The sequence below is a fragment of the Ixodes scapularis genome, unplaced genomic scaffold, assembly GCF_016920785.2.
Source record: "Ixodes scapularis isolate PalLabHiFi unplaced genomic scaffold, ASM1692078v2 PGA_scaffold1__304_contigs__length_218370807, whole genome shotgun sequence".
Taxonomy (NCBI): Eukaryota; Metazoa; Arthropoda; class Arachnida; order Ixodida; family Ixodidae; genus Ixodes; species Ixodes scapularis.
This window is the reverse complement of record NW_024609846.1, coordinates 66718764-66862942: the sequence shown is the minus strand read 5'-3', so window position 1 is coordinate 66862942 and position 144179 is coordinate 66718764. Positions and strand designations below refer to the sequence as shown.

General features: G+C 47.5%; 3 protein-coding genes across 3 annotated transcripts; 2 read left to right on the top strand and 1 right to left on the bottom strand.

Moving 5' to 3' along the window:
- Window positions 1-32892: 32892 nt before the first annotated feature.
- LOC121835743 lies at window positions 32893-37663 on the bottom strand. The gene is made up of 3 exons (XM_042290215.1): window positions 37319-37663; window positions 34316-36008; window positions 32893-34162 (listed from the first exon to the last, which is right to left on the bottom strand). The coding sequence occupies exons 1-3, from the start codon at window positions 37661-37663 to the stop codon at window positions 32967-32969; spliced, it is 3234 nt and encodes a 1077-aa protein (XP_042146149.1). The 3' UTR covers window positions 32893-32966.
- Window positions 37664-40151: 2488 nt separating this feature from the next.
- LOC121835742 lies at window positions 40152-117649 on the top strand. The gene is made up of 4 exons (XM_042290214.1): window positions 40152-40265; window positions 70071-70219; window positions 79350-79489; window positions 117465-117649. Exons 1-4 carry the CDS (start codon window positions 40152-40154, stop codon window positions 117647-117649), a joined length of 588 nt encoding a protein of 195 aa, XP_042146148.1.
- LOC120844615 lies at window positions 94757-95272 on the top strand. The gene has a single exon (XM_040216478.1). It carries the CDS (start codon window positions 94757-94759, stop codon window positions 95270-95272), a length of 516 nt encoding a protein of 171 aa, XP_040072412.1.
- Window positions 117650-144179: the final 26530 nt, after the last annotated feature.

Sequence of the window (144179 nt, the reverse complement as noted above, 5' to 3'; positions counted from 1 at the left end):
GACTGGACCTCAGTGGTCCGGTCGAACAAACCCTCGGGGCTGCCGGCCAGGGAGGCGTCAAAACCGAGGATGGCCGAACGGCGGAGAGGGCCAACGCCGCCTGGGCTCCGGAGGTACCGCAAGCCCTGCAGCAGGCAGGCTTGCGCGACACGGAGCAGGGCCGTCCGCAGCAACATCGCGGCACCAGGCAGGGCCGTCCGCGACGGCACCCCCGCACCACGGAGAGGGTCCGTCTACGACGGGGGGACCTGCCTGGAGTTGGCCCCCCTGCCACACGGTGGCCACGTGGACGGCATGGGAGGAAGGAGGTGCGGTCCATTTCGTCTCCCGCCTGCGCTGGAAGCACCAACCCAGAGCAACGCCTGGCCAGCCCGACCACCGAGTCCCACTCCCGTTCCGTGGCCACACGCAGCCGGCGGCGCCACGGGTCTTGGGAACGCCTGACACCTGCTCGCTGTGCGGGGTCCCGATAATACATATGAGACCCACGAAGCAGGTCGACTCCATACCGACCTGCTGGAGGCACAGCCCCCCCCCCCCCACACACACACAACGTGGCGGCAGCGGTCCAGACCCTGAAGGCAAGCCGCCCGGACCTCCTGGTTCCCACTGCCTTGGCCTCCGTCCAGCCTGCCTGGTCTTCCGAAAACCGTGCCGCCGCACCGGCTGCCGTAGCCGCCTCCGTCGAACCCGCCACCACAACGGCCCCCACAACATCGGCCGCCACCACCTCTTCCGGCCCATGATATCGGGCCAGTGTGGTCCACCAGCCCCCTCCGTCCCTCTCGACTCCGACGACGCCATCATGGCCGAGGTGGAACAACTCCTTGGCCAAGACCAGTGAACACCCGGCCCCCCCCCCCCCCCCTCCCCCCGAACACCGGGCCTTGAGGGGGTAAGGGGGGAATGTGGGAAGCCGAGGAGGGCGACGGCGCGAGAGGGGGCAGGAGCGGTGGCCGGCGGCCCGGCGCGCGGGACACAGCACGAGAGATTTCGGCAAGGCACAGGCAAGACACCCGGACGACGGCTGCGACTGCAAGGCCCACAGCAAGACCACCCGAAAACAGTAAAACGTTTGAATACATTTTTGCACGTGTGACTTCTTGGAAGGGCGGGCCAGGAAGGGGGATCGATTGGGCAGCAGTTTAGTAGAGCGACCCACAAGGGTAACTGCAAAGAAAAAATGGGTATTTTTAATGAAGCAATGGTGAGGGTGCAGGCTAGCTGGTGTAAATTGAGCATAGTTGTAACCCGAGACTGGGGATACGGACAAGGGACTTGAGACTTCGTCCCTGTCGTTCTGTGTTTTGTCCCTTGTCCGTATCCCCAGTCTCGGGTTACAACTATGCTCAAAGGGTATTTTTAAACAGCCTAATCGGGACAAGCATGTCACAAAACAATTTTTCCGCCCAAAACAATTTTTTTTTTCAGCAATATTTATTTCGCGAAACAGATTTTACATTGCGGTTATTTCGTCCGTTTTAAATTTCGCGCCACAAAGTTGGTATTAGACGTCACGGAGTGGCTGCTATACGTCACGGAGGGTCGTATCACTGCCACTCCGCGCGCGTCAAAACAGCGGTAGTTTCCAATGTTAAGAAGTTGTGACACCGACTAAATTACGTCCTGTGGCGTAAATATTGCTAGGAAAAATTTGTTTTTTCGAGGAAGATTTGTTTTGTGACATGCTTGTGCCAATTAGGCTTTTTAAAAAATTTTTTCTTTGCAGCTACCCTTTAAGTATTCGCGATTCCAGTTCACTCTAGGTGCTGCCACTCATTTTTGAAAATAGCGGTTTTAGTGAGGGTCGGGGATGCGTGCTTGGTATACCAATCGCTGAGCATGTCTTGTGTGCTGGCTTCACTGAGCGACACATTTTTTCTGGTAATGCGAGGAAGCTAGGGTCTTATGAGCGAAAGCCAACTCCTTGTCCTGAAAACTAAAACGGTGTTTAGCCTAGTATCTACGCCAAGAGGCACGTTTAAATTCTGGAACGAAACCTAAACTAATTGTATTTTGAAATTGAATTCTCGGTATAGGTGTTATTTCTGGATTATTTCGTAACTCAAAATGTGTTTCACATCGTATTTATTGAGGTAAAGAAGTTGTTCATGGAAACTTTATTTTGGGGTGTTCAGTGTACCTTTAAAGACAGGGAGTTTTATACACCTTAAGGTAACATGAAATATTGTGTTTGTTGAAAAATCAGTGCTGATATTTGTGTGTTCTTGCTGCCTTCTCTCGCTCAAATCATTGTAATGTGAAATAATGAGCTGCAGGCCTTTTAATTAATTTTGGGGTATTTGGAGGATTACTTGATTCAACATTATTCACAGCACAAGGATATCAGAATCAATCCTAATTTTTACAAAATATCGTCACGGGTGATGAGTTCAGATTTTGTTCCCAAAGCGTAATAATTAAGAAACGCTGTTCTTACTAAAAAAAAAAAAAAATCCAAGCGGAAACCGAGGCAGGTAGCAGAAATGTAGATAATGAAACGTGCGAACAAGTGTTGCTATAAGTGTTCCAATTATCATCACTCTTTCCGATTGCCGCATTTTTAATTAACAAGTTATAAAATAAAGTAGTCTAAAATTAAGGCAGTCATTCTAGCCAATCTGAGATATTTATGTCAAATTACACTATTCTGGGCAAAGCATCTTGACAATCGGCAAAACTTCATAAAGTCGCCGCCAGTCCTTCCAGGCGAAATGCTCCACAATAAAAAAATAAATAAAAAAATACAAACGGATTCTATATTCTTATATTTTTTTAGGACATTGAATCCCCTTGATTTTTGCGCGCCGTCGTTTTGCCAATTTCAGCCTTTCCGGTTCGAAGGAACGCGTATGCCCACTTGCACGTATGCTTACTGCAGCACGTTTCGTCGGCGTTGGGAACTGGTAAAACAGTAGTGAGTTTTAGTATGCGTATACGACCGAACGCAAGCAGTGTGTGTTTGCGTTAGCGTTGCGTGTTGCACACTGCTCCTGCGCGGTGACCAACATTACGGTTTTGGAGCATTGCGACGACGTGCATGCGCTGCGGGTAGCACGCAACTCCAAAGCAAACATACAGTGCTTGCGTTTGCTTTTATACGTAATAGTAGAACTCTCTAATAATGTACAATCCCATACCGGCTGCAGCACTACATTGGAACATTGAAGATTGTTGTTTGCATTCGGAAATGACAATTCACGAGCCATGATCGCGAGCAGTACCGCCGTGCCCCTGAGCAGGAGCACCGGGGAACCCTCACTAGAGCGCTTCCCGTTTCCGCCGCGGGAAGGCGAGCAACGAGCTGGAGGCGCGATTTCGAATCCATTTTCAGGTGTATTCGTGGTATCGCGATACGACAAGTAACGGATGTATTACTTGCACAGGGTGCGGCCGTAAAGCAACACATTTGGCACGCTTTAGAGAATATGAACTCCAAACGGACATACCTGAAATTGGGCACTCGAACGTAGTTTCGCAAAACGCTTTCTGACATTCTTTTTTTCACAGCTCAGCTTGGAAGAATTGAAATAGGAAAAATAAAGCAGCATCAGAGGCTGTGTACTTCCTATGTCCTATACTAGCCTGTTTGTAGTTTGCACTATGGTTTATAAGCTCGTTCTCGGGTGGCTTGCTCAACTCAAAAACGCTAATAACCAAGAGTAGAGGCTGGCGATGAGCGAGATCATCGCGACATATAATACTTTCAACGAAATATGAGAACAATGACCACCTGGGAGTAAGCTCATAAACCATTTCAGCGTGCGAACGAAGGAATAAGAAATGAACGGCCGCCGGTTTTGCTCAAATTTTATTATTTTACCACATTTGACATGAGCTCTGAAAAAAAGAAAGAAAAGAAAATAGAATGAAGACTTCTTGCGAAACTACGTTCGCGTGCCCAGTTTCAGGTATGTACCTTTGAAACTAAAATTTTGCAACGCGTTCCAAATATGTTGGTCCTTACGACCGGAATTCGTACTTGGACTACCTGATAATTAATTGTAAAGGATAAAATCTAAAAAAATAACAACGGTCGAGTGAAAAAGAAAGATAGCTTTGTGGCACTCGTCATTGTTTCACTTGTCCGACGTTTTTTTTTAGTGCTTTCATCCTCAACAATTATTTACCTGCTAGCCCAAGTACAGTGCGCACCAACCCAATACGAAACGCGCGCACTGTGTCTGATATCATGGGAATGAAACGCTAGGTGGCCGAAGAACTGCTGCATGGCGTAGCGCTCAGTGGAGGAAACCGAGCAGGGAAGTTTGCTCAGTAATGTATCCCAGTTTTAGTTTGTATCTTTTAAATACCATTCAGGGTATTTCTAACCAAGCCTGTGACAATTCTAGTGATTTCATTCTCTGTAAACTGCGGGCAGTATACCTGCAATTGAAAGACCACAGGAACCGGAATGTCTATAACGTGGGTGAGTAAATGCCTAGTTATTCAGTGTGATAGGATATTCTAAATCATAAAGTAGATCGGCACCAATTTGTCTTTGTAACCGATCACCATATTTCACTTTACTGAAAGGGCCTCTAAATAATGCGCATCATAGCTCCATCGACATTACAGCTACTTGTATTATTATTGTCACTAAGCTAGTGCAGAAACCAACATCCTCTGACAGACTACGGAAACAAGTCGCTGTGCCTTTAAATCGTAATGCTCACCAGCGTTTATGCCAGGGATCTAATTTGACAGAAAACTTATATTTGTAAAGAACTCTCCAAATATACTGTAATTGTTCAGAGCACACAAACTCACAGGCATAATACTGCAGGTAGGCTGGGACTGCGATTCTTCAATTCTGGGGCTGTTAAGTACAAAAATGTTCAGTATATCTAGCGCATAATAAATATTTGTTACGTCCAGCGTTTCAAGGCAGTGAACTAATTATTAGTTTTTAATCTTTTAACTTCGCATTGTACGTCGTGATGCGTGGAAATGAATTTTATACTGAGACGTTACATTGTTTAAAATCGAACGTTACGAAGCAGATAATTTTAAAGCACACAAGGAGAGCTTTCGGTTCTTTTATATGTACGGCGAAACGCAAAATACTTTCAACCTTGTGTAATTTTGAGGATTTGATGATCAACACTGCAAATCATAGATCTGCAGTTCTCCGCCGTACAACATATCAATCATACGTGTATATGTTTTACTGCATTTTTAACGCAATATTATTTTTTATCTGCTCCAACACTAATAATAAATGCTCTTATGTGATCGGTGAATGTGATACACTGAAATTAAAAGTGAAGGTCAACCAGTAATGTTACTTAATATTAAAAAAGCTCGACAAACAATCTGGATTTATTTATGTTTTTATCCTGTTCTATAGCTGTATTTGAAATAGAAAAGAAACAAAAACAAATAGTTTAAAAATAGTCCCAAATTAGAAAAGAAAATTCAACAAAAATAAATGCCAAGACATGAAAGCATTACCTTACTTCTATAATATATTAAATATTTCTCCACCATTTGGCACACATCTTTATTAAACATCAAGCATTTATGCGCAAATTTGTTCACCCTCCATGCTACTCGGAGTCGATATAGTGGTTAATAGTTTCTACAATTCATATAGTAAATTCAGTTAAAAAAAAAACTCAAAGTACGTTGTTTTTTCCTCGGCATCCTCAAAACGCGCTCTGGTTTATGAATAATTTAAATACGTTTCCACAGTTGCAATTATAACAATTAAGGCCAGGAGTAACAGTAATTTTGGTGACGACATGATCCTTCCAAGGAAGCAGTGGCGGAAATTCGTCTACTCCTGGAAATATGCTGCGTACAAGGACGGCAGAGAGCTTCACAGCAATGTTTTGTATTGATTTGTACGAACACCCAACAACGCACATCCCCCTTAAAAAGAAAAAAAAAAAAGAATGCACGCGTGAGAAAAAGACAAAGTAATAGACCAAGCGAGCTGCAAGAAAGATCTCTAGCCTTGAATTGAAAACACACAAGTTCAGAAATATGACTCCATATTATTTGTGTCCCTTCTACAATTGTCATTGAGTGACAGGTGAGCCAAGTACGGACGAGGTGAAAGAAGAAAACCGTTTGGCACAATTGCGATATTTTCAATATTGATAAAGACTACTGTAAAACCCTTTAGTTTCGTGGCATTGTTTCATGTGCCCTTAAATTTCGCGAGTTTTTCCAATCGCGAAATTCGCGAAAATTAAGTGATCGCAAAAATTAAGGTCTTTACAATATGTACTTTCTGGGGCGTTCAAAGTTAACGCCAATTTATATACGACTTCATGTAATTTAACCGATTTTAGTTTGTGTCCTCTTTTACTCTATATATTGTATATGGCATTACTAGAAAGATCTAACGGCACATAGGAGATTCAAGACACTATAAACAGTTCGAAATCGCGTTATATTAACTTAGAGGTTTCGGTTTCTTTTTGTTGGAAACCATGTTTTCGGAATGGGGTTTAGAAGCTATATAGGTTTAGTCAGGTGGTCACGCGGACGCCAATTCCTGTATCGCTGTAAGCCGGATTTTTGTTTTTTGGCAGTCACGACGTATATTGCTGAAGGTAATCTTAAATCTTCGTCGCTTCCACGGATTCGTGCTCCGACACGGAAATAATCGAGTAGAGGACGTTGTTTGTGTAACACTGAGAGCATGAATCTTCAAACGTTGATAGGAAAACATATAGCAATAATACCAGATAAAAATATGATAACTAATTCAGGACCAGCTCCAATTGCAAGCACAGAAAAAAACATCATGATAACAAAAGCAAACATAAGCAGCCCTTCTGAATTGTCATAACGATTGTCAATGATCTAAACATTTAATTTGTTTTTCACGGATGTGTGCACTTAAAGTGAAGCTGAAGATGTTTTCTCGCATTTGAAAATCTCTTGGTGTTTGGCAGACTATAATATATTTATGCGTATAAAGTTTGTTTCTCGGGTTTATTGCTAGGAGAGACGCAGTCCGGGATTGAAATTGTGCCGTGGTATAAAATGGGCCGCCTTCACGTCTTGGTGTTTTACAATATCCACAGTAATGTCTCGCACAAAAAAAAATTGAACTCTTAGAGCCTAATCGTTTTCCTGTGCCACTGTTCAGGGTTTTTGACGTAGCATTTTTTACTGCACTTTGCGTTGTACTAAAACGAATCCGCTTTCAAGAGCGCGCTGCTGGAGTCCATTTCCGCCCAACTAACCCTTTCACAATTTTCAACAATTGCCCTTTGAAATCCGGCACTTTGATTTTGGGGGAGAGAGGGGTGGGATAAGGAAGGATAAATTGAGGTGTGAAAAGCTTGATAATAAAAACGTGACACGTCTCGAGGAGCTGATAAATGTTTTCTGTAAAACCAACCATTTTCGTTATCATTCGGTTTCTTTGAGTCGTTTAAATGCTTCCTTGGCCGAGGAAATTTGAAATCAAAGATGACTGCAAGTGGCCGATCCAGTTGAATAGGTTTGTGAAGTTTCCTACCTCCCAGCCTTTATCCTGTTGTGAATGTACAGACACTGGCACCAGAGGTTCCTGGGAGCTGCCATTTTTGGACGATGCTGGCACCGCGTGGTACTGTCTTTTTCCGCCGTATTGATGTGTGCGAGTCGTGAGAGCGTACTACACCGCGCAAACCGGGTGGTAGTGATTGGTCACGAAATAAAATTTATTCACTTTCTAGGCTTCGAGTATTTTTTACAAATCGTGAGTAATTCAGACTATGTTTTTCTTCCTTTTTTGCGCATTTGCAATAGCGGCTACAGCCGCAGACGACACCACCACGTCTTCTAAAGCTCGTTTTAGAAGGTCACTCGTCACATTCTCTTTTCGAGTTAACGCCAATATACATAAGACCTCATATTGCCGTGCTTACCTTGTTAAGGCCGTTTTCTGCGGTCCTCTCTTTTTCGCCACTCACGTCGCCATCTCTCCCCTCCGGTTCATTCACCGCGTCACTTCTTGTATCTTCCGCTTTTATTAGAACGGGGGCTCCGAGCATGTCAGCCGGGGGGTGCTTCGTCTCCCCACGTCCCTCCGTGGCAGAGGCATGCCGTGTGTCGGCATCATGACCCGTTTGTTGGCCCTTCGTACAGTTTTGGGAGTACTGGACTGCGCATTCCCTCGCCCTCTATTTCCTGGGAACCTCGCGCCGCGAGCTCGTTCCTCGCGCTTTGTGTAACCTGTATACCCTAGCGCCGAGTCCACTCCGCGTTCTATAGGAGGAGGTGGTGAGCCTCCATAACGATCTGCTGCGCGCGTTCCCGAACATTGTGGTTCGGGACGTGGTCTCTGCTCGTGTTGTCGAAGAACTTTGCGTTGAGCGTGTCACTCCCGTGGAGCACCGAAGGGCGACCGCCTTCCCGTGGTCTTCATTGGTGTCCCGCCGTCTGCCTGGGCCTGTGGACGATTTTGAGTGGCGTCGGGGGTGGGAAATCCTGCCCACGAAGCAACGTCACCACCACGGGGGCTTACTCCCGGACCCCCGTTGCCCCAACTGCGGAGAAGTAGAGACTGTTTTGCATATCTTCCAAGAATGTCCAGTAGCGCAAACTCTCTGGCGCCTCGTTCACCACGGGTTTCGCCCCTTCGGAGTCCGCCTTCGCTCTCGGTGGCCAGTGCTTACGGGGTGGCCTGGCTTTGCTTCTCCTGGCTACGTTACTTTAGTCCACCGCCGCATTTCCTTATCGTTTGCTCACATCGCCCAGGTGTGAGTGGAGTTTTATTTTAATCGTTTCATTGGGGAGTTATAGTAGATCGTTTTTTTTCCTCCGCTACGGTATCCCCGAAAAAAACGCCGCAGCTGCGCATGCGCGTTACCACCATCGTATCTATAGTTCAAGGTCTTGTGGCGGATTACGGAGCGCTCTCCGGCTGCTTAGCGGGCTGCGGAAACGGTCTACTACAATTCCCTATTTTCCCCTTTGTCCGGTGGAATACCGGTGGTTTTGTTGTACTTTCCTGGCGTCGTGTCGCGTTCTTCTGAGACAGTCTAGTCCGCCCCTCCTTGGGCCTGTTTTCGCCCCGTCATTGTACCCTCCGTGACCTTGTGCCCAACGTCAATAAAATATTTTTTAAAAGCTGAAGGAACACCGTTCCCATGATTTCTTCAGTGCGGTGCGGGGCGCTTGGGAATATTGCAAATGGTCTATTGGATCGTGCGTGACACGTGACCGTTTCCTTCCTATAAAACCGCTCGATTCGGTGGTCTGCTAAAAATCGACGCCATCATTGAGCGATGCGTGGCTCTTGCTCCGTTGCTTACAACCCGGCGGAGGTTTTTTGTTTTTTTTATTACGATTTTGGCGGCAACACGATGCCATCCTGCTGCGCTGTGGATTGCACAAACAGCGTTGCGAAGGGAAAGAAGCTTTTCGACATCCCGACGGAAAAAGAAAATTTCCAGCGACGTGGACAATGGCTCCACCGGATCGCTCAGAGAAGTTTCGACTCCTTCCGAGACATACTTTCCGAGGTAAGTCGCTGTAAAACTGTGCATAGTATTATTTGTCTCTTTCGGTCTAGCCGATGAACATCGCCTAATACGATCATGAGAAGAGACAAATACGGAACAAAACTAGAGGTACGAAGAACTTTTACACGTCTTTTCCCGCGTATTAAATGACGAAAACTGACTCGTTCGCTCTTAGCTTGCTTGCTTTGAGTCGGCCGAGTTGAGAACGATTTGTGAGAGACTGGGATGCCAATATAATAAAGAGAGTTGTAGTGTTACCGCGAGCATATTGCGTCCGTGAAAGGAGAGTCACCAACGACCGAGCAGCTCGCACGTTTGTTCTGCAACATATTTCTGCGATCGGCGATACAAACACGGAACTAAATTACCGGCGCAAAGAACTTTGACACGCCTTTTCTTGCGTATTTGATCATGAAACTTTACTTGTTCGCTTTTAGCCAGGAGTGACAGCACTTTGGAGACACCATGCTCATTCCAAGGAAGCAGTAGCAGAAATTAGTGTACTCCTAGAGATATGGTGCGTACAAGGACGGCAGAGAGCTTCACAACAATGTTATGTATTCCTTTGTATGCACACCCAACAACGCACATCCCCCTCTAAAAAAAAAAAGAAAGCACGCGTCAGAAAAAGACAAGGAAAGAAACAAAGGGAGCTGTAAGAAAGATCTCTAGCCTTAAACTGGAAACAGAAGAAGTTCAGAAATGCGACTCGATTCTGATTTCGTGCTTTCTAGAATTGTCGTTGAGTGACAGGTGAGGAAAGAACGGACGAGGTGGCAGAAGAAAGCCTTTAGGCACAGGTGCGAGATTTTCAAACACATAGCTGTGTTTGCGACGTTCTCCTTCTCTTCTCTTGGTGTGAACTTTCAGATTCCGTAGTCTCGGATTGTTTCGTTATGTTCAGAAAATATAGCTACATAGAAAAAGTTTGTGTATCTTCGACCGTAGCAAGAATACTTCAATACATAAGAATTGGGAAGGTTGATATACTGTAAAACCCTTTATTTTAGTGGCCCCTATTTTTCTCCAATCGGTCACCAAGGACATAATCGCGGCCACTAAATTTCGCGAAATCCAGACGCGAGCATTGAAACCCTTAACGACCGAAATTTTCGCGTGCCCTTAAATTTTTCAAATTTTGCAATTCGGGAAATTCGCGAAAATTAAGGGCGTTATGACACGCAAATTAAACGGATAGATTATTCTTGGAATGGAATACGCAGTATATGCGCCAAGTTACGCGGTTTTTAGAGCTTTGGTAATTGCAATATTCAATTTATGAATTTGTATTATTTTCATCTGGCGACCAGGCAACACTGTCCAAGTTAGTGACACCCATGGTGTCCATAAACCGCGTGATCATGACTGCTCTCTCATTCTAGTCGCCCCCGTGATCGCCCAAGCTATCCTCGCCAAGTTACGATCAAAACCGATCACGCAACTCGGTAACCCGAACGCTATTCTCGCTCTCGCAACCCGCCCGTGGACATTCTACCCTGCATGCGCTTGCGAGATATTCCCGGACGACGGTGACCACGGCGAGTTCGTTCGTAACTCGCCGTCGTTGGAGCTGGTCGCAGTCAAAATGAACAGCTTCCAACATCTCGTGATGGCAATCACTCTCACCGCTGGTGCGATAAGTGTCGAACACTTTGACAAGGCGAGCGATGCCGTAGATGTAATCGTCACGTAGCGCATGATCAAAATGCAGGACGTAAACGAGGAACCTGAAGCTCGAGACGCCAAGAGAGCCAAGTCTGAGAGTGCGTGCAAAGGGACACCGTGCGGGAGGCTGGCTACGTTACCAGCCTCCAGCTCCGCCCGAATCCGCCCCTCCGAGAGACCCGCATATAAATCGATTTATCCACGAAACTAATATACCAGGATTATAGGAACATACAATTGGTCCTTGCGGTACTGTTGTCTTATATCTTATTTTCGGGGTGTAAAAACCCCTTTATGGGCTTGCCAACATTCAGGGTTTTACAGAATCTACGCCTTGGGACATTCGATGTTAACGCCAATATAGATACGATTTCACCTAATCTAACTATATACTTAAAAAATCCGATGTTAGTTTGTGTTATCTTTCGCTCTATATATGTTGTATAGCCTTACTAGCACAATCTAACGGCACATGAAAGAGTCACGACACTTTTAACTCTTTTATATCGCGTTATTTAAACTTAGGGAGTTTGGTTTATTTTTGTATGAAGACGGACTTTTGGAACGGAGTTTAGAAGTGTGGTCCGGTGGTCACGTGGACGCTAATTCCCGTAACTCTGTAAGCAGAATTTTCGTTTTCCGGCAGTCACAGGGTATATTGCTGTAGGTAATCTAAAATCTTGGTCACTTCCACGGATTCGTGCTCAGACACGGAAATAATCGAGTAGAGGACGTTGTTTATCCAACACTGAGAGCACGAATCTTCAAATGTGAATAGAAATACATATAGCAATAATACCATATAAAAATATACGGAACTGCATGATAATTAATACAGGGCCAGCACAAAGTGGAAGCACGCACAAAAACATCAACATATCAAACGCAAAAAAGCAGCCCTTCTTAATTATAATCCCGATTGCCAATAATCTAAACATTTGAATTATTCTTCACACATGCGTACACTTAAAGTGAAGCTAAAGAGGTTTTGTCTCATTTGAATATCTCCTGGTGTTTGACAGACTATATTATATTTATCCGCATGAAGTCTGTTTCTAGAGTTTATAGCTAGGAGTGACGCAGTCGAGGATTGAAATTGTGCAGTGGTATAAAATGGGCCGCTTGTACGTCTTGTCGTTTTACAATATCTGCGGTACTGTCCCGCACAATAAAAAAAGTTTTAACTCTTACAGCCTTGAATTTTTTCCTGTACCACTGTGCAGGGTTTCAACGTATCATTTTTGCTTGCACTTTGTGTTTCACTAAAACGAATTCGCTTTCAAGAGCGCGCTTGTGGAGTTCATCTCGGCCAGACCAACTCTCGTACAATTATGAACAATAGCCCTCAGAAATCCGGCGCCTGGCATTTTTGGGGACCTTAATTTATTGTTAATCACGCCTGAATTTATCGTACCGATAAATGAAGGTGTGAAATGGCTTCAGAATTTAAAAAAAATGGAAGCCGTTTACAACTGCCCGTAACGCCGAAGTAGAGCGCAGCTCTTGAGGAGCAGGAGGGAAGGGTACTGACTGGGGTCATGTGACCTCGGGGGGGGGGGGGGGGGAGGAAGAAGGGGTCACGTGAACTCGGGGGGGGGGGTCACGTGACCTCGGGGGCGTCGCCGGGTTGCATGAAACCCGGTGACTCCGGTGGGCAACATGCAACGTGGGTCGCGTGCAACTTAATCTAAATGCACCATGGGTTGCATGCGACGGGTGGTTACGCCGACGCCGAAGGCGACGCCGCTCAAGCCGGAAACGGGCGCCTAAGAGCTGCGCTCTAGAACGTGACACGCCTTAAAGAGCTGAGCAATGTTGTCTGTAAAACCAACTGTAGCGTTTACCGCTAACAAGCTGTTCATTTACTGGACGTCCGCTTGTTTTGCTCGAAGGCTTCCCACTACGGTAGGTCGCGAGCACTCTGGGTTCTTTTCCTCGTTGTCTCTTTTTCCGCGACAACACCTTCGCTACATTATCCCACTCCCGTCTTCTGGAATTTTATCCAGGTTTAACGAAGTCCTTCATAAAAGGACAGTCGATCACGGTGAACCACGAGAGCACGGGATCGATCATTTTGACGTATGCGATAGACCACGTCACTGAGCCGTATCACGTCTGTCAAGGGTCCTTGCCAGTGACACTGCAGCTTTGGGGACAGTCCTCGTTTCCGAATAGGGTTATACAACCATACGCTGTCGCCTGCTGAAAAAGGGCGTTTTGTGACATGTGCGTCATACTGGGTTTTCATGCGAGCGAGGTCGCCTGACAGCCGTTGTCTGGCAAATGAGTGCAATCGCTCGAGATTTGTTCTCAGTTTGCTCACGAAAGGCACAGGGTCTGTGAGCGGGCATGATGCTCGTGGAATGGTTAGTTCACAGGGTATACGAAGGTCATGGCCGAGCAGCATCATCGCTGGTGTATAACCGGTGACCTCGTGAGCTGCTGTACGGTATGCGTACAAAAATAGGCGCACGATGCTGTCCCAGTCATCTTGACGATCATTTACAAACATCGACAGATGTTGTAAGATGGTGCGGTTCATTCCTTCTACCAAGCCGCTTGACTGTGGGTAGAAACGTAGAAGGGTGTGTACTTGGGCTAGTTGGTTATTCATGAATAGGAGGTAAAAGCGCTAAAAAACGACGGACAAGTTGAAGAATGACGAACACCACAGAGCGCTAACTTGCAACTGAAGTTTATTACTGAAAACACGTACACATATATACACCGTGACATCAAAAAGACAAGTGGCAGAGGAAGCCGATAGAGAAAGATGTATTTTGGATGGGGTTGATACCCTCCCTCGGAGAGTGGGCGGGTCCTCGAAAAGGCCTAAGGTGGAAAAGGTAGTATCTTTCTGCTTGGAGGAACACCTTAAGTTGTTGTTGGCAGATAAGGAAGGTGGTTTCGTGCTCATACCTGAGAGTGAGTTTTTGATCAAGGGAAAACAAGCGGTGGATAAGAATTTTAAGGAGGTAAAGAAAGTCTCATTGGCAAAAATAAAAGATAGGGCTATTGAACTTTGTCAGAACTTGGGCCTTGACAGATTGAAAGCATCGGTCGTACGAGCTAAAGGACTTCACTTGGACATCTTTTTCTCTGTGAAAACACACAAGGAGGCTATGCCGTTTAGAGCGATAGTAACACAGAAGGGGTCGTGGCAGTTACAGATGTCGTCATACCTTCAACGACATCTGTCACGGCTACATTTACATGATCCTTTTAGAGTTAATAACTCGGAATGCGTGGTAGAATATCTGAAAGAATCTAATCCGGGGCCATGTGATGCAGTGTCGTTCGACATTCAAGACCTTTTTTATTCAATCCCACAGGGGGGTCTGTTTGAATCTGTTAAAGAGGCTATTGATGTTTTTGGAGTTGTGAAGTTCCAGAATGAATGTGGCGTTGATGAAGGTGGTTTCTTGGAACTGTTACGCTTCTATCTGAGCTCTACTTATGTTGTTTTTGAAGGGGTGAAGCTGTTACAGAAGGACGGTGTGTGTATTGGGACGAGCGTGGCGCCTGTGCTAAGCGATTTATTTTTGGCAAAGTGTGATAGGGATATCAAAAGTAGGTTAGACGAAGGCGTCCTTCGGGTTTTTAGGTATGTGGACGATTATCTGGTGTTGTTTCGTTCACAGGCAAGTTCAGAAAGAGCGGGTTTTATTACAAAAATGTTTGATATTTTTAAAACTAGTGCTTCGGGGCTCACTTTCACTAGTGAAAATCCCGTAGCGGGTACCTTACAGTTTCTAGATCTTAAGCTTTTACTACAGCCTTCGCATGTCTGTTGGTTTTATTGCCCAAGGGCAAAGAAAGGAGTGTTACCCTTTGATTCAAGTCACTCAAAGGTAATCAAGAGGGGCATTGCCTCGACGTGCTTAAGGTCATCTTTACAGAAGTCCTGCCCACATAAGCTAGCAGTTAGCTTTATGCTTCAGGTGACGAAACTGGAGGAGGGGGGTTTTCCACCTCCGCTCCTTGCGGGGGTGGCGGAAGGCTTACTAAAGAAACTTCGGGGGGGAGGGGAATGTGGCGTGAGAGACAAGCCAAAGTCTAGACCAGCGGTGATACCTTATGTGCATAAGGTGAGCCATAGAATAAAGAAAGTGGGGGAAAAGCATGGGGTCCCTGTACTCTTATCAGCCCCTCAAAAATTGAGTAAGCTATGTGGAAGGGTGGCACGTGGTGATGAGCGCGTAGGCGTATGCCATAAGAATCATAAAACAAGATACGTAGAGTGTAAGGAACAAGTGGTGTATAAAGTTCCTTTATCATGCGGAAAGGTGTACATCGGGCAATCGGGTCGGTGCATAAACGACAGACTCAGGGAACATGCCCTGTCAGTTAGATCATCACCCTCGGGCAATCTGGCTGTACACTGTAACAGATGTGGGTGTGTCCCACGGCTTGACAACACCGTTATCTTAACTCGGAATAGAGACAAAAAAACGAGAGAGATATCGGAGGCGTTTTTTATTTTGAAGTACGATCAGGGCAAGTGTGTCAGCGCTCCCTCAGTAAACCTGTATAGCTCTGAGGTGGCATATTTGAAATCATTCGAAAGAGTAAACAATTCATAGATTAACCTTAGATAGATGAAGCGGCATTTTTGCCACTTGTCTTTTTGATGTCACGGTGTATATATGTGTACGTGTTTTCAGTAATAAACTTCAGTTGCAAGTTAGCGCTCTGTGGTGTTCGTCATTCTTCAACTTGTCCGTCGTTTTTTAGCGCTTTTACCTCCTATTCGGGTAGAAACGTGTAGTCCTCGTCTTGGCGATGTCGAATATCGTCCTGCCTTGATCCGAGTGAATGCTCAGGGGCGCCCCGTACCTGGTGATCCATGTCTTCACCAGGGCGTCAGCAATTTCAGGAGCGGTCTGGTTTAGAGTTGAAATAACCTCCGGCCACTTAGTAAAGTAGTCAACAATGACTAGCAAGAACCTGTTACCAGATTTAGATCGGGAAAGTAGGCCTAGCACGTCAATGCTAACGCGCTCAAAAGGCGCCCCCGTCACATGCTCCTGAAGTGGTGCTCGCTGTTTGGCGTGAGGTCCTTTACGGGAGGCGCATATGTCGCACTGACGACACCACAGCTTCACGTCACTGCGGCACTGCAGCCAGTAGAAGCGTTAGCGAATCTTCTTTATCGTGCGATTCACGCCGAAGTGCCCTCCTTCTGAACTGCTGTGCAGTTGTTGAAATACGTGGGAGCAGAGTCTGTGTGGTACTACCAGTTACCAGACGACAGAGCCACCCGCAGCGGACTCCCAGCGTCTATAGAGAACGTTGTCGCGAAGGTATAAAGAGTCCCATTGCACCAAATAGCCCTTAAGGGTAGGAGATCAGCTGTATACCTCTTTGCCTCTAGGTCGTCTATTCTTCATTTTCTATTGTAAAGCAGGCCGATGTCTGGATCTTCAAGATGAGCTGCCCGAAGACTTTCCGGTGTCCACGCTTCGTTGTCACAAGGAATTGCTTTCAGCGACATGCAGCTGTGTTTTCCAAGGCTTGTGCACTGCTTGCAGGACTCCTCACCGCATGGGGGACGCGAAAGGCCGTCGGCATTGGTGTGGAGTGAGCCGGGGCGATGCTCTATGTCGAAGTTGTATTGGTAAAGGCGTTCCAGCCATCGGGCGACCTGTCCATCTGGGGTCTTAAAACTCAACATCCAAGTTAATTATGTGCAGTCGGTTCGGATAATGAATATCCGTTCCATAAGATAATGATGGAAATGGGTTATGGCCTTAATGATGGCCAAAGGTTCGCGTCGTGTGGTGCAGTAGTTGCGTTCTGGCTTCGTAAAAACCTTACTATAATACGCAATGACTCGCTCATGCCTATCTTGTTCTTGCGATAGTACAGCACCGGCTGCCGAGGCGCTAGCTTCCGTGTCAAGGACGAATGGTGTTGCGTCTATTTGGGAAGGCAGGAGTTGGTGGAGACGTGAGGACCGTTTTGAGTGTCTTGAAGGCCAGTTGGCATTCTGGGGACCGGAGCTTTCTTTTCTTTCGGTATATACACCTTTTCCACAACGGCGCAGCCATCTTGAACGTCGTCACCTCTGGTGAGCGGTAAAACATCGTTTTGATCTCTCCACGCCGCTGGAAGGTGTTTACGAAAAATGCGTGATTGTGACACATTCTTGCTTTGCCCCACCTACATTTCTCGCATATTCCAGATTGAAATGTTTCATTTTTTTTTCGTCCCGCATACCAGATACGGAACCCACGTGACTAAGAAGGAGAGGAAACAGAAAGCGTCTATACAACGACTTGCTGATGTGGGCGAATCTAGGGACGAGTGTTCGGTAGCACGATGCCAGCCTAATGAAGCTTTGAACGTCAGCGGTAGATCTCGGGGTTGGCCACCCGGCAATTGCAGAGAGTTTCCGAGGATCTGTGGAAACCCCGTCCGCCAAAAGGATGTGCCTGAGGTACTCCACCTGGCTTGTGTACAGCGAGCATTTCTTTGGTGTAAGTTCTAGGTCGGTCTTTTCGAGCTTGCAAGCACAAGCTCGACATTCGTCAGGTGATCGGACAATGTCTTCCCAATACCACAATGTTGTCGAGGTATACAAACAAACTGTTCCTATTGTACCATGCAGCACAGGTTCCATTAGTCTCTGGAATGTAGCCGGGGCGTAGCAGAGCCCGAATGTCATCACTCGGAATTTATATGAGCCATGACCTGTAGTGAAGGCAGTCTTTTGTCGATCATCAGGGTGTATGGAAACCTGCCAATCTCCTATCTTGAGGTCAAGCTTTGAAAACCACTCACAGCCTGCGAGAGCGTCCAAGATATCGTCAGTTCGAGGCAATGGAAAGGAGTCCTTCTTGGTGACATCATTAAGTCTTCGATAATTCACGCAAAAACGTGTTGACCCCTCCTTTTTTTTCACAGTGTGACTGGTGAAGGCCAAAGGGAACACGCGGGTTCAAAACTTTACTTGCTTTTCAGGCTTCGAGTGTTATTACACGAATATTAGTTATTTAGAGTATATTTTTCTTTCTTTTTTGCGTATTTGCTATAGCGGCAGCAGCCGCACACGACACCACCAAGTCATTTAAACCTTGTTTCAGAAGGTCACTCGTCTCACGATGACTTCTGCTTCATCGAGTAATACTTAGAAGGCCCTAAAATGTGGTCTTTTTTGACAATAAACACATGCCAATCGTCATTGATTATCACTAAACTCATTATAACAGAAAGTTCCACATGGTGTTCTCCCCAAACAATGTGGAGGATTTAATTATCTTTAAAAACAAACTACGCATCGCACAACGATTTGCCCAAAGGTAGCGCTAGAGGTCCGAACCAGATGAGGTCCCTATATACTAAAAGGGAGCGCAAACCATAGCCTGAAATAGGAAAGAGAAATTTATCTTCGACCATGCCTTTCCGTCTCAAAAGTTATCTCCCCTTCGCATCAACTGGATTGTGGGCGACACGTGACCGTTACCTTCCGATGATACCTCGCGATTCGGTGGTCAGCTATAAATCGACGCCATTATTGTGCGATGCGTGGCGGTTGTTTGGCTGCTTACGGCCCGGCCGAAGGTATTCTTATTTATTTTTTATTGCGATTTTGGCGGACACGCAATACCATCATGCTGCGCTGTTGATTGAACCAACAGCGTTGCGAAAGGGAAGAAGCTTTTTGCCGTCCTGACGGAACAAAAAAATCTTCAGCGACGAAGACAATGGCTCCACCAGATCGTTCAGAAAAGTTTCGACTGCCTCCGAGAGAGGCTTTCCGATATCAGTCGCTGTAAAACTCTGAATAGTATTACTTGTCTCTTTCGGTCTCGCCGATGAACATCGCCTAATGCGATCATAAGGCGAAAGAAATACGGAACTAAATTAGCGGTACGAAGAAATTTTACACGTGTTTTCGCGTATATTTATTAATGAAAACTGACTCGCTCGCTCTTAGCCAGGAGTGACAGCAATTTTGGAGACACCATAATCGTTCCAAGGAAGCAGTGGTGGAAATTCGTGTACTCCTGGAAATATGCCGCGTACCAAGGACGGCAGAGAGCATCACAACAATGCTTTGTATTCCTTTGTACGCACATCCGACAACCACGCCCCTTCCCCCATTTTCAAAAAAAAAAAAAGAACACGTGAGAAAATGACGAGCAAAAGACAAAGGGAGCTGTAAGAAAGATCTCTAGCCTTGAAAACACAAAAGAAGTTCAGAAATATGACTCGTTTTTGTATTTGGGCTTTCTACAATTGTCGTTGAGTGACAGGTCAGGCAAGAACGGACAAGGTGACAGAAGAACGCGGCACAAGTGCGAGATTTTCAAACACATTGCTGGGTTTGCGACGTTCTCCTTCTTTTCTCTTGGTTTGAACTTTCGCATTCCTCAGTCTCGCATTTTATCGATATGTTCAGAAAAAATACCTACATAGAAAATGTTTCTGTATCTTCGACCGTAGCAGGACTACCTCAAAACATAAAAATTGGGAAGGTTGATATACTGTAAAATCTTTATTTTCGTGGCCACTTTTTTTCTTGAATTGGTTACAAAGACCATAATCGCGGCCACTAAATTTCACAAATTTGAGAGGCCTGCATTGAAACTCTTCAGGCCCGAAATTATCACATGCCCTTAAATTTTGCGAATTTTTCAATTCGCAGAAATTAAAGGACTTGCACTCTAAAAAACGTTTCTGCGTCTAGTTCCACGCACAACAGTCGGAGAGCCAATCAGCGCAACTTACGGAGGCAGCTCAGCGAATGACAATGTTGAAACATATGCTTAGACCAAAAAACGGAGTCTGAGTTGTGACATTAAGCAATGCGTTTTTTGGTCTAAACATATGTTTCCGCATCGTCATTCGCGGAGCTGCCCGCGTAAGTTGCGCTAATTGGCTCTCCGAATGTTGTGCGTGAAAGTAGACGCATAGACATTTTTAGAGTGTATGACACGCAAATTAAACGGATAGATTATTCTTGAAATGCGATGCTCATATGCTATTTAGTAAATACACCAAGTTACACGATTTCTGGAGCTTTTGTAATTGCAATATTCAAGTTAGGAATTTTCATCATTTTCATTACGCGGCCAGACAACACTGCCCAAGTTTGTCCCTCCATGGTTTTTATGAACCCCGAGATCATGAACGCTCCTTCATTCTAGGCGCCCCCATGATCGTCGAAGCTCTCCCGGCCGCGGTACGATCAAAACCGCTTACTCAACTCGGTAACCCGAACGCTATTCTCACGCTCGCCCCCGACCCGTTGACCTTCCACCCTGCATGCGCCTTGGAGATATTCCCGGACGACGGTGACCATAGCGACTCCGTCAGTAACTCGCCGTCGCTGGAGCTGGTCGCCAGCAGGTCGCAGCCAAAGTTAACAGCTTCCAACATCTCTTGATAGCAATCACTCTCATCGCTGCCGCGGCCAATATCGAACACTTTGACATGGCGAGCGGTGCCGTAGACGTAATCGTCACGGACCGCATGCTCCAAACGTGGAAGGTAAACGAGGAAGCTGAAGCTCGAGACGCCAAAAGAGCCGAGTTTGTGAGTGCGTGGAAGGGGACGCCGCGCGGGAGGCTGGCTACGTTACCAGCCTCCAGCTCCGCCTGGATCCGCCCCTCCGAGGGACCCGCATAAAAATCGATTTATACATGAAACTATTGTGCCATTTTCAAAACAAATATAGCAGGATTATAGGAACATACAATGGAAAAAAAAGGTCGTACGTCGGCTTTACCGCACAACACTTGGAGAGCCAATCATCACAGCTTGCGGAGGCAGCTCAGCGAATGAAAATGCGGAAACATATGTTTAGACCAAAAAGCGCAGTCTGAGTTGTGACATTAAGCAATGCAAGCGCGACGTTTTGCATTGCTTAATGTCACAACTCACACTGCGCTTTTTGGTCTAAACATATGTTTCGGCAGTGTCATTCGGTGTGCTGCCTTCGTAAGTTGCGGTGATTGGCTCTCCGAGTGTTGTGCCTGAAAGTAGACGCGCAAATTTTTTTTTATAGTGTACTGTTATCTCATATCTTATTTTTGGCGTGTCATAACCCCTTTAAATCTTGCAAACATTGAGGGTTTTACAGTATGTACGTTTTGGGACATTCGAAGTTAACGCCTATTTCATCTAATTTATTTTTTCTACTTAAAAAGTATGATGTTAGTTTGTGTTATATTTTACTCTATATATTGTGTATGGCATTACTACAAAAATCTAAAGGCACATTAAAGAGTCAAGACACTGTTAACTGTTTGATATGGCGTAATTTCAACTTAGGGGTTTCGGTTTCCTTTTGTTGGAAGCCGTATTTTCAGAATGGGGTTTAGAATCTATATAGGTGTGGCCCGGTGGTCGCGTGGACCCAAATTACCGTAACGCTGTAAACGGGTTTTTGCTTTTCGGCAGTCACAAGGTATATTGCTGTAGGCAATCTTAAATCTAGGCCGCTTCCACGGATTTGTGCTCAGACACGGAAATAATTGAGTAGATGATGTTGTTTATCTAACACTGAGAGTATGAATCTCCAAACGTAGATTGAAAAACATAACGCAATAACACCACATAAAATTATACGGGACTGCACGATAATTCAGGGCCAGCTGAAATGGCATGCACACACAACAATATCGACATAACAAAAGCAAACATAAGCAGCCCTTCTGAATTGTCATCAGGATTGCCAATGATCTAAACATTTAAATTGTTTTCACTGATGAGTACATTTTAAGTGAAGCTGAACAGGTTTTGTCCCATTCGAAACTTTCCTGCTGTTTGGCTGACTATAATATACTGTATACGCATGAAGTTTGTTTCTCGAGTATATCGCTAGGAGTGGCGCAGTAGAGATTTGAAATCGTGCCCTGGTATAAACCAATGCGACGTTTGCACGTCCTGCCGTTTTACAGCATCCGCAGCGTTGTCGCGCACAAAAGAACAAAAAAAAAAAGAACTCTTACACCCTGTTTTTCTTTTTTTCCTATACCGCTGTTCAGGTTTCTTAAAGTATCATTTTTGAGTGCACTTGCGTTGCAGTAACACGAATTCGCTTTCAGGTGCGCGCAGTTGGAGTCCATCTCGGCGCGACTAACTTTCGCACAATTCTGAACAATAGCCCTTAGAGATCAGGTGCCTCGCTTGTGGGGTAAAGGGGGGGATAAGGAGCGATAAATTAAGGTATGAAATGGCTTGAGAATAAAAACGTGACACGTCCCGAGGAGTTGAGCAATGTTTTCTGCAAAACCAACATTATGCTGAAAAATTCAGTTACTTTCAGTCGTTCAAGTGCTTCCTTGGCCAATGAAATCTAAAATCAGTGATGGCTGCAAATGGTCCGCTCAGTTGAATAAATTTGTGAAGTTTCCTAAATTCGAGTTTTTATTGTGTTGTGAAAACAGACACTGGCACCAGAGGTCCCTGGGAGGTCCCATTTTCGGACGATGTTGGCCCCGCGTAGTACGTACGGTCCGTTTCCGCCGTATTGATGTGTAAGAGTCGTGAGAGCGTCCTACACTGAGCAAATCCGGTGGTAGTGATTGGTCACAAAATAAAATCTATTTCCTTTTTAGGCTTTGAGTATTTTATAGAAATTGTAAGTGATTTAGAGCATATTTTTCTTCCTTTTTGGCGTATTTGCAATAGCGGCGACAGCCGCAGACGACACCCCATGTCTTTTAAAGCTCGTTTCAGAAGGTCACTCGTCGCACACTGACTTCTGCTTCATCGAGTAATACTTAGAAGGCCTTAAAATGTTATTTATTTTAATAAACAAATGCCAATCATCACTGAATGTCACTAAAATCAATATATTGGAGAGTTGTACACGGTGCTCCACCCAAAAAATTTGCAGGGTTCTTTTTGGGCAAAAATAAACTACGCGTCGCAGAACGATCCGCGCAAAGGTAGCGCTAGAGGTCCGAACCAAATGAGGTCCCTATATACTAAAAGGTAGAGCTAGCCATAGCCTTAAATGGGGAAGAGAAATTTCTCCATTTCTGCTCGGCCATGCCCTTTTCCTTGCAAAAGTTATCTTTCCCCTCGCTACAATAAGGTCGCGCGCGACACGTGACCGTTACCTTCCTATGATACCGCGTGATTCGGTGGTCTGCTATAAACCGACGCCATCATTGAACGAGGCGTGGCGGTAGATTCGTTGTTCACGACCCTGCCGTAGGCTTTTTGAAGCGCAGCTCTTCGTAGATGGGCTTTTAAGGAAGAACAGCCAAAGGAAGAAAATGCTGCCGTCGATCATTGGGGACGAAATGTTGCGTAAGGAGTGATTGGGGTGAAATGTGCTCGCTGTGGGCCTTTTTTTTTGTTTTTGGAAACGTGCAGACAAGTAAATTGTTTTCGAACATGCAACGTTGTTATCGGCGACCCAAACGCAAGCTCGAAGGAACAAAACAATTGTGGCGGCACCCATCCACGCCGGTCGCCTACTAAATTTGGTGATCGACGCCGCGAAAAAGTAGTCATAAATAGGGGGTTACCAGATTGGTAGTAGAGATCAAGGGAAATGTTAAATTGTGCACGAAATTAATAGGTTATGCCGGTTTTGCGGCCCAATGGAATACAAAAGTTCGACGCAGAATTTTAAAGATGCAGGAAGGATTCCAGGCTAGGTGGCGCAAGCTACCGCCCAATATAAGGGGGCAAAGCCGCTAGAATCCATCCATTTACATAGTTACCGCCGGCAGCTCCGTCGCCGATGGTTTGAACACTCCACCGTGCACGCACCCTCCCGAGGTCGGCTTTGTGGTCCCCGATTTGTCTGAAAATTTGCTTAAAACACAAATAAACAATGCTGGAATTGTAACCCAAATATTTGACGTAACTATATTTTTTTGCGAAGTTACAATGTTGGTCCTCATTGTGTCTTTTTTTATTTTTATAATGCGAGTCTACACAGACAACAATTAAAAAGTGATGTCAGCGGGAGGTAGAGGTTCAATATTTAGTCTGTAGACTTCGTTTCCAACTTATTACAAGCAATTTAATGGTGTCAAATGAATGCTTTGGACGCTTGCTCCAGCACCCGCGGAGCAGTACGATGCAAATGCTCGGCATAGAGCATTTTTTTACTGCCCGCTTAACGTGCACCTGACTGACGTCACGGCACTCAAAAGTGCGGGTATATTGGAATGCTGGTTTGGGCAGCATATTTTCGTATGTCGATTTCACAATAACTATTTTGAACCTCGCGATACCAAATAGCATACCGGAAATGGTAACGGCCGGGTTTCAGAAAATAAAGTTAGTTGGGTAGCTCAAAAAATGGCCGAAGTACCCCTTTGAAGGGATCTTTATGGTGGCCGTGTGAATGGGGTATTATCCTGTTTTGTCCCAACGGCAACAAATGTTGGCGTTGCTCTTGTTCCTGCTCCTGTAACAAAAAATGGCCCACAATACGCTTTTCGCATTTAATCTAAAATGAGCTTATCTACTTACCGACCCGTAAAAAAAATTCTTTAATATGTGAGGGAGGCAAGTGTTTCTTTCCATATACTATAGGGTATCTCAAATGCCCGGGCTCGATATAAAATGGGCCTTGAATATGGGCGCCTGTACATAGCGGTATAAACTTTTCGTCAAATATGCATTTTACAGATCGGTTTTATCACGCCAAATTACAGAGCGTAGCTCCCTTTCTGTGAAAAAATAGGGCCAAAACACTTGCCCGTGTTACCGGCGGATGGCGACGCAGACGACCGAGTCGAGTGGCCGGACGCGTTTCGCGCACGTATTGGGCGCGCTAAGGCCGCGTAGCTTTACTCCTACTACGGGCGCAGCAACTAAATGGAACAGTGCGTACAAGAGCGCGACACACCGAAACTATCGACGAGCCGCATGAGCCACTTCCGACCGCACCTCTATTAAGAAACCTAATTTGTATGAGAGATTTTTGTGTCCAATAAACACATATGAATCATACACTATCTATATATAAGGGCATATAAGAACCACACAAGAAACCTGTTAGAAGTTTCTTATATGGTTAGAAATGTTCTTATATATGTTATATAGTTCTGATATAGTTCCTAAATGGTTCTTTTATGTTCTGATAGTTCCTACGTGGTTCTTATATGCTCTTACTTATCTTGTATTATTCACATGTGTTTATTGGACACAATAAATTTCTCAGACAAATGGCTTTTTCACTAGGGACGGTTATGAATAACCCGGTATCTCGTGAATACGGGTGGCAGAAGCCGAAATTATCATCGAAGATAAAATAGTTAAGGCCTCTGTGGAGCACCAGGGTGTAAATTTTTAAGAAAATGACGGTGACGTTAGGAAGTTTCCAAGAATGTTTAAATATTCGTAAAGGGTTTGAAGGCTCTCTTTGAGCACACATGCGAAAAGTTACCTTTTCGCATGTGTTATTATTATTATTATTATTATTATTATTATTATTATTATTACCTTGAGTGATGTATATATTCATTGATTATGCTGGTTGTCCAGATTTAAATGAAGGACAACATTCTTGAACTCGCTCGGCGACGCAGGACGCTGTCAAACTTGCAAGATGTTCCGTGGCTCCGTCTTCTAGCGCGAGACGAAAGCCGTCGATGTGCTGCGCCGATACCGGCACAGCACCCTTTGATATCCCGTCAATTTGTTTTCAGGCGAGGTGCATGAACAAACCTTTTCCGCAACGCTAACTGATATCTCGGCTTTCCAATCGAAGTATCTTTATTTGCTGGTCTGAGCAATATGAAAGGGGCAGAGCGGTCCGGATGTCTCCTCATCTCGACAACTTTTCTGTCGCTGTGCTATCGGCACGTTACCGTTGGATATATTAATTCGTTTTCAGGCGAGATGCCTGATCATATCTTTTCTGCAACGCTAGCGTATATTTCGGCTTTTCAACCGGATCACGGACTTAACGCGCCTGAGACGGTTGGCCGTCCAAAATGGCCGCACAAGCCAACCACCTCCTCCACCGACTGGTCTATTCGACGACCATTCCCAACTGTCCCTAGCAGGTGCGTAGCCAGGGGGGGGGGGGGGGGGGGGGCCTCCGGTAGCAGAACACCCCCCGAAATTTTATCTACCCTCCACCCTCCCCGGCCGCCGCCGCCGTCGCTGCTTTCTCTTTCGGGCGCTCGCTATTTGTTGCATACCTCGGCCCGCAGGCTCTTTGAAACCAGCCAATGTCCACGCGTTTCGTCTTTTTTATAGCAACACAGCACCAACGCCAAGGCGCCCAAGGCCAGCCAAGGCGCGAAACGTGATCGAATCGGTATTGGTTGTCAGTTGGTTGACGTGCTCCCAGTAGCAGCTAATCGGGACACTTTCTTACCGCCGGAATTTTGTTTGTTTTCTTGCGCTCCCTCGTCGTTCCCTCCTCTCTCCTTGTTGACAGCGGAAACTACGTCTTTTTCGTGGACGTTGAGGGCTCGTCAATATTTATAAAAAAAAATCTGTAAAAGTCACGGCCACTTTTTATAGTGTATTTCAATTGTTAGACTAACCTTCCAAACCGTTTTCATTGTCCTTCCTTTTAGAGGTCAAGAGAAACGTGAAGACTGCAAACGACAAGAGGAAATGTAACAATTTAAAAATCAAGCGAAATGGCCGTGACAAAGAAATCATGTGAGATCTAAGAAGCGAACTATCAAAAGAATGATCCATCACTGACTTACACTCTAAAAAAAGCCCGTGCTTCTGCTTTCCCACAAAACACTCGGAGAACCAATCACCGCAACTTATGGAGGCAGCTCAGCGAATGACAATACCGAAACATATGTTTAGACCAAAAAAACGCAGTTTGAGTTGTGACATTAAGCAATGCAAGCGTGGCGTTATGCATTGCTTAATGTCACAACTCAGACTACGGTTTTTGGTCTAAACAAATGTTTCGGCATCGTCATTCGCTGAGCTGCCTCCGTAAGTTGCGGTGATTGGCTCTCCGAGTGTTGTGCGGGAAAGCAAACGCAAGGGCATTTCTTAGAGTGTATACTGCCAACCGGTTCCTTTAAAAAAAGCTTTGCCTCGTGCACAGAGTCAGTCTTGAACAGGGGTCCGAAGAATCAACACATCTGCCAAGGTGAGCCATCGATATTCTTACCACTCGTTTCTTTCTACACGCATGCTAGTTCATATTGAAACTTTGTGACTAACAAACAGTTTTCTATTTAACTTAGATCTCCCTTTCTGGTCGAGCTGAAGAAGTAAAGATGTATCCTACACTGCTTGTGTTTGCTAGCCTTGTGGCCGCCATCGCCAGTGTTGGCTCTCGGAAGACCTCGCCAAACGATCCACTTCCGGACGCATGGAGGGTAAGCATGGGAAAAGGATCACTTGACTATAACAATGCTTGATTCTCAGTTTGCCTTCAAAACTCACGCATCTTTTGAAACTCTATGTTTCGTAAAGTCCTAATGTTCAAAATACCGTTTTAGATTTTCCAGTAGCTTCGCCGTTTATAATATAGTTACTCGGATTTAAAATTGTAGTATATAAAATTTCTGTTATTTTACTTACATATCACAATAAAGCTGCTTAAAGGGGCCATGGAAAGCGAAATGAGAAGTCACGTGGTGTGTGACGTGCTTGGGACGATGGCTCCAAGCTTTCACCTTCCTCTTTAAGCAAACCATGGAACGTGTCATTCGCAAGCGGTGATAAGTGCCGTCACGGCAATCATTGGCCACGAACGCGAATTCAAATATTTGTCGACGGATTGATTGTTGACGAGCCTATGTCCGAGTGACGCAGTGCTCGTGTCCAATGCCTGAGCTGGTGTAGGCCGGCGTGCTTTGGGTACCGCGGATGTAGCACAGTGAAAAGGCGGAAAATTTTCGAAGGAAAGGAGGTATGAAATATTCCGGTATATGTTCAAATTTTCGTACCGAAAACCAGGTTTTACTTTCTACCTTTTTAGTTTGGAACACTGAACTACAGGGATTAGTAAGATTTCAATCTAAAATGATTTATCCCAGCCCGAAATTTCTTTTATGGCCTCTTGATTTCACTGAAATCACCGTGAAGCCCACTTTCGGTATTCTGCTGCCTATCAAGAAACGTGCAGGATCTGGAAATTGCTGTGTGGTTGAACCTGCTCTTTGTTTTTCCTTTCCTTCTCCGTTTATTCTTCTAAAACGTGTCAATCATGCCCGAGTCCCACTGGAGCGACAGACAGAAAGAGACGACAGTGACAAGCCTCAAAGAGTGCCTTTGGCGATTTGACATGCTTTGTAGAATAAACGAATCTAGGCTCTAACACGATCATCATGCAGGCCAGAGAATCTTTTGCCGGCTTGCAATCACTCGTGCTTACTTCGCGAGCACGGAACGACTAAACACCTGCCAAAGGTACCATATCGAGCATGCTGCATGTGTTTTACACGTGTAGTTGTTGTTTGTTTATGTTTGTCGTTATAGTGAACTCGGTCATACAGTACGAGAACTGATCAACCATCCCGTGGCGCCCGAAAAACACCTGCGTGCGTCTGCGGGCTTCTTACTCTCGATAGAAACCGCGGTATTAAACCGTGTGCATCACTTTGATCTACGGAAAGCAGCAGCAGAGACTTGTGGCCTCCTTCTCATTAAGAACGTTGATCGTTCTAAACCAGACGTAATGCGTTGAAACTTCCCGTATGAAAATCTTATATCTGGGCCATATCTGGCCATATCAAACATTATATGATTATATACGGCATATATACAGTCTTATCTGGCGTATATACAGACTTATCTGGCGTATATACAGCCTGATATGGCGTATATACAGACTTATCTGGCGTATATACAGACTTATCTGGCATCTATACAGACTGATATGGCGTATATACAGACATATCTGGCGTATATACAGACTTATCTGGCGGCCGGTTCTCAATAAATTAAAAAGTTTGAAAAAGTAAAAACAAATTTTGTTACCAATCTCTGAATGACTCATTGTTTGCGAGCTAAATATTAGCACAAATAATCCCAAACTTCACCTTTGACAAGCTTAAGTTTGAGATTATTTGTGCTAGTTTTCACGAGGATTTCAATGTAGCTTAATTATTTCAAAGTGTTAACATTACGCCCGAATAGACAATTTGCTAAATCCCCAAGCGCCTCGGCCCGTACTCGAGGGATCATGGGGACGGTGTTTATTCAGCTGCCTAGTTATCGAAAATTTCGAGCAATTCTATGGTTACAAAGATTTGAATGTAATTCGGAGTCACCCTGAACACGTGGCGTACAAAACCCAAGTACCTGCCATACCACTTTTAGAATGTCCCGCCAATGTGAGTACTGTGCATTCCATCCAACCTTCAACCTGGATGAGCTGCAGACATATCTCCTACATTATTATCATTATTGTACAGCTTCAAAGACGCTGATCTTAAGTTAGAAATGCGAAACATTTCATAAACAGCCCCGCTGAATCTGAGCTAAATTCCGGTTTTGGTTCTTGTGATTTCTCGGCTTTTAAGTAATACCTGTTAAAACAACAATCAGGAGAATGATAATATGGTAAGAGATTTCGGCGTCTCAGCCTGGTTAAAGGTTGGACAGAAGGCACAGTATCGTAAACGCTGCCATTGACGAGAAAATTTAGAAGAGATATGACAGGTACTTGAGCCCTATGGGGCGCTTGTTCAGGGTGACTACAAATTACACTCGAAACTGTGTAACCATGGAATTAGTCAAAACTAACGATCACTAGGGAACTGAAGGATCACCGTTTCTATAACTCCGCGAGTGCAGGCCGGGGCACTTGGGAGAATTGTAGACAATAAAAATATATAAAGTCTGTTCTTTTGAAATGCCTGACCAGATCTGGAAATTCCTTACTTAGCCAGATCTGGGATTTCCATACCTGGCCAGGGGTATCAGGCTATATCTGGGATTATGAGGCTATATCTGGCAGATATACAATATCAGGTTATATGTGGCCAATTTTTGATATGGCCATATCTGAAATCTTCAGATCTGGCCAGATATAAATTTTTTGTAAGGGTTGCAGCAGTGTCCAGCAATAAACACGCTTTCCGATTCCCTTCTGCGTATATACCGTTTTACATTAGGTCCGACCGCGGCAAACGCCACGATCCAATGGAGCCAATCATAAAGCGCCAAAAGTGCATTGCCACGCCACTCGCCGTCTTTCTGCGTTTCCCAATAACGGGTGAACAAATCACGGACGAAATAAAACTGGCGCAGTATTAAGCAGCATTCACTTTGCGTGATTGGTTTACACCGTCACAGAAAGCTTATAAAGGCGACCAGTGCCATGATGATGCGCTTTTGGCGCTTGCTGATTCACTTCGTCTAATCGCGGTGTTAGCTCCGGTCGCATTAAAGGGCAACTCCGCTCAATTCCGAAGATATCGGAATAATGAGTAATTTCGCCTTAGAAAGCCCTAGTAAAAGACACTACGGCATTTGCTTCGCGAAAAATGGGTTATATATATTTTTTAATTCAATTTTAAACATGAGCGGAAGTCGGAACCGAAACTTGGGCTCCGTCCAGCAACATTGGCATCGGGCCGTCAAGAAAATGGCTATCACGTGGTACGAGATGTCACGTGTTGAGGGGCGGATTTAGGGGGAAGGGGCAAAGATGTGGGGGGCCTCCCCGCCCCTCCCCCTTTCCCCTTTACGCGCCTATGTGGGATAAAAACAAATCTGAAAGCGTGCCTCGTTCTTGGTCAAGTGGTGATTATTTGGTCGACAAAATAGATCTGCGCAGCCGAAGCAGGACAATGGATCCGGATGGCTGTGTTTCCTATAAAAGTCTTTCATATTTCAAAAAAGAAAAAAAAGAGAGAGATGAGCGTACAAGTTCACCAGACGCGAAATGTACATGCGAACGGAAAGCGGTGCTTCTTCGAAGTTTAGAACGTAAGATGGCAAATTGGCGTTCCACTCAACTCACGTTCGGTCGAAAGTGACGACGCTGTTTTACAGTTCAGAGAGAGACTGAGAACCATCGCAAAGGCGTTAGAAACAGTTTTCCAGTGGCGAAAACAAAACCCGGCTGTCAAGGCGACATTCCTGCCTAGACCAGTCCAGAATTCGTCATCGCCACCTCTCTACGACGTTCCTTCAGTCCCACTACCCCTGAGTCGGCTGCTCCAAAAGCCGAATCTCGAAATGAACAGTGCCTCGGACATCGTAAAAGACCCGATCGTCATCCTGAGTGAAAAGTGAAACCCGTTGCACGTCGGGAAGACTTCAAAAAATATTTTCACACATACAGAAGACATTTCCGAGAAGATGGGATCCGGGAGCCCAATTAGATGTGCCTCATCTGGTGCAACGACAAATGCTCTGCGCAAAATTGCCTCCACAGACAGCCGACTCATATTTCTGCGCACATGTCAACATTCCTCTTGTGGAATTCGTTGTTGAAGATCTCAAACAGCATTTGCCGGAAGAGGTCCTGGAGGTGTCCTCCAGCACCTCAGAGCCGAAGGTTCACTGAAAAAGGCAAGGGAGGCGAGATTAAGAGAAGGGGCCTCTTGCATCGACAGCTGCAGAGACACTTCAGGAGCCGAAGCCAGAGCTGTATCCCAACATCAGGACTCTGCTGCGTGTTCTTGCCACACTGCCAGTTGGTTTTACGACGGCTGAGCGGCCCGTCGTCGGATTTAGACTTGGATTAGATCGCGGTGTGGGCGAAAAGCGACTCAATGGTTATGCTATCAAGATGTCAACGTCGACTAACAGAAGGTGGTAGACCGCTACGCGCAAGGAACACGACGACAGAAGGCGATGTTCGTGCTGTGAAGAACCTTTAATTTGAGAACTTGTGTGAATAATTATGTCTTTATACTGTCCTTCCCAAATGTAGGGGATTATCTAGTTCATCTCACTGAAACGTGAATCTGCTCAATAAATAATTTTAATGTTGTTCCATGCAATATGCCTAGGCACTGCGCTGACGAACTTTTGATCTCGAATTTTTCTTTTCTATTGGTACAACGCATCCACTATAAGACCAGAAAGGATCGAACAGTTATTTTTATTTGGCTGTACTCCGTAAAACACCAAGCCATTGAGAGTAAAGTCGCCGAGGAATCGCACCCACTGTTTTTCTCTTAGAATTTGATTGCTTCAACTAAACGTTCAAAATCCTGTCGCGTCATCCCATTCCCAAGAGCTTTTCAATTTCAAAAGTGATAAATTAAAATAACAATTAAAATATCATGGTATTTTGATTATGTTCGTCAAGGAATCAAAAAGTCTCCATATTATTCGGCCTTCTTACATTTGTCTTGCTAACAAATCCTTTCTTCTCCGGTCTTCGTGGTGTTTTTGGTCTGAATTGATAAAAATAATATTAAGTTTATTCACAAAGAAAGTATACATAAAATTTACTCAGCCTCACAAAAGCACTTGCTTGATCCTATTTGATCGAGTCTCTGCTAAAACGCTCTCACGTCCCGTGGTTCAGTTGCCTGTGTTGCTTAAATGGGGATACCCTTACAAAAAATTTATTTCCGGCCAGATCTGACAATTTCAGATATGGCCATATCAAAAATTGACCAGATATAACCTGATACGGTATATCTGCCAGATATAGCCTCCTAATTTCAGATATAGCCTGATACCCCTGGCCAGGTATGGATATCCCATATCTGGCTAAGTGAGGAAATTCCATATCTGGCCCAGTATTTCAAAAGGACACAAGCCTGAAATTTGCATTTGATATCTTTTTATTCCCTACAATTCCCCCAAGTGCCCCGGCCCGCACTCGAGGAGTTATGGAAACGGTGGTCCTTCAGCTGTTCAGAAAATTTTATTCCACAAAAATGCACGCTCGCTGCACGCAACAAACATATTCAACGGTCTCGCGGGGGACTGGTCTGTAGTATCAACTAGAGTTTAAGGCCCATTAAACAGTAAAAAGTTGATCATGACGCGACCCCTCACCACACAAAGGTAGCGGCACGACCACCGGCGGAGGAACTCTTGTTCACCAAGGGAGAACCGCTGGTCGTCCAGGTAGGCGGTGAGTTCTTTTCGGATGTCCCACAACAGCGGCCGCAACGCGCGGCGTCGTTGTCGCTGGGCCATCGCGACACAACGGTTTCGCCACAGCACCCACTCACATATTGCTACTAGTAGCAGCGCAAAGGCGCCCCGCGGGCAACGGCCTTGTGTAACGTATACGTCCACCCCGAGACCTCGAAACGAGCGCTCTATTACGCGCCATAGGTCCCTCGCCGGTACACACTCTCTCACGACTTGCGGGTTTGTTTCTATTGCACCACAATTGACGCACTGTGCGTCCCGTACCACTCCCCAGCGGAAAAGCCTGTCTTTTGTTGGGAGGACACCCCAACCCTTTAACCATTCAAAGTCGCGCACGTGGTCCGGCAGAGTGGACGACGTCAGTGCCAGCCACGGGTACGGCTGCACCGTGCCCGGCGGCGGCGGGGGTTGTTCTGCCACCACTAGGCGTTCAACAAGCCTAGACGCCGGGGCCTCGAGTATCTCCTCTCGTGACACCTGGACGCTGAGCTTGTTGAAGAGATCCGCGGTAGACCTGTAAAATGCAGGCGTCGTCTCCGCTCGGGGCCGAAGAGGGCTTGGAAGAGAGTCTCCCAAAAGACGGTTATTGGCGCCGAGGAAGTAGAGCGTGAGTGGCCGTGCTGGGTTGTCGTGGTCGTCAATGATTGCCAGGGTTGTCTTCAGGGCCAGTAGGGGCGCTGCCAGCTCGATGCACGGAAAGCTCCACCCTCCTTCACAGCGGGGGAGGCATAAGCGGGAGCGCCTCACGAGTTCTGTGCGGTTGTTCCAGAAGAAGGTAAACAACGCCGAGCGCACTTGGAGGATGAAGGGGCGCGGCGGGAGGGCTACGCGGGCCACATGCCACAACCTTCCGCAGAAAACCGTCTGAACAAGGTACCGCCGCACAGCCATGGGGAAGTCGTAATGGCCAGCCTCAGCGGCCTTCTCTATGATCTCTTGACGCAGGTTGGACCAGGTCTCCGGAGCCACGCCGGAGGCGTCGTACGAGATTCCAAGAATGGTAACAGACTGGGCTCGCGGCAGAGATGGCGGGCACGTGGGGGGAGCTCCGATACAGAGAGATTTGCTTTTTTCAGGGTTCAACCGTGCGCCGGAGAGGCACGCGTACTCGTCGAAGAGTTGGAGGGCCTTCACCAGGCTGTCTTCGTCGCGCAGGTAGAGGGTCACGTCGTCCGCATACGCCGAGACGCGAAGCTCACCGGACCCAGGTAGAGCAAGTCCGCTTATGCTGGGGTGCCTGTCGACTCCAACCAGGAAGGGCTCTAAGCTGAGGACGAAAAGTACCGGGGACAGCGGGCACCCCTGCCGAACTCCTCGCGTTACCGGAAAGCGTGCCACTAAGGAGCCATTCAGGAACAAGTCACTCCGCAAGTCACTGTACAAGGCTGCGAACAGCTGAGCACTCTCGGAGGAGAAGCCAAACCCGTCGAGAACACCGAGCAGGTATTGGTGCTCGACGCGGTCGAACGCCTTGGCTTGGTCCAACGACACGAGAAGCCCGTTCGCCCGTCGGGAGCGTGTGAACTCCAGGATGTCGCGAGTGAGAGTCGTCAAAGTATGTATGCTGCGGCCCGACACCGAGCACGTCTGTCGGGGGTTTACCAGCTCCGGTAGGAAAGTTTGCAGACGCGAGGCTAGGGTCGCCGCGAGGAGCTTGTAGTCACTGTTTAACAACGTTATCGGGCGCCATGCCCCGGGGTCGGCATGGTCACCACCCTCCTTGGGGATGAGTACGATCCGTCCCAGCCGAAAGGATGGCGGTAGGAGGAGGTCTTCAAAGTAGGCCCGCACGACAGCGGTAAAGAAGTTACCGAGAATGTGCCAGAACGTGCGGTAGAACTCCGCTGGGAGACCGTCCGGTCCTGGTGCAGAGCCGTTCTTCATCCGCTTCAAAACGTTCCACAGCTCGGTCGCGGACGGGGGCCGCCGCAGGCCCGCGTCATCCTCGGCGGAGATCTTGGGGAGGCCGCTGAGGAGAGGGTGCGAGGACACCGAATAGCGATCAACCGGCGCGTCCGACTGGGCCAGCGATCGGAAGTGGGCTGCGAAGCGACCATTGTCAAGGTGGCCGGGCGACCCCGATGCGGAGGGCGTCTTCTGTCTTTCAAAGGCTTGTAGGCTTGTGCGATGGGTGTAGCGCAGTACCTCCGGGTGGACCGACGGGCTCCCCTGACCCTGCAAGACAGTAGCCGCGGTGGAGTCCCACCGAAGGTATCGTTCGTAGCGTCTCTGCAGCTGGTCGAGGTACGCCCTCATGAAGGGGGTCAAGGCGCCCCCTCGGCGGACGATACGGATTCGGAGGATAGTGTCTTGTAGAAGCCCTCGATGCCGTTCGCGGCGGTGCCGTCCCATCAGAGTGCTGAAGCTTTGCCATTGACCTTTTAGGCGGTCCCAAGACGCCGGCTCTGGGCGCACGCCCACTAGCGACTCCTTGACCAGGTTGCCTAGCGTGCGGCGCGTGGTCTCGTCGTGGAGGATCCTGGAATCCAGACGCCACGGACGTGGGGGGCGTGCGACGGCAGAGTCGAAGCAGAACTTGATAAGTAGCGGACGGTGATCGGAAATCTCTTCTGGGCACGACGGGAAGTCCACCGCAGTACAGGTCTGTAGCGCGGCAGATAGCGTGCGAGGCAAGTACAGCCGGTCTATGCGACTTCCCGAAGCCCCTCTGTTCCACGTCGACTGGTGGGTGGATCCATGCAGTAAGGACCATCCGTCTACGAGGTCGAAGTGCCTCACAAGCCGCCGAAGTTCACGGGCGGACCAGGTTGAGCGACCCTGACCAGGACCCCGAACGTCGGCGTTAGAGTCCAGAACGCAATTGAAGTCGCCGACCAAAAAGCACGGGCCCGCGTCGAGTAGATGCACGTCCAGGCTGCGGAAGTACTCGTGCTGGAAGGTCGATACAGTTGGTGCGTAGACAGTGACGAGGCGAAATTTTCGTTCACCGAAGAAAAAGTCCAAACGAAGAGTCCTTCCCTCTGTATCAAAAAGATAAGTGGCATTGCGCAGCAGACTGCGATTGCAGACAACCACGCCCACGCCCGTTGCGCGGCGCGGCGCATAAGAAAAAAAAGCAGTCACAGAAAACCGGGCTTCGAAATCCGTAACGTCACGGAAGCGGGCAAAGTTGGTGTCTTGCAAGCACAGAAGATCGCAGTTCTGCATCCTCGCGAAATGCATCACTTCAGTTTGCTTCGCTGGGTTTCGAAAGCCCCGCACATTCAGGGATAATATGCGAAGTGTGGCCAGTATAAAGTAAAAAGGGGGACAGGGACGCCGGCGTGTTGCTTAAAACGTGGAGCTGTCGGACGATGCTGGAGAGGGGTCCCGACGCGGGGGGGAGGACTTTCGCGGTTTCTTGGGGCACGTGGCTCGTGGGCCCCCACTGTCAGTTGAGCGGGAACCGCTGCTCCTGAGGGGACGCTTGGAGTCCTCGTGCGTTAGTCGGTTCGAGTCGGACTCCGGTGTTTCAGTTGTGGTCGTATCCATACTGTCGGTTGGTGTCTCTGCGGGGCCACCTGGAGCGGGGTTCTCGTCGATGACGAGGTGGTCGCTGTCGCTGGACACCTCGCCATCACCCGACGCTTGGCTGCACGCTGCATAGGCGGTGTCGCCGACAATAACCGCGGCGGTTCGGGCAGAGTCCGTCGCTTCGGCTGAAGTCACCCCCGAGCCGGTCGGGCTTGGCTCAGGTGGGGCGGATGGGGCCGGCGACGGAAGAGGCGGTGGTGCGGCCGCGGCTGCGGCGTCAGGGGGTGACGGAAGGGCGACGGTGGAGACGGTTGGTACGGCCGGAGCTTCGGGGGCGATGGGACGGGTCGCGTTTCCTGGGTCCAGGGCCGGGAAATCGGTGGCGTAGTTTCCGGTGACCATGGAGGAGTAGCTTCTCTTGGCCGTGCAGTCCACAGTCGCGTGGGTTCCACCGCAGCGTCCACAGTTGGCAGTGCAGCCCTCGGTTGGGTGTCTAAGACACCGCAGCGGTCGCAGTAGCCCGTCGTACACTGTGCCCGGACGTGGCCCTCCTGCCTGCAGCGTCGGCATACGCGCTTCAGGCCGCGGTAGTCAAAAGTAGCACGATGTCCGGCGACGCGCAGGAAGTTGGGCAGGGGGTTAGCCTCCTTCATCTCCATGCGGATGAAGCGGGTTCCTGTTTTCACAGTCGCCGTTCGGTGGTAGGTTGCGTAGGAGACGTCGATGACTTTGCCGTACGGGGCCAGGGCTTGGACGAGCTGGTCGTTGCGCACAAACGTCGGCAGGAAGAGGCAAGTCACATTCGTCACCTGCGGACCCGTCGGCACGATGGGGACTGACTGGTTGGCGATGGAGACGCTGCCGGCCTCACGAAGCTTGAGGGCGGCTGCACGAATATTGACGACGACTTGGAAGTTTGTACCTCCTAGGTGCTGCGCCGAGAAAATTTCGGGCAGCCCCACAATGGCGGATATCCCATCAATGAGATCGTTCGCCGATGTGCCTACTGGCACGACAACGTCGAAAGCGTGCGCTTTCGGCGGGGGAGAAGATTCCGTTGACGCGGCCGCCATGGCGGTTCGCACCCTTGCCGGGGCGCTCGACGACACGTAGCCACGGACCGCAGAACGCAGGCCCCGGACGAGATGCAGCCAGGAAACCAGGAACTCAGAAATAGCGACGAGATGTTTCAGCTCCCTAGTGATCGCTAGTTTTGACCAATTCCATTGTTACACAGCTTTGAGTGTAATTCGCAGTCACCCTGAACAAGCCTCCCATAGGGCTCAAGTACCTGTCATATCACTTTTAAATTTTCTCGTCAATGGCAACGTTTATGATACTGTGCATTCTGTCCAAACTTCAACCAGGCTGAGCCGCCGAAATCTCTAACCAAATTATCATTCTCGTGATTGTTGTTCTAGCAGGAATTACTTAAAAGCCGAGAAATCGCAACAACCAAACCCGGGATTTAGCTCGGATTCAGTGGAGCTGTTTATGACATTTTAGCCTTTCTAACTTAATATCAGCGTCTTTGAAGCTGTACGAGAATGATAATATAAGAGATATGTCTGCAGCTCATCCAGGTTGAAGGTTGGACGGAATGCACAGTACTGACATTGGCGGGACATCTTAAAAGTGGTATGGTAGGTACTTGGGTTCTGTACGGCACGTGTTCAGGGTGACTCCGAATTGCGCTCAAATCTGTATAACCATATAATTGCTCAAAATTTTCGATCACTAGGCAGCTGAAGAAACACCGTCCCCATGATTCCTTGAGTACGGGCCGAGGCGCTTGGGGGATTTAGCAAATTGTATATTCGGGCGTAATGTTAACACTTTTAAATAATTAAGGTACATTGAAATCCTCGTGAACTAGCACAAATAATCTCAAACTTAAGCTTGTCGAAGGTGAAGTTTGGGATTATTTGTGCTAATATTTAGCTCGCGAACAATGAGTCATTCAGAGTTCGGTAACAAAGAAATTGTTTTTTACTTTTTTTGAAGGCCGGTTGCCAGATAAGTCTGTATATACGCCAGATAATTCTGTATATACGCCATATCAGGCTGTATATATGTCAGATAAGTCTATATATACGCCAGATAAGTATGCATATATGCTAGATAAGTCTGTATATATGCCAGATAAATCTGTATATACGCCCTATCAGGCTGTATATACGCCACATAAGTCTGTATATACTCCAGATAAGGCTGTATATAGGCCGTATATAATCATATGATGTTTGATATGGCCAGATATGGGCCAGATATAAGATTTCCATACGGGTAGTCACTGTTTAGATGTAGAATATAGAGCCATGCACACCGCATCTCTCTCTCTCTCTCTCCCTCTCTCTCTTATTTTATTATTGATAGTGCACATCTCTTAACCACGGAGGCAGCAAGTTCCGTGTTTTTAAAATGGAACAAGAAACTAATAAAAATCTGGTGGGCATTTCTAGGCTGTAACGAATGTTAAAACACGATTAATAGTTTCGTTCATTGATACCCTAAAAATAATAGCCCGCGCAATTCAAAAACAAAAGGGGCTTAGGGGCTTTAGTCCTATCGTTGCAGCAAACAAATCAGAAAAGAAACGCGATGTTCACGTCCGTCACTTGAATTCGTCGCAAAAAATAATTGACTCGTAATTTTAATTTGCTTCGCTGCGGCACTTTGGTTTGTGTATGCTAGTTTGTTATTGCAGCTAACAAAGCATGTCGCTGCGCTGGCTTGTTTGTGTTCCCCCGTAGAGCATCGAAACCCGCCTCCGATCGCCAGAGGTGACAGGTTTTTTACCCACTTTGGCAGTCGCGTAAACTGCTGAAAGGTATCCGTACCGTACATGACGACCAATGAGAGCGACGTAGACGCTGTGAGCTTATTTGCGTAACACTACCCCGGAGCTGGCGCAGCACTTAAAGGAGCTGTGCAACAATTCCAGTCATTTGCTTAAATACTTTCGGAACTGATTTCTCGAACTTTTTGAAGTAAACAACAACAACAAAAAAAAAAAAACCTTTTGCCGGCATGTCCTAGTTTTTATTAAAAAAACAAAAACTGACAAAAAATAAGTTTTTCGGCACCTCTCAACTCCTTCACCATCTTCCGAGTCATGTGCTCTGTGACGTGAATAAGGGACGCGCGGGGTTCCGGTGAAGTTCTCTCTCTAGAGCCATCAGTGAGCAGCGAGAACTCACCCGCTCGCGACCACGTGACCACGTGCTTGCGCAGCGCGATCAACATGGCGAAAGGAGGAAAGTCTCGTCCGGGCCCGGCCATCCCCGTCCGGCTCTGCCCCCGTCCCCCTCCGGCTTCTAACGGCTTTCCCGGTAGCAACAACAAGCAGAAGCTGCACAACAAACAGCTTGAGCTCGTTCGGAAACACCAAAAGGTAGTTCCGCACCACGACAGAACACGGAACGTTTCCAACATCGTCCGATGAGTCAAGTGCACAGACTACCGCACCACATCAATCGCAGAAGGCCCCTCAACTTGTCTGGACAGCCATTCCAGAACGGCTCACACAATTGACGACACTCATTGAGGACTGTTTGCACAATGGCTAACCCCGCGATGCGTCCTTCACAAGACGGAATTATACAGTGCAACTGTAGGGGCGCTACCTCTAAAATTGAAGAAATCAAAACGAAACTCCAGTACAACAAGCTACATGTATGGGATTTAATTTTCAAGGACCACAATAAACTATGTGATTTAGCCTATTTTACTGGCTACCGTGATCAATTTATCCCTGATCAGCGCGAAACCTCAACTATATCAGCACCGGGCAAAGAAGCAGTATTTGTATCGAGTAGGATACAACAAACATTCTTTGATCTTGGAATATAGTTTAACTGTAAGCAAGAAGTTGTCGGTGTGCTCACATTTCTTGTCAAGACCTATGTCATTCTTACATCCTTCCACGCTAGACCACGGCGCACTAGAGCCAAACTTGGATGGATACCGCATTTCCGCACAGCGTATCCGGTGGTCCCTATTCTACTGGGCGCCCTACTGAAAAAAACTATATGAACCCATACGGCAAACCATATGGAATAGTATGGATCTATATGGTTCCATATGGCCAACCGTATGGCATGGTATGGATTCATACGGTTCCATATGGCTGAACCATACCGAGCCATACCATACACATATGGTTCCGTATAGTTGGATATGGCTGAACCATACGAAGCCATACCATACACATATGGTTCCTTATAGTTGGATATGGCTGAACCATACGGAGCCATACCATACACATATGGTTCCGTATAGTTGGATATGACTGAACCATACCGAGCCATACCATACACATGTGGTTCCGTATGGTTGTATAGTCTAGCCCATACAAAACTATATTCATTCATAGGGTCGCACCAGTACCATATACTCAACCGTTTACGTTCATATGACTGCAAACAATTCCACCTTATTGTCACGCGCGTCGCCGACCAAGCGCTCGTGGCCGAATGTTTATCATCTTTAAATCCTACGCAAGGGGCTCGAGGTTTGATGCCTGGGAGCGGGCGCGCCTTCTTGTTATTTCTGTAAATTTTGAGTTCTGGTAAATTCGAGAACCCTGTTGCTTATTTGTTGTTTGAATGTTCTATGGGCCGAACCTCCTTCGCTGATTTTTTCAGGAGCCCACTTGTGTACATAAGGAGCTCCGTGTTGCGAGCCGGGGTCAGTCTCGCCCCAGCATTTGATTGGAAGTGGATATTCTGCTGGTAGCTGGCACACCAGGGAAAAAAAATGCCGGCCGTTGTCCCATATCGGTCTCGTATAAAACAAATTGTGAAAACAGCAATTCGAAGTTGTAAAGTGGCGCAGTGGTAAGGTGTCTGTTTCATAATCAGTAGAACACTGGCGACACTGGTTCAATCCTGTTACAGGTTCGGTGAAAAAAAATATATTCTATGCAAACAAATTTATAATTTTGATAGGACCGCTAACCGGACGATAGGTCTACGCCCTGGTGACGGACTCACAGTGAGGGAAGAAGGAAGAACACAGACTCCTTTCTTTCCAACCACAGTGTGGTTTACTGAAAATCCGATAGATATAAAACAAAACAAACAAAACTCCCGACAGCGAGGCACAACGGACCGCCCCACAGAGAAAGCGCTCAGGCGCGACTTATCATGGAAACACGGCGCTCGTTCAAAGAACATTTTCTGCAAACTCAAAGGAAAAAAAAAAAAAATTAAAAGGGGGATAAACTATACAAAGTAATATGGGGGTGAGTGGCGCGAACCTGAGTCCGGTGAGTGATATGGGGGTGACGCGGCCTCTTGCGATGTCGACCGAACTCGGGAGGTCGATGTGCGCTTGGGTGCTGTCGGCGTGGCTCCTCGGCGCAGGCACTCACCCACGAACGCACACACACTTGGGCGCCCAAAGCAGCGCTTGGACCAGGGAGCCCAAACACCTCCCGCGCTCAGCCTTCCGTCGCTACCGCAGTCCCGCCCAAACTTCGCGTTGCGTTCACCCCCCGGCCAAGTCTTCGCGCACACTCCCTTGGCTCGGCTCGGAATCAAGCCGAGGTCCTCACTTTCCCAAATTCTAGCGGCAGACACCACTCTCCCTCGCCCCCCCCCCCCCCCCCAAAAAAAATAAAATAAATAATTGTTTTTTCTGCAGTTGTAACAACAAAATACATTTAAAAAAAAAACAAAAAAAAACGTCCCAGGCAAGTTCCGCAGTGAGCCTACCCCAGCTAACCATAAAGCGCACCCCCACTCCGACATCTGGAAGCTATTCCCAACATTCCGGGAAGCGAGTCGCCCATCGCTACCAACTCTCCGTTTCACCTTCAGACCGAGCGCAGTGGACGCCACGAGCCATCCCAGCCGATCCAGCGCCGGGAAAAAGTCGCGTGACCTGCCGGTGGGGCGGGGCGACACAGGGAGCTCAAGGTCGCATGACACTCCCTCAACGCCACATTGGCTGGGATGGCTCCTAGCGTTCCCTGTGCTCGGGCGGAAGGTGAAACGGAGCAACTTCGCGAGAAATGTCTTCGGGACGAGGGAGGGGCCAGGGGGCCATAAAACAGAAAGCGGGCGAGGCGAACGAGGCCCGAACCACCCTGCCGCTCAACGCGCGGGGCAAAGGAGCGTCCGGCGATCGGATGCGCTTCCTCGCGAGAACTCCAAAAAATAAATAAATAAATAATAATAATAATAATAATAATAATAATAATAATAGTCGAATTCTGTGACAAATCCCTATAACGCAGGGGTCTCCAAACTTTTTGGCCAAGGGGCCGGATTGGGGACCTCTCGCAGTCTCGAGGGCCGGAAAACAAATACATGTTATAAATCATTAAAAACAATATTAATAAGCCCTGATGAGCATTTAAATAGAGGAACTCAAGTTAGAGTAAAAACGAGAAGCAATCAAGGGTGGATTAATACATATACTTTATCTCGAAATTCAGCATATAGGTAATTGTGACATACGATAAGTGTGACCCAGATAACCCACCAGGCACAAATCAAAGCGCATATGAACTCTGGAATATTCGCACAGATAAAAAAACTAACGAGAACGGTAAAACTGTGATGACAATATGCAATAGTTATCACACATGACTCATATCACAATATACACGAGAACGGAAAGAAATTTTAACGTAGTTACAGATATGAAGCAGGAGACTAAGCACGGTGAACCTGATGATGACAACATACGACTATATGCCACAAAACACTAAGCAGTATTTGAGCCGGAATGCATCAGATTTTCGACACATTTACTCGGACATGAGGTGCAGGACTAATGTGAGCGGTGTAGCTGATCCTTCGGCTTTATTATTTCGCTGAACTGCGGCTTCAAGCTTGATGAGCCAATAATTAGGAGGGACTTCAAGTGTTCAACAGACACGTTAGCTCTGTATTTGGATTTTACGTACTTCATCCTTGAAAATGTCTGCTCACAAAGGTATGTAGTGCAAAAAAAAGCAGTTTATTTCAGGTTTGGAAATTGCTCAGAGCCCAAGGATTTGTAAAACTGTATAAAATTTCCTACCTTGTAGTTTTCCTTCAGAATGTAGTTTGACTGTAAGTCAAACTACCATTTTGAATAAACTACAAACTGTAAGTCAAACTACAAACTAACTCTCCTATCGAAGTCAGAAAGCCGTTCGAAAAATTGCCTCTGAAGGTATCTGAGGATTTCCATTGCGAAGAATGAGGGGAATTCCACATCAGTCTCTGTACGGAGCTTTGCACAATAGGGGAAGTGATCCCAGGTCTGGTTTCACACTTGTCTTTCGAAGAGCTGTAATTTCACCCTGAATCCTTTAATATCCATGGATACGTCATGAATAAGACGTGTCTCGCCTTGCAATCTCACATTCAGCTTATTCACGTGCTCCGTCAGGTCTACACAGAACGACAATTTCCAAAGCCACTTACTGTTCGAAAGCAGCGGTTCGGGCCGCTTCTTGTCTGCGAGAAATTTCCTTATTTCTTCTCTAAGGTTGAAAAAACGCGAAAGCAGTTTACCGCAACTCAGCCATCGCACGCCAAACGTCTACAAACTCCGATTCACCATCTTTTAGGAATTCACGAAACTGGCTATGATTAAGCCCATGCGACATTATGTAATTCACGGCTGAAACCACAGCTTTTAAAACACACGACATGTCCACATATCTCCCACAGAGTGCCTGCTAAAGAATCGTACAGCCCCCCCTACCCTACCCCCCCCCCCCCCCCCCCCCCAACGCACCGCTTGCGCGGCTGGAGCCGCGTTCGAGATTCTTCTATCCTTCGTCCTCCCCTAAGCTGACAGTGCACTGAAAGCTGCATACCCGCTAAACCAGTCAACTCCCGGTCTTTTGCCACGTGATCACACCCTCTCTGCATATTATTCACGAGTGGAGAGCGAGATCTGGCGATAAGAGACATGCAGTTGATTGGTCCGGCGAACACGCAGCTTCCACCGCACTGTCAGTTTTCGTGTGAACCGAGCATTCAAAATGCCTTTTTCGCTTCGGCGTCGAGCGAGAAATACGATGAGGTGTTCTCTCTTTCCGGTATGTTCGGTGCTCGTCGCGCCGTCGCGTCTTTACGCGCACTTCTGCCCGCACTGGTAGCAGCGGGCCTATACTGGTAGCGGGCCGTGGGCCGGAGCTCAATATAAGCACCATGGCCAGCCGCGGGCCGGTCAGAAAGCCTCCGCGGGCCGGATTTGGCCAGCGGGCCAGGATTTGGAGTCCCCTGCAACGCTTAATTTTCTTTCTTTCTTTCTTTCTTTTTTTTTTTTTGCTGAGGCATTTGGTGATATTTACAACATTTGTTTTCTACAATTAACAAAGAAAAAAAAAACGAATATTGTCTACGAAACTTTGCTGAACTAAACGGTAAGTGGAGGACAGTGGGGTAAGTGGAGGACGGGAGGCACTCACTTGATCGAATGACGTTTTAGCGAACGCCCACTAATGAGCAGCCGCAGACTGTCGCTGCGAAGCGGCGCGAACGCAGGCGGGGGGTTAACACGATCTCCAGTGATACACGCGCCGTCCGAAATTGCTGGCAATTTTTCCCCGGGCTGTTGTGCCAGCTGCCGCAAAATAGCCCCACCCGCGTTTCATCCTGCGGTTCTTCCGTCATCGCCGCCTGCGACGCTAGTCTTTTTCTATTTTGTTTTGGGCACAAGTTTGCCCCATTAATCGTTTAGTTTGCTTCTATTTTCATCGCCTCATCAATCGTCATTCGTGAAATTCTGGTGGAGGTGCGGGCTAACGCAGCCCATGAAGCGTACCCCTCCGAGGCTTCGCAGCCAAAGCCCAGTCCCCCACTCAAGAGTACCATCCGCACAAACTACGAAGACCCAAGGAAGCCGCTGCACCCAAGGCCTAACCCCGGAATTCTGACTTTTGCCACTCAAGAACACGCAACCAACGAGGCCGACGATGGAAAACCAGTTGTTGCAGACCCCGGTTGCCCCGCCGTCGTATACGTGCCTATCGCACCCCGGACTCCAACGCCTTTCTTCGGTGAGGTCCAAGAGGACATCAAGGATTGGCTGCGACACTATGAAAGCGTAGCCCGCCACAACGAATGGACGACTGAGCAGTGCCTCCACAACCTCTACCTCTCGCTTGAAGGCACTGCGAGGCACTGGTTTGATAACCACGAAGCCTCTTTCACTACATGGAAGTCCTGCCCACCGAATTGAAGCAAACGTTCATCAACCACCACCATCGACAGTGAACGGAGGACTTTCTCCAAATAGAAGGGTGCAGGGCCTCAACGATACCATGACCAGCTTTCTTGAAGATGTCATGGGCCTCAGTACCCAAGCCGATCCAGAGGCAGCTGAGGGAAAGAAACTTTGCGTCCTTAAGGATGGCGTGAAGGGTGAAATTTTCAAAGTACTCGTTCGCAATCCCGACAGCCGTCGACGGTCTTGTGACTGCAGCCAGCAACATCGAGCGGGCGCTGTCGTCTTGTGCAAGCCATTACCATCGACTTGCTGGCGTGACTGCTCCTCCAATCGTAACATCTTTCCGACTGGACCTAACCAGTGCCGGTGCCGACAGACTTCGGGAAATTGTCTGCGACATCGTCCGGGAAGACCGCTGCTGATCGCCCGTCCTCTCTCTCACTCACCGAAGTCGTGCGAAAGGAGGTTCACCAAGCCTTCCAGCCTTAGGCTCCTGTCACCGTATCAGCACCGGAGGAGATCACTGATCAATTAGATACGCCGCAGTGGTCCGCCGAACACCACCACCTCCGCGTCCGTACAAGGCAGCCCCCCGACATGAAGCTCCCTCGCCACGCAGTATCCCCGACACCAGGAAGATTGGGCGCACGTCCGCCGAGAACAAGCTTTGTCAAGAAAGACTGACCTGTGGCGAACAGCCGACCGACCCCCGCTCTGCTACATCTGCAAGGAAGCCAACCACATCTATCGTGGATGCTCCTACTGCCGACTTGGGCTGCGTGGGTTCGACCTGGACGACCACGCCCGAGGTACGGTGAACACCCTCACAACATCGAAGAGTACCTCCGATGTTAGCCATCCTCACCTCTCTCTGTTGTGAATCCACCGCCTCTCTGTTGTGAATCCCGCTCACCATCACCAAGACGTTCAGCGTGTCCAGTGCCACGACCCCGACGACAGAGCCTGTATCCCAGGGACTCCGGGGCAGGAGGGGTCCAGATTCCCCCCAAGATTTCTCAGGACGGGGCTGAGGCCCCCCCTCCGACTTCGAAGAAACGCAAAGCTGTTTATTCATCTATTGTAATTACTCCAGTCAGCGAGGCGGCAGAAGAGGCCGGATCAACGCCAAATAACCTTCTTCCGCTTTGCCCAACAAGGTGGACTGTCAGAATGAAGTCAATGAAAAGGTTCGCTGAAAACCTAGTTCAGGAGACACTGAACGAGCTGCTACAAACAGAATATTCGATTGCAGACAACAGCAGGGCCATTTTGAACGGTTATGGGAGGCTTCTGAAAATGTTTGAAACACTGCTAGGAATAAACATTTCTATAGCTATGTTCGGTCCATGCGAAGAGCCTGCGAGGGTACTGCAACGTTCAACGTTTTGCACCGCAGGTATCGGAGGCAATGTCCCATCTGCGGTCTGATGTCGCGTTTGAAGAGTTGTGGGACTGCGCGAGCTCAACTGCAATGCGGCTAGTTTGAAGGACCTGCGCAGCGCAAAGCCAACAAAACCGCCAAAAAGGCTCAAAATGAGCAACAATCCTTCTTTACCAGTTGTACTCGATTGCAAGGCAGCGTTACGGAAGGAGTACTTGGAGGCTATAGACTGCATTCCGAGTGAAACTCAACGGCGGTTTGAATAGCCTGGTATGAAGCAGGCTAGTAAAACTAGAGAGCATTTTAACGCTGATGGGGGAAGACAGTTCACTACAGATGACCTGAAAAAGGCCCTAGGAGCTGCATGCATGTGATTTTGACCTGGCCCGACTCTGCGCAGTTTTTACTTTTGCCGACTCTTTTAAGCAACCTTGATTCCCTCACAATTGACTTCATATTGAGGACACTACACGCAAAATCCGACGAAATTCGTGACCTCCTGGACCAAGTCGTAAAATATATGAAACTTCTTCATTCTGAGCCTGCATCTGTCGCTTCGGGGGAGCGCTCGTTTAGTGCCTTATGCCGCATTAAAATGCATCTATGCAGCCGCATGATTCAAGGGAGGCTAACATGCCTCCTCATTTTGTGCATTCAAAAAGGAAGAGTGTCGAGCTCAACCTGGACGACATCATCAAAACATTTGTCTCCAGGACCGCCGAGCGATGGGCGACTTTTAGTCTTCTTCGAGACGATCAACGCACGTGGCTTTGGGGCCTACATGTGGATCTGTTTCCTTCAGCACGCCTTTGTGCACATTTTCAAAATATGCATTAAGATGTCATTGAATATATGTAATTATCTTGGTTTACTTGTTCATTTCATAGTGTGGATGTCTTTTTGAATGAGCATTTCAAGAATAATAAACGTGATTCTCTGCAAACTCAGTTTTGCAATGCTGTGTATCCCCGTAGGAATTTTTAAATTGTCTGAAGCACTGTGCGTAAGTGTTTTTGCCATATTAGTGAGTTTTGGTGGATCGTACCTAAAAGCTTTGAGGGTCAGAATGTGCATGCGCAAAAAAGCAGTACAGTTGAACCTCAATTTAACGAAACCCGATTTAACGAGCAAATTCGGATTCCCCGCGCAGCCTATCCCGAAGAATGTCTTTCTCGACTTTACGAAGTTCCCGATTTAACGAAATAATTAGGGGGTCCCGGCGACTTCGCTAAATCGAGGTCCAACTGTATTGCATTCTATGCGTGTGGATTTCTGACCCACAACTGTGTTGCGTACGAGCCATTAAAACTCCCTACTGTTGTTATAAAGCAGGAAGGAAAAGTGATTGCACATGCTAAGTAAGGAACTTCATGCAAATAATATTTGATATTTTAATAAACAGTAAGTAAAAATAAAATTACAGAAATTTGGCTGCAGCCCTTGTCTCCTATAATAAAATATGCAAAAACAAAATGCTTGACTTCAGCCCCCCCACTCAAAATCTACTTCCGGAGCCAGGAAAACTAGCTGCGGCAACGCCTGGAGGTGGTGTTGCCGAAGACGATTGAAGTCAAGAGCCTCCAAGAACGCAGGAGCACATCCACTCTTCCGAAGCCACGTATCGCAATGACGCTCCTGCAACAGTGCGCAACAACCTAAACGTTACTGAGGGCCACGACGCATCAGCACTTGTGGACACCGGAGCAGACTACACAGTTTTGAGTGGGAGACTCTCTCACCGCCTTCAAAAAGTGACGATGCTGTGGGATGGGTCACAGATACGAACCGCTCGAGGACACATCACGCCTGTCAAAAGATGCACTGCTTGCGTCAAAATTCACGGCGAGACGTGTCTTGTAAAATTCGTCGTTCTACAAGACTGTGCCAGAGACGTCATTCTCGGCATGGACTTTGTGTGAATACGGCGCCGTCATCGACCTTGGAGAGAACAGATTGACGTTGCGGACACCTGTTCGGCCTTCAGAAAAACCCCAAACAGCGTCAGCCACCGTCCGAGTATCTGCCGACCACGAAAACCTGCCGCCACAATCATGTTGTTGTACCCGTCGTAGCAGATTCAGCTACCTGCGGAGAAGTTGTTCTGGAAGGCAACATTCAATTGCTCCTGCGAAAACGAATAGGCATCACAGGAGAAATAACTGAACTTTAGGATGGGCGCACTGCGGTCCTCATGACGAACTTCCGACAAGAAACGCAACACCCCTTGAAAGATATCACTGTGGGCCATGTCGAGGAACTCCGGAACTAAGCCGAAATCACCGCAAGAACTGAAGAGTCCTCGTCACCTCAGCAAGACAGTATGTCTCCCGCACAGCTCGACATTGACCCGAGCTTCCAGACCCGAAACGACGGCGCTTGATTAACCTCCTCGCCGAATACCGGGATTGCTTTGCGACGTCGTCGAAGGTGAGCAAAACCACCACCGTTGAGAAGCACTGCATTATTACCGAGGATGACGTGCTCCCTGTGCATCGGTCACAATACCAAGTCTCCATAAACGAAAAGGGGGTCATTCAGGAGCAAGTACATGAAAATGCGGAACAACGATATAATCCAGCCTTCAAGCAATCCGTGGGCCTCATCAGTAGTACTGGTTAAGACGGAACGCTTTGGTTTTGCGGGGACTATCGGCAGCTGAACACAGTGACGAAGAGATATCTATCTACTTCCTTGCATCGACCAAATGCTAGACCGGCTGTGTCACTCTCGGTATTTTTCATCGATGGACTTGAAGAGCAGCTACTAGCAGATCGAAGTTGACAAACAGGACCGAGAGAAGATAGCCTTCGTCACGCCGGATGAACTGTAGGAGTTCAAGGTAATGCACTTCGGACTATGCACGGCGCCAGCAACTTTCCAGCGTGTCATGTACACCGTACTGGCGATACTGAAGTGGCAGACCTGTCTTGTCGACCTCGACGACGTCATAGCGTTTTCAAGTTACTTCGACGTGCACTTGCGACGACTCCGAGCTGTTCTCCAGTCCGCCGGACTCGCACTCAAGCCGTCAGACTGTTCTTTCGCCTCTGACGAGTTGATGTTCCTAGGCCACATGGTTAGTAACATTGGCGTCTGCCCAGGCCCCAAGAAAACTCGTGCAGCCGCGGGATTTCCAGCGCAGACAGACAAAAAGGCCATGCAAAGATTCTTTGGACTTTGTGCCTACTTTCGACGTTTGTTTGGGATTTCGCAAGGATTTCTGCACCGCTCACAAACCTTACGAAAGATGCCGAGATGTTTGAATGGGCCGAGGAGCAACAGCAGGCATTCGCAGGCTGAAGCGAATACTCTAGACTTCTCCTGTTCTTAGACCCTTTGAATAGGACGCAGAAACCAAGATTCACACAGAAGCTAGTAGTGCAGGACTCGGGGCGGTACTGGGTTAAGTGCAAGGAGGCACTTAACCCAGCACCCTTTGGTACTGGGTTGCCCTTTGGTGAACACTTTCAACTGATCTTACAAGATAAACCTAATTGGAGTTTTGTATGAAGCTGCAGTACCCTAGGTGTTGCAGGACCAAGGCTGTGGAAGGCATTTAAGTGTGTTATGGCCTGTTCTACTAGGCATGCGAAGTACAAAATTCAGCATTCCACACGTTTTGGACAAAATTGTTGACATGCTGTGAGAAGAAATGTAGCTGAATGTTTATTGCAGACCTTCTCAATGTTGTTCTGCAAACCCTCGTGGTTTCTGGGGTCACCTGATAAGCGGCACCAACATCCGGTTGTCCGTAACAGCAGTGGAGTCGATTGCAGAGAGGCATTATTATGATTAATAAATATGTTGAGAACAATTGGACTGGGCACACTGTCTCACGGAACTGTTTAGCACTTGGGCCACTGGAAATGGTTCCATGGTATGTACTGCACTCTGAGCGACTCAACTTCAAGAGTTCTAGTATGCACACATTTAATTCGTGTTAATGAGCACCAGTGGCTCGCTGGGCAAGCCGTAGGACTCAGCTTTCACGAAAGGCGGGGCAGAACTCGCAGCATAACAGCACCTTGCCATGCTTGTCGGAGGTTCATACTCCAGGTTACGGCGTCGCCAAAAGGGTAATCGGAAAGGTACCAGGACCAGCACAGCTCTACACTTCTTAGAACGATCCTTTCTGTAAGCAGTGTTCTCCACTGTATCAATCGACAAGGTGACCGCCATAAACCGAATCGTGCATCCACGTTTTACGTACCGCTAGAACCGTCGTGGGATGAGTATCGAGAGTGAGTAAAGGTGCATCAGCTTATTCGGGACCAAGTGCCCATTTTGAGAATTACACTGAGAGTTGAAGCAACACAGAAGGCTCGCGTCTCGCAGCGTCGCCTGTAGAATGACCGTTCGGAGCGTCGGGACACTGTGAAGGTAACACCATTCACATCGAAGAGCTCACCACTGAAGGGGGGTTACCGAGTTTTTAAGAGCCACTAATCGTAGTAATCGCATTCCAAAGACGCCGGGTTGTCGTAGATTGTCTTTCACCAGCTAGGTCATGTAGGGCTGAGGCCAAGGCTGGGGGATCCGACGCCGGAAACGTGCAGGAACCAAGCAGACGACGTGAGGCTCGCGGAGTCCGAGCCACGATCCGAGAAGCCCTAGTTGCAGCCTTGCCTCCGAGAAGACTGGATATTCTTTCCGGCGGGCACACAATACTTAGACAGCACGCCTGCGGCTGATGCGGATCGCAAGAGGTGGATAACAGGACGATCAGTGAACAGCCAATAGGTCCAGCACGGCACAGAGCACAAACAGAGGCGATTGTCGCCGCCATGTTAAAATAAAACGAGGCTGAGCCAGGCCAAGCTTTAGTTTAGTACACGCATACTTTATTACAAATAAATATATAAATGTTGAAACAGTTTTTATTTATGTTTAAAATTTGTAATGTAAGTCGATTAAAACAGGAACATTTACGTTGCGTCAAATGAGTTTCGTCGTAACACCTGTCGTCAAACCAGCGAACGTCGCCGCATCGCCATCGCCATCGTCACCAAAATCAAAAACAAACCAAGCTGCAAACTCTGGGGCCACCGTATTTCGGGCGGTTTCAGGCCTTTAGGCTTACGGAAAAACATCGAAGAACGTTCTTGAAGAAACAAAGTGTCCCAGGTGCTGGCGTGCCCATAGAGCCAGCTGTGGGTTTCAGTCTACTTGGTGAGTACTTTTCCAGCCCTTTCTTTTCGGAGCGTGTATGGCGTGTTCTTGTGTGTGCAGGCAGCGTGAAAGCGGACGTGTGCGGTTCCTTGTCGCACACATTCTTTGCGCATTGGATGACCCTCAAGCTTTTTCCAAGGAAGTACCGGAACCGACCTGTCACTGAGCGAGCAGTCAAATGGCGGGAACGGACCCAGAGGCAAGTTCCCACGGGGGCGTGGGGCGCCGAGCGAGGCGCTTGGTGAGTGATCGGGGAGCTTTATCTCTTAGATCGGTGTTCAAGGCTTGAGTCCTGCAAATCGGGTGGCGGCTTGGTACCACCTAGCTAGGCGGTGTGTTTTGCGGAACCCATGACTGCTGAAGGTACCAGTTTGCGTCCTAGCGCTCATATTTGCACCCCGTTTGTTTCCACTGTGGGAGGTCGGATCCAAGTTCGATTTTCGTCCTGGGAAACTACTCGAAATATTGCGTGACCTGCGCCTTTGGAAGTACCGTCTGTATTGGTGACGTTGCTTGCGAAGAGTATAAGGAGTTATTTTTCGACTGTGGCACGGACTTTTTATACAAAGTGCTGTATATGTAGCGCTCATTTACTAATCCTCTGGCAATACTTTATTGTGAAGGTCGGGAGAAAAAAAACGCGCATTGAGTAGTGCCAAAGAAAACAGAAAAAAAAGGTGTTCCAAACAACTTGAGGAGACCATGAGCTGATTTTCAAGCTACTGCCTCCTCAGTTCATAAGCAAAGTAAGAAATCACGTGGTCTTATTTCACTGGAACCCAAAGTTTTCGCAGCAGTCTGAGAGTCAGCGAGAACAAAGCCTTTGATAAAATTCACGCTTTACATTTTTGCAAGCACCAACAGCCAAAAAGTATAAATTACGTGTAAGCGATTGAGCGAGCGAAGAGACAAGCAATGGCAACCATTTTGCTGTCACTCAGTCAGTCTCGCGACAAGGTAATCGCTTGAAAGCGACGGGAGCAAGCAGTCAAGTAATTGAGCGACATTTTCTAGAAATCCAAAAACCGAGCTACAGTGACAAGTCTCAGTTGCTCGTCTCGTTGCTTGCTAAACCGCTTACATGCGTTTCAGCCTTTATTGTGCGAATGCGAGAGACGTGCCACGAGTGAGTGCTGTGTTGCCAATCATTTCATTTAATTTATTTTCACCTTAAGGGCATGGTCAGGATTCGTGCAGTGTGCAACTCGTGCACTGGCACTTACGTGCCATTGTTATACAAATAAAGACAAACAAGAAAAGGAAGCTCATTAATCATACACAGTGGCAATAAAATACTTTTAACAAGAAAAATGAATCCGTAAGCTTGCTAGAAATACTTCTGGGATTACGATGGTGGATGGTAGGCTGTTCCAGTCGCAGATGGCTTGAGAAAGGAAAGACTGATTGAATGCGTTTGTGGAACTGGAAATACAAGATGATGTTCATTCCGGAGGTGGTGATAAAGAGTTCTTGAGGTCGGGGCAATGATAGTCGACTTTATGAAGGAGGCAGAGGCGAGATAGCTTTATGCCGAGCTGCAAAGAATTCACTTCTAAGTACCTCTCCTTTCAGGGCTATATTGCCATTTGCTTACAAGTGCTGCATGGGCCTCGTGCACTGGCACTTACACGCCAGTTCCAAAACTAACACAAACACATCAGGGGGTTTTAGGCGGGTTAGCCATCCTACAAAATGGTGCTGCTCAGTTAATTTATATCAAGTTCAAAATGAACAGCACTCTTCATTGATGGCTGATTCACACGACGAACTGATCCACACAAAGGAGCACACTCACAAACGACAGGCAGGACGTACCAAACATGTTCGCGGCCCCACACTGCTGAGAAACTCTAACATTGTGCGATCACACTGTGACACAGTTGTCACAAATCGAAATCAACATTTTCTACTTTAAAAAAAGAACTCTGCGCCACTGTTACGTGCAGAGGGAGACTTAACACAATGATAGGCTTAGTGCGAAGCACCATTAGCTTTAATAAACAAAGTCATGATAAAAACACAAGCGTAGTCCTACTCGAGGAGACTTTGGCGTAGAAGCGACGAAGTCCTGGGCTCGCCACGGGGCATTTGGAGACGCCTTCACTCACTCCGTGCTTGCGCCTTCAATACACCACAGCCACAAGAAAGTATTGGTGCCGCGAACTTTTGGCAAACCGGATTTTTAGGTCGAGCATTTGGGGTTCGCTGTGTCAAACCGGTTCGACAAACCTTCGAAACTTTTAACCAGATTTGACTTGTTCGACTTTGTGGACAGCGTGGCAAGACCATGATACAAGCATGTCTAGGTCTACAAAAATTGTGTTTCACTCAAAAGGTTATTTTAATTTTATAAACAGTTGCAAATAAAAGAAACTAACTCTAACTACTGAACAAGTTAATAACTTACTTTTTTTGTACTGTATTAACTGGAATAACCAATAGGTGCTGCCCTTAATTCATCCCTTAGCCATCACCATCCAATCCGAAGCCAACTGGCCAGCATGTCGCGCGTGCGAACAGCAGTCGAACATTTTTCTAACTTTTCGCAAGAAGTTGGAAAAAGTCGAACCTGGTCAAACTCGAACGTCGGCTGGTTTGTGACACCCCTACAAGAAAGGTCTTGCTGGCTGAACGGTTCATTGGAGATGCAAAGCGCTTCCGTCGTTCTAGACACGATTTGACAGGAGCTTTTTGACGCAGATGAATACCAGAATCTGCACCGTGTCAGCCCGGCAAAGTTCCTCATACCAACTTTTTTGATACGAGAAATGGAATGAAAGAATGTTTTGTGGCAATAGTTGGGGTCATTTTGCTTTAAAAGTCTTACTTCCAATTTTCAGAAAGGCACAAGCATTAGAGACCAGCTGCCTCCACAATCATGCCCCCCTGCTTTCCTGGTAGTTGCTGTCGGTGAGTAACCTGAGCCTTTGGCTTTTCTACCTTTCTAATAGAAATGAATGGTTCTTCTACACGTGCTAAAGTGAGAAGTATGCTACTGCTATGTTTTTCAGTTTTGTAACCCTTTATTTCCTCAGACCAAAAATGTTTCTTCAGCTTGGTTCAGATGCCCAATACATTCATGGAATATTGTGTCCAGAAATTTCAATTGTCCATTGTGTGTATGTGTGGGGGGGGGGGGGGGGGGGGGAGTTTACTTCGCTGGTCCATTTGGTAGACAGGACGTTGTGAGAAAGAGAAGTGTAGATAAAATACAAGTGCAAGTTTTATTATGAAAACCTTTTAATACGGGACTGATGAAAAAATTAGAATATGAAACAATATGATGTCCTGTCTTCCTTTTTCTTGTTACTTTCTGTAACCTAGTCTTGTGACTTAGAATCATATACTACTACATAAGATTCAATGACATGGAAGGTACTGCAGCTCCTTAAACCCTTAAAAAACACATGCAAAGGAAAAAAAACATTGTTTTTTTTTTAAACAGCCTTGATGGAAAAAGATTGCTTTAGAACAAATTTACAACGAAAAAATACAATTTTTAGAGCTATATTTATGGCGCAAAACGAATTTGTAGTTGGCGCCCGTGAGAGCCGTCGCTGGTCACGTGTTAGACCTGTGCACCGCCGCGCTGTGTCGCCGAAGCCGCGGAGACCCGCTGCCGCCGCATGCTGAGCACTGTGCGCTGCCGCTCCAATGCATTTCTCCACGGCGGCGCCGCCGTCGTCGTGCAAGTTTGTGTGCTCTGGGGTGCCGCCGCCGTCATCTTACCGGTGCACAGGTTTATCACGTCTGCTTGCGCTTTTTCAGGAGCTTCCTTTGGGCTCTAAAAGTAACTTATTAATCTTTGTTTTTTGTTGCACTTCAAACGACGATGAATAAGTAACTTTTCGAGACCATACGAAGCATCCGAAAGAGTGCAAGTACCGTAGAATACTGTGCATCCGCCCACACCACACTAAGCGCCCATTCCCAAATTTGTAGGATCTGAGAAAATACACAAAGTACATTTATATGTAAAATTGATGAGCGAAGAAGGGCCCATCCCCGATTTTTTCATGATTATCTCTAAAGTTTGAGTGGGCGCTTGCTCGGTATTTTACGGTACCATGTGACAAATAGCGGCCAATCACGTGATAAATAAGGGCCACTTCTCCGCGGTGCCCGCGGGCGCCAACTACAAATTCGTTTAGCGCCGTAAATATAGCTCTAAAAATTTTTCTTTTTCGTTGTAAATTTGTTTTATGACTTCCTTTTCCTAATCCGGCTGTTTAAAAAAAAAGTTTGCTTTCTTTGCATGTGTCCTTTAACTGTTTTAAGCAAGCCTAGCTCTTCCACCTAGAGCCGTTCCCTAGGCATTTAGGAGGAATGTAGCACGTCCACGCATTCTACCTTGCCCCTTGGCTGTTTTGGACGTCCCAGGCCCGCTCCGAGCTTATTTTGCGGTGCTGCTGAGAGATGGCAGCACGCATATTTTTATTGTACACGTTTTTAAGGATGGCGACCGATTGTGGAGTCACGTGCGGCCCAAGCCGCACAAGCTTTAGAAAAGGGAAAAAAAAAAAAAATTTAGGATGAAAAAATGTAAAACAAAAACCGCTTAAGTGGTTAAGGTGAATATTGTGCGACATTATTATGCAGTTTCCTTGTTTCTTCGAGAATATCTAATTGGATACGAAACACATTTTCATGACGTGCAGGCAACGTCAAGAAAAATGTTAAGTGATTGCAGACTCCGCAGTCCATCTATGGCTGATTTACACGACGTGCTAATCTGCGGATGGGTTTATCACGTGACAAGACGTCCACGGAACGTTAGTCCCCCAAGCGCATCCACACTAAGGAGACGAGCAGGCGACAGCGAGGACATACTATACCTATTCGCAGCCTTGCAATTTTGCGAAACGCCTACATCACAGTGTGGCACTGTTTTCCAAGAGCAGAAGTGATGTTTGCGACTAGGATCACGGTGCTATCATGAAAAGGAATCGTTGTGTGCCGCTGTTACATACCAAGTGGGCTAAAACATAGTGGCAAGCTTAGAGCGAAGTGTCACTTACTTTACTAACGACATGACACAAGTATGATCCTGCTTCAGGAGGCTTCAGCATCATAGCAATGAAGTCCTGGGGTCGCGGAGAGGCATTTGGAAATACCTTTACACACTGCTCGCTTGTGCACCACTCTTCAGCACAAGCCATAAGAAAGGTCTTGCTGGATGGAAAACTGGGTGGATCTGCAGGAAAGATTGCAGCATGCTAGGCGAGTTTTGACAAGCTTTTTGACACCAACCCGGAGGAGTACCAGGACCTGTGGCGTGTCAGCTGGGCAAAGTTCTTGCAGATTCTTTCACGCGTGGAGATTTAAGAGTGGCGCGACAAAGCAATGATCCACTCTCTTTGTTTGACTGATTTGAAAACAAAAATATTCGTGAGCTGTTGCTACTCTACCATAAAAACGCTTTTCGAGTAACTTACTTGCCAAAAATTTGCGATTAAGAAGGCACTCTGCCCTTTCAGTATGAGTGTCCGCGGACGAGGGACAAATCTCAGGAATAGCCTACATGATGGTAACTTGACAAATGGTGCACGGATGAAAATTGCAATTCGATGTATCATGTGAATTTGCCATTATTTGGCAATTATCCTAATATGATCAGTTGATCCTAATTAAGAAAGAACAATTGTTCTCTGAAACAATGTAATGAAAGGAGGTTTTTATAAATAATGCCTGCTCATAATGGAAAAGGCTTGGTGGATCAGAGACTTTCCATAGATCAGATATTACGAATTGCAGGCGTATGCTTAATTGAGAGAAGAGTAAAAGTACAGGCAAGGGTGGTGAATTGCATACATAACTAAACCTGAGACACCGGAAGAAGGACGCGAAAAAGAGAACATCAAACACAACACGTCTCAACCACAGCTGCATTTTTTTTTTTACTTCTTAGTCGGTGGGTTGACTTTGGCCAGTGTGGGAACGTTGAGGGCAGTTCTTTTTTCCCCCTTGCTGACAATCTGGAGGTGTGACTTAGTGTGAGGGTCCTTGGCATTGACTGCGGTTTACCCCTATAAAATGGTGTGGTTTTAGATTTAACCTGCAGCTGTGTTCGAGACATTATGTGTGTCGTCCTCTTTTTTGTGTCCTCCTTTTTCCTTCTTCCGGTGTCTCAGATTTAGTTATATATGCTTAATCCATGCTCAAAGTGAAGACATGAGCTTGTGCTGGCATTGCCAACCTTGTCTGCATGGTCTATGAAAAGTGCTTAATGACTGTGGTTAAGAGAGAGGAGTTTCTGCTTTCAAGAACAGCATGGGGTGAATGGAAAAGTGTTCTCACAAACAATGAATTCTCCGGGTTACCCACTCAGTCTAACGGAAGGATGTAGGATAAGCATTTTGAATTCTTTAGGATTTGCCAAGGGATAAAAAAAAATAAATGCACAGAAAAGTAGGGGGAGGAGAATGGCACAAACATTTTAGGGCTTGTGTTCTTACATTTGAATTTTTTGTGCAGGAAGCATTAAGGCCCGTTCACACTCTTGCAACCGAGTACGACCGTGAGAGACGAGACCGGTTTTCAAGCCACTTGCAATCTCTTAGGACCAGCTGCGTTCTGGCGCATCCCGTCCTAAGAACTCGCAAAATGCTTAAAAACCGGTCTGGTCTCTCTCGGTCTTACTCGCAGTGATGTGATTGCTGCGCCAATTGCGCCAAACTGCGCCAAGGGGCTAACCCTGCTACATCCTGCTACATTTCGCCAAAATATGGCTAATCTGCGCCAAGCCTGCGCCAAAGGACCAATTTTGATCGCCTTTTAAAAACGAACCTAAACTGAGAACCGTTAGCTAGGTGGCACAAGACGCTGCCCGACACAAAGTACCCTGCATGAATCGTGTATTCGGTCTTGCATGATTTTTCCCGCCGTCTCGCGTTTCGCGCTCTCGTCGTCTCGGTAATCTCGTCTCGTGTCTTTTTTTCTTTTGTGCGGACGCTCCGACGTTAGTGTGCAGGGTGCCAGACATGCCGTCATACTGTGAAAGAAAACCCATGTTTTTGCACGGCGAGAGTTACTTTGTGATCTGAAGCGCTCGCGCGACGTCGTGTGTTGCCGTCCCCACGTCGCTGCAGATATGGCGCTTTCTAAACTGAAACACATCGACATTCCTGCTCTTGTTTAAATCATATGCTGCTATAAAAATCTCTCTAACTCAATCAATGCTTGGCGAAGTTTTGATTACCTAGGTTTCTCTCGGTGGGCTTTCTTTCGAGAGGGACCCCGGTACAGGAAAAAATTCCCGCGAAAGAAAGTTGGTAAAGAGAAGTGAGCTAAAGCAAAGAAGGCAATGTTCACACGCTGAACCCGCACAACACGCTTGTTTTTTCGAGTTCAGTCTTTGCACAACGCGCTCCAAGAGCTTTTTGACCCTGATTCGCAATGTCTTGCATCGATACGCTAAGCTTCTTTTTTTCTGTATGTTTAGCTTGTACCTTGTTTGCCGGCCTGGCAAGCGCGCACCGCTGAAATCTTTTGTGTCGTATGGTGGACAGTTACATTTTGCATACTATTTTGGGAACCAGTTGGCGACGGAGCGGAGTGGCATGGTTTTGGTTTCGGTCGAACAGCTGCTGTGTCCGCTCGTGTGACGAAGCACGTGTAACTGCAAGCCTGCCGAAGTTGCCCTCGCGTGCATGTGAACATGATTGCACGAGAGGCACAAGCCAGGACGCTTGCAATCCATTGTTTTACGTTTGCTTACTTTTTATACAAATCTGCCACGTCGGAAACCAGTAAAACGATAGCAAGTGTTTTTTTTGTTTTTTTTCGGTATTGCTCGGCAGCGCCTACAGCACTGTATACTTGTGGGATGTCTCAGCAGCAAAAGCACAAGCAGCGAGTTCCGCCCAACACGTCACAACACAACGCAAAGTGCTCTTCGTTTGTCCAGCACTTAAAACAAATATTTATTTTTCTAAGAATATATATGCTCCAAAAGCCACTTTTTTCTGCTCCGAAACACTGTTTTGGCTGCTCTAAAAGCCTCTTTTGCTGCTCCAAAACACCGTCTTGACTGCTCCAGTGGCCACATTTTCTGCTCCAAAACACTGTTTTGGCTGCTCCTTAAGGTGCTCCAAAATGGCTTAGGCCAATCACATCACTGTACTCGGTCACAAGAGTGTGAACGGCACTTTACTGAAACAGCACTTCAGTCACAGGGGCAATAAGTCATTGCTAGTCAATACCTGATTCCACTGATGCATATCAGGCAAATACCTCTTAAAGGGCCCCTGGAAAAAAAAAAGTTTTTTGAACAGTCTGATAAGGACACTCGTGCCAAAAAATAAATTTTATGCGAAAATAATTAATTTTTTAGAGAAATATTGACGGCAAGAGATTTATTTTAAATTCTGCGCGCAAAGTCCATGACGTCCCGGAATGGTCATTCGCTCTCGCCACCTCAACACGAAGGCGAAGCTGATCTCCCTCTCCTCTACTCGCTCAAAGTGCCCAGAGGAAACAGGTGGAAGGGAGGTGACTATCGACTAAATTGCGTCTCGCGCCGTCAATATTGCTCTGACTAATTTTTTTTTCACGTAAAATTAATTATTTGACACGTGTGTCCCAACAAGTCTGCTTAAAAAAAACATTTGTTTTTCTTTTCAGGGGCCCTTTACTGAAACAACTTTGCTCTCATTGTTCTAATTTAACACTATTGTGGGAAATGACTTTCAGGAAGCATGAACTGCAAAATTCGCTCGTGAAAAGGATTGGTAATTTTTAACAAGATGCTTTGTCTCTTCCAGTTGTACCAAAAAGTGCATAAGGGGTGGACGTTACTTAACCATCATTTCAATCCTGGGGACATGGAGTCATTGCTAACCAGGGCCGGTCACTGCTAGCCAAAACAAGACTTCATAGGTGCATATCAGGTTAGTACTTTTTTCTGGTATTTATTTTTTTATTTTAACGAGACAACCTTGATATGCAGAACAGTAATTCTTTCAGAATATACATAGTTTCTAATTTCCAGAGAATTGAGCTCATCTTTCTGAAGTTCCAAATCAAAAGCACAGGCTGTAACCTATTTTTGCCAAACATCATGCAGTTTTGTTGGTTTGCTTTTCATAATGAACGATTCAACTCCGCTGGTGCAGGGGCATTGATAGATTTCTGGAACCATTAAACACAGATGGAGCACCTTATCTGGTGTGTGGCTTGTTAAAGGGATACTGAACCGAAATTTGAATTTCGCGAAATAAGGCTCTAGAGGCGTTGAACGGGATGCTACGAACTCCAAAACATTACTCGTACATCGATGTCTCAAACAGATCGCTGCACTTTTGGAAAAGAAGGGCACGATCAAGCGAGGTCTTTGACATCACTGTCCTCCGGGAGAATTTGAGAATGAGGGGAAGCGGCCTCGCTTCTCTCCTCCTCGCTTCGGTTCACCAGCTTGACACGGGATGTAGCGAGGAGGAGACGGAATGAGAATCGTGACGTGCCTTGTCTCGTCGGCCTCCTCGGCCGGGCACTTCTTTTCTAAAAATATGGCGATTCGTTAGAGATATCGCTGTATGAGTGATGTTCTTGGGTTTTGCAACGTCCCGCCTATCTGTCCAGCCTTGTTTTGCGAGTTCAAAATTTCAGTTCAGTATCCCTTTAACCTCGAGGTGTATGTCCTATGCCTTCTTCCAGCTGCTGGGCATGTTGAGCTTGCGATCCTTTACCCTTACTCCGAGTGCAGCAACTATACTCTGTGTTTCACGATAACTTGACGAGCTGTGGAGCCTGCGGCCTTCCCGACCCAATAAGAGCGTCGAAGCAAGGCACGTGACAGCAACCCCATGGTTGAGGTCGCTGTCGAATCGCTTGGTTGAGATTGCTGTCGAATCGTTTTTACGAATCGGCTACAATTGCTGAAAAAGTAGGTCCCGTAAACAATTCCGGTAAAGTGTAAGCACATTGGAATCTATATGGAGATCCCACTGCATCGCGAAAATTAGAACCCGCGAATTATTTCAAAACTTCAGCTTCGACCTTAATTGCGAAATATGGAGCCCGCGAAAAATAAGTCTGCAGTAAGCACAAATAAAGTTATTTCCTTATGAATTCCAGGATTTGAGTGTTTCTGGCTTACATTTGTCTAGTCTAAACTAAAATGTTGTGCTTAATGGACTGCAGGGATGACTTACTTAACTAAACGTTCCTGTCCATGCATAGAATAATTTATTAATTATACTATACTAAGATTATGTGGCTACACTTCCATTAAAGGTGTAGGGAAACGAAATTTCAGCGCTCATTTTCTAGCTTTAATGTGTTGCATGTTGCACCCTAACCTCAAAATCACCAGTCTTCCGTTGCAAAGCACAAGAAAACTACTTTTAGAGCTAAATAAACGACTTTCAATGTGCACCTGGTGGATGCATTCTGTTATGATCGGCCACCCAGAGAGCAGGTTCGGCTTCCTGGCAGCGCCATCGACCTCCCATCGACTGACCAGAGTCTCGGGCTCGGCATTCTGGCGCCGCCGAACATGCTGACCGACGCGGCGTGGGTGGGGTGCAGCTTCCGAGCGACGCCGAGCGGGCCACCCGGCACAGCGGGAGCTGACCCCCCTGACACCCCGCTGAGAAACAGAGGCCCGCTTCCTCAGCCTTCGGACCGGGTGCTAACGAACAATGGAGACAAGTGGAGACGTTTGGGTCTCGGCGTATGATCGGGACAGCTGCCTGTTCCCGCGTTCTTCTGGGAGACGGGACGAGAGGGATGCTTGGACCGGGGTGTGACCACGTGGGAGTTCTGCGTCCCGGGAGACTGCAGAGACGTCCCGTGGTGACGAAAGTTCTATGCTATGTAAGTTGACGAAAGTTGTATGTTATGTATTTTCCGTCATGCGGTGATGTATTGCCTTGATAAATGTTTGTGATTGTTTTCAAAATGTGAAAGTTGCAGAAGGTAGATGATTTTAAATATTAGGTCAGTCATAAAATTTAAGTCAATAGACCCTTTTCCAACGTCAGTGCGAACGCCTGTCCGCCATTGCTTGCTCTCATACTCTGAGCATATACTGAAAGCGAGCCCTGCGTCAGCGTTCAGCGAGAACTCAGATCCAGTCACGCACTTCGTGAGCAAGCAGTACTGACAGCCATTGTTGCTTGATAGACTTTTGAAAAGGGTTTACTGACTAGATAGATATTGTACAAACTATTTTACGAGAACATGTAATGTGACTGTCGGTTTTGTTTACATTACTTTCAGATGCCCGTCGGAGGTGCGTCAGCCTGTGACCAAGTGGGAAAGCAGATGCAGCTCGCCTCAAAGAATTGCCTCATTAGCATGCACGAGCTACTTCAAAGTCTGAGACTGGAGGACAAATAAACGAGCCTGCGGGTGGAATGCATGTTCACAATTTCTCGAAGTTCGAGCATTTCTCTGTGCATGCACTTTCTGCTATCTTGCATAGGTTTTAAAAGGAAAGTGTTTCCCTGCTGAACTTCATGTTTCACTGATGAGTGAACCATGTGGTTAATACGATCGATATACACCAATACGCGGCTCTGACGTCATGTTGCTACGATGGCGCTGCTACTGTTAGGGCGCATGTGCAGACGCTTTACGTCACGTGAATGTCGTTCTTGTGCACACGCAGTGCTTGCACCTCGTGTAGAAACTGAATTTGTTCACACCTCGTGAAAGCTTGTTGGTAAATAGTGCGTTGGCCTATAGATCATATCAACGATTTAAACTGCATGAACAATATCATCCATAACAACCATAGGCCATACAAACCATATGGACCATACAAACCGTACCAACCCGTATCAACCATATGACCCATACCAACCGTATGAACCATATGACCCGTACGAACCATACGACCCGTACCAACCGTATGAACCATATGACCCATACGAACCATATGACCCGTACCAACCATATGACCCGTACCAACCGTATGACCCGTACCAACCGTATGACCCGTATCCCATAACGCTATATGAAGACCCGTATGGAAAATTCATATGGTTTTTTTCAGTAGGGCGGACACTTTAATGCTCCCCACAAGGAATAGGGATAACCAGTACAACACCCGAAGAGGGGATCAAGTTAGAAATACCATGATAGACGCAGCATTTACACTACTCAACCATCAGGGAATATCCACCGGCATTGCGTCGACGGCCGCTATGACGCATGCCCCCGACCTCATGTAGTGGATTGGCCCTCGAGTGCCGCAATGGCTCACGCAACCAGACAGATAGGGCAGTTTCCTCATGCCACTAAAAATCGGCTTTCACTGTACTTGCCTTAAGAAAATCGGGTGTCGGGTGGCGGTCACACCCTGGGATAAGCTTCGGGAAGTATCGGCCACGATGATCCCTCCCGATCCTACGGAGCTCCTTCCAGCTCTGCAACAGCTCCTTCGGGATTCGAACGTCACTTCGACGGTGGGTGAAGACCAACCACTAACAGAACTTACCCCTCTACAGCTCTGGGCAAAGTGCCAACAGGCAGAATTGGCTGCGTGTAGGAACGCAACTATGCCTGGTGGTCGACCCCGTTTGAACCATTTCGTGGCCGAAGCGCGTCGGCACGAGAAACAGCTTTCCAGGCAAAAGTTGGGTTGAGTGGTGTGATTGCCTTGAGACCGGTACTAGAAACAAAGCTCTCTGATGCACGTGTCACTCCATAAAGCTAGGGGGGAAACAGCCCGACTTAGGTGGGTGTGTTCGTCTTGCACTGCAAAGCACACCGAAATATTTTGCAACCTATGCAGCTCAAACACTCTTTCCCAAACACGATCAGGCTTCACCCATACAGTGCCTCGATATTTATGAGTCTGACTCCAACTCCCAGGCACACATATCTAGGTCTTTTAGTGTGGCTTAACGTATTGCGGCGATTGAAACTGCAAAGAAACGCATGACCCCCGGTCACAATGGTGTCTCTACGTGAGGTGTTTCGAAACCTGGAAGGTCTGGTTCTTGACACACTCCTGCAGGCCATCAACCAACTATGGGAGACAGGAGACATCCCCTCTGACTGGAAACATTCTTTTGTGGCCCTATCTGGAAGACAGAAAAGACACCCAACAATCTCCAAGATTTGCGATTTAATTTCGCTTACACCAATGATTTGCAAGCTTGTAGAGAGGATGCTGGCCACACGAGTGTCCTGGTGGCTCAAAAGCTACGGTAAGTATCACCCCGTGCAAATCAGCTTTCAACCGTAATAGGGTACTGAGAAGGGCCTGTCAGTTCTGGTGGACGACATCATACAGGTCAAGTTGAATGCACGATGGTAGCTTTAGACATTGCCAAAGCGTATGACAATATTAACCACAGAATCATAATGACCAACCTTATCCGGAGAGCAAGTCGTGACCTCCTTGCGCAGAAGTTGCGGTTCCATCAGAAAGACGCCGAGCTCTGTTAGGCTCTGATTGAAGTATAGTGGGTAGACCTCAAAGAAACCTGCCTTAAGGTGTACCAGCTATTCTTCAATCAAAGCCAATCAGAGCTTGGCGTTCTGACTTCACCACAACCCCTACAAAAGAAGCAGACAAACTTGCGCTCCGCCTAGAGCTGGGGCTTCTTACGCGCATCAAACGATCTGTATACTCTTTCCTTCAGAATCAAACCTTTGCTATAAGGCTGGATGGACAATGAGAAAGATGTTTTACATCGATTAGGGGAGTCCCCAAAAGGCACCGTCTTGTCTCCGCTTCTTTTTAACATTGCACTGATACCTCTAGCATGGCAACTCCATCGGGTTCCGGACGTCGAATTTCTCGTTTATGCTGTGGACACTTTATGGACTAGTCACAAGGCCCTCTCTGGGCAAGCCAAGCTGCTCTAACAAGCCCTATACTTTTCAGAGCTATTCACAACAATCCGGGCTGTAAATTTCTTCGCAAAAATCCAACAACGTTGTGGTAGCAAACAAGGTGGGACGTAAGAAATTCACCCAGGCCCCCCCCTTCAACTCAAGCTGGGTACTAAAAAAATACCTGAAACTACGGATATCCGGATACTGCGCCTGCATATTCAAACCCAAAGGCTCCGAAAGATTAAGCAAAGATCTGCCACCACCCCATCTCATTCGACGCATAGCGCCGAAAGCTGGTGGTGCTCGTACAGACATTGCTCGACGGCTGGTGCGTGCCATCTTGCAACCGCGAATTATATACCAGGCGCAGTTACATCGACTCACGGCGGCACAGTGGTCGCAATTTGAAACCAGGAATCGTGATCAAATGCGCGCCATAACGACGTTGCCTCGCGTTACTCCAATTTCAATCCTACAAAAACACACGAGGCTGAACACTATCATGAAACTCATCTCTCAACAAGAACAGGCAAGGGAACAGCAGTTTGTATCAGCGGTATCTGCGCTACATGCGCATTTTTAACGTGGCCCCCCGCTGGACGTACGCTCGGAACCAATACCCCCCTGGAAATTCACCCACAATACCACCAAAAAACCGATCAAGTTACGACGTCGCGATCAGGGAGGCTTATAAGGTCCCTGCCCAGAAACACAGCACGACAACCACTGTCAAGTTTATACGGATGCAGCGATCTTCCCAGACGGCAGCCGATTTTCCTTCCTCATCAGCTCCTTTGACGTACTTGGACTAAGGGGCGTTAGCGATATGCATCTGAGATAGCCGACCCTCTTGTCATGGAACTACAGGCCATACACATCACTATAAAAGCAGCAACCACCAAGCTGCCGACCATCCGCAATCTTCCCATTTTTGCAGACTCTTTAACGGCAATTCAAGAGCTCAAAAAGGTTTCTAAAGCGATAGAACTGTGTCAGACGATACACACCTTTCACCGTAATACGTCGACCTGCATTATAGGTGGACTCAAGTGGATTCGGATAACCTCTATTTACCGTCATAACTCAACCTTTTGGTTTTAAGCACCCTAAAAAACGGGATTACATTCAAGGGCTGTTGATTTCCGCGTTAAAGATTCAATCAAAGTTCGTTTGACGCCCACCTTTCTGCGCCGTGGCGCAGAACACCAGGGGGTGCCACCAAAAGGGACGACAACAGGGAGGGGCACGCGAGAGCCAATCACGGGTGACGGCTTTCGGGCGGACTGAATTTCAGAATACACGCGCGTTCGAAAAAGCAGTCCGCCGGGAAACCGTCACTCGTGATTGGCTGTCGCGTGCTCTACCCTGCTGCCTTCCCGTCTGGTGGCGCTCCCTCGTGTTCTGCACCATGGTGCAGAAAGAGGAGCGTGGTACGATTTTGTTTGCGCTTTTATTATGGAAATTTGGCGCTCTTGAATGCGATTTCGGGCTTTATGTGACGAGCTTATAGATTGGGTTATGACAATAAATGGACGATCTATGTATCCACTCTAGTGCCCCTTTAAGGTATACTGGATTCAAGGTCATGCCACAAACGAACATAACCTTGCAACTGATTAGTAGGCACACTGCTAATCAGTTGCAACGCAGTTGCTCGAGGACAGCGCACACTGCTGCGTTGCGCTGTCCTATCGCAACGCAGTAGAGACTGGTTGCACAATTTTTCCAAGGGGCGCAGTGCCGTAAAGGCCGAGATGCGCTCCGATTGCAAACCGAAACCTAAAAACCCGTCAAATTTGTGCGGTTTTTCAGAAAGTCGTAAAATGCTTCGCGTGACTTCTATCGTTCTGCAATGTGTTGATTTACTGTCTTTCGATCATTATATTTTTGCATTTAATCTAGAGCAACAACTTATATGCAGATGACAGGTACTTATGTGATTAATAGAAGGAAAAATCCAATGCTATATATTGAAACACCACGAAATAAAATAAAGAACACAAATATGAAGTCGAAATATATAAGTAGCCAAATGTGTGCTTTACGAAGCGCTATATTTTAGAAGGAAATAAAATAACGCAACACGTCTCTTTTATGGAAACGTAGTGATATTGTGTAAAATGCTTCGCCTACAAAAAAAAAAACGAAAAGAAAGATGTTTTCCTAATGCACGTTGAAGTTGCGGAACTTTTTACCTTGAGACATGTTTGAAGCGCTCTAAATAGTTTAATTCATAAACTAAAGCTTCAATTTATATATAGATGATTTGTCATTTTGAGGAAAATATATCAGAAAAATGTGAACAGTAAAGCTTAAAAAAGGTACAATATCGATATCAATACTGGGTAAAATTTCATTGTAGCCAAATGTGTCCGTTTCGAAACGCTATATTTCAGACGGACACATAATAGTGCAGCATGTCTTTCATTTAAAAACACGACAGTGTGGTTTAAAATGTTGCACCTATTTTTTATGTTTTTTTTTTTTTAATTCAAAGATGAGTGTTTTTATTCGCACGTTGAAGTTTCGAAACTTTTGACCTTGGGGCATATTTGAAGCGCTGTAAAAACTTTCTTTATGAACTACTAGACCAACAAATTATATACAGACGGTACCCCCCGTGTGAACAATATTGGAAAAAAAATTCTATATCTTAAAAAGAATTATGAGATATTAAGTGAAAAATTTAAAGTAAAAATGTTAGAGTGGTCCTGGTTGTGCATTTATGACTCGCAATATATAGGGTGCCTAAAATGCGGAGGCTCAACCTGAAATAAGCTGTAAAAATCGGCGCCTGCAGTTAGCAACCTAAACTTGTCGTCAACGGTATATTTCACACGTAGATTTACCATTGTGAAATTACAAGGCGCAACTCGCTTTTCGTAAAACAATATGGCGCCAAACTCTTGCTATGGTCAACGCCGGACGGCGATGCAGACGTCCGAGTCCAGTGGCGGGGCGCGTTTCGCCCATGTCTCTGAAGCTCAAGATTACATATACCGTCATGAGAAACATTTTATTTTTTAATAGGCAGCGACCTTTATATTTAAGGTCCTATAATAGTCCGATCTCACCACACGTTTGGACAACGCCACCGCTTCCGCCAAGCATCGTGGGAACTTTAGTCTTTCTGCACTTGCGACAACCCCGCTAGGGCTCTGCGCGTCTGGAGCACAAGATGGCACGAGCCCTCGTATGCACTGCCGTCTGCCTCCTGTGAACTAAAGTTATGGCGGCGTCACGCATGCGCTGAACGCTTAGTGAGATCGGTCTATTCATGATGTGTATACGGAGTTTGTGAGGGAATCGGTGTGTCACATGACTATATTTTCCCTGCAAATTTAGCGGGGAAACTGGATTGGTGTCTAAGTCACAGGGTGTGAATTTTCCCGCTCTATTTATCAACAGCTGCAACTGGTGTACAGGTCACGTGACGTCAATTCTCAGCTAAATTTAGGAGGTGAAACTGAACTGATGTTTTTGCTACAATGCGTTGATTTTCGCGCTAAATTTAGCGGGTAAACCTAGTTGACGGATAGGTGTGTTGCCGTCGATCTCCCCAAAGAGTATAGGCCACGTGACGTCAAGTAATAACGAAACCTTTCCCGCTAGACTTGGCGGAAAATGCACAGACGGACGGACGGACGAACAGACACATTTTAGGAATGGCAGGTAGCGCTAAAAAAAAGCATTTCAAGCTTTAAGAAAAAAAAAACGGTTGGAGTTGTGGCATTTGGACAGGTGAAGCGTTGTGCTCAGTGCCACAGCGCAGTCAGTTTTCTTCTTTTTTTTTTTTAGATTTGAACATATGATCAGTTCTGTCATTCATAGATTGCAGCGATGGCTCTCCTAAGTGCTCTGCGGAAGAGCAGACGCTGCAGAATATTTAGAGTGCTGGAGGAAGTACAAGTAGCGCACCGCCAGCTCAAGTCACTAATTGTTTTCAATATCTTTTTTTGCAGACTGTGACTCAGCCTGGCACTTTTTACCTCATGTTCCGCTCCTTCAGTAGTGATCCTGCGCTTGGAAACACCGCGAAATGTGTCTCCAAAAGACCAATCAAGGTCATGGAAAGCAGAGTGAAGTACTTGAAGCCTTCGGATAAATCATTGTATGTATACACTTGCCCTTGGCTACCCTTCTTTGTTTCGCCCGATTACAAGGAACTGACTTCATAATTTAGGACCCCAAAGACTGTGCGTGTCACGGTGGCTCGTTCAGACGACAGCACAGCCGCCGAAAAAATCCAAATAAGGAATGCGTATGGACCTGACACAAGTAAGCCGGCATTTCTTAATTTATATAAAATCTAGATATCCTACCGTACATTCTAAGAAACAAACGGTATATTCTTACACCCCTTGCCCTATATACGACACCCCAAAACTTCATTTAGACGCAGAGCGCTGACTTCGAACAGACGATCTCAAATTTCACGATGTGCTTGAGAACGGTGAGGTATACTACATTAAACAGCTAAAGTACGTATCGAAGACAACAGAAAAGAAACACTGAGGTTTTGCAGTAATACCAAGAAAACCGCGATAACTTTTTTGTCATCAATAACACGTACATTAGGTATTTCAATAGGTTGTACCACTCGGCTATCAAGCCGCCTGTTAAAGTTGGGAACGACGGCTCGACGTTAGCGCGCTCTACGTCGAAATGAAGTTTTCGGGTGTCGTATATCTGACAAGGGGTATAAGAATATACACTTTTCTTCTGAGAGTGTAGATTTACACAGCACGGTATCTATTGCGGTCTTACGTTCCGTGTAAGGTCCCGTTCACACACATGCGTCTGCTTAGGACCGAGTTTTTGTAATATCTTGCGACCAGCGAACACACTGGCACGATGGCGCCATCTATGAGGTAATCCTGGGAACTGAATTTCACTCGATCGAAGGTTTTGCGGCATCTGCAACATCAAATGTGCGTACTGTGTATCAGAAATGATATTTTATATCATTGTCAAAAGTTTTTCAATCCAAGAAAGAAAGAATGATGTACGAAAAAGAAAAGGAAAAACACCGAAAACCGTAAATGTTCTACAGCTACCGGAAATACGGCACCAGGTTTCCTCGATGCGCGCTCTCCTGCCGACCCCTAATGCCCCTGGAGTGGCATTAGGAGTCGGGGCTTTACCGACCCACGGTCCAAGTCCGAGTTTCGCGGCGTTCACACTAGCGTCGCCGCCATCGGCGGCGTTGTCAATAGCGTCGCTACCGACAGCGGCGCTTCGGTGGTGGAGCGCTCTCATTCAAGTAAAAAGTAAAATAGAAAACTTTTTCATATAATAGTCATTTCTATAAAACGCCTTCGGCGCATCATAGAAATAGAATGCAATTTATTTTCTATCTTCATTTTTTTATCTTTCTTTTGTTCCAAAAACAAAATTAAAAGCGACAGGTCGGCGCTTGCATGAGCTGTCAACTGGCACGAGTCGCCGACACCCCGGGCCTCGGCGCCGACCAACACCCCATAGAAGCTAAGGCCGTAGCGCTCTTTTCGTGACGTCGCAAAGGAAGGCCATCGAGGGCGCGCGCCGAAGCGCCGAAGCGAAGGCAACGTCCGTGGATTTTCGTAACAATACAAGCGTGACTTATTAACTAAAACAAAAACTGCACAGAGCAACTGGTCTAGAAAACACTTTATTACATGGGCAAAATATTACACTGCATAATAATCCGTAAGGAATAGCACGAGGTATGCGTATAAGACGTCTACAAAAAAAAAATGTTATTTTATTAAGTGGAAAACTTTGAGTCACGTAATTATTGCTGCAGGAATGCGTATTTTATACAAAAATTCTTTGACAAAATGGAGAGAAAAGCAGTGATCAGCAAAACAGATCACAGATATAAATCATGTAGACGTAGTCAACGCGAGCACGGCTAGACAGGTGTCACTTACAATAATGTAAGCGATGTAAACGCATACAGGCACTAAATTATATCATTATACACAGGTCACATTGCAAAATTAATATAATTTTCATTGAGTAATTTTATAGGCTTGGCAAATCAGCTTGCTATTTTCGTATCTTCACTCAGGATCGCGAGGTGATTCAATCCTATAATATCATTTATTGAAGATATATTAACTTTTCCGTTTGGCAGGGGTACTAAACTTACTTAATATTTGCAATCAACTAATCCACATCTCTCATTAAGCTCAAGCTGCCTAAGAACAAAATATATATTTATGCTTGATTCAATATTAGAATTACCTTAATACAGCTAGGATTGTAGTATGAACGTGTAGGAATGCGCAAGCATTCATACACGCAGCGTATTTCTACAAGCAACGTGCCACGTCTCCCTTCTTCACACTGCGCTCCGGCGGAGACATACGCTCCCCCACTGCACAGGCGCGGCAACCCCCGCCGGTTCCACGGGTTCCGTGACGACGTTGCAGTGCTTTTCTTTGTTTTATTTTTTCTTAGGCGCTTAAGCTTTGCCGCTAATATAAATTTCTGTGCCGTTTTGCTCAGCCAATGGGAATTTACGTGCCGTTTCGTTCATCCAGTGGGTATTCAGGTGCCGTTTTTCGCTGCTACAAACATCAGATAACGCCGGCTTCGCTCCATGGGACAGTTAATGCTTTCGCATTTTTAACATTAGTATAAATCAGTATTGGGCAGTAACTATAGTAATGCGTTACCGGTAACTTGTTTCGTTTTTAGGAAAAACTGCTGCTGAAGCCATGTGTACCACGAGGAAAAAAAAGAAAAATGAAATCGAACTATATTTTGGGTGACGCTGCTTTGCCAAGCTGCTCCCGCGAACTGAAGGATGTCGACGTTTGTGTCCGTACCCGATGTGTATGGTACATGGCCTACAGCGCACGTAGATGAAACAATGCGGGGCATCTCTAAAGCGCTTCTCTTTTCTTCGCGAAGGACAGTCTTTGGTGATTGTCGCCTCGAACGCCCGCAGGCTTACGGCACAACCGATTTTCCGAACCTCGTCGTTTTGCCTCCAACTCCCAGTGCACTCTTGGGGGATTTAGACTTTAGGCCCATTTGGTCTCCCTTCCCTCTTTTTGCAACCGAATTACCGGCCTTGCCTCCCGTTACCCACTTGTTGTGCCCATTGCTCTGGTTCCTGCGTCCTCTCACTTGACAAAGAGTATTCCCTCAAACGTGTGTGTCGTTCTGCTTGTTGGCGTGCTTCCTTGAACTCGAAAGGCAGACCTTAGCCGTGATTAGGGACGCTTGGCATCAGTTGATTTATAGATATTCACGTCGTGGGCATTCCGGGTGGTGTCTTCTAGTCGGGGTGGTGAGATGGAGGAGTGCAAACGTGTCTCATCTGGTTATGAAGGGGCGGAGAAAAGATCGTAACAGCCGTTTAGGATTCTATGCGCAGTGGTCATTTGTACCTCGATCAGATCTTCTTTTGAACTGCTGCCGTGTTCAACGGGTTTGACAAAGGATTGTTGCCGCAACATCGCTCTCCATTTATTTAAGATATGCTTCTGGTTTCATGAAGGACTGTGCTCACGCAGTAGAAAACAAGTTAACCAACAAGTGAATTGGTGTGGCATAAGAAGACATCTACAAAGCTGATTGCAAGGTTCAACTTATATTATTGTTGACTTCACATTTGCACTGATTTTTATTGCTTCTATACCAGTTCTTTTCACCAAAAAAATCCTAAATTAGAACTGACCGATTGTAAACTCGCACCATGATTAGATGTACTGAGACCTAGACGCGTGCTTTTATATTCGTCTATACGTTATAGTTCTCGCGCTTATTTTAAAGTTCTTCGTGGATCATCAGCAAATATATGGCTTAACATCTAAAAAAACCAAAAAGTCTCCTCTAATTTTGCCAAAGAAGATACAATAAATCCTTTATCATATAGTAAGTTTACCCTAATACTGTCTGAAGTTAAGGTTTTGATCAGGGAGCTATTCATGGTAAAAATTTAAATAGGAAGAACCAAATAATGCTATTATTGATTACTGAAAAAATATTAGTTTCTTAAAATATCAAAGTCTATATTGTGAAAACGAAATGTCTTAAGAAGCATATAAACAAATTTAAAGGCATATTAAGACAGGTTAATTGTGAATGCTTTCTAATATTTTTGAAAAGTAACTCCGAAATAACGGCGTTACTTTAGCGAAATAAATGTAATTGTACCGAGTTACTCTTTCAATTTTTTAACTACCTGTTACTTACTTTTTTCCTCTAAGTAACTGTAACTGTGTAACACTATTAGATTTCAGGAGTAACGTGCCCATGACTGGTCCAAAAACATAAGCACCAACAACCTAGTTTCACTAATAGCACATAAGATTCTTATTCATCTCCCAGTAAAAACTTTAATGTTGCCGCGCATATTTACAAATGTAGACTTAATTACTCATGGATTCCTATGAACGAGAATCCGTTCTATCATGAGATCAAAGCAAAAGACTGCAGCACTCTACTCGCGTTCTACGTGAGCAACAAATCCTGTAAATACGTTATTTCTCGCCTATGGATCGTATCCATACATCCCGCAATATCCACCACGAAGACATTAGATCACAAACTGCAAGAACTATTTCTCCTTGTCAAGGGAAAGAGGTGTATTGACAATCGACCAGAGTCATCGCATAAGTGTGCTTATACGTCCATTTCCACGGGAACACTTTACGTGCAATTGAAAGGTTCCTCCTTTATTCAAAAGTTCAGCGTATTTATGCATTTATACCCCATGTCAGTTATTGTTCAGAATAGTCAAAGTAATGGCAATAATTATTCAGCGCTTAATCAATAGTAATATCATCCACACTTAGCTTAATCTCGGAATAATTACAACAAACGAAAAATAACTACATTACTCCTCTCGTCAGCGATCGAGCCTGGAAAGCACGGCATTTTTTTTTCCTAATAATGTGGACACACCGCAATTCAATCCACATTAAAATTTTCCATCATTTTTGCTTTAGCATGTATATATATAAATGTTCACATCTCGGGCACTTTTCATTATCGTACGTGGTCTCCATCCGCGTATTTTTGATTACACATATGTTTACATTCTCACACCACCTTTTGGGAATAAATTCAAGCAAAGCTTGATAATGCCGGCAAAGATCAGAGAGCATTGAACGAGTCGAGCGCAACACACACATGCTGTATATGTTTGCGCCCCCTGCCGCACACATAGGCCTACTCCCACCCCACACAGGCGGCACGAGGAAACCACACGCTTAATGGGTTTGCCAAGGCCAACGCCTTGCTGATCCCCAATGTATGACAGAACGATTAAGCTAGCTTCAGCTTCGTAGGTTATAATGCATCTCAAAGTATTGCCTAGATAGCATTGAACGAAAAACCGATGAAGTGCAATCGGACATCAAGTTTGAGCGCGAACTGGCGAGTGATAAAAATAACACCTTTCCTGTATTTTTTTACACAAGCGACCCTGTGCGTGCGTTTCTGCAACATTTTCTGAGCTTTGTTCGTTGATGTCATAAAGATTTCAGCAGAAACAGCAGTACTTCGTTTAGAGTCACAGAAAACAAGTTTGTAAACAAGTGCGTTTTCTTTTTTTTTAATGGACTCGCGCTATGCATGCCGGCCGTTCGTTGTGGGTGCCGTAATGTCGGCTGCAGGAGCAGACGACGCATATTGTCGTCACCCTCCGCAGGGAGGGCGCTGGCATTAGGGCACCCTATTCTCGTCGTAAGAGATTTTTTAGAGGTACGGTCTTTAAGCAGTCGAAAGTGGCTGAACCAGCCGAGGAGATATTCGCGTTTAAGCGCGTTTGAGTGGAGAGTGGCGTCCCTACAGCCGGAAGCGGTTGCTTGCGGACCGATGCCCGACGTCGCGCAGTGCCTCGCAACGCGCTGCAAGGGAGTAGAGACCGGGTCACCTTTCGACGCAGCATTAGCGGGAGCGTGTTGCGATAGACCAGTCAGAAGTCGAAAAAGGAGAGGAGGGTCACGCGTTCGCTCGCGCCACTCGACGATGCGGATCCAGTTCTCCGTTCACGGAAGCGACTTCTTCGTACGTGGAGCGGTGAGGAGCGCCTCGGAACAAAGTTTTTCAAAGGCTGCGATGGTTCAAGCCGGGCAGAATGTCGTGGAAGCCAGCGAGATTGTCTTGAGCTCAACCACTTCCACGCTGTCGCCGGGCGCCGCCACGTTACCTTGAAGTTCGTTATTGTTGAGCCGCTAGCGACAGTAGCGCGTTCTTATTGGCTCTTGACTGCGGTCGACTGCGTGTCAACGCAACTGTGTGTACAAGCTTGGCATAAGCTCTCTTAGCATCGGTACGCTTCCGCTTGCCGCTTCTAAACGCACCGCGCTCGAAAGCAAGTGTGGGGAGGTACCTGTAGTCTTCCGTGAAAGTTGCGGGGCAGATTCATAGCTGAGAAAAAAAAAAATGACACGTAAAACTTTAAGTTTATAACTTTATCGATAAAAGAGTTGCGTAAATGTACATAAACTAACACAGTGTCCCCTGAGTAAAACTCGATGAGAAAAGGTAATGATGAGGACCCCTTCCTACGGTGAAACATACAGCATAACACCCTTGTCACGCGGCTCTGAGTGTAAATTGCAGAAATTACACGACTTTTAATAGAAAATCAGTCAATGTGCAAAGGTTTATAATTTTTGCGTGAATTAGGTTTAATCAACTGCAGCTTTCCATAACTAAAGCAATGAAAATATTGAAAGTAATCTTACAGCCGTGTTCATTACAAAATTTGAGTACAGAAACTTCCAAAATGGCTCCACACACATCAGGTCCTCATGAACTTTTATTGTTTCCCGAACCGAGATTTGATTGCAAAACATTACAGGAGGACACTTAATATTGTTTACGTGTAGGAATGCGAAAGCATTAGTACATGCAGCGCATTCCTACAACCAGTGCGCCCCACTGTCCTCCGCAGAGTCCGGCCGGGTTGCGCGACATGGCTGAATGCAGAACGTAGAGCAAGTGACAGAGTTGTGCGCAGGAAGAAATAGGTGAAATTTCCCGCTTGCCCTCTACTCCCCCCCCCCCCCCTTTCCCGCTACGCCTGACACGTGACCCGAGAAGGAGGAAAAAGCGGCAGCCAAGCGCGCGCCACCCTCTCCCTTTTACCGGCGCGTGCTCCGCAAAACCAGCAAGAGGGCTTCTCTGGGCACATACGGCACATTTACTTTTATTTTCTATAAATGTGGTATTATTTCTGCAATTTATATTCATAGCCGCGTGACACAGGTGTTATGCTGCATGTTTCACCTTAGAACTTTAAAGGCCTGTTTACACTCTTGCGATCGACTTCGACCGGGAGAGACCAGACCGGTTTTTAAGCCTTTTGCGACTTCTTAGGACCGGATGCGATGCAGCGGAGCTGGTCCTAAGAGATCGCAAGAGGCTTAAAAACCGGTCTGGTCTCTCTCGGTCTAACTCGGTCGCAAGAGTGTGAACGGGCCTTAACGCGTCGCAGCCAATATGAATTTAGCCGACGTTTTCGCTGCTACAGACGGAATTTAGTTGCCGTTTTTCGCTGCTACAGACGAAATTTATATGCCGTTTTCCGCGGTCGCAGACAACGCCGGCTTCGCTCCATGGGACAGTTAATGATTTCGTATTAAAATTAAATCTAGATAAACGCCTTCGAAAGCCAGAAAGCTGCACCATAAGGCCTGTCCAAACAGGACACTGCAAAAGTCCTCAGGCGACACAACTCCGACAAATCGTTCAACAACCCGCTTCCGGGATTTTTTTTTTTTTTCGGGGGGGGGGGGGGGGGGGGCGGGAAGGGGGGGCGGGGAGGGGGGAAGGGCGGGAGTTTTTTGTTTAAATCTCGCCCGTGCCCTTTAAGGCGCCCTTTCTGGCGCCCGTTATCGGCTCATCACGTGGGTCCGTAGAGCTACTCACACGCGCTTTTGACTGTCGGTCAATTTTCAAGACCTCTGCCGTCTTTCAAGTCCCGAAAACGGGAAAAGGAACGACGCGAAGGTCTCGTTCTCTTTTAATGTGAGAAGTGAAACGCGCGCTTCGGCCTTCCGGCCGAAGCGATGGCGGTAGCGAGGTCAGCGAGCCGCGAGAGAACACCAGTGGCAGGTGGCGTGTGATGTCAAATCTAAGAGCACCGACGTCAAAGAAAAGTGGAGGAGGCGAGGAGAAAAGTCGTGATGTTGGCTTGGCCTCAAAACTTGTCAGACGACACGACTCCTTCAAGAATCGCCAAAATTGAAGCGCCCGCTTAAATTTTGCCGATTTTTCAAGGAGTCGGGTTGCCTAACGCTTTTTGTAGTGTCCTTTTTGGACAGGCCTTTAGATGGTGCCAGCTTGTCGGAAATATTTTTTTTTTTTTGCTGAAAAAGTTATTTTAGTTATGAGTGAAACTTTTTGACAGCATCCATCAGGATATTTAGAAGCTCATGAGACCAAACAAAGCCATTATTTTATAAATTTAATATAGTACAAATTCCAGATCACTATAGTTATAAACTTGCACTTTCCTACAAAAGGTCTTTAAGACAGAACGAGAATATGTATCTATCAATTTCCCACCTTGAACTTAGACACGCAAATTATCCAACTCGTAATGCTGAGATATGGATAGTGCCACATTCAAGAACAAACTATGGGAATAAGATGTTAAAATGTACCCTCCCCCATCTTTTGAATCGTTTTTATGAACTCGATATAAATATCTTCAGTATGTCCGCCAAACAAATATGTTCATTTTTTTGTCTAATGGTTACTCCCATGTAAAAAAAAAAAAAAAAGAAAAAGAATGTTCAGTATAATCCCCTTGTATGCGTTTTGCGCGTGTTGTTATTTTTTACATACTTTTTCGTTCCTTTTTTCTCTCCCTTTTGTTTAAATTTTTTCTTTTAGCAATATAGATTATGTCTTTCCCATGCTATAATGAATACGTCAAATGTTAGTCTTTTTACATTTATGTTTGTTCTTCCCTTGCTGCTATGGGGGGAGAGGCTACTCAAGCAGAGTGTCAGTTGCTTTTTTCTCTGCCTCCTTTCTCTAATTCAGGAATCAATCAAGAATTTGATTTTAAATTTAAAAAATGCGACTTCTAAAAAAAAGTTTAAGGTAGTGTTTCTTTTAACTATTTGCTTATAGTATGTGAAATCTTTAAAAAACTCAGGATGCGGCACGACCCAGGTATCTACTTATTATTTGTCCTGAGCCAATCAGATCGCGGCATTAGCAGACAATAGCGTTGAGGAAGCGAGAAGCTTGAACAGAATAAGCCACACCCTGCCTTTCTTAAGCTATCAGGGACTGCAGCGATTGCCGTCCCTAATATATGTCTATTATGTTTGTTCGATGGCAGGGACCACTACATATCGGCTCGTCTATTCGGATTACGGAATCTGTGACGTGTTCGTCGTTTCGGACACAAACGAAAAAAGTAAGTAGTGCGGCCTTTACATTTTCAACTTCTACCCCACGTTTTTATTTTTTTATTACATGTAGTGTCTGCACTTCACAACATAGGTTGCGATTTATATTAAAAATAGACACACGTAAGCAATGTACATTATTACGATGTATCACCACTAATTGCACCGACAAGATGGGACGCTTTATGGAAACAATACAACGCCTGTTTTACAACGTGCGAACCGACGATACTACTCCAGCTGTGTGATTAGTGCCGATGAAGTTTATGACTTTCACGGTCAAATAGTGAGTCAGCGGATATTGCCTGGCATGCACCCTACCGAAAGTTCCCGCTGTGTGGTATTGGCGATCTATGGAGGCTCGCTCATCTTTGTAACGCCCAGTGGAGGTGACGACCAAGAGCATTTTGACAAGCGGGACGACGGGTCCGGCAATGAGCTTGACCTCCAATTGGCTATTCTTCAGATTTGCCTGAAGGTAGGCGTCATTTCAGGCGCGGTGCAAGCTCTCAAACAAATAACGGACAGCTGCATCTTTGTCCGTCCAGTTAAGCAAATCTCGTTCGAAACACCATCCACTATGACTGTAAAAAATGGACCGTAAAGTTCACGGTCAAAAACCAGCAGCTGATGCTCCCCCTCTATTGCGTCATGAAAATAATGGTGCACTGTAAATCTCGTTTACACAAAATTTAAACGGTGACCGTAGAAATCTACATTCATAGGTGTTAAAATTAACCGTAAACCAGATTTGCAGTACACCGTCAATTTTACGGCACTGTAAAGCCGTTACAAGTAACAGCGCTACAAGTAACGCGTAACATCTTTTTTCGGTAGCGTGTACATACTCGTTACTTTTTCAGAACAGTAACGGCTAACGCATTCACGTTACATATTTCGAGTAATGGGTAACGGAGTTAAGTTACTTCTTTTTCCCAAGATTTAAAAAAAAAAGACAATTTTTTTGTTTGTTTCTGGGTGCCAAGCCGTGTGAATTTTCGAGTTTTTGCGTTTCTCTTTGCGTTTTTTGTGAGCATTTAGGAGGAACCATAAGAAAGATAAAGAAATTATGTTCAGTGTCTGCATGGACATAACATATTTCTTAAGATATGGCGCCTATGCATACCCGTAACGTCAAAACAGTGAAGATTGTTAATTCATAATGAAAAAAGTTTCGCAAACCTAATATGCGTTTTTTTTTATCAGTAACGGTAACGGTAACGCGTTCCTTTTATTTTGAAGTAACGTAGGACGGTAACGCGTTATTTCACGCTCAAGTGACGGGTAAGGTATTTCCTTACTTTCTTTCGGTAACGCCTACAACACTGCTTCGGTTAACAAGTTCGCGGTACGACACGGCCGGAGTCTCCTGCCAAATCTGAATATAGACATTCATCACGGTTTCATGCGCCTGACCCTCAAACGTGCCTTTGCGAAAGGAAGATTGGAAAGGACTCGGTGAGGGAAAGCAGTGAAGCACATGATTCGGCAATTACGGGAACAAAGTCACACAGAAAAACCGAGCGCTGCAGCCGTGTTGCCAACAGTTGTACGTGTTTTCACCAACCCACATGAATTTGCACATTTTAATAAAAACATAAACTTCAGATATTTTATTACTTTAGTTGCAAATCATTCTCAGCTGTATACATATGAAATATTGTGCAATGTTCACGCACAAAACAATTATTAAAAAATATTTTGCGGACTACCTTGTGGTGCGTAGGAATGCTCTTCTCAAAGTTGCGAACCGCCTCTCAGTTGTGAGCCGCCCCTCACAACCACCCCGGTTCACAAGTCACAGCGCACGTGACTCACAAGAAGGTGAAGGAGTTGAGAGGTGCCGAAAATTAAAATCATTGTCAATTTTTAAAATAAAAACTAGGACATGCAAGCAACGGCATTTTTTGTTCCTTACTTCAGAAAGGTCGAGACACGAACCCCCAAATTATTTAAGCAAAGCACTGAAATTGTTGCACAGCTCCTCTAAGTAAGAAAAAGACAAAATATATAGAGGAGACTTAAAAGAAAAAGGAAATTAAATAAAAAAAAGTGGCAAATAACATTGCTCCTCTGCCCGCACCACAAAAGATATAGCAAAGGACAGGGAACACGAAATAACCGAATCAGACTTGTTTTGTATTCTGCACCATCTCACCTTAGCATGCCACTAGCACTGCTAAGAACTCTCGCTGCACAATTTTTTAAGCAAGCAATGCACATTCTAAAACAAGGAGTTCACATCTGGAGTCATTGCTCCAGGGCTGCAAATCCGAGAGAAATTTCCCAGATTAAGGTAATATTTAGGTCAACGTGGGAAAAAGGGAAATCTAGCTATTTTGAGGGAAATTTTAGGCACCGTATATATCTGAAAATTTAAAGGTCAATTATGATCTTTTTTCCGAGATAACATCGACTTTGAGTGGCTTTGGCTACATTTGGATTATTTCCTCCATCCGTTTGGTGGTTTGTTGTGCAACCATCTGGCAGCAAGCACTGAGGAACACTCCGAGAACTTTTTTCGGCAAAATCAGTTTTCATCGCCGCCGTGAAAATTATGGAGGAAGGCACCCGTCAACTTCAAGATTCTGAGAGTGCCGCTGTGCCTTCTCGGAAAAGAAAGCTTGAGTGCAACCAGAAATACTGCGATGTCAGGAGGTACAGACACCATGAAAGATACATACTTACCGTGGCGAATAATATTTCGTGCACTGCCGTACACACAATGCTGCCTACCATGTGTCGAGTTCTATGTGTTCGAGTTTGAGAACTCTAGCTTGTGTTTGTGGGAACCACGTGCTCCCCGCATCCCTATCTAGGCCTAGCTCAGGCAGGCCGCGGGGCGTCGCCACGTGGGGGCGCGTCCCGGATGCGAGGCCGAAGCCGTATTCCATGGTGGACGGCTTTCCCGCGTCCTTCTCGAGCGATTTGCCTAAGGCACACCCCTCGGGATCGTGACTTGGACGCGTCCGCCCCTCCGGGGAGCCACCTACATCCGACCCACCCCGGGCGCGTCCATTCCCGCAGGCTATATAAGACGGCCCTAATCCAACGGGTGGGACTCTCGCTGGGGGAGGCTCTGCTCGACGGAGCCTTCATATCCTTATCTGATCCTCCCCCTCCGTGATACTGTCAATAGCGGCAGCGCGGACTCCAACTGGCGATCCTGTCAAAAGAGACAGCGCCGTCATTTCCACCATTGTTGGCCCTCGGGCAAGCGTGTGACATTTGAGTCAATAAACACGTCTTTATCCGGACCCAAGGAACCTTCTGTGTTTCTAAGTGGTGCCCCATAAAACGGGAAACCCACATCTGGCGCCCCAACGTGCGGCCTGTCCGGCGACTGCAAACAAAGCAGCACTCTCGCAATGACAGCGAACCAGGCCAATTTCCGGCCAAGAACTTCGTGGACAGAGGGAGAGGCGAATGCCCAAAACCCGATGCCACTCAACGGCTTTGTGGCCACGCCAGCCACACACGGACACATTGAGCAAGTGTCCTTTCAGCCGAGCTTCCCTAATGGGTAGGACTCACACTGCCCGGAATGCAACCGAGGCACTCCTTCTCGGAGCGCGCCAGCCTTCACCGCTGAGCCAAGCCCACCCGCGACTTTCGAAGTCAACACGGTTCCGACGAGACAAGAGACAATGACGCAACAGCAGGCAAATGCAGCCTCTTACAGCTTCGGCCTCTTAACCTCAGACTGGGGGTCAGCTTCTCCGCACGGAGATAACACTGGCGCCGTCTACGAGCCGCAACACAGCACAGCTGCTACAGGCGCAACAAACCACTTGGCGGGCCCATACAGAGGGAACAATCCGCCAGCCGCACATGCGGAGAGCGATTCTCACCACAGAGAAAACACGCTAGGCGGATATCACCCCCTGCTAGAAAACGCAGCTCGGGTGATCGAAAGCCTGACGGGCGCACTGCAAACAGCAGCTAGGCCTCCGCCGCCGACACGGCCACCTGTCAGAATCCCTATCCCGACATACCAAGGGTACGGAGACCGAGTGAGTGCGACAGACTTCCTCGAAAACCTGAAAAAGTACCAACAGGCCATGGGTATGTCGGACCACGAGAACGCATCTTGCCAATCTCGTTGGTGGACCAAGCGGCGCGGTGGCTCCGTCTAACCGGAAGCCAGCTGTCGTCAATCGAGCAGTTCCGCAAGGCATTTCGCCAGGAATTCCTTCCTGCAGACTACGAACGCAGGATGAGGCGAGAGCTCGAACAACGGATCCAACACCCAAACGAGTCACTGTTGGAGTTCGTTAGGGCGATGCAAGAGCTCTTTGAGCTAGCAGAACCCTCAGCGCCCAATGCAGAGCGGGTAGAGCGAGTCATTAGACAAGCGCACCCGACTTTTGCGGCGTATCTTCGAGGCAGTCGCTTTGGCGACTTGAACGAACTGGCCTCGGAGGCTCGGCGGATTCAGGGAGACATTCTTGCCGCACGAGCATATCGTCCCCCACCCCCAGCATCAGCGGCACTCGAGCCGCGCTGCGCGTGGAACGGTGACGCGGCGTCCCAAAACAGGAGACACGAAGCGGCCCACTACGCAGACGATCGAAGTCGAAACACGTATGACATATCAGATCGTGCGCTCGACCCGTACTCCTATGAACGGCGGGCAGCAGAGACTGCGCCGCAGTTCAACAGGCGAGATCGGACCACAGAGTTACCGACGCCACGGGAGGAAACACGGCCAAAGCGTCCAAACACACAGGACGAAAGGCGCGGCGCACATCAAAGCGCACGACAGGACTCAAAAAAAGTCCCTCAACAACGTTGCTTTCGCTGTAATAGCGCCAACCACCTGGTTCGACAATGCCCAGAACGGCAGAACCCCGGTCCCCAACAGTCGGGAAACGAGCAAAGCCGCCGATAACCAACCCGGTGGCTCAAAACGGCACGGAGCAAGAGACTCTTTTGCCCTCAGCCTACAGAATAGGCTTTACGACCGGCACGCTAGCGCCATTCATAGCCCTGACGATTGTGGGTCGGACGTTCAAGGCAGTGTTGGACGCAAGAGCCAGCGCCTCGCTTTTCGGAGACGAAGTGTTGAACCACCTCCAACAAAACTCAGTGCATATGAGGGAGGGCAACACGGCCTTTCGACTCGCGTGCGGTACCACTTATTCAAGCGGTAATGTGCGGTGAGTTGCGAGATGGGAGAATCGAGTAAGACGGCAACGCTTCGTTCATCTCCCCAGTCTTTCCGTTCCGATCATCCTGGGCAGAGATTTTCTCGCCAAAACAGGGATCGTGATCGACGTGAGTAGCGGTGGCTACCGAGAGGGCACATTCGCACCTCTGAAACCCTTCTGCGAACCCCCAACGCCAGAAAAAACACTGGTTAATGGGGCAGACAGCAGCTGCCAAAACAAGGCAACAGAATCACAAAAACCGGGTATCAACCCCTGAACAGGTACCCCGACGCGGTTGCAAACAAGCGCCGTAGCGTCGGAGGTCACCCACCCCCTGCTGACTGAGTCATGCTGCAGGTCAAGGCAAGAAAAAGCACGTTTGTCGACCTTATTGCGACGCTATGACGCCATGTTCACGGAGCGTCCCGGGTGCATAAATGAAGTGCGACACCGGATCGACACGGGCGATGCGCTTCCTCGGGGGCGAAACGCACGACCCGTCAGTCTGGCTAAACGAAAAGCCATCGATGTCGCCTTGGACGAAATGATCGACACCGGAGTTGCCCGGCGGTCAAACAGTCCCTGGGTATTTCCCGTTGTGCTGGTCCCAAAAAAGGACGGCAGCTCACGACTCTGCGTAGACTACCGCCGTCTAAATGACGTAACGCGGAAAGACGCATATCCCCTTCCGAGCATTGACTCGATCCTTTCCAACCTCGGCAGCGCACGGTATTTCACAACCCTGGACGCCAGCCGAGGCTACCTTCAAGTTCAAATGGAGGCAGGTGACGAGGCAAAAACCGCCTTTGTGTGTCACCGCGAGCTTTTCGAATTCACGAGAATGCCCTTTGGTCTGTGCGGAGCGCCAATGACGTTCCAACGCTTGATTGACCGAGTACTGGGAGAAGCCAAATGGAAACATGCAATGGACTATCTCGACGACATTGTCGTGTACTCCAACACCTTCGAAGATCATCTACGAGATCTGAAGGATGTGTTCGACAGGCTAAAGGCTGCGGATATCACTTTAAACCCAGAAAAGGCCCAAATAGCCGAAACCCGCATCAACTTGCTTGGGTTCACGCTCGATTGCGGGCGCATCACGCCAAACACCGAGAAGCTAAAGGCTCTCCGGGAGTTTCCGGCGCCGACGGACGTAAACTCGCTCCGTCGCCATCTGGGAATGGTAAACTTTTACCGCCGATTCATCCCGAACTACGCATCACTCCAAGCGCCACTAACACGGCTACTGAGAAAGACCGCGAGATGAAGTTGGGGTCCCGAGCACGAGGCGGCATTTCGCTGCACCTCTAAAGCGCTCGAGGACACAGCTGAACTAAAGCTGCCCGACTTGAACAAGCCTTTCGTGATCCAAACGGACGCGAGCAAACTGGGCTTGGGAGCGGTCCTGCTCCAAGAGCACGAGGGAGTGCTTGGTCCGGTAGCTTTTGCTAGCTGCTCGCTGACACCCGCTGAGGTGAACTACAGCACATGTGAACAAGAGTGCTTGGCCATTGTATTTGCCCTAAAGCGCTTCGACATTTATGTCGACGCGACCACGTTCACGATCGAAACAGATTGCCAGAGCCTAATATGGCTGTCCAGACTTCGCGAACCCGCAGGACGGTTAGCGAGATGGGCCTTGCTACTGCAGAAATACGACTATGTCGTGCGGTACACGAAAGGCAGCGCAAACGTGGTCGCCGACGCACTGTCGCGAGCCCCCTTAGACTGTGCAAATCTTTCCGCGAGGACCCAGGCCGAGCCAATGGCAAACTCCAAGCCACGCGAAGCCGAAAATCAGTCCAAAATGGAGGCAACACAACAGACCTCCTCGGACGAAAACGTGAACCACATAGACGCAGTGAGCGCAGTAGCGATCGTGTTCAGCAAAGAAGAGCTACTGAAAGCTCAGCAGAATGATCCGTTTTGTCGAAAGGTGATCGACGGACTCTCGAGTGAGTCGGACTCTATGGAGTCGGGCGGCGCGTCCGCCGGGCGTACGACTGCTGGTATTGCAGTAAGCGCCGAGTGTCGGGATGTATCTGGTACTGGTACTAACACGCTGGAACAATATCGGCTGAACGCCGACGGGCTCCTGCTGAAGTATATCCCATCTGAGAAGGACACAGATAATGTGTTCAGGGTGGTAGTGCCAAAAAGTCTGAGGTGCGTAGTAATGCGTTACTATCACGACTCGCACTTGGCCGGACATGCGAGCGGCTCCAAGACTTACACAAAGTTATGCCACATCGCAACCTGGCCGGGCATGAAAAGGGACGTATTCCGCTACGCCCGCACGTGCCACACTTGCCAAAGCTTCAAACCAAGAGGCGGCAAACCTCCGGGCCTAATGCAGCCGATCCACAGCCAAGAACCATGGTCTTTGGCGGCTTGCGACGAGGTCGGGCCTTTACCAAGGAGCCCCAAAGGACACCAGTATCTATTGGTTGTCACTGACCACTTCAGCAAATGGGTAGAACTTTTCCCACTACGAAAGCTGACGGCCCGAGCAATCACTGAAAAGCTCATGAAGGTGTTCACCCGATTCGGGTTCGCTGAAGCTCTTCTAACAGATAGAGCAAGCTACTTCGTCGGGAAGGTATTTGTGGACGCTTGCAAAGCGCTGGGCATCAAGCACAGAACAACTCCACCCTACCACCCACAGGCGAACATCACGGAGCGATGTAACAGAAACATCAAACCCATGCTGGCAGCATTTGCCGAAAAGCACCGCGACTGGGACGGATACATTCCCGATATTGGATTCGCACTCCGTTCCACTGTCAATCGATCGACAGGCGCCTTCCTCACATTTGGGAGAGAATTGCCTAATCCAATGGACCGCGTCCTGGGGGCAAACGCTGGGGTGAGCGACGCACAGTCGAAACAGACTGAACATGCGCGCACGCTACAACCCGGATGACGAAAGCTTTCTCGGAGGCCCGTCGCAATCTCGGGGTAGCACGAGCAAAACAAAAAGCTCAGTACGACCGCTCTCTCCAGGATCTCCGCTACAAAGTAGGCGATCTCGTGCTCAGACGAAACCATGTTCTGAGCGACGCCAGCAAAGGCTTTTCTGCTTCACTGGCACCAAAGTGGTTGGGCCCATACTGAGTGCACGAAGTATTTTCACCACTCGTGTGCAAGCCGACTGAGAAGGACTCAAAAAAGGTCAGCGGGCCTGTGCATGTCTGCGATCTCAAACCCTACAACGAAGGGGAAGAAGGAGACGAACAAACGCAGCCCCCGCAGCAATATGCACGCAAAACGTGAGACAACGGCGACGATGAACAACAGGCGTCTCGCTACAATCTGCGAACTCGGAAAAACTAATATCTGAAGTTTTCGTAGAGGCAGCCCCAGTAAGTGGCGAAATGTCACATTAAGGGAAGTGCAAAGCACAATGCACCTGCTGCCTTCGCGAACGCGCCAGACACCATTGTTTTACTGGCAAGCAGTGACCTAGATAAAAGGTCACCTCAGCGTTCGCTCCCGGATCAACCCGTGGTTGAATCCCCCGAACTACGGCATCCGAGGGAAAGGGTAGGCGTAACGGCCATTGGTCAGTTACTGCCACCCACTCTCACGTGTCCAAACGTCACCGCTAGAGCGCGGTGCGAGCGTCGTCACAAGCAGTCGGAGACCAACTGGTCAAGTGGTCATTCGACCGCAGTACGTCCCAGAATCCACGAAGAGGATCCCAGCACAGGGCTTCGCGCCGTTCGGGAGCTGCTGTCTCCTGGCTACGGCGGTTCAGCGGCGTCCATGGACCTGAGCTGCGCGTGAGTCGTCAGGCAGCCCCGCTACCCCACCCGGCCGCGGGCCGATCCAGCGACCCGCCGTCTTGGGCCGTAGCGATCGACATCCGGCCACGGACTGCCCGGTCTTCATCTACGGGACCCGCGCGGTGGTCGGACGGCTCGCCGACCAGGGACCAGCCGTTCCCGTTCGTCTCGTGACAAGTCCCCAGGGCACCCCACGCCAAAGTATTTGTTACCCCATGCATGTAAGAGCCGCCACCGCCGCTTTTTTTTGTGTGTTTTGTTTTGTTTTCGAGAGTCGGTAGGTTAATTTTTATTTTTCATAAACCTACCTCAGCCTTAAGGGGGGGAGTGTGGGAACATAAACCTTCCCACGCAGGCCGCGGGGCGTCGCCACGTGGGGGCGCGTCCCGGATGTGAGGGCGAAGCCGTATTCCCTCGTGGACGGCTTTCCCTCGTCCTTCTCGGGTGATTTGCCTAAGGCACACCCCTCGGGATCATGACTTGGACGCGTCCGCCCCTCCGGGGAGCCACCTACATCCGACCCACCCCGGGCGCGTCCATTCCCGCAGGCTATATAAGACGGCCCTAATCCAACGGGCGGGACTCTCGCTAGGGGAGGCACTGCTCGACTGAGCCTTCATGTACTTATCTGATCCTCCCCCTCCGTGATGCTGTCAATAGCGGCAGCGCGGACTCCGACTGGCGATCCTGTCAAAAGAGACAGCGCCGTCATCTTCACCATTGTTGGCCCTCGGGCAGGCGTGTGACATTTGAGTCAATAAACACGTCTTTATCCGGACCCAAGGAACCTTCTGTGTTTCTAAGTGGTACCCCATAAAAGGGGAAACCCACATGTTACACCTTTTGTTTTGGACTGACTGTTATAAAAAGCACAAAGAAGTTAATAAAGCGGTACCATGTTTTGATGACGTGCATAACATTTGAGTCGAAGATGGGGTGTCATTCGTCAGGTTGAATCTCCCGGTAACATTCCCCCTCGCCAGATTTCCTTTGACCACCCGTTTGGCCTGATAAATTCATTTTTGCGAATCGTACGCGAGGCGTAAAGGTGACAGAATATAACTCTCATCGCGAAAATTGAAGTGATACAGAGAAGAACGAATATTTCGTATTATATGATTATTTCGGCAAGCCTGGAAAACTTCGGCAGAAGTAGGGAAATTTCAGGCGTCCGCAAGGGGAAATTCTGATTTCCCGTGTAGTCAGCCCTGCCTTGCTGACATTTATACATGTCGGATGGACTATAAAAAGGAACAAATATGCAAACATAATGATGCCAGAAAGCACAAATGAGTTCAATTCTTTTAAATAAACTCTAAAGAAGTGCAAAGCTCCTATGGGTATGCAATGTTGAAAAGGTACTACGCGCTCAATAGTACAGCTAGTGCTTGGTCGAACATGTAAATTTCGTCCATCACAGTTATTCCATCGCTTAAAATCGAGTACTGTTGGCTGAGTGGACGGTTTCCGCTAAAAATTAGAGAACAACCATAAGACGCAAAAGAAGGCATAACATGCTGCAAAAGTTCGAATATGTTGCTCCCACCAATATTTGAAAGGAAACCCGACGTTTCGAAACCAACTTGGTTTCGACTTTAACTCTCACCCAACCAGGCAGATTTCTGCCGAATATGTTTACTTTCCAATAATATGCTGTACCCTGGAAAAACTATTAAAGCATTATAAAACTGAAGACAATGATGACAACTTGAGGTTTGGGAAAGTAACCGATACTCATCATGAACTACCGCGGGGGTCTAGTGGATCGATGGCGGTTTGAAAGGACCGCTTAAACCGGTTTCTTAAAGGAGCGTTCACACTCTTGCAACCGAGTACGACTGAGAAAGACTTCTTGGGACCGGATGCGCTGAGCGGAGCTGGTCCTAAGAGATCGCAAGAGGCTTAAAAACCGGTTTGGTCTCTCTCGGTCGTACTCGGTTGCAAGAGTGTGAACGGACCTTACAGGCCCGTTCACACTCTTGCGACCGAGTACGACTGAGAGAGACGAGATCTTTTACAACTTCTTAAATGTTTTTAGAATGAGGGAACATACTGACATTGTGGCGCCATCTATGCGGTGACCCTGGAACTGCTTTTCACAAGAGCGAAGGTTTTGCGGGATTTTCGAGGTCAAATGTGCGTAATACCCATAGAAAGGCTCGTTTATAACATTGTCAAAAGTTTTTCGAGCCAAGAAACAAAGGATAATTCTCGAGAAATAAAAAAAAATATGCCGGACCGCCGAGTTTACACTGCTTCCCAATAGATGGCGCCAGTGTGTTTTCTGGTTTAACAAGTTTTAAGGAACCCAGGTTTAAGAGGTCGCAAGAGTGTGAACGGGCCTTAACTTGTCGAGCTGGGATTTACTAAAGAGATGCTCGAAGCTGGTGCATTCATTAATAGAGAGTAGGAATTCATGAAACTGCCGGAGTAAAAAAAAAAAGCAAATCAGAACTTGTTTTAGTCTATTCGCGACTCCAGCGACCTATAGGGGGCGCCACCACCAAACAAACATGGCGGCTGAGTCCAGGTCGCGTCGGCTCGGCCGGGCCGCCTGAATCGGTGGCGCATTCAATTTAACAAATTTTCTTTTGTTGAATGCCCAATTTTATGGGTATTTGAACTGAGACAGTTAAGTGTAGCCGGTGCGCATAAACTTGCCGAGCATAGCTTTGTTTTTCCGGTGTTTTTTTGTTTTTTTTTTATGTCAAACTTTCGTTTCGGAGACTTCGATCAAAGCCGAAACTATGGGCTCCGGAGAAACGGTAATAGACTCTAATTAGTTTTGATCATCTAAGGAAAGCGGCGAGGGCTACAAAATTGTTTCACCGAGAGTAATTTTTAGCTAACTCGCATGCCTCGACCATGCGACCTGTCTGTCCGCGAAATTGAGCTTTTGTGCGTGTCCGCGTTTCAAGAAACAGCTCCAGTCGTGTGCTCGGTCAAGAACACAGGCTGCAGGAAAATTACAAAAATTAAGCAAGCGCTTCTTGAGCCAAGGAGCATGGCAACTCGCTGGCGCTTCACTAAGCAGCTGATACTCGTATTTCAATTCAGGTTTTAGTAGCAATCGACAAGTCATTTTAACGAATATGCGGATTATGTATCTAAAGCGATATTAGTATTTAAAGCGATATTAGTATATTCTTCGGGTTGAAATATGAACTTAGTTAACTAACTATCATGTGAACTGCTGAATAAAAGTATATTTGACAGACAGAGAGATACTAATTAAACTTAGCCACACGGTTCTAGCCGGTAGAACGGAGACGAATGCGGACAAACTGAGGAGAGTCTTCATCGGAGATTCACTCAGACCTCTCTGCATTGAATTTGACTTCGAATCCTGAACGGATAAAATGAGTATTTTTTGTGGCCGGTCAACCTGAGCAATGTAGACGTGCATTGCTGCTGGCTTCGACAGGGGTTATAATATAAATATTGGAGGCGCGATAGATCTTAATGACGTGACAGCCTCTAACTTTGCGAGACCCGTCCCCCACCTTTTGAAAGCAGATAATTTCCCTCATTAATCATACGCAGCGAGCAGGTTTTCTGAATCAAGTAATTGCGAAATTAGCCCAACTCCCTTAACGTGGTCTTTTTCGGCGAAAAGCCGCCAAGATGAATAGCCAACGCACCGGCCGGCGTTACTGGCTCAAATTAACTTGATGCTAATCGAGCACAACCAAACTCAAGGAAAGCAGCTATCGAACCTTCCCATTCACTTGACTGCAACATTGGTGTTCCCTCCAGTCAAACACTTCGTCCGTCGACCTCAGTCCACTGTTCTACATCCTTATAAAGAAACCACCTATCAGTTACCAAGCAGTCGTCCCTTTGAATGCGATTAGAGACAGACGAGAAATCAAAACGTTTTTCCGTGATTCCTCCTCATCCAAAAAATTGAAAGCACGCGACCGTGTGTTGTGGGGTAAACGGGCTTTCAAACACGTGATGGAAAGAAACAATCTATTGAGGCTTCACCACATTAATGAACACTCAGGCAAACTTAAGAAATTTTCGGAACTTCGTCAAATTACATTGCTCGCCCCCGCGCCGACAGCACGTGTCCGCGAAAGCCATCAGAGACGCGGCGGGGCGCGGAGCGACCTGGACCGACTGGTTCCCGGTTTTCCCGCTTGGCGGCGACCGTTTTGCTGGAGTCGCGAATAGAAAAATGATCGCTAAGCTTTTTATCTCAAAATTATCAGAAAATCGTTATGGGATTTTCTAGCGTCTGCTAAGATTAAACAATTTGTGAGCTGGAGTGCAAATAGAATTGGCTTACATACTCTTCACTTTATCTGGGCCAAATAAGCGCCACAGTAACACATCAAATTTTTTTCAGTGTACATGCAATGTATTGAGAAAACATATTTTTTTTTTTGTTTTTCTTGATTTACACAGGTAAGCTAATCCTTTCACAATTTTAGTAAACGCTTCTACCAATTTTAAGCACCTCTGTAGTATATTCTAGCGCAATACGGTAAGAACCCGATTTTCGCCGTCCATTGAAACGGCCATCTATCCCTTTGACCCACGCGGTACAATGCATGGTAATCATGGGTGGTGAATCTCGATTCCTGTTAGTTACTCACCGGTCTTCCTATCAACAATTGGAGTGCAATTTGGATTGATAATCCCAGACGTTAACATAAGACACTTATACCTCACTCTGCTGATATAGACGACAGTTTTTTTTATCAAAGTATGTCACAAGCAGTACAATTAGGCACACGATGTCTGCTTGATGACTTTCGGAGAGATGGCCCTTACGCTCTCGCAGCACTATTCGCAGCTGTTTAGAGCGCAGCTCTTAGGCGTCCGTTTCCGGCTTGAGCGGCGTCGGCGTCGCCGTCGCCGTCGGCGTAATTGCGAGGTCACGTGATCCCCCAAGGTCACGTAACCCACCAAGGTCACCCCAAGGTCACGTGATAGCCAAGGTCACGCGACTCCCCAAGTCACGTGACCCCCCCGAGGACACGTAACCCCCCCCCCTCGAGGTCACGTGACCCCCTCCCCCCGAGGTCAGGTGATCCCCCGGAGCATATTCAAGAATAAGGGGAGGAGGAGGAGAAGGCGGAGGAGGGGTCTACCCTCCCCTCAATACCCTTCACTCCTCCTCCTCAAGAGCTGCGCTCCAATTCGGCGTTACAGGGAGTTGTAAACGGCTTTCACTTTTTAACCAGATTCTTGCTTTGCATGAACTCAATGATCCTCTCTGTTTTGCTTAAAAGAGAATGGTTCATGGCAACTTCAATGTCAACAGCGACGAGTTGTTTTAAGTGTTAAAACAAACCGAAAGGCACAAGTAAAAAGAGCCAAGCCTCTTTCTTGTCCTTGATGCTCCTACAGCAAGCAACAATGTTACTTCTTGTCAACACAGCAGCTTGGGCTAGTTGGTTTTTCATCTCACGACTTCAGATCGCATAAACATCTCGCAAACAGGCATTCCATCGATTACAGACACAGAAACATAGACAGACGCACAGCGCTGAACTCACAACGTTTTGTATTTTGTCTTCGCTTTCTTTTACGTATTGTTAGAACAAAAGCTCTAAATTATTTTGTCCTCGTTTTCTTATCCGATTTTTAAAACAAATTTGTAAAATAGTCCGTGTTTTTGGTCTGAAGGTGAGGAAATCTAATTATTTCGCAGATAATGGTGAAAGACGGGCAGCTCATGCGTCCATCGTCAAGCCCGGCAACATGCTTCGCTTCAATTATTTTTCTAGTTAGTTGGTTGTTGTTGCGGTCTACCACGCTGCAACTGCGTTGCTGTGCCGCACACCCGCAGTCCCGGCAGTGCAGATGTAGATGTCGTGAGTTGCCTCTAGTGATATTATTGTGGGGTTTGCGAAGTTAGTGGTTGAGGTAGCGTCCTCATCAGCGTACCCCGTTGTCTTATTAACGTGGATTGCAGAGAATTTCTTCAAAAATATGAAAATTATGGGAGGTCATTAAACCTCACCCAAGAGACAGGTAAACTACAACTATTGTTGTGCCTTATGTTCAGAACTTCTCCCATAGACTGAAAAAGTAGCGAAAAAAGTGAACGTTGAAGGGGTATTTTCACCTGCGAACAAGCTCTCCAGCGCGTGCAAGAAAATGAGCGCTTCTTCAAACCGATGAGAAAGATGCACTAAGAAGAACAAGATCAGTTTTGTCTAGTCCACAAAAAAGGTCGTTGTTTTGGCGGCGCTACTATCGCAGCTGTAGACGAAAGAGGAGAAAGGAATAAAGGTTGTTCTTCACCGGTACTGGAGCAGGGCGGTCGACTTTAGCTGCCGCGGCAGAATACAACAAATTGGCGAAGTATGATGGACCGACAAGCATGAGCCTAGCGGTGCCGCCTCCTTTCCTTTCCTCTTCCGGACGACCTGTTATCCCGTGGAAACAGTGGCGGCGAGTGTTCCCAAATTACCTGCTGGTTTCGGGGGGAGGCGCCCATGGACCTGCTCGGCGGAAGGCCAGATTTCTACATTGCTTCGGTGTCGAAGCACACCGAGTCTTCACACTTCCGGCGACTCACCCTCCGGTACCACTGAAGGTACCAACTGCAGGCGCGAAGACACCGACTACGCCGGAGGAGTACAATGTCGCTTTGGCGGCCCTAGAGACCAACTTCGCGGCAGCTTCCAACGCGGTCGTGGAACGGTACCGCTTCAGGCAAGGAGCGCAGCTACCGGGGGAGCCCGTCGAAGTACTTCTGACCGAGCTGCGATACCTGTCAACGGACGGCGAGTTCGCACTCTTGATGGCCGAGTTCATCCGAGATCAGCTGGTGGCGAAGACTACGAGGCAGCAGTTACGAGAGCGTCTATTCCTGGAAGGTAGTGGTCTGACCTGAGGCCGGGCGTTGCCCATCGGCTGACGGTTAGAGAAAGCGGTCTGGTACTCCAAAGAACTCGTATCATCCTCATCGGTACCACAAGATGGACGCTAAGTCTACTCCAAACACTGAGCGACTAGAGCGTGCACAAAGAGGTGAGCCTTCATTCTCCACTTTGAAGAAATGTTACCGCTGGGTGGTCGTCGGGACATCACGTAAATTCCGCTACATGCGAAGCAAGAGGGAAAACGTGTGCTGGATGCGGGAAAGCCAGGCATTTTCGGGCTCTCTGCAAGGGTACCGCCAATCGCACTAGCAAATGTGGTACTATCAGAGAAGTTGCATACCTGAATGACTCTAACGAGGACGTTTTTAGTATTCTTATGTGCACGATAAACCAAAGAGATGTATCTACATTCCAGTTCATGTCGAAGGAACGCCCTTATTCTTGGTCGACACAGGGTCAGCAGTTTCCATAACGTCGGAAGATACGTACAAGAGAAAGTAAAGTTCTGCGTATCAAAACTGCAAGGTACGTCCGGAAGTTTCTTCGATTTTCCGCAGCAGAAGAGCGCCGTAGCAGGCCGCTTTGTTGCTGTTGCCGGTTACAAGGAGCGCAAGCGTTCTGCACACTCCTACGTTTTCCTAAACTATACGAACATACTCGACATCGATGCCATCGCTTGTTTGTCCCTTAAGGTCAGTGGTAGCCCGTTGAAATGTTTTAAAACCATGTGCGTACTTCTGGACTCCCTCGAACCTCGGTAGATGATTTCGCGAACCTTTTTGAAGGAACCCTCGGTACCATAACGACGTTCGCTCACAAGGTGAAGATGCGTCAAGGAGCTCAGTCCATTCCTGCCAAGCTGCGAAGACTTACTTTTTCTGTCAGGGACGAGGTCTCTGAAGAGCTCCGTCAAAATCTACAGGCAGGCGTCATCAAGAACATTGATACGTCTGAGTGGATCTTTCCGATCGTGGCGGTGAGAAACAAAACGGGAAAGTTCGACTCTGCGTTGATTTAAGAAAAGTAAACAAGGCCGTCATAATTGATAGCTTTTCGTTGCCTCACACTGACAAACTGCTACAAGCGCAGGTCGGAGCGAAGTACTTTTCGCGGCTCAATCTATCGAGCGCGTACCATCAGATTATTTTGTGCCCGGAAAGCCGAGACCTGACGACGTTCATAACACACGACTGACATTTTAGGTTCACCAAGGTTTGTTATGGGTTGGCTACGGTTCCTGTTCCGCTCAAGAAAATGATGACTACAATACTGAAGAGATATCAACAAGTACACTGTTACCTAGATGACATCATTGTTCTCGAAACTACCGAAGTGGAGCACCTCATGAATGTGCATGAAGTTCTCCATCGCATCAGAGAAGCGCGCTTGAAGCTGAACGACAAGTGCATTTTCAATGTTTTCAAATTGTTGTTCTTGGGACACGTCAGCTAGCGGGAGTGTCAGCCATGCAAAGCCATGTTGACGTGATTGTCAAGGGCCGAGCACCTACAGACGTCACCATGCTACGTTCGTTTCTGGGCATGGTCGGCTACTGCACCAAGGTCATCGCTGGGTATGCAGAGCTGGCAGAATGGCTACGTTAGTTACTACACAAAGGTAAACCTCTCCGCTGGACTGCTGCTCGGGAAACAGTTTTAAGAGACTAAGTTTTTACTTTTCTGCGAGCCTCTCACAATTGTTCGACCCTAAGCGGCCCGTGGTCATGACAACTGATGCCTCAGCATACGGCCTTGGAACAGTTTTACAGCAGAAGGAAAACGAAGACCTTGTGACCGTCTCCTTCGCTTCTCGAACTCTAACGCCACAAGACCGGAAATACTCTGCTGGAGAGCGTGAGGCGTTGGCTTGCATGTGGGCGTGCGAGCACTCGCGTGTTTTCTAGTGGGGTCGGCATTTTACGCTGCAGACCGACGGCCAGTCACTGTTGACACTGTTAAGATCGCAAGGAACTGGCCAACGACCATTCAGGATTGCAAGATGGCATGCTCGTTTGCTTGTCTAAAGCTTCACCATGGTTTTTAGGAAGGGAGAAGGCAAGTTTGTGGCAGATGCGGTTTCGTGTATGCCTCTTGATCCGCCCGGGGAAACCAAGGAAGACGAGGTTGTCTGTGCCATTTCTTTGTGTCTATCGCTGCAAGAGTTAGTCCAAGAGACTTGGTAGGACAACCGTCTGCAACCAGTGATTGCCTTGACAACCGGTACCTGGCCACAAATAAAGGAGCTGCATCCTCACTTGGCACCCTTTCAACAATTAAACGAACTTTCCTTGAGTGGATATCAGCTTATTCGGGGGATTCGGGTTGTTCCTACCTCTCTTATTGCGAAGATTGTGGAACTAGCACACGAAGCTCACTCTGGAATAACAAGAACAAAGCAGCGGGCTTGTGACACATATTGGCGGCTTGGAATGGACAAACACATTGAAACTGTTGTTAGTTCCTGCGGTGTTTGTGAAGCAGGTGACAAGTCTGCGAAATTCGTTGTATCTCTTAAGGTACGTTGTTGGGCTAGTTGGTTCATCTTAGTAAAACATATAAAATAGCGCAACAGAAAACAAGGACAAGAAGTAATCTCCCCTACATCCAGTTGCATTTTTGTCTGCTTCTTGGGAAAAAGTGTGAATAGACATTGTTCGGCCCTTTTCCAATGCCCCAAGCGACTGCCGGTACGCTCTGACACTAATTGATTATTTCAGCAAGTGACCCGAAGTGTGTTTGACGGTACTAGTGACGTCAAAAAAGATCATCTCGTTTTTATGGGCACTGTATAGCCGGGAAGGCTACCCTACTGAAGTTGTCAGTGATCATGGCCCTCAGTTCGTTTGCGCTGTGTTTGAAGCATTTTGACAGAACGGGGAGTGCGACACAGCTTCAATTCGGCGTACCATCCCCAAAGTAATGAACAGATTGAACGTTTCAACCGCGTGTTCAAGGACTTCGTGCAAGTCAGTGTCCACGAGCAGCGTCCCCTCAAGAAAGCGGTGGTGGAGTACCCAGTTGCACTCCTCACGCAGCCATAGTCAAGAAGCCAGCTTTCCTGCTGCAAGGACGCCAATTTAAGGACGGGGCTGGACATCGTGGGGGGCCCCTTCAAGGATTTTTTTGATAAACCAACGAAGAGTCTGGGAGAGCAGCGACAACGAGTGACTAAGTACCAGCAGAAGTCCAAGGAGTATACGAATGCTTGCCGGGGACCAAGAGGCAGTGTGCAGAAACCTGGATTTAAAGTACGGGTCAAGCTAGTAAGACACTCTCCAAAAGGTAGCCTCAGCTATTCTGCGCCCCTCAAGGTGGGAAAATACCCAGGGAAGAACGCCTACCGCCTAGACGATCAGAATGCGTTAAACAGGAATCAGCTTGTCGTTTTACCAGTGGGATGAAGCTCTCGGCTACTTCCGTCCGGCCCCGTATATTTACGACGCTCATCCGGTCCGGCGAACTGCTTCCGATTGCCGCGCTTCCAGCGGGTGTTGGCACTTGTTATTTTATTTTAAATAAATGTGATTTATATTATTAATGAAGTGAAATAAAAGTGAAGTTGTTTTGAAGGTGTGAATGCCTTTGAAGCTTGTTATCGTAACTCTCTTTCACACTTTTGACGTGTCTGAGCGCGCTTTCTCTCTCTCTGAACCCGCGCCTCTCGCTAGGAGATGCGCTGGCCGCTGGCGCCGAGAAGTCGGTGAAGTCGGTGCACCGTTAGAACGCGTGAGAGACGCGAGCCCGCGAGCTCTTTCGCTTCTGGGAGTACATCGCGGCGCCAGATTCCTGCCACGTTCGTGCGTGCGCGGCTTTCTTTTCTTTTTTCGTGGGAACACGTGGTTTTTGTAATCTGGCCAAGCATGGATTTTCGTCTTCATCACACCACCTGCTGTGCCAAGTTGGGAAACAATTACTGCCGAAAGACGAGACACCGATGGTTTCTAGTTCCAATGGACGTGACGTGAGGTACGCTCTTTTGGTCTTCTCTTGCTTAAGTTTCTGATTAAATGTTTGCAACAGAACCTAACTGTCGCAGTGGTAGTGAGTATTAATTGTTTGATTTTGCCAATAGCTGCGATGGTTTCAAATCACAAAACCAAATCCTATCATTGTTTAGCATACCCCTTGTTCACTCGCCGCGAAAAATACGTCATTGTCAAATAACTGGCGACTTCTATGTAATATCAAAATCGAGCACATGTGCTGACTTCAAAAGATGGCAAACTTTTTGCAGTAAACTGTTTATTTGGGATTGTTAGCGATTCACGCGTCTGTTCGCGAGGAGTGAAAAATGAGCCTAAATATTTTTCGACTAATTTTTCGATGAGCGATGGAGCGATCCGTACTGGTTTCCCATCTCGTTTAGCAGTGACGCACTCCTAAATTGAAGTGATAATATCAAAGACTAATAGAGGTTATCGATTAAGACTCAATGCCAAAGAGCTGAGCTTCTGTTTTTTTTATTGTTTTTTTTAACCTCATTGCTTAGTTTCATTTAGTAACAAGACACCGTCGTCGGTCTTCACTTGCGCTTACTTATATAATCAAATTCGAAATAATTGTCAATTAAGCGTTGAGGCATTTAACTCAAGGAGAAGAGAGAAAAAAAGAGGAGACACGAGTATTTAGTGTCGTTGTGTTGAACTTGAAGTGCCGTTTTTTGAAAGGAGGTACTGAATATACTCGCTGTTTTCATAGGACTTTGTCACGCACGTAAAGTTCAATCAAGCAGGGAATTCAACTTTTTTTTTCTAGGCTCCACGCCTGTGGCTGAACGGCGCAAGGCTTGTGGGTACACGCCAAGAAGCTCGAAAAGGATCACGAACCTACAGAGAAATTATGTAAATTTAGCGAAGTGTTTTTGCAAGGACGCATATCATCGCCTTCGTCGCACGTAACCTTAACGTTTTATCCTGTTTTGTTGTTCATTTATAAGATTCCTTTGTGCAAAGTAGTGAGAAAGTTATTCTGTATTTTCTACTGCCTGTTGAATAATAAAAATGAACGCAAAAGAAGAAGCATTGCATATTTTTTGTGTATGTGTCACTTTTGTTTGTTTGCTAGGTTTCTGCTGCTTTGCTGCTGGTCTCGCGTTTCAGTGCTGGCTTGTGTGCGTTTCAACGCACATCAACCAGCATTGAAACGCGAACACTAGCCGCAAAGCAGCAGAAGCCTAGTAAAGCAACACAAAAACCGTGCAAAAAAAGAGCTACAATATTTACTTTTTTGACTCTAGGTGGCGCAAGTTACCACCCATCCAACTAAGCACAATGGCGCTGCCGTGCGGTTTCGGTTTTGGTTTCGCTGTGCCGTCATGTTGATTTTAGTACAGCCCACCAGATACCAGGGGATTCAAATGGCGCTGCGGACTCCCAGGGTTTACCAATTCGCGTTCCATGGGCGGTATAGGAAGTTGCACTCCTCTGGTCCTACTACCAAGCACAAAGCCACCTCCTCAAGATGTCCTGGACCACATCCTGTGGTTCTCAACGCCATCAATGACCCCATCGTCAGCTACATCTCCGCCTTCTATGGTCGCGCAACCACAATCACCTCCCCGTGACATTGTTGGAGACTGCGTTGCCGGCATCTCCATCGACCTCGCCGGCCACCGAGATGTCCACTCATCAGTTCGCCCTGTTCAGTGGCCATGGAACCAAGACGGTCTGCCAGACAGACCTCCAGACCACAAAGATTCTTGGATTTGTTTTATATTAGTGCCCTTCCCTATTGGAAAGACCAGTTTGAAAATCTAACTGGTCATACTGGTATTTAAACTGGTCGAACTGGTATTTGGACTGGTCAGACTGGTCTAACTGGAAAACAAACTGGTGGAACTGGTAGTCAGACTGGTCTAACTGGTAACCATATTGATCTAACTGGTCACCAGATTGCCTTCGAACTGGTCACCAGATTGGCCTGACTGGTCACCATATTGACCTAACTGGTCACCACGCTGGCTGAACTGGCAACCAGATTGACCAAACTGGTCACCAGATTGGCCAAACTGGTCCTCAGACTGGCCGAACTGGTCCAACTGGTAACCAGATTGACCAAACTGGTCACCAGACTGGCCAAACTGGTCCAACTGGTAACCAGATTGACCAAACTGGTCACCAGATTGGCCTAACTGGTAGCCAGATTGACCCCTCTTTTTCACTTTGTTTGTAGGGGTGTGCGAATTGGATAGCGCAGAGGCATTCGTAACCTTCACTGTGCAAAATAAAGTCGCAACAAAAGGTTCTGTTAACAGTGTTGAAGCTATTTATTTGTCATATATGTTCTACCATCTCGCGATTGTCACAGGGCGACATGGTACTACAAACAATTAATTCATTTGCAACTGAATTCATGGCATTTTAATGCCCACACGAAAGGTCAGCTTTATTTATTTAGCTAGAGAACACTTCATCAATCCAAAAAAATAAGAGCAAACATACTTCGATATTCTTAAAGTTTTTTTTTAATATTTTATTCCCAAAAATAGGTTAATCCAGTTTAAATTCTACAAAACTTCAGATAAAAACGTTAATAACTGCTGCACCATGCTTTATGTGGGTGATGGGACAAGTTTACTCGAATATAACGCGCCCTCGATTGTAACGTGCACCCTTTTCTCGAGGTCCGAAAAATGAAAAAAAAAAACGCCATGACTTCAATCGTTCCCACTTGGACTTTATAATTTTCCCGCTTTTTACCACGGCCTTTATCCACCCTGGCCTGCACCGAGAAGCCGCTTCCAGGCTCCAGCGCAAGTGCCCGAGGCCGAGGCAGGGAGCCTCTATTGTGATGTTGGAGAAGCGCGGGAAAATGTGGCAGTATGAGTCAGGCCCCTGGAATGCGCCGGTGCCCTGGGTGCCTTGCAAGGGGAGAGGTGCTCACGTGCCAGGACAGAGCGCGCGGGCCAATCAGCGCGGCCCTCGCGCCCGCTCGAACCGCCAGTCGGCGTCAACGGCAGCTCCGGCAACCAAAAAAAAAAAAAAAAAAAAACGGATTTGGCGCGACAGTTGGGCGCACGTTGGGCCGGTTGGATCTTTGTTGTTTGGGGCCGCTGTTCTGCTTGGGGAGGTTACAAGTTGTCTTCAAGCTGTGTTTGTATAATATAGTTAGCAGGAGCCTTGAGTGCTGCGTCTGCCGATGGTTCCTGTGGCTGACGACGTCCTCTACCTGAGTTCCACTCTCTCGCGGGCGAAATGGCTGCGTCCCAGAACGGCGTGTTTGGAATTCGCTCCATTGCGGCGCTGGCAATGGCTGCCTCTGCCTCCGCGCCAGCGAGCCATGGTAAGCAGGCTCGACCATTTGGATTCATTTTCATAATTAGATGCATGTGAAACTGAACGTTTCAGCTACCCGATTTGGAACAGCTATGCTAGTAATACAACCGCCAGTGTGTATGCAGCTTCAGAGATATTCTACCATAGTGGTTGCGAGTTGCGTAGCGGACGACACACTGGGGAGGCAGGAAGGGGGTAACAACAGGATCTTTTCGCTCCTGGGCGTTGCTTTGCGTAAAGGCTGAACCGCATCTAAGCGATTAAGCGAACGACGGTGGCAGTGACGAGAATCAGCGACGAGCGACGGAGATTTCCCACGGTCGGTCGTCGCGTCGCTGGGTTTGTGGATTTCTAGAAATCGCCGCTCATGCCTTGGTCGCGTGCTGCCGTCGCTTTCATGTGGTTTGTCTCGTCGCGCGAGTGACCGAGAGACAGCGAAGCGGATCGTCGTCGCTTCTCTTGTCGCTCGCCAAATCGCTTACATGCGGTTTATACTTAATTGCCGCTAGACTGGCACCACATGTACGGTTGGCGCACGCTTCCATATTCCCTCTCACTGTTTATGATAGTGCATATTTTTTATTCGTGGCATTAGTTATACATACCGTTTTAGAACAGACGGGTGCGAATAAATCTCCCATGGCGCTAATTTCTTATGTTTCTTCTTATTTCAGATGCCTTGAGGTACAATGTTATCCACCACCGGGACCCCGACACTCCAGAAGATGTGGAAATTTCGCCGACCGGCTGGGACTATAATGAATAATATCATGACAATTTTTTTAAATTGTAAATATGTTTTTATGTTTATTTTTGTGGTCTGAAGTATGTGTATTTTTTGCGAAAAAAAGTGAATTTTATCCGTTTACGACCTGTGTTGTCGATATTACCAGTTTAACTGGTTTAACTGCTTGGAGTGAACCAGTATACGCAGTGGTACAGTATTACCAGTATACACATTTTCACAGTCAGACCTGTATGCACAGTTTCACAGTAAGACCACTATGCACAGTTTGCTTGCCCAGTTCAACCAATTTAACCAGTGGCAATAAGCCACTGGTTACCAGTTCAACCACCATGACCAGTTCAACCAGTATGACCAGTTCAACCACCATGACCAGTCAACCAGTGTGACCAGTCCAACCAGTATCAAACTGGTCAAACTGGAGCAATATCCAAGTTTGAACCTGGTACCAGTTTGAACTGGTTACCAGTTTAAACTGGTCTTTCCAATAGGGTTGTTTCAAATGTTGCACATAACTTTTTCTTTTTATTTTTGAATGGGGGGACTGTTGTGGCGACGCTACTGTCGCCTTGTAGACGGTTGTTCTTTTCCGGTACTGAAGCAGGGCAACCGACTTCAGCTGCCACTGCACCCTACAACAGACATGTGCTCCTTTACTCTCTTCTTTGGAAAACGCTATATTGGCCAGACTGGACGGTGCCTCAACGATCAACTTCGCGAACACCACAATAACCTCATTAGAGCCAACTCGGGACATCTGGGTACGCACTGGCGGGATGGCGGGTGTATGGAACAACTACGTGGTTGCACCGTGATAGACAAAAAAAACAAAAAAACACGCAACTAACGAGAGAAATATTTGAACGAAGCATATTGCCAGTCTTGACGATGAGTGAGTGGTCTGCCCAACTCCCACCTTTTCTGCAAATAATTATTAGGAAGACAATCGCGGACTATGTTACGAATTTTATTTAAGAGGCAGAGGAAAAAAAAACGAAAACAAAACAATTTACAGGTTTTGTTTTAAAAAGACGTAGAAAAAGAAGACCAAATACAAAGAGTTATGAGTTCGGCGCTGTGTGTATATTGCCGCGCGCAAGGCTGAGAAAGCAACGCTCGGTCGCGGTCCTCCAGAAAGCTCCCGTTTATTCATGTACCGCCCGTAACTTCTATCATTTATCCTGCTTTTGTTTTCTAGAAAGTGCGTGTTCATTCTCGCCCCGATCACGCGACGCTCGAACCGCTTTCGCCGAATATTCGAGATAGCGACGCACTCTAGATAAGAGGCCGCCCGCGACCCTGTCGAGTCAGTCTCGCCCCAGCGCTCGATTCTGCTGACACGCCGACTTCGACGCCCGCGACGCTCTGCTTTCTTCTGTTTCCTTCTTTATTTTTGGCACAAGTTCGCCACATTAAACGTTTATTTATTTCTGTTTATTTCTTGTTTATTGTTCACGAATCACCACCCGTGACATTCTGGTGGAGGTGCGGGGTAACGCATGCCCCTGCCGCGTACCCCTCCGAGGTCCCGCAGTACAAGTCCGGACCCAGCCTCCCGAGGACCCGACGAAGACCAGATCGAGACCCGGTCAAGTCGCCGCATCCGAGGTCTACCCCCGGAACACGAACTTCTGCCGCCCAGGACCAAGCAGCCAACAAAGCCAACGATGGCCAACCAGTCGCCGACGCCCGCCGCTCCTGCCATCGTCTACCTGCCCGCCGCTCCCCGTATGCCGACACCCTTCCACGGCGAGATCCACGAGGATGTCGAAGACTGGATCAAGCACTACGAGCGTGTGGCGCGCCACAACGGATGGACTGCGGAGCAGTGCCTCCAGAACCTCTACTTTTCGCTGGAGGGTACTGCGAGGCATTGGTTCGAGAATCACGAGGCTTCGCTTACGTCGTGGGACATCTGTGTGGCCGAGTTGCAGCGGACGTTCGCCACCCTACACCGACGGGAGAAGGCAGAAGATCTCCTCCGAATTCGAACGCAGGGCCCTGACGAAAGCGTCACAAGCTTCGTAGATGTCCTCCGCCTGAGCGCCCGTGCCGACCCACGAGCCACAGACGACAAGAAGCTGCGGGTCCTCATGCGCGGGGTGAGAGACGACATCTTTGGAGGCCTCGTGCGCAACCCGCCGGGCACCGTCGAAGCCTTCGTCACCGAGGCGACAAACATCGAGCGCGCCCTCCAAGCGCGCGCTTCCCACTACCAGCGACATCCAAGTCCAAGTGTCGCTGCAACCGCGCTGCTTGGCGGCGAGAACGCTCCTGGTACGGACATCCGCGAAATTATCCGGGAGGTCGTCCGGGAGGAACTCCGCCAGTTGCTGCCAGCCGCAAGTCGTCCAGCGACACTCTCCATTGCCGAGGCTGTGCGCGAAGAAGTGCATCGGGCGCTCCAACCAGAGGTTCCCGTCACCACGGTGGCACCGGAGGAACCGATGTTGAGCTACGCCGCAATGGCCCGACGACCGCCGCAAGCCCCCCGCCAAGCCACGTCGCCACCCCGAAGAGACGCCCCAACGCCGCATTACCCCCGACGACAGGAAGATCAGGCGCACGTTCACCCAGACCGACCTGCGCCGAGGAAGACAGACGTCTGGAGGACGGCCGACCGACGCCCGCTGTGTTACCACTGAGGGGAAGCTGACCATGTGTACCGCCGATGCCCATACCGACGACTCGGGCTGCGCGGATTCCACCCAAGCGACCCGCGTCCCAGGTATGGTGAACGCCCTCGGGAGATCGACGAGTACTTGCGACGACCCCAGTCCCCCGAGCCTGCGTCCCGCCGAGAGTTCCGATCGCCTTCACCACGACGTCCAGCTTCGCCGATGCACCGACCCCGACGTGAAAGCCTGTCGCCCCTTGCTCCACGCCGGGGAAACTAGGCGCGGCAACCCCTGGAGGTGGAGTTGCCGAAGACGACCGACGCCAAGATCTTCCACGAACGTCGGAGGGCCCGCACTCGAACGCTACCGGAGACCGAAACGACGCTCCTGAAACGGTATCCAACAACCTAAACGTCATCATCGACGGCCACGACGCATCGGCACTCGTGGACACCGGGGCAGACTACTCAGTTTTGAGTGGGAGGCTCTCCCGCCGCCTTCGAAAAGTCACGACGCCGTGGGATGGACCTCAAATACGAACCGCCGGAGGGCACCTCATCACACCAATCGGGCGATGCACCGCTCGCGTCGAGATCCACGGTGAGACGTGCCCTGTAAAGTTCGTCGTTCTGCAAGACTGTTCGAGGGACGTTATCCTCGGAATGGACTTCCTCTGCGAGTATGGCGCCGTCATCGACCTCGGAGCAAACCGGTTGACGCTGCGAAAGCCTGTTTCACCACCGGAGGAACCCAAAGCGACGTCATCTGCGGTCCGAGTCCTCGCCAGCCACGTTAACTTACCGCCGCGGTCGAGTGTTTTCGTACCCGTCGGGATCACCGAAGATTTCTGCGGCGAAGTTCTGCTCCAAGGAAGCCTCCAGTTGCTTCTGGGAAGAGGAATAGGCGTCGCAAGAGGAGTTGCTGAACTTCAGGATGGCCGCACTGTGGTCCTCGTCACGAACTTCCGAAACGAAGCGCAACACCTCACAAAAGGTGCAGCCGTGGGCCAGGTCGAGGAACTCCAAAACTCCGCCGCTGTCGCCGCCATTACTGACGAATTCTCGCCACCTCAGCAAGACAGTGCGTCGCCAGCGCAGCTCGACATTGACCCTAAACTCCCGGGCCCGAAACGACGACAGTTGATTAACCTTCTCGCCGAATACCGCGACTCCTTTGCCACGTCATCGAAGGTGCGCCAAACCACCGTTGCGAAGCACCGCATCGTTACCGAGGACGACGCGCGCCCTGTGCATCGATCGCCATACAGAGTCTCCGTTAAGGAAAGGCAGGCGATCCAGGAGCAAGTTCAAGAAATGCTGAACGACTACATAATTCAACCTTCAAGCAGTCCTTGGGCCTCTCCAGTCGTACTGGTTAAGAAGAAAGACGGGACGCTTAGGTTCTGTGTAGACTACCGGCAGTTGAACACGGTGACGAAGAAAGACGTCTACCCACTCCCCCGCATCGACGACACTCTAGACCGGCTGCGCCACTCTCGATATTTCTCATCGATGGACCTGAAGAGCGGCTACTGGCAGATCGAAGTCGACGAAAGGGACCGAGAAAAGACAGCCTTCGTCACGCCGGATGGACTGTACGAGTTCAAAGTGATGCCCTTCGGACTGTGCACGGCGCCAGCAACTTTCCAACGTGTCATGGACACCGTACTGGCAGGACTGAAGTGGCAGAGCTCTCTCGTCTACCTCGACGACGTCGTCGTGTTTTCCAGCGACTTCGACGAGCACTTGCGACGACTCCGAGCAGTTCTCCAAGCCATACGGACCGCCGGACTCACCCTGAAGCCGTCAAAGTGTCGGTTCGCTTATGACGAACTGAAGTTCCTCGGCCACGTGGTTAGTAACGAAGGTGTCCGCCCAGACCCCAAGAAGACTCGTGCCGTCGCAGCATTTCCAGCTCCAAGAGACAAGAAGGCCGTCCGAAGGTTCCTTGGGCTATGTGCCTACTATCGGCGCTTCGTTCGAGATTTCGCAAGAATTTCCACACCGCTCACACACCTCACGAAGGACGCCGAGAAGTTCGAATGGGCCGATGAACAGCAGCAGGCATTTGACGAGCTGAAGCGACGACTGCAGACTCCTCCTGTTCTTGGACATTTCGACCAGGATGCGGAAACCGAGATTCACACGGACGCAAGTAACGCAGGGCTTGGCGCGGTTTTGGTTCAAGTACAAGAAGGCACCGAGCGAGTCATCGCCTACGCAAGTCGGACATTGACCAAGGCGGAGAGAAATTACTCCACGACTGAAAAAGAATGCCTTGCGGTCGTCTGGGCAGTCACGAAGTTTCGTCCGTACTTATACGGGAGCCCGTTCCGGGTAGTCACGGACCACCACTCGCTCTGCTGGCTTGCGAACCTCAAGGACCCGTCAGGACGCCTCGCGCGGTGGAGTCTCCGACTACAAGAGTTCAACATGACCGTCGTCTACAAGTCAGGCCGCAAGCACAGCGACGCCGACTGCCTGTCCAGAGCTCCCGTCGCAACACCTTCCGGCAGCAGCGACGACGATGACGACGAGTGTTTTCTGGGCGCAGTGAACATCGACGACATGGCCCGGCGTCAACGAGACGATCCTGAGCTGCGCGCACTAACAGAGCACCTGGAAGGGCGCGGGAGTACCGTGCCACGTGTTTTTTCACGAGCGCTGCCGACCTTCGCCATTAGACAAGGTGTACTCTACAAAGAGAACTTCGGGAACAACAACTCGCCATGGCTGCTGGTAATCCCGACCGACCTTCGGGAGGAGATCTTTCAAGCCTGCCACGACGACCCGACGTCCGGACACCTTGGTTACAGCCGGACCCTGGCACGTATTCGTGAAAAGTATTACTGGCCCAAGCTCCCCAAAACCGTCCACCTGTACACGCGATCATGTCATGAATGCCAGCGACGAAAGAAACCTCCGACGAGGCCGGCCGGACTCTTGCAGTCAATTCCTCCGCCAACAGCACCCTTCCAGCAGATCGGAATGGATCTACTTGGCCCTTTTCCGCCGTCGACGTCGGGAAATCGCTGGATCATCGTCGCCAGAGATTATCTCACGCGGTATGCCGAAACGAAAGCCCTTCCTTCCGGAACTGCTGTGGAAGTTGCCAAGTTTTTCATTGAATCCATCGTCCTCCGGCACGGCGCTCCCGAAGTCCTGATCTCAGACCGTGGATCATCATTCATGGCCCAGCTGACGCAAGAAGTCCTTCGTCTCAGCCACACCAGCCATCGCCGCACCACGGCGTACCACCCGCAGACCAACGGGCTAACGGAGAGACTCAACAAGACCATCGCCGACATGATCTCCATGTACGTCGACGTGGAGCACAAGACATGGGACGAGGTGCTGCCGTACGTCACATTTGCCTACAACACGGCCGTACAAGAGACCACCGGAATGACACCCTTTCAGCTGGTGCATGGGCGCAAGGTAACGACAATGCTGGACGCTATGTTACCCCACGAAGTGGCTGTCGACGCAAGTGACGACGCCCAGGTGGTTGCCCAAAGGGCAGAAGAAGTCCGTCAGCTCGCCAGACTTCGGATTCAGGCTCAACAACGTGTCGACACTGGCCGCTACAACCTTCGTCGTCGGGACGTCCACTTCCCGCCCGGAGACAGGGTGTGGGTGTGGACACCGATTCGCCGCCGCGGTCTCAGCGAGAAGCTCCTGAAACGTTACTTTGGACCCTACAAAGTGCTTCGTCGACTCGGGGATCTGAACTACGAGGTGATGCCCGACGGAACACGAACATCGTCACGCCGCCCACCACGACCCGAGGTCGTCCACGTCGTGCGCCTGAAGCCGTACTACGCTCGATAGGACTGTGGACCTTTTGTGCTCCAAAAGACTCTTTCGTTTATCGTTCTTTTTTATTTTGATTTGTTTTACACTGCATCGGGGCGATGCACTTTTAAAGGGGGGAGTAATGCCGCGCGCAAGGCTGAGAAAGCAACGCTCGGTCGCGGTCCTCCAGAAAGCTCCCGTTTATTCATGTACCGCCCGTAACTTCTATCATTTATCCTGCTTTTGTTTTCTAGAAAGTGCGTGTTCATTCTCGCCCCGATCACGCGACGCTCGAACCGCTTTCGCCGAATATTCGAGATAGCGACGCACTCTAGATAAGAGGCCGCCCGCGACCTTGTCGAGTCAGTCTCGCCCCAGCGCTCGATTCTGCTGACACGCCGACTTCGACGCCCGCGACGCTCTGCTTTCTTCTGTTTCCTTCTTTATTTTTGGCACAAGTTCGCCACATTAAACGTTTATTTATTTCTGTTTATTTCTTGTTTATTGGTCACGAATCACCACCCGTGACAATATTTTTGTGTCTGTGATCGAGAGAGTGCCTGTTTGTGGCAGGTTAACGCTCAGTGAAGTCGTAAGACATTCCTCCTTTGCAGTGAATATGTGACCTTCATGAGGCGCAATGCATTGTCTCTCTGGCTTCCCTCTATTTCTTTCTGACAGAGATCCTCAAGCTTGGCTTGTGTTTCTTTCAGGACATTTTCAGCCTCGTCAGGAAGGGAAGAAGTGTGCACACATCCGCACTTTATTTTCATTATCTCCCAACTGAAAAAACCCATATGAAGTTATACCGGATCATACCGGTCCGGTATATTTAGACCGGAGGCCCGATAGCATTATAGCGGCGGCCCGGAGTAGCTTTACCGGGACCGGTGTCCGTTCTCCGGAGTCCCGGTGACGCCATAGCGGCGGCCCGGAGCGCTTTACCGGGACCGGTTTACTTAGCCCGGAGCCCCGGTAGCCTCATAGCGGTTGCCTTAACTGGTGTACCGGACTGTGGCTCCGGTCATAGCGGCGGCCCGGAGTAGCTTTACCGGGACCGGTGTACGTTGTCCAGAGTCCCGGTGACGCCATAGCGACGGCCCGGAGTGTTTTACCGGGACCGGTTTACTTAGTCTGGAGCCCGGTAGCTTCATAGCGGTTGCCCTAACTGGTGTATTGGACTGTGGCTCCGGTCATACCGGGCATTACCGGAACTCCAGGAAAGCAAAGCGGTCGCCCGGTGCGCTAAGCCGGTGAACCGGATAGTCATGGCGGTCACCCGGTAACTCTACTGATAAGCGGGAAAGCTGTGGCCGTTTATCAGTTCGTGATACCGCGGCGAAGAACTGAAGCGAAAAGGCCGGCGACTCGCGAAAAACGGAAATGTTTTAATACACCTGGTTTCTACAAATTTAAAGCAAATTAGGGACAATGAAATAAAAATATCTACATAAAAGTGGAGCACGCATTAAGGATGTCTGCAATTGTAGTCTGTATAAAACAAAAAGATATATATCAGAAGTACAAAAAAGGGAATTTCACCGATCTTTATAAAGAGACACAGAAAAGGTATTTATTGTCGAAATTTTTACTCACCCATCTATTGTTCAATCTGCCCCCACAAGATATTTGTAGCATCAAATCTCCTTTATTTTTAATGCTGCTCAAGAATAAGATACTCAGGTTTGCTGCCAGCTTTCCAGTCATGTCGTTACGCACGAGGTTGTTTTAAGGTTGTAGAGCAGGTGTCGCCAAACTTACACTGTCCAAGTGCCGCAATCAAAATTGTCAATTTTTCGAGAGCAGCACTGGGAAGGGGGGGGGGGGGGTGACAGGAGGGAATATTGTTCTCTTGGCCTTTGCCAAGAGATCCTCAGATTACGAGATCACTTGGCCAATGAAGAGCCGCATGCGGCGAGCCGAAGATTGGCCACCCCTGTCGTAGAGCATCTAAAGCACATATTCGTAATAGAATTAATCTTTGCAATGCGACTTTCATGACCAATCTGGACACAGAAAAGACGGTACTGATTTCAAGAAACTTTGAGTGAGTATAGTCACGACAATCTTGACTGCAGCAGCACTACGACATCACAGGTCTCTGTTTTGTTTGCCTCAGAGCAACGTTACTAAAACACTCAGTTGGGAAACTCGCAGTCGAAACCTGGGCCGCTGGCGTCCACCGAGACCAAGCTAAATGCGACAACAGCGCCACCCATTATCATTTGTCTGTACTGTGGTCACTCTGAGGATTTTGAAAGCCTGTTTTTGCGTAAAAACAAACGAAAAAGACTCTTTTTGTATGAAATTTATTGGAGTTTAGTACCAAATGATGGGCGCGTGATGTTTTTATCATCTTTAGTTCGCAAGGTTTTGCGGAACAATTAATATTGTTTTTATAAAACCATGCCTCAGCCGGCCTTTCAGGTAGCGCGTCCCGACCTAGGTGCATTTTAACTTCAGTAGTTCGACGCGGCGCGTCCGCCGGGGGGTCGGGGGTGACCCCTGTCTAAGCCAAAAATAGAAGTCACGCGCAGTTTCTCGAGTGGCCGCTGCGGGAGAAACGGCGTTGTGTTCGTCATTAGCTCGATGCTCGGAGACAATTTGGGGCCATATGTTTAGGGCTGTGTAACCCAAACAAGTGTAACCCAAACACTGTCACAGCACTCATACCCAATCTCGCTGTGAGGATGGTATGAAAGTGATCTGGGGGCCTTGCCTATCTAGGTGGTACTGTCTCGGGATGCTAACCTTTTGTGAACAGGAATTGCATGGCACCCGTATCTGCTGGTTTACGTAGGTCGACCTGTGTCTATAGTCGGGTTGACCTGTGTCTACAGTCAGGTCGACCCGTGTCGTAGGTCGAGTTGACCCGTGTCTACAGTCGGGTCAACCCATGTCTACAGTCAGGTCGACCAGTGTCTACGGTCAGGTCAACCCGTGTCTACGGTCGGGTCGACCCGTGTCTACGGTCGGGTCGACCCGCGTCTACGGTCGGGTCGACCCGTGTCTACGGTCGGGTCGACCCGTGTCTACGGTCGGGTCGACCCGTGTCTACGGTCGGGTCGACCCGTGTCTACGGTCGGGTCAACCCAACCACAAACAGCATGGTTCAGTCGGGTCGACCCGACCCGACTGAATACGGGACCTGTATGTCCATAACACCATATGACCCAAACGGGTAGTACCCGTACTAAAAGTATACGGTTTTTTTCAGCAGGGCTTCCTTTTCGAAGTGGCATGACTTCTCCTGCCGAAGGTTGTTATCAACCATCGGAATCAACTTGTTTTTGCAAAGACTTGTACGCGGTCCCCACGACGTGTCCATTAATAACGTCTCTGAAAAATGGATGATTCCTTACTGTCTTGCGTGACATACCGTCGAGATGTTTCTTTAAGGGCCGGTTGCATGTAGTCGTGGCTGTCTTCACTATGATGCGAACCATCTCCCTGCGATGCTTGGATTCTGGTCGCTTGTTGAACTTCAAGGAAGCTTGCAGGGCCCCAGGCATGTCGCTCCATGGTGCAACGAAGTTCTCCACCCCTTTGAGGTCTAGCTGTGAGCTCGGTAACTCAGTGCTTGTACTGGGTTATAGTGTAGAATCCCTTGAGTGTGGTTCTTCTGCTTCACGAGAAGAAGAAGCAGGCCGTTTCCCCGTAAAAATAAATAATAATATTAATTATTATATTATAATAAGACATATTTATGTCATAAAAAATATAAGGCAGGATTACGAACAAAGTTTTCTCCCTTCGCGTTTCCGTTATTTGTAGGAGCGACTTTTAAATGCACCGCGTGCCGCCCCCCCCCCCCCCTCCGAAACATGTAGTGTTTTTTCGCCACAAAATTATTGTATGGATCGTCGTACGTCCGCCCAAATATAGCGCTAGCTGTCCGTAACATATGCCAAAGGTTCAAAACTTACCATTATCTCACCATATTTTCCAAACTTGCAATGGGAAAACCGAGCCCGCTCTCGGTAGTTTTCACCCTTTAGCCAATGTGTTCGTTGGTTTCAGCGGCCATCAGTCCCCTCTCGAAAGCCCCTAAGGGCCCTGAGAGTATTTGTAAGTTAATGCATAAACTATGATACATATAAAGAACACTCTATCCATCAAGCGCCTACTATTTGTTTCAATAGTCTATAAAAGTCTAACACCAACAGACGACTGTTAAGCCGACAAATTATGCAACCTGCCTAACTAGTGGCACCAACCTGAGATTTTGCCTCAATAGGGAGTTCTCGTAAACCGCGTTTCCGCCTCCGCTAAGACCTCCGCAACAAAAAGGCTGCTACTGCGACTGCACGCCAATGGCCTTGGCTGTAGAGTTCCGGGTATCGTAGCGGGTTGCGAAGAGCGTTGTGGGATTGCCGGAACAATATACGAAAACTTCCTATTATTCCAAGGGAAAAAATCTTACCTTTAGCGCAGAAGCTTACAAACAGTTCCCTTCTTGAATTCGTTACAGGCAACCGACCAACTCTGCTTCACTACTACAGCCAAGGTCACTGCTTGTCCTAACACCAAGCTTTTGCAAAAATGTCATCACACCACTGATTTCCGGATCCGACAGGTTATCTAATACAAAAAGATCTTTCTTCTTGACTGAATCCATCCTGAAATGAAACCATGTGTTTCACAATTAGGACAGAAAAAAAAAATAAAATAAAAAATTGGGGTGTGTGTATGTCTATACAACTTAAAACTTAGTCTGCCTCAACTGGCAACTTGTCTCCCAGCTGTAGATAACAAATTTAGCCAGTGCAGTACAGCCGCTAGCCTGGGGTCTTTAACGTATATCACGCAGTAGTGAATCGTAATACACGGCCGCACAATGCTCACGCTGGTACGATGCTCATTCAAATCGTAATGGGCAAGGGCAAGGATTTAACCCATGATCCCTGGGTCCTGCAGCGCGAGATTTCGATCCACGTGCTCCGAGCTGGTGTGCGCTAGCCCACTCGGCCACCGATCCCCCTAATTAGGATAGATTTTTATGAACACTGTAATGTGGAAGCGGAAAGTAATCACTCAGCGGTGTCAGGCATTTAGACCGACGTAATCACACATATCACAAACCGCGTAATAGTGGAACGGTGACATGAACCCCCCAGAAAAATTTCGCAGCGTAAACAAAACAGTCTTTATTTACCACTAAACCCTGAAGAATTTTCCCGAACACATGTTCATGCGACTAGAGTGCCACAAATACTCTATGAGTGTAGGCCGTTCCCATGTAGATCACTTCGTCTGTCACACTAGCACCTACTAACTATATTCCCGAATTCCTGACACACTGCTGCAATTTAATACAATAAGCCTGTATATTGAATGGGGTACTGCTTCTATAGTTCACAGTGGGGCTGAAAAATGGGCCAAAATGCAAGTAAGCTTGAAGTAACCGATGCCCCTGCGCTAGGGTACGTTTGCAAAGTGATTTGAAGTTTTCAGTTGTCGCACACAGTTCTTAAAGTAAGAGTGATTTGATTCGAACCTCGTTGTCCACGTATTGATCAGTGGACCAAACTCCAGAAGGACGCCTGGATAGTGTAACATATATGGTGCTTGGGAAGCAAGGCTTCCGAATATAAAAACTATAGAGAATTTGAGGGGACCGTTTTTGCACATCTGATAAAGTACGATGGGTCCTCCGGGACGAACTGCGCATATGCTACACTTTTGTGATTGCGCATGCCCATTGCCTAACGGAGGGCCCATTGTACCGTATGGGATATGCAAAAATGATTTTGTTTTAAACTCCCTACAAACACGTTGTTGTTACCATCACGGGAATTCCTCACGGTAACAGCACCGTCTTCATTAGAATCCGCACTAGTGTATGGGGTTGAAGGGTCCTGAACTTGAAGCGGGTCTGCAGGCGATGTGCCGTCGCCCAAGAAACACGTCAAAGGTGAAAACTCCCCGCTCAAATGTGCCGTGGACGATGATTTCGCTCCAGATACCTCGTGGCAGTTGGAGTACGGACACGCAACCAAGATACCATCGGTGATGTGGCCTTTTTAGTTGTTTTAGCAAAGCCTCCCTTGTGCGACAATCCACATAAGCATATTGCCAAAGTGCACTGAAAAATTTCCGAACTCCTCGCAGCTAACCGAACTTGCCCTTGGGCGTTCGAATGCCGATGACTTCCTAAAAAGTGACACCTGAGAGCAGCAGACGTAATTAACTTGCGACAGCATCCTCCGTCAATGAACAAAATAATTCGAGAGCTGAAAGTGTGCTCATCGAAGTGTCTTGGGAAGTTACAAAATCGCCGGAAACACGTTTTCCTCGTGTCGACGGGTAGATCGGTCCACCTGGTTACTCAATGAGGACAGCGCCTTAATAATTTGGAAGAGATTGGTGTGAATACTAGCCTGGGCTATTCGTGATGACGTACGTAGATTTCTCAGTTTTCTGGGGATTGCTTTGTTGCAATCGTTCCGTGATTGAATACCTTTATCGATGTTCCGATGCTTCAGATTCGTTTCGATACCTTCTGGGCTTTATAAATAATGATGAAAAGTCAACTACTGTAAAAAGTACGGAAATATGTCTTACCCATTTCTAAGTTAGGAATTTAGATTTTATTTGGTTTGAATCGTCCGTATACGTACAAATATCAATCTTCCAACGCCTCTCCTCTGCATCCCCCTGGTGAGAATTGGTGATCCGATGACGGCACGTTTTCCAGGCTGTTGTTAAGGTATACAGGAGAAATAAAAGGTTTAGTAGAACGTTTTAAGTGTTTTAATGAAATACAATTATATATTTATTTTGCCAACTTTTAGGCCGGGGCCACAGCGCTCATACATCATACAGAAGACAGTCTGCAAACACGAGTACGCGAAATATCCGTGGTTCGAATGCCGCGTGCCAAGTTTCATCCTTGAATTCATTGTCATGCCACTCTTGAAGCACAGATCTCGCGGTCACTCGCATTCGAATCTGTATGCAGACTGTCTTTTGTGTGATGTATAAGCAGTGCCACCCCGGCTTTAGGGACGCCGAACTTGTTTTCAAGTCGAACTCTCAATTATGTTTACATAAAGTAAAACTTCGTAGGTGAAAAATGCTTGAAACGTTAGGTATTCTGAACTCTAAATGCTCCGCAGTGAAATCTCTCATAAGAACTCAAAATGTTTACTATGTTGTGCATGAGATACTTACTTTCGTGCGTACCGTCAGCTTCACGTTTAAGAAAACACGTATTTTTTTGAAGTAGATAATTTGATCAACCCCTCTAGTTGAGTTTCACCAATGAAACAAAACAAAAAATAAACCATTTCGAGTTTTTCTACGGTTGCTGAATGCCTGTTACAGATTGAAAACATTCTGATGAATTTATTGCTCTCGTGTTGTAACTTGCTGCTGCTCCGTTATTATTTATTGGCCCTCATGTGATATTACGAGCGTTAGTTTTTTGTAATATTTTCTAATATTCTAACGTGAACCCAAAACATCACTCTTTAGGGATGTGTAAGTTAGCGCGTGACTGTCTCACATGTTCATTTCCTTATAAAAAAATACATGTGGCATATTAAAAAAAAACTTATCATCGAGGCTATATGTTTCTTGCCAACTTTACTTGCTTTATTGTTGGTTGTGAACATTAAAGAGTCTTGATTGAAAAGATTTTCGCGTGAACATAATCAATAACTGGAAAGTCCATGGAAATAATATTTCGTCATACTCTGTCGCGTAAAGCATTAAAGCGGTGGAAAAGGACCCAACAAAAAAGCTTATAATATTCCCATTTCTTCATTCCAGAATGTGAACTCTGGGTCAAAGAAGGCTATCAACAATACGCTGATGATATTGCAAACGCGGTTGCTTCCAGAGACCAATCAATTGTCGACGTTAACATCACTAAATGCAAACAAGAATACTTAAACCGATGCAAAGAGCAATACCAAATCTACGATAAAGATATGTGCAGCGGACATGAAAAATGACGAATCGAGAGACACAACATTGCACTCTATGGCAATCAGTTGAGAGTACGCTAGAATACATCCAATTAATGTTGATCAGTTTCTAGTGTTTCAAGGGTGGAGGTATGCACAAATAAAAATATTTCAGCAGCTCAAAAACTGTATAGTAAAAAAAAAAAGTAAACTGTTCTGCAAAAAAAAAAAAAAAATAGAATGGTTTATTTACAGAGTGCATTCATACACATGTTTATTTGCAAAATAATTTTTTTTTTAGAAGCATATAGTCTGTATAACTTAAAACATGCATCCGAAGTTAGGAGGATTGTTTTCTGCGATACTTCCGAAAATCTACGTTAAAACGGCGTCTTGGAGAAGCTCCATTTAATTATTTTTACGTAACATATGGAGGCGGTATGTGATAAAACCTGGATATTTTATTTCAGTTCTATCGATTTCACGTTCGCCCTGCCCAATTACTTGGACAAACGTCTGTTATGTAATGCTTGCAACGCCCAAACAGACTGCAGCTGACGCTACCACCTTATTGAACCGATCTAACAGTGCCTAGATGTGCGTCGTCACAGCGGCCATTGCCTTTTTTCGTTTGCTATCACCAACTAAACAATCACGCACTGGGAATGCGCCGACATTTTCCGCATTCTTTCTTTCTGCGATTGGTTAAGCAGGTGATACCCACAAAGACAACGAGCGCTGTGACGATGCACTTCTGGAGCTGCTTGATCGGCCTCGTCGGTTTGTAGCGTCGGCTGCAATCGGACTTCTGGTGACACTGATTATAGTACCGGTCCAATGTGGTTGTTAAAGAACAATGGAACGTAGCTCGTTAGATTGGAAGGGCATGGCTTTCCGGTTCTTACATCGCAGATCGCACCGATGTTTCCCGGAAACGGGACGTCTTGCAGCCGAAGAGAGGATGACATGCTCAACTGTTCGAGCTCGTCATCATTCTCTCTAGAGACCCGTTCCCACAATTACGTTTGCTTACGAACGAGTTTTTGTGATCTCTTACAACGAGGGAACACACTGGCATGCTGCCGCCATCTATATGGTGACCCTGGAACTGCATCTCACTGAAGTGAAGGTGTCATAGTACCCGCGAGATGAAATGTACGTACTATACATGAGCAGTGTTCGTTTTAAACTTTGTCGAAAGCGTTTTTAAATAAAAATAAATAAATAAGCATGCGGGAATAAAGAAGGAATCGTTCTATCGGTGGAACCTTAAGGAATACGTGAGCAATTGATCGTTGGGAAACGCCACACACGTCTTGCTCTGGGAAGCGCTAAAGCTGATCGTTTCATTTTTCTGCTTAGGTTTTCTCGTTTCACTTTCTTTTTTGCTTCCTCTATTTGTCGCCGGTTATTTTTGGCTTCGTTAAGGGCTCATTGTTAGCGTTCCTCAAAGGGGGACGTGTATGGCGTATCCCAAGGCTTAATACTAACGTATTCTTTAAAAATCTACCAATGATTAATTATTTTTTTCCGGCGAAGCGAGTTCGCCATGCCCGCTTCGCCCCCAGTCTCTGTCACACCCAGACCCGCGTCGGCTTGCCGCTTGTTGCGCCCCGTTTCGGCCAACCGAGCTATGCGCTGCTTCCCAGCCCTCAGTCTCGTTCTCCCGCCTTGCACGATTAGCAGCGGCATCCGCTGTCACACGCCTGCTTTGGCTGTTCACCGGTTTCCTGCGCGCGCATTGGTTTCCGCCTCATGACGTCGGCTCCCTCTCGCTTTTGTCCTCCACTAATCTGCTCCTCTCTACGTGGCGCGCTTCCATTTACATGCACTGTTTTGTCCGCAGACAAACGCCGTCAGCTTTTCCCTGTCACGTTAGTACTAATGCTAGCGCATTAAAAGGAAGCTGAAAAATGCATTTTGAAAACTGCTATAGTTGTTGATTCCAGTGTAGTTTTATTCCGTAAATCTAAAGATCACCTTCATTTTTCAGGAACATATAACTAAAAGTGGGAAGGACGAAAAACCTACGACCTGTCGTAACGCCATACGAGGATCTTTTGGCCGCCAAGCACGTGCCTCTCGAGGACCGCAGGTGCAATAGACTACTTCCATAAAGCCCTGCATGCAACACGGCGCGCGTTGCACTCTGGGAACTAGTTGGCCAGGGAGGAGGGTGGCACGGTTTCGGTTTCGATCGACACGTCGACAAGAGATTATACATAGAGCGTGTACTAGTAACGGCCGTTATCTCATGTTTTCTGGTCCCGAGAGCGTCATTTCTGGTCTCTAAACTAACCTATATGGCCAGACCTCGAAGCTTAGCACAAGCCTGAGACGTTTAGCTTGTCTTAACACATGCTTGTTGTAATTTTGTACTTGAGCCTTCCTGTTAGCGTTCCAATCTAGGTATGTGGACGAGCCAGTGCTGGGAATCTCGACGCTGCGAAGCTCGGGGATCTTGCTTGTGTACGAATCAACAAGCTGTAACAAACAATAAGTATGCATACATCGAGCTCGCGCCTTTATATTAGTGTTGTTGATCAGGAAGTTTGTTTGTTTCGCGCGTCCATAGACGAAATATTACTTTTTGCAATTACTGTTTTTCTTAATATGCCTGAGTATGCGAGGTAAAACTCGGAGGCGCCATTGAAAAGCTCAATTTTAACACACTTCATATCTCTTATCTGCACTGACCCGCGGCACTTCACGAAGTGAAGTCCCCATCCGCTTGCATTCCACTAATATTCAACATCGCGTATGCGCATAAAGTTATCCTGCCAATCATATAGGCAAATTCGCACATACAGACCGTTTAAGAAAGCAAAAGTCAAGCACTTGTGTGAAGAATGTCGCACTGTTCGCCGGAAGTGCGCCGGACGGGCATGAACCCCTATGTGATGTGCCAAACGAATGAATTCAAAGCGCGTTTGACGGTTGCTAATGGCCATAATATTTGTTATATGTTTACTTTCTTCCTGCATGAGTATGACGAGATAATTTCAGGCACACCGTTCATGCACAGATCTTGGGCGTCAGTAAAAGCTCGCCCAAAAAGGCTTAGCGAGGAGTAGGGGACGATTGTTAAGGCCTCCGTCGTAGCTAGCCGATTTCAGCGTTTGCGAAAAGTTAATCTTCTATAAGCATAAAATTTGAGTGGGAGATATATGATGACACGAGGAAGACATCATAGTAACTTTTGTGGAGTGTGAGGTCGAATTTATTGCGTTTCCTTAAAGGTTCATGCGTAAACGCTGGGCTCAACTTTGATACCCTGTGAGGATGCGGCTTGCTTTTCGCCCAATAAAGTAACAAGAAGCGGACGTTTGGCAAACAAAATACGTGTAAGGCTCCAGATGAACAAATTTCAATTCTAGCTCACTGGTACTAGACGGCATTATTGAAATTGAGCTCAAAGATGCACTCGGGGGGTGAGGTGACTAAGCCACACTTACTACGTTTGCATACGCACGGACAATATCCTGTGTTTCGGGAACCAAGGAAAGTTTATATCGCTCGAGAATGAGTGTATAGTACGTTCGAGAAAAGTCAGATAATCGAAAACAGGGCGTTCGTTCAAGGCGTGATAGCATGAGATGAAGCTGCTCAGTCGAAACCGAAACTGAGTGGCCAACTAGTTCCTAGAGTGCACTGCGTGGTATTTCGCCGCGATGGGGCGCGTCGGTTTTGGAAGAAGTCCATTGCAACCTTGCTAGGTATATTCCCCCGCACTCGTACCAGTCGGGAAGTCTTTTTTGCCATTTTTTAAAAATAGCAAGAATACGCGTGCATAGTTTCGACAGGCACTAAAAATGCGCGAGAGTGGAGATCCCGATAACTCCTCTTATGACGTCACGCACCGGAAAGGAGGGACTTCAGCGCTACTTTGAAAATGATTTTCTGGAGCCTCCATGCACGAAATTTAAAAACACAAAAAAACAAAGGCATGATTTTAATATTTGAGACTTTGGAGGTCAGATTCAGACGATTTAGGTGTGTTTCCTTACATACAAAGCCGCTTCAGCTTCCACTTAAAAATGAATACAGGGAAATGCCAAATGTTCCACCGCTACGCAATAGATGGCGCAACTGTGTTCGCCCGTCGTAAGAGATCCCAAGACGATTTAAGAAATTCGGTCGAAGTGGTCGGAAGTGAGTGAACCCAGGCTTTAAGGAGCCATGAAATAATGTTTCTACTTTCACTAAATATTTTCATCCCTTAACGTTAACAACACAATAAAATTCCCTTAGTTTTTCTTTTTTGTCAACGGCAGTCGCCAAAAGGTTCGAGAAATATGAGCCTCGTTCATCCCCTCAATTTGGAGCCAGAGCAAGCCTCCACGTGGCCTGGTGCCTATCCTGTGCAGTCAACGTTAATCATACCCACGCCTTGGGGTTGGCAATGTAGAAAGCGCGTGCTGAGGTCCGGCCATTTTTAGAGTTCGGATATTCTCATCACCGCAGTGGCTGGACACGAGCCACTAGCCGAGTCTTCGCCGAGGCATCGATTGTTACGAGCCGAAGTAGAGTGCTCACGCAGTTCTCGTGCCCAATGCATGAGCCGCGCTCGACTGTTGTCAGGCGGATGATTTTGATCCCACAATATGGGGTAGGGTTGCCTTGGTTGCTGCATGCCCATCCGGGAAGAACAACACGAAGCCGGGGTTTCCAAAACACGAAACTACATTTATTAGAGTAACAAGAATGGGTTGTTAGTATTAAAGTATAACATTGCCGTAGCCCTCGACCTACACGCCTCCGTGACCTCGGTCCGTCTCCCCTGTTCTGTGGGCGTGTCGTCCTTTTATAGGCTCTCGCGCCTATTCCTCATCAGCTGTTGTGCGCTTCGGACTGCGTCCTTTTTGGGCGGTCGGTAGCGGCCCCTGGGCGTGGTGGCAGAACCTCGTTCCTACACTCACCCCCCCCCCCCCCCCCTTTAAAGGGACAATGAAGGCAATTTCGGAGATCTTTTTGGCGATTGAACTGGGTTCCAGGCACGTCTCAGGCCACGTTGCCCAAATTTCAGCCGAAACCGGCGCTTGTGTGCCGCGCAAATCAATTAAACAGTCGCGGTAATAATCGTACCGGGATCGACCGGGGCGACGCCCCGAGAGTTGCGGGAGAAGCCAGGAGAAGCGGAGCTCACGTGACCGATGCGGGGCCAAGAAGCGCGACGTCACAAGAGACGCGTCAGCGATTGGTCGAAACGAGAGACGCGCCCTCGGTCACTGTTTGGTTCGCGATTTTTAGAAATACTGTTCTAATTTGCGCTTGAATAACCATCAAAAGTATAAATCGGACCGGAAATAATTACTAAACCGTAAATAAAGCAGCATCATTGTTTTTTTCGTTGCTACGCTGGACGCGAAACCGGCAGCGAGCAACTATGGGCAAACAAAATAAAATTAAAAAAGAACACGGTGCTCGAAAGATTTTGCAAAATTGTAGCTGTGGATGGCTGTTTTAACGGTCGACTGAAGACCAGTATTCGTTCGGGCGACGCTAGTTTTTACGGGTAGGTTTCTGTTCGTGTTCTTTGACTACGAAAAGAGGACGTTCGCGGAGGAACCGGATCCCGGAACGGCGGGATCGCTGCCGCTTTCCCCTCGGCATCTCCCCCGCGTCCATCCTTCGGCAAGCGGGCCGCTCGTTGCCGGCTGGGCGGTCTCCGTCGGGTGATGGCAGAGGCCGCCACACACGTACTCCCGTTCCGTTTGTGTTCGGTCACTCAACGGAAGCTCGAACTCGCTCGCGAGAGCGGCATTGCCGTCCATGTTGACAGATTCGGCGAAACGACCGCGCCACCGCGCTGCTATAACCCACCGCTGTAACCAGAGTCTCGATCTCCTAAACACTACCAATACCGACTATTCACACTTGACGTCACTCCTACGTCACCTCCGTTTTCGGAGGCCCAGAAACGAGAATGGAGATTGTTCAGTTTCGGTTTCTTTACTGCTTTCGTAGGCACATAAACACTCGTCACAATTGTCTACAAAAAATTGGGCAGCATGCTATGTTCCCAAGAAGCATTAAAACACCATTTAAAAAAATTAAATAAAATCGTCTTCATTGTTTCTTTAAGGGAAGCTGAAGAGCTTTTAAAAAAAAAAGTTAATGGTTTATTCTGACGTGTTTGTGCCTGCTGAGTCCAAATATCGCAACCGTTTGACTCAAAATATTCACCAAATGCCAAAAAAAGCGAAGAAAACAGAATCGATCACCGCAGCGGCACGCCATTGGCTAGCCACGCGTGACGCGCCACCGCGTCATAAAAAGACCATTTCGATTCTTGCTTGCTCCGTCACTTGCGGAAGTAGCCGGGTGCCGAGGATTCTGCTCTTGTCAATCGGGTTCGGCTTCTGATTTTTCGAAATATTTCGGTGGATCCGAAAGAGGAATGTGTCCAGACGACCCTCGACGTGACATAGTACGCGTTCCAGCCGTCGGCAAAGTAGGAAAATGACCCCCTGCAGTAATAAACGCACACACGAGGAACCGCTTGCGCGGACGCGACATGGCCGGCTTCGTACGTTCAGGAACGAACTGACTGCTACTTATTGTAACGTAAAACGTTGATAATAAGCGGAGTGCTATCGACGGGGCGCGTCATGCCGGATTAGCGTGTCCCTCCCAAAAACGGTCGTCAGATGACGAGAATTCGGCACACATGGGCCTTCGTGCTTGCCAGCTGCTGGACACGTGAGCGTGCAGGCTGCATTGTTCATCATGGCTGAAGTGGTTTGAAGGGATATTATAATTGGCTTCGGGTGACGGTAGAGCTTCTCTCTGAGATGATACGGGTGATGAGACAGGGTCGCCGTTCTGCCTCCGCCATTTCCTTACGTTCTATGTGAATAACTGCGCAGAAGGTCCATCCTTGTGATGGCGGAACCCTCTGCTAGGTTTAGTTTGTTTTCCACCAACCATTACGCCATTACAGTTTTTAAAAAAAGCGGAAATGTGTGCCCGACAGCCCTTAATTTGATGTCGAATTCGTGAAAGCTTCTTGAGCCCCTACATTCACATCTACCAAGATTTGTTGACAGCATCAGACCCCCACCAAGCATTGTCATCGTCCGATCGCATTTCTACGGCACAAAAAAAAATTGCATGACACAAAATTTATACGGAAAACACTGCGCAACATGTAAAAAAATGAACATAGTTCACAACAGAATGTCACATGCTTTCTATCTCCAAAAATCTTTCCTGAAGAGAATATGACCCTATGGAAGAAACATTTAGCAACATTTGTTTACGTTTAAAAAATATGTGTCCTGAAATAATATCAGCAACTGTAAAAACAAAAAGACAGACAACCCTAAGCATGTTGCACCGTGAACGTCGCATGATGAATTGCATGACGTCTTATTAGAACAAGCCCCCCCCCCCCCCCTTCCCTCCCAAGTACCTGGGTAGCGGAGTAGATTAAAACAAAAGAAAACAATTTCGGGATACCTAAGATTTTTTTTTTTTTTGTTGTTTCCCGGATTTCCCGGACCGGAGTTGGGCACTTCGACGATATAATAAACAAACACTGAACACTAATATAAGCCATTTAACACAAAAGAACCAGTGGAAGTCCGGTATTCGGCTACGTGATCACGGCTTTTCCAGCTCACTGCACAATTCTAATGACGTAATAGCTTTTTTCTAAAACGGCTGTCCTAAAATTTCCCTCGTTTCGTTTCCTCTTTGCGTGTGCCTTTTAATGCGCTATATTGCCTTCTTACCTTCAAAGATGGTCGGCAGAGCGTCGAGTTCAGGCTAACCTTCTTCAGACCCAAACCCATAGGCACATTGTTTTCACATGCGCCGCCCGAAACACATTTCGAACAAAAAACGGTGCACTTGCTCAAACTCGTTTGTTTGCATAGCGGGAACCCATCCTTTTAAAATCTCGGTGTCGGAGTGGAGGAGGCGGTAAGCGAGAAGAACAACTGCGACGAGCGCTGTTCGTGAAAGCTTACTACTGCACATGGGCACGGCATCGTGCAACAGCACGAGTCAGTTCCGCTAACCCGCGAACAAACAAGAAAACAGCCAGCACGACAGGCGATTGGGTTTATAGCACGATCGGTCAACGGATAAAAGCAAGCGGTATGCAGCGGCAGAATGACGACGGCTCGAAAAGTCAGTAGAGCAGCCCACGAGGGAAGCGCAGACAGCCGCGGCGGGGTCCCCCAGCCGGACCTTTTGTGACGTGTGCTGACGGGCTTCCTCCTCTCTCCCCCTTCTCTCTGGTTCGGAGAGGTGTGGCTTCAGCGCTACTTCGAAGGCGCTTTTCCGGTTAATCCGCGCAGAAAATGACCAAACGAATATGATATTTGTCATGGCTGAGGTCTAATTAACTAGGCGCTGTTGTTATTTTATATATTTAAAACCGCTTCAGTTTCCCTTTAAGCGTCCGGCATGTCTATGACTATCCTTGTGGTCGCAGTAGGAAAGGGGTCGTCGCAGAAGGTGTGGACGGCGACGCTGTATGAGCGCTATGGCGCGCTCCAGGTCGCGGCTGTCCTTTGTGGCCATTCCCGGCATCGCCGGCGGAGGAAGTTTCCGCTGCCTCTGGTACGCATTGCCCACTGGCCGCTGTTCAGTGGGGCAGGTCTGGCCGGTTGCCGCCCTTGGTGACTGGGACCACCACGTGTCCTAGGACCCTGGCGTCCAGAAGACCGGGATTCGTGGTGGCAGTGACCGGGATCCATTTTCGTGGATCAGAACAAGACATTGCCATTGGTTACTTTTATGTGTAACCACTGGCTCTATAATGCCTAAAAAACAAAGGATCTGGCGTTGTCACACAATCGCACAATATCCCCCCCCCCCCCTCTCAGAAAGGCGATCAGATCCGTGGGGTAATATAAACGAGGTATAACGCTCGCAACTCGAAGGAAAGGAAAAAGAAATGTGAGAAATCTTGTCCCCCGCTTTAAAACTAATCTCTCAGCCGTCACCGACGTGGAAGGTTGTACCACCTGTGTGGCGGCGAGGGGGTGGGGGGGGGGGGGGGGGGGGTCCGGGACCGGGCCGTCGTCGGCATCGGTCCGATCCTGCGAAAAACGATCTTCCGGTGTGTGGAATTGTTTAACGTCGGTGACATGAGTTAGCCCTGTGGACTTACCACTGGAATGGTGAATTAGTGTGTATGTAAGCAGAGAAAGGTTTTTACCTACACGAAATGGACCATCCCACCTGTCGGCCAGTGAGGCCGTTAAGCCTTTTAAAGCGTCACTCAGGGAGTGAGTACGCCTGAGAACCAAGTCTCCCACCTCGAACTGCAGGTCTCTGCGTTCCTGGTAGTACTGGTCGGACTGCTGCAGTCTGCCAACATCAAGGATCTCCCGGGTTTCCTTGAGGTTGATAGTGAAACGCTTTCGCAGATTGTTTGCGAACTTTATTTAGTTGTGGTCCTGTGCCCTGGGCTCTGTTGAACAGAGAGTGTTAGTCAGGAAAAACAGCTCTCTGCCATATTTGAGCCGGCAGGGGTGAGCCCGTTTGGCCCGTTTGACCCGTTAACCCTGGTGCGGGTGGCGTAGGCCATTTCTGGGAGCTTCGCATCCCAGTCTTTGTAACGCTCCGTATGAGCAACAAGCCTCATCTTAAGGTTTCGGTTTACTCTTTCGGTTATATCTGCCTGTGGATGGTATGGCGGAGTCCGTTTATGTTGAATTCCCAGAACCGCGCATGCATCGACGAACACTTTTCTCGTAAAATATGACGCATTATCTGAAATTAGGCTTGCGGGGAAGGCAAAACGTGTGGAAACTTGAAGGAGGCAGTCCGATATTTCCTGCGAGTCGAACTTTTGTAAAGGGAACAGTTCCACCCGTTTGGTGAAGTGGTCGGTTGCTACAAACAAGTACTGGTTTCCGCGAGGGCTACGTGGAAATAGACCCATGACGTCACAGTAACAAACTTGCCAAGGGCTCTTGCTGGCGATTGATTGCATGAGACCTGGGGAATACCACCACGGGGCTTCGCTTTCTTGCATGACGGGCAACTACGCGCGCACCTCAGCACATCTTGCCGCATGCCGGGCCAGGTCGCAATCTAGGACCACGTATCCTAAGTTTTGCTCTCACTGCTGTGTCCGGCGAGGGCAGAGCTGTGCATGTATCTGATGAAGAACTTGGGTAACTTCCGAGGTATAATTGTTCCAAACGCGGGGTGTAGCGCAACAGGAGTCTGTCACTGCTCAGTAAGCATGAGTCGAACTGTTCATCACCCTTGTTGTTGATTGGGCCGGACGCTGCCAGCCAGGCTGTCACTTGCTGGCACAACCCATCGTCTTGCGGGGCCCTCAGAAGATCCTTTCATAAGACCAATGTTCCCCATCGTGAGTCAGGTAGTTCCTGTGGTGTATGAACGACTGGAACCAGACCTGGACCATCCTGCACGTGCTCCTCAGGAAAGGGGGCGCGGGAAAGTGTATCAGCAGTTTGGTTTGTAGCACCCGGAATGTACACAATAGCGTATTCGTATTGTTGTAGCATAAGTGCCCAACGAGCGAGGCCTCCAGCGGAGTTCTGAAGTCTTTTCAGGCATGACAACGCTAAATGATCACATTGAATTTGGATTGTTGCCGCCATCCAAATACATGCAAAATCGCTTTAACGCATACACTATGGCTAAGCAATCTCTTTCTGCATCACCGCAGTTAAGCTGTGCGGAATTGAGGGTCTGACTTGCGAAAGTAACTGGCCGCAGTACACCGTCATGTTCCTGCAGGAGAACAGCTCCGACGCCGCAATCGCTTACATCTGTCTGCAAGGTTGGTTTAGGTCAGGAAGGTGGAGACACTCGTTTCCTGTCACTGTCTTTGATAAGGCTATGAATGCGCTTTTCTGCTGTTCGCTCCAACACCATTTGACGCCTTTTCGAAGAAGGTGATTAAGCGGCTAAGAAATCTCGGAGTAGTAAGGAATGCAATCCTTATAGAACGCAATCATTCCAAGATATGGCTGTAAACTTTTCACGTCTTCGGGGCACGGGTACTCAGTGGCACGCTCCGTTCCAACGAAGAAAAACTGCGCGCACTAATTAGTGCACGCAGTTTTTCTTCGTTGAGACGGAGCGTGCCGCTGTAGACAACAAATCCGAGAACGTTAATTTTGGGCTCGGCCAAATGAACCTTCCCCGGATTGACTGTTAGGCCCGTGTTCCGCACCCGCTCAAGCACGATAGTCAAATGTTCGAGATCCTTCTCGAATGTACGCGCGAAAACAACAGAGTCATTCATGTATGCCATCGCGAACTCGTACTTTGCTTTTCCGAGCACAACGTCCATCAAGCGCTGAAAACTCGATGGCGAGTTGGACAAGCCAATTCGCAGCCGGGTGAACTCGTAGAGCCCTCTGTGGCAAATGAAGGGGATTTTCTGCACGTCTAACGGATGCACCTTGATCTGAATGAATTCACTGCTGCAATTCAATGTGGTGAACACAGTCGCGTTACCGAGCGTACATTATAGAGGAAATGCGGAGAAAGGGCAACTGTCTCGTAATAACACTTCGTTAAGCCGTCTGTAATCTACGCACAGTCTGGCAGTTCCAACTTTTTTCGGAGCAAGAACGACAGGAAATCCCCAAGGGCTCATTGACTCACGTACTGCACCACTGTCCACCATCTGCTGAAGGGCCACCCTCTTTTGTGCAAGCTGATGGGGCGTGGACTGCAACTCCAAGGCGGTGCGTTACCGGTTTCAATTCGATGCAGCAGAATATCTGTCTTTCCTGGTCGCTCCGTGAACATCGGAGAGAACGGCCGCGGGCGTCCTCCAGCTGTCTCGTTTGGAGGTCAGTGCCAGGACACTTGTGCAGGGTATCCGAGATTTCGGATGGTAGGGCAGCTGCAGGTGTTGTGAAGTGGGCTGGGAGGGTTGGGCCAGTGATGCAGTTCTCTCGTCTGGTGAACGGAGTCAGGTTCGACTGGCTTCCCAGATGATAGCCGTCACCAGGGAAGTCGAGCGCCATGCTTACCCCTGCAATAAAATCTCGACCCAAGATCACGGGTACGGAGAGTCCTGGGAGATACAGAAAGCGCTGACGCCGCTTTTTCTCATTAAATTATATTTTAAGCCTTACGGCTGCGCCCGGCGATATTGTTGGACCAGAGGCTAACCGCAGACGTGTGTCTGCCAAACAAAAGGTTTCTTTTTTTTTTTTTTTTTGCATACTTCATAGCAGCGTCCTCTGTAAGCGACATAGCAGTTCCGGTATTCAAAAGTGCGGCAAAAGGAAAAACGAGGAAAGTGATCGTCAATCGTGGTTCGATCATTTCGCTGTTAGGCTGAATTCGACAAACCGATGGAACAAGTGACGCTGCGTGCGTCGTCCCGGCTGCGATAGTGGCCATCAGCGGCTCTGGAGTAGGGCTCATCGGCGCCGGCCGCAATAGTTTCCCGATTGGGTTGCAACGTGACCGGATTTTCACAATCCCTCCGCTCACTTTCAGCCTTTCCGATATTTGTTTCGTTCTGCCTCGGTTTGTATTTGGGCACTTTTTTGGAAAAGGCGCCGCTATCGACAGTTGTGGCATCGGTCTGAATTCCTGTTTGAGTCGCCTGCACCAGCGCGCTCTTCAGACGTCCTGCAATGGCTCCGCATTGAACCAAAACTTGAGCGCCTCCGGCTGCTTTGATTGGGCATTCTGTGCCCGTCCCGTGGAGGTCTTGGCGCCGGGATTGCCTCGGGGCCCTAGCAAGCACATGCGGGTTCGAGAGAGTTTGCGGCCAAAGGCGGTGGAAGATAGCTCTTCTGAGCGAGTAAGATTTCCTCTGTGCTGCAGGGCATGCCGGGCTAGCTATTCATTGGTCTTAAAGCTGAGGCCGTGTAGGTACACGTGCAACTTTGGCTGACATTGTCCGAGAACCCGAGCTATAAGTTCTAACTCAAAGGCATTAGGTTGCGCCCTTCGTGCGAGTTCCTGTAATGCGCGAACATATGGAACCAAGCTTTCGTTCTGATGTTGCGTTCGGGACTCGAGTTCTCTCAATATTTCTAACTTGAAACCAGGTGACAGGAACTCTGCTCGGAATTGCCGCTTGAACTCCGCTAGGCTGGTGGATGTAGGTTACAGCCTTAACCAGTACTCAGCGCTATACTGTAGAGCAAGTGGGAGTATTCGGCTTATCAGGAGGGATTCCGAGGCACCTGAGGCGTATTTGTAGACGCCGAGCTCACCCAGAAAGTCGGCAATAGACCCTTCCCGAAATTCAGTCTGGCCACTTTGATCACTATCATCATCATCGGAAAAATGGCATATGTGCCATACCAATGGCGGCTTTCTATTTACTGATGAAGGAACATGGTTGAAGATACTCCTAAGCTGAGGATTCGAGGCCTATACATTCTAGACGTTAGCACGTTGCGAAACCGGAATTGAATGCAAGCGCTGCGTAAGTGTTCATTTCTCTAATTCGAGCCCAGTGAACCTGTTTGTGGCACAAAATCGACTTCGAAACCCCTTGACTTATACCCTTGTTACACGGGCACACTTAACTGCGGTTACGCTAAGCCACAGTTAGCGCACAATACTTGCCGACAACATTATGCGGCTATGCAGTCAAAGCTGTGGGCGAACGTGCGCTGCAGCATCTTGAACACCCATCAAAGCAGTGCACGCGCTCTCTTCACTTCTTTTGAAATAGCTGTCCGGGGGTATAGTGCGACATCTGTGCTGCCACGTAACCGCAGTTAGAGCTGAGTTAACCGCGGTTAAGTGTGCCCGTGTAACAGCGGTATTATAGAACTTTATCAAGGCGTCTGTCTGGGTTGGCGCTTCGTTCTGACTGGTTGCATAGTTGTGGGAATCGAGACTGGATGAGATGATTCAGAAAAACCTGTATAGCGAAAAGTTTATTCTCGTCTGCCGTTGACATGCAAAAGTGACGGTGCCCGATAAAATACTGCAGGCTACGGGTTCATTGCCGCCATTCGTATGGCAAAAGTTAAACCGCCATTTCAGCCACCAGATGGCGCTGAATTTCGGAAAGGGTCTATTGACCTTTTTCAGAGTTCGTTAAAGCGACCGTGGCGCACCCTCGTGGAGATAATTCAAAACGTTTGCGGGCTCAGTCCGTCCTCCCGTCACCCCGTTCGCTTCCTAGACGCGATCGTTTCGGTGCGTTCGTTGTGGAAAGTTTTTCTCGCTGTTTTCCGGCTGTCGTTCTCTACAAATGGCTGATGACGATCCCGGAGGATCGAGTAAAGCAACCGTCTTCGACACTTCGGACATTATCCGTCTGTACGCTTTTCAAGACGGATGGAGTGCCGAAGCTGCATCAGTACCGGTCGTCAACACAGCGTACGTCGGTCGGTACTTGGCGAAGGACTGCAGACAACTCCGGAAAGGATCGGCCTTCAAAGAAGCCTACGTCAAGAAGGTCATGGTGAACAATTTTGATCCCGACCACACAGTTCACCTTGTAAGGAGCACGTGTGCACCGTCTATGAAGCCGGGACATTACAGGCAACTGATATCGCTTTCCAAGAGCGCCGATATCGTTCAAGCGTCTTGCGACTGCGTTGCAGTGTGAGGTTATTTCTTCGGTAAAACCCGTGGCGATGTAATAATGTGTCTTAAGGATTACAAGATTTGTATCAAGATCCGTGTGGGCCAGTCCTTTGATCATATTTTATGTGTGACGCGATAAGTTATCTAATAAAACAAAACAAAAAAAAACAAGATTTGTCGTCTTCGTCTTTTTTGTGGTACTTCAGCATGCAACTAAAAAGGGCCAAGCTATGTCATCAATCTACTTACCGAACTAAGTGACGTGTTGATATAAATTTTTGTAGTAGGACATTTTTTTATTAAATATTTTAATGAGTTTCAAGCGTAAATATATACTTTGCAGGCAGAGCGGAACATGCCAGCACATAGCTGGCCTGCTCTTTACACTATGCGACAGTATAAAGATCTGTTTTCCGTGACAACGGCTTGGCGTCCCGCCTCTTCGTTGCCCTGCTGTAGCGTGCAAGCAAACTCGGTGCGGAGGCAGGTGTCGGCTTCTATGTAAACAAGGAGGGAGCGAAGTCTGGGTGATTCTGGTCTCGGGAAGATACCCCTGCGTCGTAAAAATCAGGAACAAAAACCTTGCTATGAATGACTAGCCTGCACGGAGTAGGACGGGTATATCCAGAGTTCAAACAAATAGGAATGAACTAACCTCCAGTGAAGTGGACGCTGCAAACACGCGAGTTCGCAGATGGCTGCCAAGGCGTCCCGTCGGAGTTCTGGCGTCGCAGCGCTTGAATCCATTTTTCTCTCTTCTTGAGGTGCGCGGTAGCTTTCGGGAATCTAAAGAAGCTCACGTTCGGAGTGTTTTTCTTGCTGTTTGTACATCCAACAGCCGAGCAGCGGTGAGGCATCGCGACAGTGCCAGACAGACACGCCTAGCAATGCGAGCGAAGCGAGGCAGCGTACGAGGAGAGCCCGCAAAGATGGCGCCTTTCCCTTTCCTACTCTCTCCTCAAGTTCGGGCATGCGCACAAAATTCTCTGAAAAAGGTCAATTGACTTGGCGTCGTTATAGCCGGCGTAGACCGGCACCATCAGCTGGAGACGCAGTTCCGGCTCACGGGACTGCTGCACGGTGAGACGATCTGGGACCGCATCACACATGGCTGCCACTTTCAGTACCGATTCGGCTTCCATCCGCCTGGCCTGCTCCGGGGTACACGCTTGCCCCAGGCTTTTCGCCATCCGTCGTCTTGGACCGTAGTGTGGAAGACATGGCGGGAAAAAACAAACGCCAAGCAGACAAGAAAAACGTGTACGGCAACAGACGGTAACTTGACTCGAGAAAGATAAACACGCCCCCAAAGCGTGACCCGCGTGACTAAGCAATGCTTTGAGGCTGCAATTCAACGAGCAATCGCGCTGTTGCGAATACAAGCACAACTTCGAAAACAAACATCGCACTTGAAAAAAAAAAAAAAAAAAAAACTTACCGAGAAAAGAAACCCAGCCCCGTGTCAGTCCGACAGAAGGGCAGCAAAAGTGCATTGGGTGCCATGTGGTAGGGTTGCCTTGCTGCATGCCCGTCCGGGAGGAACAACACGAAGCCGAGGTTTCCAAAACAAGAAACTACATTTATTAGAGTAACAAGAATGGGCTGTTAGTATTAAAGTACAACATTGCGGTAGCGTTCGACCTATCCGACTCCGTGGCCTCGGTTCGTCTCCCCCTGTTCTGTGGACATGTCCTCCTTTATAGGCTCTCGCTCTCGCCATAGAAGCCCATGTGTCAAAAAAATGGCGGCTCATGGGGCTTCGCTAGCGCCATCTATGTGTTGTGACAACATTTCCGGCGGAACAAAAAATAAACAGAAAATGACGTCCCTTCCGAAAAACAAAAGAAAACGTGACGTCTCTCTGGTATGCTTTTCGGCGCGAAAATTAAATATAACAAGAAACCGTGACTCCAGGCAAAAAAAGGCGACCGTTTAGTGTGACTAAAAAGCTTTGTTTGAGACTTTTTAGAAACCAGGACTGCAGGAGAAAAGGACAATCGTCGTTTTCGCCTGCAATCACGGTTTCTAAAAAGTCTCAGACAAAGCTTTTTATTCACACTGAGTTGTCTAAAGGCTGTGCCAAGGTATGTTTGAAACTTTTTTGTTTGTCGTCCTTCCTGCCTGAAGTGTAGGTTTTTTCTTTTTTTCCTTTTTTCGTTTTGTTGAATCTACACCATCTCGTTTGAACCCTTAATTCTGCGCGAAAATTGTTTTCTTTTACGCAGCCACCTTTTTTAGGCAATTCGCTTCGAGAATCTTTTTTTTTTTTTCATCTTTGCTTTTTCCTTTAACTTTTTCAGAATTATGGGAGCGGCTTAAAGGTGACTAACCTCACAAAAAAAGTGAATAACAACACCGTTGCTCAAGTGTGGTAGGGTTAAAGTCACACGACAGTAATTATAATGCAAGTCCAATGTTGCACTGACATTTTATTCACATACAACTGCTTACAACCACTCAACCAGAACACTCATCAGAAGCATAGAATCAGTATCTAGTTTTAAGGTAGAAGAACACTGGTAGATGAATAAATAAATCACATTATGACAGGATAACACAAAACAAACTGTACAATTGGCTGCCTGTTGTGTGGGCATTGTCAGTTTATAGACAGCCATAAATATCCCATATTTTAAACTGTTTCGAGGAAAGCTCTGTTCAACACTTTAGAAAACGCAAAAAAAATAACAGCTGTTTTTGCCGTTCTTGGGCAAGGTACCATCATTCAGATAACGTTTTAACTTGCGTACGATGGTGTTGCGTACTCTGGAGCCTTCCGTGCTCGCATAAACTATTTTGGAGCCCTCCAGTATGCTGCACGGCAGAGGCCAGTGTTTTTTTGGACCTTAAAGGTTTGAATCAGTGACAAAACCACATGAGCAGTTTGTCGTGGTTACACACAGCAAGACACCGAGTAGCACGCAACTCTGCGTGCAGTGCAGAGTTCAACAGCGTTATTATCATCGCAAAACACAAGAACCAGTATGCATGAGAGATGCTCGAGACCTTGGCCATCGAGAAAAACGAAGCCACGTGCGTCAGCGAGCCCTAAATCAAGCTCAATACCAAAGAAAAACAATATTTACGGTGTTTTATGATCCGGTGAAGTGCGGGTGATTCAAATTTTATTTTAGTTAGGTTTCGGATATAAGCGGTGTTTTATGTGTTTTTTTTTAAAGCACAAAGTCAAGGTTTAGAAAGAGGAGGAAGTATTAAACCAGAGTTGACTGGTCCAGCGGTATGCCTGTCTCTTTCTCTCTATATATTCTATTTTTCTAAGTACAGCTGGCCTCTTTTAGTATTCAGCAATATACGTTTGGACCTCCTGATAAAAAAAGTACACAAAGAGTACGCCTATGCCCTCATTTGAAATGAGGATGTTGATGCTCGCCTCGAAAAACAAGCTCACAAGCCTCAACGAATGACGTGAAAGAAGGGAAGGGAACTGACAGGTTTTCAAAGTCCGAGTCAGCAGCACCTTTTACCCTCCAATACAGTTGCACTTACAGTAGTTCAAGTGACGGGTTAAAAGCTAGGTAAAACCATAATTAAGTGTGAGGTGATCGCAGAGCATCCTCAGAAACCTCATTGTCAAGCAGAAGCCACGAATACAGTTTGGCTGCCTTCTACATCCGGGTGCTTGCAGGTTTTCAAAAACTTCAATGCTATCTTTGAAAAACTGCTCATGTACAGAGGCATTATGCAGTGCAGAGGCAACGGGCGCCTTGGAAAATTTGTGCGAGCTATTTAGGTTGTCAAAGAGACGGCCGATTTTTTCAATAAATCTCGCTGTGTGAATAGCAGCAGCTGGCAATTGCTGGAACTTTAGAAATGCATACATTGCAGCAGCACAGTGGTTGCTAAACACTTGGGCCGCTAGTTTCACCGACATCTTTTAGCAATGATAATGTAGTGATTGCGCAGGCGAGCTGGTGGATGTTAACCATTTTGTTCTTAGCCCGAGACTGAGGCAGGAAAAGAGGAAAGTTTCGAAGTAGAAGAAAAATGAACAGTCGAGGACACGTCTCTAACACAGCTAAAGACAAGTTTATTTGGTCACCTTCTTATATACACTCCACAAACTTCACCACAGCACCTTCCCGATCTCGAAAGCCAAAAGATAACAAAGGTCTCACATCTTTCCACCACAATTGTCAAACGACCTTGACGTTCTCCACAAAGCAATGAACAATAGCTCCCCTCATCCGGAAGACACTTGTGAATCCTTCGCGTACACAGTACACTCTCTCCCTCTACTCTCCGACCCATAATCACAAAGCATCCCGGTAACAGAAGATATCAATCCACGTGATACACAAAGGAAGAAACCACTTACACCTTCACATTCAACAAGCACTTCACAAAACTTTCAAATCCGCAAGAATGATTTTGCGCTGCTGCTAAGCTGTAACGACACCTGACTAATGCAGTTGCCCATTGATTTCATTCTTATTGTTTCTTTTACAACCCTTTTGATGTCGTTTAACTTCCTGTGTATTATCTCTGTTTCAGACCAGTGGGGTATACAATTATTACAGTCTTGAACATGTTTCGCTATTGCCGAATTGGCAACGTTGTTTTTGACATTCCTTTTGTGTTCAGTCAATCTGTCATTTATACACCTTGACGTCTGCCCCACATATTTAAAGCCTTTAAAGGCTTTAAATATGTGGGGCAGACGTCAAGGTGTATAAATGACAGATTGACTGAACACAAAAGGAATGTCAAAAACAACGTTGCCAATTCGGAAATAGCGAAACATGTTCAAGAATGTAATAATTGTATACCCCACTGGTCTGAAACAGAGATAATACACAGGGAGTTAAACGACATCAAAAGGGTTGTAAAAGAAACAATAAGAATGAAATCAATGGGCAACTGCATTAGTCAGGTGTCGTTACAGCTTAGCAGCAGCGCAAAATCATTCTTGCGGATTTGAAAGTTTTGTGAAGTGCTTGTTGAATGTGAAGGTGTAAGTGGTTTCTTCCTTTGTGTATCACGTGGATTGATATCTTCTGTTACCGGGATGCTTTGTGATTATGGGTCGGAGAGTAGAGGGAGAGAGTGTACTGTGTACGCGAAGGATTCACAAGTGTCTTCCGGATGAGGGGAGCTATTGTTCATTGCTTTGTGGAGAAAGTCAAGGTCGTTTGACAATTGTGGTGGAAAGATGTGAGACCTTTGTTATCTTTTGGCTTTCGAGATCGGGAAGGTGCTGTGGTGAAGTTTGTGGAGTGTATTTAAGAAGGTGACCAAATAAACTTGTCTTTAGCTGTGTTAGAGACGTGTCCTCGACTGTTTATTTTTCTTCTACTTCGAAACTTTCCTCTTTTCCTGCCTCAGTCTCGGGCTAAGAACAAAATGGTCTTTTAGCAGAACGTCAAATTAAAGTGCTTCTCGTTCAGCTTGGGCATAGAACGGATCTAAAGTCTCCGGTCCTTTACATGAGCTTCCTTTATGAACAAGCTTTTCACTACGTGATCACAAACATTGAAGTAATACTTAAATAACATGTTTCTGAGGCACTTCAGCAGGTGCAGAGCCTCAAAAAGGAAAAAGAGAGGTTTGCCATTGACATATATCTCTGGCTTCTCGGAAATTACAAGGCATGAAAAAAGAGAGACATTCTGGCTCCCCTGATCACATACCACAGCTACTGGCTCCAGGCCAACATTCACAAGGACGCTGTAGCACTGGTAAGAAGATCCCGTAGGACAATGGTAGTCGTGCCCTTATAAACAAAAAAGTAGCAAAGTGGCTGCTTCCATGGTGCTCGGATTCTTTTTGCCATTAACACTAGAGCCTTGTTTGACAGCTTTGCATCTTGCGCACCATTATTATGCTCTTCCAGTCCTTCCAACTTGTCAGATGAGGGGTTGTCTGAGACCTTTTTTTTAATGTGCATCTCATCAAAGACTATGCCACTGACCCGATTAGCTCGTGAAAAGGAAGTTGCTCGCCTTTTTACCCGCTCGAAAATGTCGGGGTAAAATCCAACTCTCACACTCAAGCCACAGCTGCAGTGATCGGATGGGTGACAACCTAAGCAGTCGCCTAATATACTTACAGCCTTTTGGGCCATGAAAAAGAGGCCCAAAGCCAAAACCTTGTTCTGGCTGCACCATCCTCGACCGAACCCGCCCACATCCCTCATCCTACGCTGGGCCTCAACGAGTGCAGCGACGGCTGGAGACACATGAACGCAGATACTCTCAACTACTTTAGCCACAATCCTCATCTGACGCTGCCGTTGCAGCTTTCTTTGCAGCTTCTTGTGCCGTTGTTGGATCTGTCGTACCTTGGCTTTCAGTGTGTCCATCTTCCTCTTGTCAATGCGGCGGCCCTTGCTTGATGCTGCAAGATGACATATAACCCAAATCAGTAAACTCCAAGAATGTTTATAAATACGTAAATGGTAGCCAATAAGAAGTTGCATTCTTTGTCAAGTTGTACAAGGTTTTTAAAGCCACGAACAGCAAAAAGTTTGATAACATACTAACATATTGATTAGAGCGTCGATGATTATGATCCCATACTCCTGTAGGCCAAACCACTACAGATAGATTCAATTATCCTCGGCGATTTCGTAATAAGTGCAAACAACGCTGCAAAGGAAGAGCGAATTGAAAGCTAAACATTTCCAGTAAAAACACGACACGCGTCCAAGCAGTGCAGTAGTGGGCCGAGTGTCGCTTTGTTATTTGTCATTGTGCACATCCAGCCAACCGTAATAGATTTATGAAAACTAACAACAGATAGGAAAATACTTTACAAGGGGGACATGGCATACAGCGGTAACAGATTCTCACCTTCGAGTGTCCATAGGAAACCGATGCAGCGAGGCGCCAGCCGCGCAGTCGTCTCTTTGGCATTCTTCCACGGAGCAACGTCTCGTTGCATAACGTGCGGAGCTCATTGTCACGAAGGACGTTGAGCCCGTCGGACGTAGCAGCATCCACCCGCACGAAAGCGACTGATCCTCTATCACTCTGACGTTACGCTCCCGCGCACGTAACTGGGTTAATCACGCTGAACGAACAAAACTTTTCAAAGTGTGTAAAGTACCGGTAGAACTATTCAAAAATCACGTGGAGTCCTGAGAAACCACAAGCAGACGGACGTCAAAGGCCGGCCCCTTCGTGCAGCACGAGGTCTCTGCAAATTATCGGATTCGCTATTACAAGCCAGCATTGTTGTTTGTGGAGTTTAGAGGGCGCGAAGAACAAGTTAGTATATTATTAGTAAATAGCTATTTCTGCTTTTTTCGAGAGCAATGAACCTTATTGCAGATAACTAACAGTAATATACAAAACCTAAAAATATAACTTACTATATTATATTTCAATATAATTTTATTTGTATATAGTTTGCCATAACGTCTCCTAGTCGCGCTTCAAACGCACCGTAACCACGTGATCCTCTAGGTTGATGTCGCTGGCAATTCGTTTTGTACCGTGTTTTGGCCCAAGTTTCCCTACCATCTGTACATATACCTTGCCTGTTCCTCATGCGGTGTTGTGCACTTCGAACTGTGTACTTTTTGGGCGGTCGGTAGGCGCCCCTGGGCGTGGTGGCAGACCCTCGCTCCCACAAATTACGTCATCAAGCTTTGCGAAGGCAAGACTGAAATAACGTAGGAAGTTGAGCTAGCTGGTACTTCATAAGCAAGACTGAAAGAAATAGTCCCGTTCATCCCCGCAATTTGATCGCGACGAAAAAGCTTTTGTATCAGTTGCGATTTGTGCGAGTATACTTGGGCGAGACTAGAACCAGGACGCCTTTGCAAAGTGTTGAACATTCCGACCCGATATCGTTTCATGACCCGTTTAAGAAATCCGGTACGCCTACACAACGTTCCCAAAACAAAATCTACAGTTTTTTTTTTTTTTTTTAGAATTGAATAATGGACGGCCGAACGCTCATTTTTCGCCTAAAGGTAACGCTCAAGGTTCGAACCAGATGCCAAAGTTTCAGCACGAACCGATTTTTTTGTTTAGAAGTTTTAAGTGAGCAAATTGTTGTGTTTATGTTTACACAGCCGGAAGTTAGTCTGCCTCAGTGGGCGTCTGGTGTCTCAGCTGTAGATGAGCAATTTAGCCAGTGCGGTACAACCGCTAGCCTGGGGTCTTTAACGTGCACCGCTCTGTAGTGGTACACGGCCGCACGCCGGTACGATGCTCATCCAGATCGAAACGGGCAGGGGTGGAAACTGAACCCAGGATCCCTGGGTTCTGCAGCGCAAGCTTTCGCTCCATGTGCTCCAAGCTGGTGTGCGCTAGTCCACTCGGCCACCGATCCCCCAAGTTATAAGTGAGTTCTTGAACTTTTTATAGGAAAATGGGGCCCATTTTTGCAGGTTTTCGGTTCCTGGCGCCATAGCGCACCATGTATTCGAGAACTCCTTCGTCCACCATTTTCGCATTGGCATCTTTAGACAATAATATATAACATTTGAATAAAATATTGGTTCGCATTTAAACTTTAGCGTCTGGTTGGGAGTTCTAGCGCTACCTTCGGGCGGAGAATGAGCCTTCGGCGATGCGTAGTTTACTTTTCCGGTGAAAAACAAAACAAAAAACCCTGTAAATGTTTTTCGGAGACACCCTGTACTTTCCCACCAAACACTCCAGAGTGTCAATCGCTGTAATGTACGGAGCTCGATGATTGACGAGGCTGAAAATGTGTTTACACCTAGAAGCCTGTAAGTACAGTGAACTCCGTGCAATGCCTGCAACCATGGGAGTATGATTTTTGTTTTGTATGCTATATGCCTTTGTGTTTTCGTTCTCATTATCCTTTTTATGCATGTTCATTCTACCCATCTTAGTGCTGCTTAGTTGCCATTAATGCAGAAACTGTGGGCTCGTCAATTCTGCTAAGCGCAGCTTTTTTTACCGCAGCCCCTCCAACTGTATTTTTACAAGGTGGAAATAAACTCATTTGATTTGATTTGAAAAGCAGTCTGCGCTGCTGGACTGAAGATGACGTAAACAGGTGTTCAGTGTCACAACGCATGTTCTTCTTTTAGGCCTAAACGTCCACAGCCTCGTCATTCGCCTAGCTCATTCGTAGATAGCAACGATTGACTTTCGTGGACGCTTCACGGGAAAGTAGCCCCTCAAGATTCCTTAGGGTATTGATTCGCAGACAAACGAGTTATGCAGGGTCATGGAACGTTGATAACAATACGGTGTGAATGTGGCTGCAGTCGTCGGCACGTAGTCTACGCCAGGCTGGTGTGCCCAACCTTGGCAGGGCAGTTGACGTATTTCCCGCAGTATACATTAACCAACGCGAGGACCCGACGTCAAGCCACGGCGTTGGCGCTGCATGCTATCAGTACGGCGCAGATGCTTCCCTTCTCGCCAGTCTCCATGGTTTCTGCGCACCCGTAGTGCCCACACCTGGCGTGGGCAAACTCAGCCTTGCTTGTAAACAGCGTGTTGGTTATTCCCGGAGTTTCCGAAATACAGAACCGTGTTTTGTGGCCCGGATAAATAAACTATGCTTCGCAGAGTAAAGAGCTCAAACTCTCTAGAGATGTGAAGCGGTTGGGATAGAACGCGAAAGTTTTAAAAGACGACGTGCCTTGGACTACAAGTTAATTGAGGAAAAATGAAATTTCACTATGAGCTGGCGTCCACCTAAGCCTAATATTGTCAAAAGAAGAAATTATATTGTGAACGCCCGCGCGACTTCAATCAGACAGAAATACTTATCAGCAAGAAAAGGGATATTGATTATTTTCTGTCCAACAAGCATGCTTTTACTATATTTTGAGCATACAAGCGCCAACAATGACATTGGAGTTTGAGCATACAAGCGCCAACAATGACATTTTCTGGTTTCACGAAATTCGGCATGGGTGAACGTTGGAAAGCTTGTTTTTCGCAATTGTCTTCTGATCCCGGCAGCGTCATGTTCTCAAACCTTGGCATTCTACACGAACCACTAGGGTCCCATTCTCACGGAGGCTGTGTTCCAAGATGTACTCGATCCGACTCCGGAGTAGAGGTTTCGTACCGTGCCGTTTAAAAACTTACTCGAGCTTTCTCGATGACGTCAGAACTCACGTTCCAGAAGTGGGTCGTTTACTCCGGAGTAATTACTCACGCTACCCTCCTCGATCGGGGGGTAACGTCGGATCAAATCGAGTAAATACGTCACGCGATCTGTTCGTTGTCTACTTTCTGTGCCGACAGCCATCAAAGCTCGCTTGCTCCGTTGGCTTTGGTGGCGGACGTTCAAAATGACAAAGAATGAAGTGCAGCCATTTATGTGTGGTTCTTGCGATTTTCTGTTTTCAGCGCAGGAATTGACTGCATTTCATCCCAACCGTGCACCTTCTTCTGGAAGGTATACGTGTTGTTATTATCAGAGTGCGTGCGAAAGCAGGAGCTTCTCCGCATCCTCGATCTCTGCGTTGGAGGGAATGCCGTATTCTCACGTTTAAGGTTGAACATGTTTGAGCGCAGAAGACGATGAGGTAGTATTTTTGTTTCCCCCCGAGTGTGTGTAATAGAACGGCGAACGTAAGTTACATATCACTCTTGAGACAACGCCCTGCCCTGTACCGCAACACCGTGTGGAAGCAATGTCTGCAAAACGTATAATCGGTCCAAATTACTATGCGTGGAATACATGCGTTTAGGGCACCTGGCCTAGATTGACAGCAGTCGCGCTGATAAATAAAAACACATTTTTGATGTCTAATTGTAAGGAGTAAGTAATTTGGATCTCAATATACAGCTCAAAAGGAAAGTGGGTAAAAGGAGCTGGTGGATCCACCTCAGAAAACACCGCGTCGTCACTAATATTATCGTCTCTTCGGGTGCTTTCTCCATGATCAAAAGGATCGTCTGCTATTTTGTGCCATCGCTGCTATGTCTTCTTTGTGCCGTAGCCCAAGACGAAGCCAATCCGCGTAGTATCAAGGTAATTATTTGGCCGTTCCAAAATCGAGTCGGGGATCGTTTACTCGCGATGTCGCGATGTCACCCGCTGATGTATGGGAGACAGGTTACTGGGGCAAGATTTGGAACATAACTGGAGTTTGAGCATTCGTCAATGCGTAGTTTATTTACCTGGTCCGCCAAACAGTTCCCTTTTCTCGTGATCCCCCTCTACATTAAGATCCTGTGTTGGAGAAGACAGTGGTCAGAGGCTTGCGAGCTCTTGAGATGGTAAATGTACTTCCTTGGACAAGGTTTCGGAACTGATTATACAGCGAAGTAAGCAGCCAATGCCCCCCAGTCAAAGACGGTGTAGCGCGTTTGTGTGTGTTTGAGCCTCTTCAGAGAGAAGGCCAGCGACTGCCATCAAAGAGGATAGAAAACATGGAGAGGGCGTGACGTCATTCGTTTAAAGCCTAGTCATAAAAAAACGTAAATTTGGATAATGTAAACATTAACAACTTTTTGTAACACTCAGAGGACCCGAGTTACGAAAATAACGAGTGCAATTTTTTTTTCTTTTTTGCGTTACGGTGCGTTTGTTTCATAAGGTGTGCGGTCACCAGCAGACGCACGGAGCATTCAGGGCGGCGTAACGAAAGTGCGTGGTGTCGCGCGTCGCCCTGATGGGGCATTGCGTTGTGAGCGGCTGCAAAAATCGCTCCGGTCGTTCTTCTGTGGGAATTGCGTTTCAACGGTAGGGCTTTCGTGAATTACATTCCGAATTTCGCAGTAAGGTAAGTTAATTAGTAATCCTCCGAAGCTCACCGAACTGAGAAAGCGATGGGTTTCGTTCCTCGGTCACCATCGCGGCAATGATGACCGCATCAAAGAAAATCCGAGTGTGCGATCACTTTGACTCTGCGCAGTTCAAAGCAGACGACAAGAGCCCATCAAAGTAAGTCTAGAGCCGGACTCTTTTAGTAACAGTTCATATATTGCTTGTTCTATTTCGGAAACCTATCCACAGGTGAAGAAAAAACACACCTGGGACGTTTGGGTGATGGAGACGGATTTAAATGTTACTAACAATAGTACATCAGGCGCGATCACAAGATCCTCGTGTTGTTCAGTCAGCAGGACATTGCTAAATAGACATGAAAAATAAA

Coding starts and splice junctions, on each gene's coding strand:
- LOC121835743 (XM_042290215.1), bottom strand. CDS start 37,663: ATGGCGGCCGCGTCAACGGAATCTTCTCCCCCGCCGAAAGCGCACGCT. Junction 36,009..37,318: donor CCCTGGCCCCGTACGGCAAA/GTCATCGACGTC, acceptor TCGACCTTCCAG/CACGAGTACTTCCGCAGCCT. Junction 34,163..34,315: donor ACTTGCTCTACCTGGGTCCG/GTGAGCTTCGCG, acceptor TCTGTATCGGAG/CTCCCCCCACGTGCCCGCCA.
- LOC120844615 (XM_040216478.1), top strand. CDS start 94,757: ATGAGCCTAGCGGTGCCGCCTCCTTTCCTTTCCTCTTCCGGACGACCT.
- LOC121835742 (XM_042290214.1), top strand. CDS start 40,152: ATGGCTAACCCCGCGATGCGTCCTTCACAAGACGGAATTATACAGTGC. Junction 40,266..70,070: donor TCCAGTACAACAAGCTACAT/GTATGGGATTTA, acceptor CTTTTTTTGCAG/ACTGTGACTCAGCCTGGCAC. Junction 79,490..117,464: donor TTCGGACACAAACGAAAAAA/GTAAGTAGTGCG, acceptor TCTTCATTCCAG/AATGTGAACTCTGGGTCAAA.